General features: G+C 32.4%; 5 protein-coding genes across 6 annotated transcripts; 1 reads left to right on the top strand and 4 right to left on the bottom strand.

The window, feature by feature from the left end:
* Positions 1-8,213: 8,213 nt before the first annotated feature.
* Positions 8,214-14,870, bottom strand: LOC130801442 (nucleoid-associated protein At4g30620, chloroplastic-like). Of its 2 annotated transcripts, none has more exons than XM_057665303.1 (7): positions 14,729-14,870; positions 10,463-10,608; positions 9,302-9,402; positions 9,166-9,205; positions 8,686-8,757; positions 8,550-8,606; positions 8,214-8,470 (listed from the first exon to the last, which is right to left on the bottom strand). In XM_057665303.1, the coding sequence occupies exons 1-7, from the start codon at positions 14,802-14,804 to the stop codon at positions 8,396-8,398; spliced, it is 567 nt and encodes a 188-aa protein (XP_057521286.1). In that variant the 5' UTR covers positions 14,805-14,870; the 3' UTR covers positions 8,214-8,395. The 2 variants fall into 2 exon arrangements, with proteins under 2 accessions (XP_057521286.1, XP_057521285.1); XM_057665302.1 differs by having other exon boundaries at positions 14,702-14,863.
* A 4,317-nt stretch (positions 14,871-19,187) lies between these two features.
* On the bottom strand, positions 19,188-33,020 carry LOC130801443 (uncharacterized). Its single transcript, XM_057665304.1, has 6 exons — positions 32,450-33,020; positions 32,281-32,336; positions 29,805-29,859; positions 23,362-23,442; positions 23,020-23,277; positions 19,188-19,512 (listed from the first exon to the last, which is right to left on the bottom strand). The coding sequence occupies exons 1-5, from the start codon at positions 32,670-32,672 to the stop codon at positions 23,051-23,053; spliced, it is 642 nt and encodes a 213-aa protein (XP_057521287.1). The 5' UTR covers positions 32,673-33,020; the 3' UTR covers positions 19,188-19,512; positions 23,020-23,050.
* An 8,888-nt stretch (positions 33,021-41,908) lies between these two features.
* On the top strand, positions 41,909-43,499 carry LOC130801445 (zinc finger BED domain-containing protein RICESLEEPER 3-like). The gene is made up of 2 exons (XM_057665305.1): positions 41,909-43,161; positions 43,332-43,499. The coding sequence occupies exon 1, from the start codon at positions 42,357-42,359 to the stop codon at positions 43,104-43,106; it is 750 nt and encodes a 249-aa protein (XP_057521288.1). The 5' UTR covers positions 41,909-42,356; the 3' UTR covers positions 43,107-43,161; positions 43,332-43,499.
* Positions 43,500-51,358: 7,859 nt separating this feature from the next.
* Positions 51,359-51,779, bottom strand: LOC130801141 (uncharacterized). Its single transcript, XM_057664910.1, has 3 exons — positions 51,648-51,779; positions 51,407-51,601; positions 51,359-51,364 (listed from the first exon to the last, which is right to left on the bottom strand). The coding sequence occupies exons 1-3, from the start codon at positions 51,777-51,779 to the stop codon at positions 51,359-51,361; spliced, it is 333 nt and encodes a 110-aa protein (XP_057520893.1).
* Positions 51,780-53,744: 1,965 nt separating this feature from the next.
* Positions 53,745-54,852, bottom strand: LOC130801142 (uncharacterized). The gene is made up of 3 exons (XM_057664911.1): positions 54,597-54,852; positions 54,457-54,524; positions 53,745-54,218 (listed from the first exon to the last, which is right to left on the bottom strand). The coding sequence occupies exons 1-3, from the start codon at positions 54,850-54,852 to the stop codon at positions 53,745-53,747; spliced, it is 798 nt and encodes a 265-aa protein (XP_057520894.1).
* Positions 54,853-144,179: the final 89,327 nt, after the last annotated feature.

Genomic DNA, 144,179 nt, shown 5'->3' on the forward strand with positions numbered 1-144,179 from the left:
AGATTTCAGTCAATAAGCCTATACCGACTAATTTCCAACTATATTAAATAGTCCCTGAAAGTGCAGTCAAATATTCAACCAAATAGTTGAAAAAATCCTAACCCAAAACAAGTGTCTCAATAATGAATGTTCTCCCTACTTCCAATAATGTCTTTTTGTTGAGATGTAATGTGAAAGGTAATTAATGAATATAGTGTGAAAGGTAATTAATGAATTTACCCTAATGTAAATGCATTTAATGTAATTGTGGATGAACTTGTCTATAAATATGGAAGTTTACCAATGTAATAACTACACTAATAAGTAAAAACATCTCCATCTTCTCACTTTTACTCATTCTAATTCCTCCTTATCACCACCAGCACCAGCTCTACCCTTAATAATCAAGAAGGTAATATTTTTATAAACCTAATTAAGCATTTTTTCTTCATCGGTACCCACAAATGGACCAACAATCAAATGGTGTCAACATCATCATCCAAGGTGTTTCTAACACATTTTTATATTTTATAATTGAGCATAATTCCATACCCTTCACTACAAACCCAGCAAGGACTGATTTAAATCAGCTCTGACATAATCCCAATAATACTAACGGTCCACCAGTACTACCAACTCGTAATTCACATGTACGACTAACTAATAATCCACTAGTTCCACCGACTAATATTCCACCAATACGACCAACAAATAATTCATCAACACAACCAACTAATAATGCCCCAACAACATCAACTGAAAATAAACCCCCACCAAGTAATAAAAGAACCAAAGATGATGAGGAGAAACAAGTACTAAACGTTGCAAGATAAATTTAAATGACCCATAAAATAATTTATTGGACAATACGTCACCTTTACGGATGACAAGGACATTTTATTGCTTTTGTTATTATTTTATTTTATACCGCCTATATGGCTGGTTAATTTATTTTTTTTACCGCCTAAATGGACGGTTAGTATTATTTATTTCTTTTATTGTTCTTTAAACCGCCTATATGGCTGGCTAATTGATTTTCTCTTACCGCCTAAATGGACGGTTAGTATTATTTGTTTATTCTCGTATATTTATATGTGCATTTTTTTATTTGCAGTATTTGCATTTATATCCATGTGCATTTTTTACCTTTTACTTTAAGTATTTCTTTTAAGTATACATAAATATATAATATGGTATATTGTACAATTTGGGATAACCCTCTATAAAATAGGATTACCCCAATTTTTTTACCACATACCCCTTATCCTTTCAACTTTACTCTTCACGTTAAAAACCCTCCTTCTCCTTCTTCCTTCCACCAACAATGTACCACCATTACAAAAACAATCCATCTTCTTCCTCTTCCCATACTTTTAGATCTGAAGAAAATTTTGCCAAAATCAAATTATATATCTCCTTAATTATGGGTTTGGTGGTCCTTCTTGTAGCATTAGGAATTATAATGAAGTAATATATTTTGAAGAAGAAGAAACAAAATGCAAATGATTTTCTTTGTCATATTTTCTTTTATTTGTTAGTGCATTTTGTATGATAAATTATACTAATATATTTTGTAAATACTATTTTCTTACCCTCTTTAGCATTTTTATTGTCTTTAATTTTTTTCGTTCTTCTCCTTGTTATTTTTATTATTATTATTATTATTATTATTATTATTATTATTATTATTATTATTATTATTATTATTATTATTATTATTTTTCTTGTTCTTGAGTTATTCCTAAATTTATTATCTACAACAAATTCATAATAATAAACCAAGGGAGAGAAGATTTTGAAATTAAAGCATCATAATTTTTCTAATGGTTTATTATTATGAAAATATAAGAATTATTGCATTGTTATATACTTACAAAACAATTATATATTATGTAGCAAGTATGATAGAAATTACCAAAAGACTATTCAACATATTAGACTTAACTGGACAAAAATTCTTAGAATGGAAAGAAGATGCCATCAAGAACTTAGAAGCTCAAGGACTTGAACATACTGTATTGGAAGTAAAAGAAAAGGATCCAATAGATGGAACTCAAGCTACCAAAATAAAAGGTAGCTACAAATCAAGAAAAGGCCAAAGCCTTAGTCCTCTTGAGGCATCATATTCATGATAGCCTTAAATCTGAATATTTATTTTTAAAAGATCCCAAAACATTGTGGAACTCTCTTGTTGAAAGATTTTATCACCACAAAAAGGTGCTTCTTCCACAACCTAGCCATGAGTGGAAGAATTTAAGAATTTTTGATTTTAAGACTCTCAGTGAGTACAATTCAACATTATACCGAATTGCATCAATGTTGAAATATTGTGAGCATCCGGTGACTGATGCAAAAATGATTGAACTCACATTATCTACTTTTCATCCATCAAACATTATTTTGCAACAACAATATAGAGAAATTAATTTCAAAAGATATTCAGATCTGAGTGTAGTACTCTCACTGGCTGAACAGCATAATGATCTTGTTTGGAAAAATCATAATATGAGACCTATTGGATCTCAAGCTATCCGTGAGACACACTCTACTAAAACACATGTGCCTGAAGCACATGCTGTTGAAAATAAAGGCTATGGAAATTATAATAACCGTGGTAGAAGACGCGGAAATTTTCGAGGAAGAGGATGAGGACAAGGTCGTCGAAATTTTAATGGACATGGTAGAAAGTTTCAAGGATTCGGCAGAGGTCACTTTCCCCAAAATTATCAAAATGGTCATTACAATAATAATTCTCGAAGGGGAAAACAAGTTGGTTATCACAATAAAAATAGCCATCAAGAAGGAAAAGAAAGTATTTGTTACAAATGTGGCATGACGGGGCATTGGGCACGTACATGTCATATTGCCAAACATTTGGTGGACCTGTATCTAGCTTCCCAAAAGAAAAAGGGGAAAGGTGTGGAAGCAAACTTTAATGAAGCAAGCACCTCAATGCCTAATGTCGATCCTTATAACAATGCAAGCACGTCAATGCCTAATCTTGACCTTTCAGACTTCTATTTAGATGGCGATGAAATGATAAAGAATATGACGAAAATATTTGAATTTTTCTTAACAATGTTGTGGTGCTTATTTAGTTGTATTTCTTTTTATATGAAATCTCCTTTTTATGTATTGATATCACCTTTTGTTAATGAAATTTTATTTTAACTATCTATTTATTTAATATGAAGATATGGATCAGTTTGAAAATGGAGTCAAATATCAATGCCTCCTAGATAGTGGAACAACTCACACTATCCTAAAGCGCAAAGAATACTTTTCTGAATTAAAGATGGTGAAAGCAGATGTCACCACAATCTCTTGAACCACTACATTAATAGAGGGATATGGAAAAGCTCAAATAATACTTCCTAATGGGACAAAGCTAGTTTTTAATGATGCTTTATATTCGAGTAAATCTCGACGAAATCTCATAATTTTCAAAGATGTACGCCAAAATGGTTATCATTTAGAAACAATGACTGAAAATCATACTGAATATTTATGCATCACATTTGAAAAATGTGGCAAGAAAAGAATTCATGAAAAATTACCAGCATAATCATCGGGATTATATCGCATTAATATAAAACCGATTGAGATAAACATGGTGTCTAACAAGAAGTTAGATAATAAAGAAATGATAAATTTATGGCATGACCGATTGGGTCATCCTGGTGTGGGAATGATGCGAAAAATTATTGAAAATTCAATTGGGCATCCAATGAAGAAAATGAGAATTCCCCAACCAAATGAATTATCTTGTTCTGCATGCTCACAAGGCAAATTGATAATCAGACCATCTTTAAATAAAATTGCTACTGAAACTCCTAAATTTCTAGAAAGAATTCATGGAGATATATGTGGGCCAATTAATACTGCTTCTGGGCCATTTAGATATTTTATGGTATTGATTGATGCCTCAACACGATGGTCACATATAAGTCTCCTACAAACTAGAAATGTGGCATTTGCGAAATTACTTGCTCAAATCATTCTATTGAGAAATCAATTTCCAGATTATACAATTAAGCGAATAAGGCTTGACAATGCCGGAGAATTTACATCTCAAACTTTTAATGATTATTGCACGTCAATTGGAATTGACGTAGAACATCCAGTAGCTCATGTTCATACTCAAAATGGCCTGGCTGAATTATTGATTAAAAGACTCCAATTAATAGCAAGACCATTATTAATGAGGTCGAAATTGCCATTATCTGCGTGGGGACATGCAATAATACATGCATCGTCATTGATAAAATTGAGACCAAGTGCTTATCATAAATATTCACCACAGCAATTAGTGCATGGTCGAGAACCAAATATACCACACTTGAAAATATTTGGATGTGCAGTATATGTCCCTATTGCGCCACCCCAACGTACAAAAATGGGTCCACAAAGAAGGATGGGAATTTATGTTGGATTTGAATGCCCATCAATCATCAAATATTTAGAACCAATGACTGGTGATTTATTTAATGCTAGATTTGCAGATTGCCATTTTAATGAGACAATATTCCCATCCTTAGGGGGAGAGAAAGTGGACCCAAATAAGAAGGAAATAGATCTCACATGGAATGCAATGCATTTGAAAATATATGATCCAAAAACGAATGTTTCTGAACAAGAAGTTAGAAAAATTGTCCATAATCAATATATTGCAAACAGATTACCTGATGCATTTGTAAAAACAAAGCAAGTGACAAATTCATATATTCCTGCCGCAAATGTTCCGGCACGAATTGAAATTCCCACTAATAACAAAGCCACTGAAAATGAATCTATTACACGCCGGAAGCGTGGAAGACCACTTGGTTCAAAGGATTTGAAACAAAGAAAATCCAAAAGGTTGAATGAAATGGCAAATGTTATCAATATTACTTCTTCAATGAATTGTAAAGAAACAAATTTTGGAGATGAGGATGAAAATCTCAGAGAAGTAGAAAATAATAATATCAAAGATAACAATGAAATTTTGATTAATTACATTTCAACTAAAAGGCAAATAAATCGAAAGAATGTTATTGTTAATGATGCACTTGCTCATTCAATCGCCACCGAAATAACACTTGATGAAAATGATATAGAACCAAGAACGATACAAGAATATCGGGGTAGAAATGATTGGTCAAAATGGATAGATGCTATTCAAGTGAAATTAAAGTCACTTGAAAAACGAGAAATTTTTTGGACAAATTACCCAAACACCAAATGGTATAAAACCGGTCGACTATAAATGGGTGTTTGTAAGAAAAAGAAATGAAAAAGATGAAGTGGTCAGATATAAGGCACGAATTGTAGAACAAGGTTTTCCCCAAAGACCAGGGATTGATTATGAAGAAACGTATTCTTCAGTAGTAGATGCGACTGCACTAATATTCTTGATAAGTCTAACTGTCTCAAATAGTTTGCAAATGCGACTTATGGATGTTGTGACCGCGTATTTATATGGTTCACTTGATACAGACATTTATATGAAAGTCCCTGAAGGACTTAAGTTGCCAGAAAACCACCAGTCACGAGAAATATTTTCCATAAAGCTGAAAAGGTCACTTTATGGACTAAAACAATCTGGAAGAATGTGGTATAACCGTCTTAGTGAATATCTCCTGAAAGAAGGATTCAAAAATGACCAAATCAGTCCTTGTGTATTTATTAAACGGACCCAATCAGGATTTTCTATAATTGCAGTTTATGTTGATGATTTAAATATCATTGGAACTCCCAAAGAGCATGAACAAACTGCAAAATATTTGATGAAAGAATTTGAAATGAAAGATCTTGGGAAAACAAAGTTTTGCCTTGGATTACAAATGGAGCACTTAAGGGGTGGAATCTTTGTACACCAATCCAACTATACAGAAAAAGTCCTAAAAAGATTTCATATGGACAAAGCTCATCCGCTGAGCTCTCCAATGATAGTGCGATCGTTAAAACCAAAAGATGATCCATTTCGACCTTGTGAAGAAGACGAGGAGATTCTTGGCCCTGAAGTGCCATATTTAAGCGCAATTGGAGCTCTGATGTATCTAGCTAATAATACAAGACCTGATATTGCTTTCGCTGTTAATTTATTAGCTAGATATAGCAATTCACCAACAAAGAGACATTGGAGTGGGATAAAACATTTGTTGCGCTACCTTCGAGGAACTAAAGATCTAGGACTATTTTATCGATCAAAGCAAGATGTCATTCTTGTTAGATATGCAGATGCTGGATACTTATCAGATCCCCATAAGGCTAATTCACAAAATGAATATGTATTCACATATGGAGGTACCGCAATATCTTGGAGATCCACGAAACAAACACTGACAGCTACATCATCAAACTATGCAGAATTGATCGCCCTTTATGAAACAAGTAGAGAATGCGTTTGTTTAAGGTCAGTAATTGGTCACATTCAAGAAGAATGTGGGATAAACTCGATAATAAATTCTCCAACTGTAATCTTTGAAGACCGGGTGTATTGAAAAAGTTAGTGAAGGCTTCATAAAAGGGGATAGAACCAAACACATAGCACCAAAACTTTTCTTTGCACATTACCTCCAGAAGTATAAAATAGTAAAAGTCAAAAAAATTCAATCAAGTGAAAATCTTGCCGATCTATTCACAAAGTCCCTTCCATCAAAGAGATTCGAGCAACTTGTATATAAAATTGGAATGTGTCATCTACGAGATATCTGTTGAACTCAGGGGGAGAATCATACTCACTGTACTCTTTTTCCCTTCGTTCAGGTTTTTATCCCATTGGATTTTTCCTGACAAGGTTTTTAACGAGGCAGTATTAAATAGAAATATTGTAATAATATTTTACTCTTTTTTTACATAATTAGAATGCATTCAAGGGGGAGTGTTGAGATATAGTGTGAAAGGTAATTAATGAATATAGTGTGAAGGGTAATTAATGAATTTACCCTAATGTGAATGTATTCAATGTAATTGTGGATGAACTTGTCTATAAATATGGAAGTTCACCAATGTAAAAACTACACTAATGAGTAAAAATATCTCCATCTACTAACTTTTACTCATTCTATTCCCTCCTTATCTCTTTAAGTTTTAACACTTTTAACATTCTCCTTAGTTTAATTTTAGAAATTCTAATTTTATAATCTTTCCATTTTAGTTTTTGTATTCTTAGAATCAGTGGATCTTATCTGATCTGATTAGGTAATAAAAGAAACAAATTTATATAATATTTACCATAGCAAAACCCCTATTCCAACATATGTTAAAGTAACAAGTGACAAGTTTAAACTAATCACTACCAAACTATATCTTAAGCCTAAGATTAACAGATTGTAACTAAAATAAAACAAATAATATCAATTAACATGTGAACTCTAATTACTAACTACAAGCCTTTGTTATTCTAAAATTCGGCACAGTATTTTTATTAACTTTTAACAACAAAACATCATTTACAACCCTAACCAATTAAAGAGTAATGGAAAAGCTTAGTATTAAAACCTAATTAAAATTAAAATGGAAATTGATAATTAAAAAAAGTTAAAAATAGAGGAGGCTCACGGCATGGGCAACGTGATGGTGGGTAACAGAGAGAGCAAAAGTTAAAAGTGATGGTCAACCACAAGTATAAGATGTTACATGGAGTTCTATAATTACCATAAAAGAAAACATAAAACATATCTTGTTAAGCTAATTCAAAACATACCATACTTCTTTGTTGATTTAATCTTCCATTAGTTGCAATCCCTAAATACGGATTTAGAAGTGCAGCTTTGAGGAGGCCCCTAAAAGCCTATGGTGAGAATGAAGTGAAGAGGATGGATGAAAGAAATGAGAATGGGAATGATGAAAAAAAGAAGATAAGGACAAATAAGATATTTCACAACTTAACGTCTTATCAGACGTCTTTGGTTCATTAATGTTACTGTAGCTTTAATTACTACAATACAATGTTATTCAATGAAAATTTTTTAAGATTTGCTTCAACTGTAGTTTATAAAAATATGTTGCTACCATATAAAATATCCCAAAAATAAATGATAATGAATTTATTCAAACCAAATTTGCAAACTTGACATTTGAGTGATAGAGTAAATGTCAAATTCAAGTAAAACGAGGAGTTAGAATAGGTTTTTAATATAAAAGTGAAATTAATAAATATATGTATATTAAGCAGAATTACATGTGGGTATTTTTATACACCATGACATGTATGTTAACCGTAGCTTGTAATGGTATGTAGCAAGTGAAAATTGGCCAATTCAAACATATAATTCTATTACTCTATATAATAATAAAGGTCAAATTAAGGACATCAAAAAGAATTGGAAGAAGTCATCGTTTGCTTAGTAGTCTACAAAGCGCTTTCACAACTCATAAAATTAAAATTAACTTAAAAGAGTATGTTAATTGGCCTGGGTATCCCTTCAGAAGCTTACTTCAAACCATCGCCAAGACCGGGTGGCATCCCTAAGCTTTGGGCAAGATTGCTCATTCTCTCCTTCATTGCCTGTTACAACGACACAATCATATCACAAATCTGGAGTTAAATCTTCTTTTCTACTTGGATCATTGAAAGAATAACAAACCAGGACGCTTTTCTGGTGTGCGTCTTTGTATGCCTCGGTAACTAAAAGTGATACTTTCTGCAAGAACGACAGAATTTAGTTGTTCAGAAAAGAAAACATGAATAGTACGAGAATAGATAAATTCTTTAACACCCACCTCAGCACCAAGCTCCATTGCAGCTTCAGTAATTTCAGTCCGAACAGGTTGTTGATTACCAGAGAGGGTAACCTGGATAAAAGATGTTCAAATAATGAAGAAATGAGTATTAGATTATGAGGAAACCGCCTTGTTCGGATAGCTACAACTTAGAAGGGAAAAAATGATTTTTTACGTTTAATTGTAATTAATAGCTGTGCACAGGAATGGCCTTAATTAGTACTCCAACTAGCCTAAAAAACTCTCCGTCTCTTTTTTTTCTTCTCTCTTCCCAACAATCCCTCTTATTTATTTACTCTCTTTCTCAACTTTCAATGTTGACATCTCAAGCATACAAGAAATATCATACCCAGATGAGCTCACATTACCAATAAGTGTATTATGACAATATCAAAGGAGCATACAGTTTTCAAGTTTTAGGTTGCATATAGTTAATAAAAAGCATATAGGGACACAATGAGCATTTTAGATACATCATACCTTGATGAGCTCACCTTCACAATAACCATCAAACTCTGCTCTGCAAGACCACGAAAAAAGAAAAGTAAAAGCTTCATGCTTAAATTACATGAAATTCAAAAGTTCAACTCAAAAACTGTCGAAGAATAGCACATACGCAGCAAGCTCTTTTTGCACTTTTACTGCTTCAACTTGAACTACCATTTGCGCCTTCTTCACTGTCTCGTATAGATTTTGCATGTTGCCAAGTATTCCAGCCTATATTGGTTCAACAATTCATCATTGGTATCTTGAAAAATCAAAAACAATGAATACTTAGTACTATGCAAGTCCCCAAGAACATGCAGCATTTTTTGTGGGGAGTACATTAACGGCCCATTTGGTAATCGGTACTAAATGGTGAGAATGGTCATGTAAAATTAGGGTAATTTTGGTAGGAATATCTCTTGAAAAACTTAATGGACATGCTAATTCTCCTTCAACAAACTTATTTTCTTCACGAAATTCATTCCAATGCATTAACATTTAAACATATGGTATTAGGTGGTAATGAAAAACTTGTGAACAATAAAACTTTTTAATGATCAAACTTTCATTACCGTGGGAAGGATATGATACATATCATGAAAATATATTCTACAAATCATTCCTATGAGGCCATAAATATTTTTTTGTACAAAAAAATTTTTCATCAGCATTCTAATGTCTGCTTGTCCAGCAACAACAACATCAAAGCTAAAATCTTAATTCCAAAAGATTAATGTCTAATGCTATTTTGGACTAATTTCCGGAGAGAAGATCAAACTTTCGGCATGTTGACCCTTCTCTCCTCTAAACCTCCTTTGATCCTAATATATTCCCTCCCTTTTCTTCTTTGCCCTGTTCAATTAACTTTCTCCAACCTTCTCTTTCTCACATTCTAAGTTGGTTATGATCAAATATAATAGAATAAAAGTGTTGAAAGGTTCTTTCTTCTCCCAAAATTGTAGAGCCATGTCAAACAGAATTCAACAAAAGCTTACTAATTTCCAAAAGATTGTATTATAACAAAAACTCTAAGTTTGATCACAATTGAGCACCATAAAATATAGAATTAGCAATGCACTTTCAGAGCATGATCCATGCAACTGCAAATTCATTTTTTGAATAAATAAGCACAATTTAATCATTCATGAATAGATTAAGCGTAATCTTAAACATAAATCAGAACCATAATCAAGTTTTTTTAATGTAAACATATATGAGATTACAAAGCACAAGGACGTGCAAATAACAGCATTATAGAAAAATATCTGAGGATAATACAAGGCTCACTCACTTTCGATGATGAGTCATCACCCTTATCGTCCTTTTTACCACCAAATAAACCATATACACGTACTGATCTTGAGCCCTTACGAGGCTTACTATTTCTCCACATCAAACATGGAAGACCAACAGGATTAGCATCAGCATTTAAATTGCCTGTAAAAATTTATGAAAAAGATTACATTACAAAGACTATAAGATAGTCCCCGTGTCCTTTTAATTTTGCCCCACTATTCGCAAAAAGCACTCACATCCACAAGTCAAGGGATGGAGAGAGTACTAGAGATTGCAACCATGAAAAAAAAATAGAGCATACTATGACAGGATAAAAACATGATGCCTTTCAAATAATTCCACAACATGAGATAAAATTAATAAACAAAGTTCGATTTTGAGTTCACAAATTCAGTTCTCCGGTACCATCAGACCACTGCAACTTCGAAACCAAAAGATGCAAATTAAAGATCCATGCTCAATTGTTACCAGGATTTGACTGCATACTACTGAAGAAAAACTTGTAGCAGACAATGATAGCATAGGAATAATTGGAATACTAATTCATCCACAGATATGATGATACTTCCCCAATTAAATAGGAAGATCTTTTCCAAGTCGCAACATACACGATGATTACAATTGGTTTATTTACACTATGTTCGGATAATAATTTTGGAGAGAAAAGAAAGGGAAGGAAGGGAAAGGGAAGGAAGGGAAGAGAAATGGAATGGAAATAGCTCATGTTTTATAGAAGAGAATAAAAGGGAAAGGAAGGGAGATTGGTGTTATCACTTCAAATCTTTCCAATTTTAGAGAAATTGGAACCTTAACAAAAAGTACCCATCAAATTCTTCCAATTCCCTTCCTTCCAAATCCCTTCCCTCCCATTTTGCTATCTAAACAAGGGATTCTTCCTCCCACCTAATCCTTCCCTTTCCGTTCTCTCCATTTCCTTCCATCCAAACACACCTTTAATGAAACAAAAGTCCTACTAACGTAACTAACTTTATTCATCCACAAATTGTCCTGAAAGGAAGAATCCAGAGCCTATTAAGCTTAAAAAACAGTATTATGGAGGTGTGCAGATGACAAACTTCAGCCTTCAGTGAAGTTTTCGGGACACTATGTTCAAAAAAGGAGTTAAAAGATGGTCCAGGGTCACACATCATCTATGGTTCTGGCCTATCATTGAACAGGAAATGCACTGATGATTTCCTATGTCAGGTTTGATTCAAGAATCAAGGGTGTCTGCAGCGCTAAATCTGCAATAAGCCCTCTTCATAATGACCAAGATTCAAAACAAGATTATAACCATCTAAATTTCAGGCAACATCATTGAACACTTCCTTGATAAGCACTTTAGGGGCAAGATGAATGATGGTGGAAATAATTACTCAAACTAATTCATACTTAAAGCATCAGCTGAGAAACAATAAACCCCGCAAAAACATAAAAAATAAGAAAGGCAATGTGCAACTCAATTCGCATCTAGCAGAGATCATTTACGGGTACCAAATTTCACATAAATACATTTTTTCTTCGCCTAATAAAATTTGTATAGTAAACAACATGTGGCCATGAACTTTGATTCCATCTTGTACCCTAAGGATGACATGCTTTATGTTTGAGCAAACGATGAGATAGAAGGGAAAGGAAGTTGGAACACATAATAGCATGTGGGAAGATAGTTCCTCCCTGATTCCAGTTTGTATGCTTGTTATAAGAATTTACTTCTCATATGAACAGGGCCTTCCATTCTAAAGCAAGCCTTGCAGAGCGGATCAAACATTGACAAACGTTTCCAGATCATATCTAGATATCAGGATTTTGCATTCCAGCAAGAATGACAATAATCAGACTAGACCGCAAACTTGTTTCATTCATATGGCAGAAACCTATTTTTAGTTTAGGAAATTTTTTAGCCAAAAGCCCTAATTGAAGCCGAAAGGAAAAAATCATGTTCGTATATGTAGTGAACATTTCTCCCAACTATTCATTGTGCCATCTTTATTTCCCATTAAGTAGAACCACTCTTTTAGTTGGAAAAAAGGAAAAAGTACTACTACAATAAGCTTCATATGTAACTAATGACATGAGTTATTGACTTAGGAGTCTGCAAAGGAAGTTTTCATGGCTTACAAACCTAACTGCAGAAATTAAGGGAAATATGTAAATGTAACATATTGTAGAGTGGATAAGGATTTTGTCTAATACTTAACCTATTCAAATGCGTCCATTTTCGATGAAGCCAAAATTTAATACTCCCTCCTATACTGATCCAATGTCCCATTTGTCTTTTGACACTATTCACCAATCAATTTTAGATTGTATATTATTTCAGTCTATATGTTAAAACATAGTCAAGTGCAATCTTATTTGATTCGTCTTAATGCATATTTTATTAATATCAACTTTTTATGATTTAACCAAGCACTGTCAGTGATATTCAAGATTGAAATAATGCATGGTAAGTGCGAAAAATCAAATGGGACATTTAATTATAATAGAAGGGAGTAGTTCTTTGATTTGAGGTTGTAATGAACTATAGCAAAATAGCTTGCTATAACATGTAAACTTGCTACTTATGTGAAGTTACAGCGAAGTTTGCTATCAAATTCAAGTCAATCAGAAGCAACCGTTTTTAATTACAAGGATTGGTTGTGTAATTAACCCCCCACACACTCTACGTGAAAGTCTAGGAGAGTTACTAAATGACATTGTGGCAATGGACATAAATTATCAAACAAAGTAGAGGACCAAAATGGACAGAATTTTTTGATGTTCTTTTCTTGAGCTTGTACAGAGACAAATTTTATAACAAAACTGCATGCCGTCTATCCCATCAAAATTATGTCATTCTAGACATTAATACACTATATGATTGAGTTACGAACTATCAAACCACATATGTAGTCTGTGGTAATAAGCCACACGCGTAAGAAAGTTAACTGTTTGGACCAACATTTATCCTTTGAAAAGTTGTTTAGCCAATAGCCGTATTCATCCATTAGATTTTGTTTCCTATCTTCATTAATTAGATGAACATATTTTATGGACAAAGAAGCGCAAGTGTTGATGGTGCAAGAAGAGAGGTGTACACCTATGTCAATAAGACAAATACTTGACACTTCCATTTGAACCAAAAATAAGGAAAAGTTTCATCAAATAGTTGAGTCTAACACTTCATACATATCCATGTAAGATATGATCAAACACTCTAATAGACATGTCTAAGCCATCGAAGATGATAATGGAGATGAGGTCTAAAACATAACAACACTCAAATGCCTAAAAATTTAACAAAGCAATGTTCCTTTAACATAACAACTCTAAGAGAATATTATAACTTAGACACTAATATTTATGTACAACATAAGGGTATTGATCACTTCCCAACCTTGAAAAGAGGGTTGCCAAGAGAAATCAATAAAAAAATTGACTTTCACATAGAATAAGCTAATAGCATCATCACAAATTGGATAATTGAATTAATTATAAGAATCCAGCTACTAAATTAAACATAGTACAGACAAAGAAAACACCTCAATTCTAAAGATAAAAGAAACCAGAAGAAACTAAAACTACACAACATAAAATCCCAAACAAAAAGACGGTCTTTAAAGTTGTGTTTGAAAATCATGATTTTATTTAGAATTTAAAATTTAATTAAGTTTACTGCCCGTTTGGTAACCGGTATCAAATGGTGGGAAGGAGAATGAGTTGTAGTGTAAATTTTCATTATACGTATCAGGCCATTCCCGTGGTAATGAAAGCTTGATCATAAAAAAGTTCTTTTGTTAACAATTTTTTATCACCACCCAATACAAAACATGTTCAAAATGTAATGCATTGGAATGAATATTATGAGGAAAATGAGATTATTGAAGAAAAACAATCATGACTATTAAACTTGTCAAGAAATATTTCCACCAAATTTGAGATTGAAATGCTTCATTTATGATTTTATATATAATTTGAAATAAATTACTTGTTCCAAACACAACATAAGGAAAAAGTTCATATTTCTAATTTATCAGTAAACAACCAATTGAAGCAAGCCAACAAAACCCTAATTAAAGTAAAACCCATTTAAAATCATGATGTAATTGCCATTTAAATTAGAAAGCAAGAAAATTCACATAAAATTTAGAAGCCCAGCAATACTTTGAAGGAGATTAGCCAATAAGAAAGCAAGTTAAAGACATCACAAAATATAAACAAGAAGAAAAGCAGAAAAATGAAGAGAGCTTACAAAAGGATAAGGAAGAAGAAGAAGTACAATTTTTGAAAGTATCATTGAATTTAGAACAAATGGGTGGTTTAGATGTGCTGAGAGTAGTACTTGTAGAAGCCATGATAGAGAGAAAGAGTAAATGGGTGTGTGAGAGTTGAGATGATGACCGAAGAGGATAAACTCTTCTATATAAACAGGTTTACAAAATGATTTTTTAATTTTACGTAAATAAAGAAATAAATGAAAAGTATTCAACTGGTTTTGGATGAAACGGCCTCCGACCGTTAATTTGAGCCGGTCCAATTTGCGTGTGTAACAACATCATATGCTTTCCCTCGTTTAATTCATTTTTTGGGCATTTTTCAATTTTAATTTTAAAGGTATTAATTTTCACTATAAAAGTATCAATTTCAACTTTAAGTAAACTTTAAACAGATCAATTAAAATAAAAAATTCAATTTTGACGTTAAACTGATTAATTTCTACCTAAATATGGTTCTGTTTCACAATTTGAGAACGAAGTTAACAAAATGGTATTATTATAGCATTCTATTGATGAATTTTAAGCAACAAATGAATGGTCAATAACACTATTAATAATAGTGTTAAAACATTGTACAATACAAGTACTTTTATTCAATGAAACATGATGGTTCTAATGGAATATAAGAGTACTTGTACTCTGTAATCATCGATCAATAATAGTAATATTACTCTTTCCTTAACTCGTTTATATATATTTGTAAATAATTCAAATTAAATATGTTAATAGTTAAATTACGACATATAAATTGATAATTAATGTTTTATGATCTAACTCAATTTTGAACGTATAAGCTTCAATTATCGTTTTCAAAATAAGTATTCAAAGTCTATGAAGATATTTCATAGTTTTTAGTTCAAATTGAATATGTTAATAGTTAAATTACGACATATAATTTGACAATATGTTTTATTATCTAACTCAATTTTGAACTTCTAACCTTCAATTATCATTTTAAAAATAAATATTCAAATTGTATATGTATATTGTATAGCATTTAGTTAATAACACTATTATTTATAATTTTATTGACCATTCATTTGTTGTTTGAAATTCATCCATAGAATGATAAAATAATACCATTTTATAAAACTTCGTTCTAAAATGTGAAATAGAACCATATTTAGGTAGAAATTGATTAGTTCAACGTCAAAATCGATCACTTATAGGTCCAAATTGAAATCATTTTATTTTAATTGATTTGTTTAAGTATTACTTTACGTTGAAATTTATATCTTTAAGGTCAAAATTGATAGATGCCCAGAAAACGAAAAAACGAGGAAAAATGTGTGATGTTGTTATATGTTCGAATTGGACCGGCCCAAAATGACAGTCTCAAAATGACGGTCTCATAATGAGATCATCTCGTCCAAATTTTTGTGAAAAGTATTTACTTTTGGTGAAAGAGTATGATACTTGGTTAGACACCTTGGCTCGTAAATTATCATGTTTGTTGAGAGTTATTGGATTGTCAATTTCATTCTTCAGAAATAGGTTCACACATGTGAAACAACTTTACCACTAAATGGGGCATTGCTAGAAAAGGTAGTCTTACTTATTCTTCTTCTTCTAAATTAAAACATAAATTCGTGTACAAACTCTAAAATACATAAACAATTTATAATTTAAATTAAACTATTATTGAACGTTTAAACTAGCCGATATTTTAGAAATTGACACATATAATACAAACATTTTGTTGTTATTGTTGTGATGTTGTTGATGATTATTGAGATCTAATTACTCTAATAGGGATTGATGATTCCTCTTCTTCTTCGATTTCAAGTGATTCTTTCACTTTATTTCATATTAATCTTATTTTTGATCATACCCTTTTTAGTAATTTGGCTCATAGTTACTAAGCAACGATATTTTTGATCCTGTCATAGTAAAAGTAACCTTTTTTAGCGCTTAATCTTCCTAATAATTTAGCCAGTATACTAACTTTCTTAATAGCCTTTTTCAAGAAGGAAGACGTATTGGTGTTTGAAAATTAATGAAATACAATAATAATTAGAGAAATTAAGAGACTCCTTGAGTAATAAGAGAGTAATTAAGTAATAAAATTTAAGTAGAGAGAGTAGTAGGAGATGAGATGCAGTGGATAGGAAGAACAAAATCACCCCATATATAGGGAAGCATTCAATGACTTTTTTTGGCGGTTGCATGCAACTTTGCACTTCCGACAGTTTGATTCCATAGAAGTGTGCGATATAGTTCACTCGGTTTCGGGCTGGTTCACCTGATATGGTGGTTTGCGGTTCGATAGTTATGTTAAGCAAAGTTTTGAAATCAGCACATGGCTACAATTGCTAACCGGTTCTAGGCGGTTCTAAGCAGTAATTCTTTAGATTATTTATGGTTAATCAAAACTTAAAATTATTGAAAAATCAATAAAATATTAAATTTTTTCTTTTTAAAAATCAATAATATTTATATTTTGTAAATAAATTACAAATATACTAAAAGTTAATTTTTTGTGTATCTGTGTTAGGTTGTGGTACACAAACTCCCAAAAAACATTTGTCAAAAGAAAAACCCAAAATAACAAAGGAGATTCATGCATAAAAGTACTAGCAGAATTAAAAGTGTACGCCAACAAACAAAATTAGGTGGGTGGATGATGCAATGAAATGATTAAAGAATTTGTCAAATATGTCAAATATGTAATCAATGATGAGATGTCGTTTTAACCCATATTAAAACTAAGCTTATGACTTATGAGTATTTCAATAAAAAAAAATTAAAAAAAAAGAAAAAAACACTTTACGACCTCAGTTTAGAGCAGTGCCTAAGAACACTCTTAAACGACAAACAATAAAATTTTATAAAGTAAACTATATGAATTGTAGAAATGTGAAATTTTGAAATAATAAGTAAAATTATCAAAAAAAAGCATACATTAAGTTATATTTCAACTTATTTCCAAATGTAAGTGCCTCCGGCCCTGAGCTCGGGTTCAGTTCTATTCGCAGTTAGTAATTGCGAACAGAGGCAAACTGGTCAAAAAAAATCAACCAAGCTGTTCACAGTTAGTAACTGCGAACAAGATATTTGGTCAAAAAAAAGCCAAGAACTCTATTCGCAGTTAATAAGTGCGAACAGCTACTTTGCTTATTTTTTTGAATCAAATCTTTTGTTCGCAGTTAGTAAGTGTGAACAGAACCCATACCTTAGGTTTGAAAATTATGCTCTTATATTTAAAAATAAGTTGAAGCATAGCTTAATGTATGCTTTTTTTGATAATTTTACTTATCTATTTCAAATTTTCTAGAAATGTTGAAGTCTTTTAATGGTATATGTGCGTGAAAACACATTAGACCATGATTAATTTATTAAAAAAAAATTATTGATTTTGAGTTAATGTATAAAAGTACACATGAAAATTATTGATTTTGAGTTGATGTATAAAAGTACACATTAATCTATAACATAAAATCAAGATTAATAGAAATATGTAAATAATAAAAATTTCTAAACAAGATTTGAGTTTGATCCTAGGTGGTCAATTATTACACATATTGTTTTGCTCATATAATCAATATATCTTGCCAAGAAGGTATTAAAAAATTATACAGCTTATTAGATCTCATTAGAACTATAATAAATTAAGTGGATTAGACTTGAACAGTTAAAAAAGAGGGTGAGTAGTAAGTTTATGTGAAGTTGCAATTTTCAGAAAGTAAGAAAGTCGTGCTCAATGTAGAGAAGATTTGTAGGAGTGTTTGATATCAAGATGAATAATAGAGACAAGTGCTCTAAAATGTCAAGTTTTAGTGATTATGTCATTCAAGAAGTTAGGTGATAAAAAGTAATTTAAGTTTTTTGGAGAGATGTGCACTATTGATGAATAGTGAGAATGTGCATCAACAAAAAATGTGGTTGATGAGAAGCGCATTTGAATGATGGTGATGAGTTGTGCCTTGCGTTATGAAGAGAAGTGCTTCACTCATGGACATAGTCAAATAGGTGCTCCATGAATTTTTGGAGCAACTGGGTATGTTGAAGTATGCTCTAAAATTAGTTTTATTTTTATTATTCCTAATTTTTAGCTAGTAGTGGTAATGCATATCAAATTCTACAGTAAGTACATCAAGTTCAAGTCAAGAATCGTTTCTATGAAATTTTTAATCCACGGAGAGTGTCGAGATTTAATTTAAAATAAAAATAGCTACTTTATTTAGGAGTTAGTTATTTTAAAAGTTAGAAATATTTATTTAGTAGAGTCATTATGTTAGTGGATAGTTAATTTCGAGATCATAGAGTAATAGTCAATAGTTTACGGAGTAGTGATTTCTTTATTTTAGGTAATATGTTAATTAAGTAGTTGTACTATTTTTTATATAAGGTTAATAAAATTTTAAGTTTTGTTATTTTGTATCTCTATTTAAATTTCTTTGTAGCTTTTTCATTAAAACAAGAAAGAAAAACAATTTGTAATTTTTTTTTATTTTTCCTAACAAGTTGGAAGTTGGAACAATAAGAGCATTATAAAGATTGGTTGTTGGAATAAGAAAAATGTATAAATACCAACAGACAACAGTTGTGGTTCTACACTTTGATAACAGATGAAGGTGCATCAAAATTCAAGATCTAGGTCTAGGACTTCAATACACTTCTACTACCATTAACAACAAGCAACACTTCTAATTGGCTATTTGCTTTTAAATACTAATGAAAATGACACCATTATTGCGCATCTGGTGCTGCTGCTGCTGCTGCTGCCGGTGCTGGTGCTGGTGCTGCCCACTTCAACAAAAATATTGCTGGAGTCAAAAACTGAGACCTGCCAGGAGCACAATATCCAACAATTTCATTTAAATGTGAAAAAATAAAACAAAAACTAGACTATCAAGGTTAAAGTTGTACGATTCATCATATTTGAAGACTGAAGAAAATATATCCCAATGGAGAGAAGATGATCACAAAGCCGGCAAACACATTACATCTAAAACCAGGTCTTCACATTTTAGAGTAAGAAATAATGACTAATGATTGCACAACATCAAGGAAAATGTGAAGCAGACATTTCAGATTGGGTTGGATAAGCGGAGAATAATGGAATGAATTCACTTGATTACGTTTGATCTGATAATGAAATAGTAGTAATTAACCTAACTAAGCTACTTATGAACTGTATTCTACATCTTAGTAGGGTCCCCATCGCACTACCACTCAGTCGATATTGCAAAGTGAGTAAAAAAATATCCTAGGATGGAACTTAACACATCTGAAATTTACAAATTATGTATCAGCAGTGCATTGAGATGACGAAACATATTACAATACAGAATAAGAAGAATTCATACTTATAAATTTTCATCTCACATTATATCCATTATTTCGATAGAGCTAAAGATTTATCGTTCTTTGGTTTCGGATTTTAATGGATTAAAGTAAAACGGCTCGTTTTGCTAAGAAGGGTCAATTGAAAACAACCTTTGTTAGTTTTATCCTTAATAAGGGTAAGGTTGCGTAAATCCGACCATCCCAAACCCGACCCTTGGTAGAAGCCACTTAATGGCATTGGGTTAATAGAGAGTTGTGTTGTTGTAAACCATAGTCTAAAATGCTAACATGATTTTCGAAACGAGTTAAGATGCCATTAAATATTTTAAGTTCCTTTGGGAGTTATGATGATTCACTGTAATGTGAAGATAAAGAGTATGATTATTTGAGTAGTTAAAAAGCTACTGGAGTGGCTAATACTTGAAGAGTAAAAAAAAACTAGTCAGATAAACTCTATCAAGGAGGGAATCAAAGTAATAATACACGCCTTTCTATGAGAGACTGTTTGATTGTCAATACCAAAAGAAAAGGAATCAGGAAATGGAACTCATTATAAGGACTGAGAATCTAAAATAATCAAGAAAACTAACCATTATATTTTTGAGTATATTTTCATAACTGATTTAATGCCATCATCTTTAAAACCAGTCAATAATCTTCAATAACTTTTGATCCAGATTTTGCCCAACTGCTCATAGCGACACAAAAGCTGTCAACCACTACTGCAGCTTCAGATCTGAGTTCCTTCAGCTGAAAGATAAATGCTTCAGGTGAAATGGTGTTTTTCGTCTTACTGCTTTTTGCCTGATTTAGGTTGGGGATGTGACTAATGCACAACCTCTCTTCCTCCCTATGATCTATTTTTCTATTGCTTTGAATTCTACTTTGAATTGTGGTGACTTACTGCTCATAGTAACGACTGGATAGCTGTGGTAACAGCATAGAGTTGCAACAGAACAGGGTGTGCGTTGGAGGGGCATAGAGTTGCAACAGAACAGGGTGTGCGTTGGTGGGGCATGGGAGTATATAAAATAGTGGGCGTAAAAATCTCAGGAGAGGAGGGAATTTGAACATTCAGGGTTTTTCTGTTAACCAAAAGTTGGGAAAATAGAATAAGAAGAGTGAATCACACTCCAATAAAGGAAATCTAGCAGTACCATTCTTTTTCACTATATTGAATACCCCAAACTAAATTTATGCCTCCCCGATTAATAGCCATCCATACGAAAGAGGATTTACCGCATGTAAAGTTTATAGTATGACTGTTCGAGTAATTCAACAAGCTTCTGGGTTTAGTGATACTTGAAAAGAAATGACAACAGAAAATAGACAGATAAACTGCATATATTTAGGGAATGAAAGTAGTAATACCTATTCCATGTATACTCCTTTCTATGATTATAATTCAGAGTCTTAAATGTTTATTTCCCCCATGCATATTTTTTCTAATTTTTAGTTATGCCCCGTTAAACATATTAAGACTTCAATATATGTCTTGACAGACATGCCCAAATGAAATGGGATAAAGTCATTGAAACGGAGGGAGTATATAACATCTTCTAATCATTTCAATCTATCGCCATATGCTCCTATGAATCTCAATTCTACATGTCATGTTTCACGCATGCTATCCAAATCATCCTCTGTCTACCTCTTCCTTTTATAAGCTCTTCAAAATTCCACCTTCAACTTTTCTAATATGAAATGTTGAACAATGTGTATATTTATCCAATTTTCAATGGGGCGAAAGCTTTATGATCCTTTCGTTTATTAAATTATAATGTACTATAGTAAAATGACTCATAAAATCATGCTAAATGATGTTTGCTAACAACGGTCATTTGAAAACAACTTCATATTTATCACAAGGTAAGGTTACGGGTATCCAACCTCCAGCCCACCACGTAGGTGGGAGCCACTTAATGGATGAGCATGCATCGGAAAGAGACCGATCAAACAGTGCAACAAGACTTAGGTGAATTGCAAATACAATCTTCTCTAATACTTCTAAATTGTTACGTAGGAAATCATTAATTTTTTACTACTTATTAGATGATTCATAACTATTACATTAGCTAGATTCACACGCAATTATGATTTAGATCAGTGTCCACAATTTTATGCAGTGGATCCAATTAATTATTACTCCAACATGGAATATTAGGTGTCTGAGACTCTGGGGTCATTAACCTCCTGTAACGCATCATGAGTTTAAAAATTGGCATAGGGCAATTTAGTCAATGAAGCAGCATAAGATGCTATAACAGAATATAAGAATTATTAAATAAGTTATTATGAACAATCGTAGAGTTAGGATCTTAGACAACAACACAACAGTTCATTGTCCCTAATGCCATTAAGTGGCTGCCACTTGGGGTGGAATCTGGCAGGGTTAGATGTATGCAACTTCACCATTGTTAATACACTTTTTAGTGATAATAAAGAGGTTGTTTCCTAATGATCGTTGGTAGTAAACATCATTAGCAACTTTGCATAAATAAAAAGTCCATATGATTCAAGAAGCCATTTTACTATAGTCCATTATAATCCAAAACCAAAATGATATAAACTTTTGGTCCTAACAAATAAAGGACATAGTTAGAATCTTAGAGTTTGTTATAGTATAAGAATAAAGGACAAAATGGAAAGGGCATCTGGGAATTACTGTAATTGAGTGTAAGACATAGGAGAGTACAAGCCTCTCAAATATCTTGTTTTATGTTTTAATACATTGTCAATATTAGACTTAGGAGAGTAGTACAGGAAGCTTGTAAGTTGTAACATTAAAATCAGAACTCATTCCACAAACCAAAAGGAACAGTGCACAGAACCTTGCAAGCTTACGTGTTAACCAACACTCATCAACTAAGCTAAGCAGAATCCTTTCCAACCAGTTAAGTCGCTATGAAACACACTAGGCAGTTATGTCATCCACGCATTATGAGGAAATGAATCGGCAAAGAATAGGATAAGAACCAAGAAGCAAAGATGTTAATGCGCGTACCTCATAGTCAGCAGACCACATTATTAGTGGTTCATTCATCATCTATATTTACGGCTTGTACAGGGGCCAAAGGACCCTTCATGCCTCCAATATTTTCACCAAGAAGCTCACGAGCAGCTTTTTCCAGAAACACTTCTGCGGCCTCTCGAACAGATTTCATATCACTTATTGGAGTTTTCCTCTTTTTCTGGTTAGCCCTCTCCGAGTACTTCATTTTTCCCTCAACTTTACTAATCGCCCTCATTCGTTTTCTCTGCTCTGCAAAATTGAAAAAGACAATATCATCATTTTCAAAAGAACATTTGTGAAAAACTCGATTTCAGTGGAAGTATTAAGCCTTACCAGGGGTAAGATCAGGTAAAGAGTGTTCAAGAAAGCGTGCTGCTCCTTGTGTGTTCAGAGTAGTACTAGGCCGCAAAGGTGCTGCAGATAAAGTGAAACAAAATGACATCATAGATATATTATTTACCAAAATGCCATGGATTTTCAGCGTATACTTCCAGTAAAAACTGCTATGATCTGATATGCATGGATTAGATGGACAGAAAATAGAAGAGAGGAAGGATTGTATTTCAGAGAGGAGAGAGAAAAGAATTACAATTCCACCTGATTCGAGTACAGGGGAGGACTCCAAATACCCAAGGTACTTCTTACAAATTTAGGCTTACTTTACTAGCACGCATAATGACTATTTATACTATAGCAGCTATAATGCCACCTCATAAAGATCTAGCACATTCTCTAAAAGATTCCTTTTTCTGTTATAGCTTCCAAAATAAACCAGTAAGTTGTAGGCCAAAAAGCCAAGTCACATAGTTTTTTCTTTGATGAAAGGCATAGAAATACACCTCGGTTTGGAGCTTCACCTTTTCCTCAAGGTAAAAATCAGTAAATACATGGTCAAGCACCGACGCCAAATCCCATGTTGCCTCCGCAGGAGATAAGTCTTCCCACATAATCAGAACCTCTAAAACTCCACTATTGTCATAACGAACAGTTAACACCTCCTCTGGAATGGCTGACATCTCCAAGTCATCAGAATTGTGTGCTGGTAGCTCATTGGACTCCCACTTTTCTCGAGCCTTCTTGAATTGTGATATATGAAAGACTGGATGGATTCAACTATTAGGAGGTAATTCAAGCTCATAAGCCGTGGAACCAATTTTCCTTACTGTAAGGCCCATAGTAGCGAGGAGAGAGCTTTTCATTCTATTTGTGAGCAAGAGACTTTTGTCGATACAGTTGTAATTTAAGGAACACATTGTCCTCTTCAATAAAGCTTACGTCTCTCCTCTACTTATCTTCATTGGCTTTCATTATTTGTTGAGCACGTAATAAATGAAATTTTAAGTCATCCAACATGGCATCTCGCTCCCGGAGCATCTCTACCAAACTACTGAGCACGTAACAAATGAAATTTCAAGTCATCCAACATGGCATCTCGCTCCTGGAGCATCTCTACCAAACTACCAACTGTTGTTGCCCAAGGACTTACACGACAAAAATGAGGCATAAGTCTTCTGTATAAGGCTTGGAATGGAGATGGTTTGGTGGAGGAGTGTGGTGAAGTGTTCTAACTATACTCGGCCCAATGAAGCCAAGAAAGACACCTCCTAGGTTGTCCATTGATAAAACAACGTATATACGTCTCAAGTTTCTTGTTGACCATTTCGGTTTGCCCATCCATCTGAGGATGGTAAGCTGTGCTTCAACGAAGGCTTGTCATGTGTAAGCGAAAAAGCCCACGCCAAAATAAACTCATGAATACTTTATCCCTGCTAGAGATAATAGTAGCGGGAAAGCCACGTAACCGAAAAATCTCAGGAACAAATTCTGCTGCTATTGAAGTAGCGGTAATAGGAGTTTCAAAGCAATAAAATGAGCATATTTGGTGAGCCGATCTATAAGTCGTATCTTTGCCTTTTGACTTTGAAAGCCCTTCAATCCATAGAGATATGTTCCCAAACTAAGGAATGTGCAAGGGTTGGAGAAGTTGTACCGAGGACAAGGATAAGGATTTTTTCCTTTAACACACTTCACAATCTTTGACATATTTTGCAATCCTCTTCTTCATGCCTTCCCAATATAAATCATAACCAATTCGAACATAGGTTTTCACCGGCAAGTCCACCCATAGGTGAATCATGGTACTGTTGCAATACCACCATGGACTTAGGCAGAACGTATCTACCTTTGTAATAGAGTTGCCCTCTTAGCAAGGAAAAACCCTTGAGGACCTCCACACCTGTTACTACTCTTTGTTTTATGTTTTATGGAATTTAGTTGGGGTCTTGTTCCACAGCTTCACAAGACCTTGCCAATCAACCTCACTTGAGTTACATAATATCACCAAGTTCTTATATAATTACACCCTCCTAGACAAGGAATCTACGACTTTTCTGGAAGCCTCGGGATCATACACGATGTCAAAATCAAAACAGTAATTCTTGTGACCCATTTTTGGTACTCAACCCCCGCTTATCATTGCTCAAGTAAAAATTTCAAGCTACTTTGATGATTCTCACCACAAATTTTCTCCCTAAAAGATAATGACGCCATTTGAGAATCGCAAAAATGATGGCAATCAATTCTTTTTCGTAAATAGATTTCAAACTCGCTCTCTTCCCTAGAGTCTTACTAAAAAAGGCCACGGGACTTCTCTTGTAACACGATAGCACCCAACCCAAAACTTGACACGTCAGTCTCAATGATGAAGGATTTTGCGAAATAACTGCCATAGCAAGGGCTATTGTCATTGTTTTTAGAGTTTTAAAGGCAGCTTGAGCCTCGGAATTCCATCCAAACACGTCCTTATGAAGTTGTTCAGTCAAGGGTTCAGCTATCCAAGCATAGTTCCTCGAGAATTTCATGTAATATCCGGTGAGACTGAGGAATCCCCTAAATACTTTCAAGTTGTTTGGTACTGGCCACGCCGTCATAGATACTTCTTTGTAACTGTCCATAGCAACCCCTTTCCTCGTAATAATGTGACCTAGATAAGCTATCTCATTCACCCCAAACTCACAGTTTTTCTTGTTGTGGGGCAAAGTATACGGTACCATAGAAACATGAGTGGCATGAACCTCAATGGACTTACTATAAATCAAAATGTTGTCAAAAAAGACAAGCACAAATTGAAGAAGACAAGGGCGCAATACCTCGTTCATTAGAGCTTGAAATGTGCAACAGAGCGTTGGTGAGCCAGAAGGGCAAAACTAGGTATTCAAAATGCCCTTCGTGTGTTCTAAACGACATTTTGGCCACAGCTTCTTTCTTCATCCAGATTTGGTGGTAACCTGATTTTAAATCAAGTTTTGAGAAGACTTGGACACCATAGAGATCATCCAGAAGTTCATCTATGATCGGGATTGGGTATTTTTCTGCTGACTTTGTTGAAATGCTCGGTAGTCCATACAGAATCTCCATGACCCATCCTTTTTCTTGACAAAGATCACTGGACTTGAAAAAGGGTTGGTGGAGGGTTGAATAATCCAGGCTTTAAGCATGGCACGAACCATTTTTTTGATCTCATTTTTCTGAACTTTTGGATAGTGATAAGGCCTAACACTCACTAGATACGTACCCTCCTTTAATACAATGGCATGATCTTGCCCACGGTAAGGAGGGAGCTCTCGGGATTCAGCAAACATTCCCTAGGGCTCTACAAGTATGCTGGTGGCTCATTCATTTCCGCCTTTCTATCCTCCTGTAATTGACTCAATTCAACCAATACCCCATTATTTTTTTCTTTTTTTAACACACGCTCCATTGCTTTTAAAGAAATTTGGGTCACTCCCAATGAAGGATCTCCTCTCAATTCAATCATCCTTCTCTCCCAACTAAAACGCATCAGTTGTTGTTTCCAGTTGGTGACGATTTTACCCAATTATAGGTCCAATGGAGTTCCAAAATTAAGTCAAATTTCCTAGCCCTAAAATCAAAAAATCATCGCAAATGCATATACCCTAAACTTCAATTTGTAAGTGTTTGCATTCACCTTCCTCTTGTATCTTCTCACTATTGCCCAAAGTTACCCCAAATCTGATGCAATTAGAGTATTGAATATTCTTTTTTCTTTCATTGTATCTACTGAAAAGAAATTATTTGTCGCCTAGGGGTCAACCATAACGACTACCTCTACTTCCCTAATATCTCCCCTAATCTTCATGGCTTTGGGGTTAGTTAGCCCGACAACTGAACTTAACGATATATCAGCCGTAGAAGTAGTTGTATACTCCAAAAACAAAAGTCCTGGTTCTTCCAGTTCCTCTTCTTCGAATCCTCGTTCATCTAATACTACTAACAATTTCAGTTCTTTTTGTTTGCAATTATGATTTTGGAGACTATTTTTCGTTGCATGTAAAGCAAAGACCCTTAGCCCTCTTCTAAAGGAGTTTCCAATTGGTTAAAGTCAATTGTGATCGGTTTATGGTTGGGTTCGAATGAGTTGGTTAATTTGGATTAAAGGGAGCTCGATAGGGGTTGTTTGAAATGGAAGGCTGAGGTAGGCAGTGTTTGGGGAAGATTTTTGTGGGCTATAAATTCTGGGTTGGGAAGGGTAAGGGTAAGATACATGTGATGGTTAATATTTCTTATGGGCACTTGGGTACGTTTGTCTATAAGTCTCAAGATGTAATTTTTGGTCCATCCTTATAGCCCAAGTCACAACCTCTTTTAAAGTTATGGACCCATGAACCCTTAATTCGTTTTCACATCATCTTTCAACCCCTTCATAAAGGACTCGAAGGACATTTACTCAGAAATCTTACCGAGAGGGTTTGCCCTTTCAATGAAATCACACTGATAGGCTATATTGTTCCGGTTAGCAGTAGAGTCGGCCATTACTCGTGGAGCGACCCTTCATCCACCGGTCTAAATTGTTCCAATAACAATGCCTTCAATTCTGCCCAACGATTAAATGCTCCCACTGAAACCAGCGCAACGCGTCACCCTCAAGGGTTACCACTGTCGCTTCTAATATCTCCTCCTCCATCAGTCTATGAAAATGGAAGTATCGTTCCGCCTGAAGGATCCATTTGTCTGGGTTTTCTCCATCAAAGGTGAGTATCACGCTAGGAATGGTTTGTAACATATTGTTATTTTGGTTTGGGATTAGGCTATTGAATTCAGGATAAGGGGTTCTGTTGTTATCGATTTTTTAGCAAAACATTTGTAAAGTTTGATTCATGATTGTTAATTGGGATGATAGGGCTTCATTTTTTTTTTTTTTGGTTTTTTTGGGTTATCTCAAACGAAGGTTGTCCAATTTAGAGTTGATTTGGATGGGTAGTTAGTTAATTTTAGATTCTAGGTTTTCAATACTTTGGGTTTGAGTAGGGTTCACCATTCTCGGATCTTATGCTTTAATACCAAGAACTGCTATGATCTGATTTGCAAGGATTGCATGGATAGAAAATAGAAAAAGAAGAGAGGAAGGATTGTATTTCGGAAAAGAAGAGAGAGAAAAGAACAACAATTCCAGCTTATCTGATTCGAGCACAGGGAAGACTCCAAACACCCAAGGTACTTCTTTCTTACAATATTAGGCTTACTTAACTAGTTCACATATTGACTATTTATACTATAGCAGATATAATAATAGTTACCCGGAACGTGGGACGGTGGACCGTTTTCCGATCGGGGATGACCGACCCAAAATGCGGAACGCTAATGTACCGGACCGCCATGGGACGAGTACCCAATCGTCAACTAATTTGACCCAAAAAAAGTTCAACTCCATGAAATTATGATATTTTGACCCCGCAAAAAGAGAAGAAAACTTGTGAAAGAAGAGAAATTAAGAAGGAAGCAAAGAAATATGGAGAAAATTAGAAGAACATGAAGAGAAGAGAGTAAAAAGGAAGAAATCTTGGTTATTACACAAAATTTGAGCGGCGCCCCATTGTTGTTTGTCTTCTGTGCTTTTTTCCTTTCTCTAACTTAGAAGATGTAATATTTAGGTTTTAATATGGGTAGATCAAAAGTCATGGGCTGGCCCATATCTTTTCAGCTTTATTGCATGATATTACTCCTACTCCCCTTCTTTTTATTTTGCCAGTTGGCACTTGGCAGTCATATCACATGTGGTACATTAACTTTTTTCTCTTATTCTTTTCTTATTTCCCTTTTCTCTATTTTATTTAATCTTCTTATATTTTTATTTTATTCATTATTTTTCTATCTCTCATAATTAATTATAAATTATAAAAAACGCTCCCATCATTCCGGAGTCGCGCTAGGTGACATCCCGCGTTCTTGTTCCCGTACCACATCCCAAACCGTATTGCATTTCAGGTAACTATGGATATAATGCCACCTCATAAAGATCTAGCATATTCTCTAAAAGATTCCTTTTATGTTATTATAACACCCCGGCCTCTCAGACCGCTCGTGACTACTCATGAAGACTGTAGACTGGCCCCAGAGACCAATACAATTCTTTCCAGCGCACTTTGGCCTGCGCACCTAAGAAAACTTCCTAGGAGGTCACCCATCCTAAGATTTCTCCCCACCAAGAACGCTTAATTGTGGAGTTCTTAGCAGATGGGCTCCCATGAAAAGAAGAAGCAACTTGTTGATATGATTACTCTATCAATCCTTTTTCAAGCTAAATCTGGGGTATCCCAGTTATAACTTCCAAAAAAACCCAATAAGGGCAAAAAGTCATGTCACTTAATTGTTGCAACCGCCTTCTTCTTTATTTGGTAGGTCACCGAGTTTTTTTCTTTGATAAAGGGCATAGCAAAAACTTACATCATGCGATACTTTAAACCAATAGATAATACCTTTACTTTGTTCCACAAAACGCTCAAGTTTTTCTTGATATCGGCTCAATCTCTCCTATATAAGAAACAACAAAAATGTAAGTTAAATAGCTTCATACCTTGATAAAGAAAACTACAGCAAAAAACCACAACATAGAAATCAATCATAATTTGTAAGAATAACTAGAGAAAAACAAAGCAACTGAAAACTCAATAAGTTGACCAACAAAAATTCATCAAATTTTTCTTGTGAAAATTGGATTCACAAGTTTGGAAGGAGCTCCTTCACATTTAAATTTACAACCAGGCAGACACGTACATCTTGTCCTAAAACAACATTTCATATAAATAATGTAAATTAGTTTAAACAATTTTGACTCTAACTCAACATTGACATTCATCAATAAGATGAATAGCTTCAATTGTTGTAATATGTAACATCAAGATGAATAGCTTCTAATCGTCTTGGCATAAAACTAAATTGATTTTTGTAAAAGTTTGAGCATCTTTAGAATCAGTGTTCTATCACCTCTTTATAAGCTTTATGGTGTGGATAATGAATTTAAATTGCAAGTATTAAAAACAATTTTGTGTAGCCCTTCATTTTCATAGATAGGTAATATAAATATCCTCTAATTTTTGAGCCTCTCATTTGTTCTCAATATGTTGTTAAAGAGATTAGTTAATCAATTCAATTCAATCTCATTTACCTTAAACATTTCTACGCTTCAATAAGAGTATTGTCAATGGTCAAAAGGCTTCTTCCACCTCTACTTTGTTTACGCATTTCACAAGTTCTTTTTTACCATCCTTCCTTCAAAACGTCTTTCATCGCTCCGCTTAGATTCGTTGAACAGCTTGTCAAAAAACTCCTCCCGTTTATCTTTGATCTCTTCATCTAGGATAACTGGATAAGAAAGTCATCTTGTGTTTATTCTTCACACTTCACCCAACTAGGATTATTTTTAACCACCTGTGTCCTTACCAAAATTCCATTGAAATGATTCTCCTATTCTATCGAGTCCAATTTATCGTATGCCTATTTGTTTTTACTTTGGATTCCTTGTATTATGCATTGCTCTCATCAATCCTATTATTCTATATTTTTTCTAAAGTTTATTAAAATGTCTTATTCTTTGTACAAACTTAACTTCCTCATATCTCCACATTGTATCTTTTACACTACCATAAAATATATATGATTATTCTAGATTTATCTTTGACTAAGTCAAATTTGTGTCTGTCACGCTTGTCCAATCTTTTTAACGACTCTATAAGCACCAAATTTTAACATTTTCTGCTTTCAAGTTCCACAATTTGAATTTTCGTTGTCCTTCAATTTTATATTGTGTGATGCATAAGAATATTAAGGACTAAGAGATTTGCGCTCGGTGAATAAACATTCTTTCTTATCATTTTTTCTAGTCAAGAAGTGATTGATTTGGCTTGCATTCGTTATGCTTTTATAACTCACTAAATGGCTTCTTTTGTTTTTTTTATACCTCATGTTAAGTAGTTACAAATTATATGTTTGTAAAATATCTAAATTCGTACCTCCTCATCTCCTATTTTATATCTAAAGCCCTCAAGAACACTCTCAAAGAGTGTCAGCCTAACATCAACGCCTTTACCATATACAACATTTTTGGACACATTGAATCACATTATATCGATCCTCCCAAAATTTTACGATGAATGCTTCCTTTGCTACTATTTGAGTTCAGATGCACTGATAGTATTCAATATTTCTCTCCACGAACAATCAGAAGCAACATCTTTGTTTATACGAGAAAAAGATTTCGTACATTTGACTCTCACACCTTAACTAGGTGGAAACCACATGATCGAATCGGGGCAATAAATTGTTCTAATCTACATAAGTCTTGGCTAACAGCTCATCAATCATAGTATTAACTTTATTTATTTTCCTATTTTTTGCTTGAGTACCATGATTTGCATTTTTTTCTGTTTTACGTATCTATTGGCCTCTCCAATAATTCACTTATCTTGTGCATGCAAAGAACAACGATTTATATCTTACGCTTTTTGTAGCATCTAACAACTCTTAGCTTCGACCTAAATTTTCCCGTTGTGTATTTTCTCTTAAACATGAGAATTGGCAATGGGACTCGTTTGGGCAGTAGACCTAGAACCCTTGCATCATGGATTTAGAAAGTTCAGGGAAGTCCGCATCAAATTTTATTCAGTCATATAATGAAATGTGATATTTTACACTCGAGTCGTCAACTAACCACAAGCGGCAAGCCTACTTCTTTATCCGGGATGGCACGAACAACAAAATATTTACCATTCGCAGGGGCATTTAATTGATAAAATCACACTCCAACCAATAAAAATTTACAAGTAACTCACCCAAAACAACCTTAGTATAAAAAAGAATCAAAATTTGCTCAGGATATAGAACAAAAAAAATTGCAAAGTTAGAAGTTAAATAAAAACAACAAACCAAAAAAGTCAAATCAAAAGGAACACATACAAGTTCTCCTTTAATAGGATGATGATCAAGGTAAACTCCGGTGCACCTCAGCCTCACTGCATGGAAAAAACAAAACAAACCCCCCAATTATATCAACCATTAGAATCATAAAATGCAATCAGAAAAGATAAATTAACAAAAATTTGAGCAGAGAAAAAAAGAAGATTACCAGCCAAAAGAACTGAAGTAAGTTTGGCAAGTAAAAGAAGGGATTGAGCTCTTTCTAAAGGGGGTAATTGAGAGATAATTTCAGAGTCAGACGCAAGAGAAATAAATTCATCAAAGTTTGACTTTAATTCATCAATATTTGCCAGTATTGTTCTTACTCCTTCCATTACTTTTTCAGGGACTATATTACTGCTACTGCTGCTTCTATTATCCTCCCCTTCCATTGTATTTCCTCAAAACAAATTAGGGTTTTGTAAAAGACGGAAAAGGGTTTTCAATTTCAATTTGAAATACAGAGATTCTTCTCTCTTACTCGGCCGTTCTTCACACAGAATCTCCGGCCCTATTTAGGGGCTTCAAGGGCAGAAAAAAAAAGGTAAAATAGAGGTATGAGAGTATCTTCAATTGTGCTGTGTTACCTTAGTAATATAACATGCTAACAGCTTACCTCAGTTTTTGTAACCTGAATATGCTAATTGCAGCTCAAAAAAAAAAAATATTCTTCACTTAAAACATTAACACTATTGAGAGACCGAGAAATGGTCTCTCAAGTCCAGGCTCATCACCTTTTATGAATTAATATATAGAAAAAATAAAAAAAAAATGGCAGCCTCAGCAGTCAATAATATTCCCTCCAAGTTAACTTTATACTCCCTCCTATTCAGCTGAACTGTCCCATTTGACTTTTCACGGATTTTAAGAAAAGTCAAAATGGGACCCTAAAGGAAGAGAGAGAGTAGTATTATGGGTTTTTAATTGTAAAGATTAAGGAATTAATGATTCCCACCAAATTCCCACCAACTTAAAAGCTGATTTTTTTTGGCACCAAAAGTTTAAAATTTTTTTGCGCCACAATTACATCGATAATTTAATTAAGTCCTAAATTACATAATTAAGTCCTACGTTTACAATAATTTTTGGAAATTACATAAATTTCTCAAGAGTACTAAAAATTAAATACATCAATTACGGTATCTCCGAGAGCCTTCTCAATTCTTCAACAGCTTCGGTGTAGTTGCAGTCGTTACTGATCATGTGAGTGCGAATTTTTTTGCGATCATTGACTTCAGATTTTCCAAATTACCCAAAAAATGAATTAATAATTTCTTAAATAGCCTCCAATTTATAAACAACCAATTTTTCAAAATGGAAAATATCATCACAGTACCCAAATTATTTTGAAACCCAAAATTAAAATGTCCAAAAAGAAGGAATTGATTACATAATCAGAAACTGTCGCCAACAATTCAAGAAAATTCCCAAAGCACACAGCAAAAATTTGAGAAAACAGAAAGTGTGGCGCCAAAAATGAAATGTGCAACAAGAAGAAAAAATCAATCATAACATTACAAAACAGAAAACATAAATAGACAATGACAATGCTCATTTATTACACAATCATCTAAAACAATGGCTCCTACAAAAAACTTAACTACACAACAAAGAGAAAGCATAATGCAGAAGCTACTGTCTGCATTAAATAAGAAGGGCAAACCAGCGCAAGGCACAATCAACGCACTTGCGATTGAGTTTGAGGTTTGTAGGAAAACAATTACACGATTGTGGAATGATGTCAAGAAGCAGATGACAACCAATTCCACAATCATTAACCTCAACAGCAAGAGATGGGGGAAAGAAGCAGCAAACAAAATAAAGTTTGATGAAGAAAAATTTAAGGCAATCAAATATGAACTCAAGGGTACACAGCATTCAGTAGCAAAGCAGATGGAAGTGTCACAATCAACGGTTTGTAGGTGGAAGAGGAACAAACTAATAAGAAGGCACACAAACGCAATCAAACCAGCTTTGAATGAAAACAACAAGTTACACAGGTTAAGCTTTGCATTATCTAAATGTGAATACAATGAACAAAATAATCAATTCAAGTTTAAGCCATTTACTAACGTTGTTCACATAGATGAAAAACATTTCTATCTAACCCGAGAGACACAGAGTTATTATCTAGCTCCGAGTGAAGTAGAACCACATAGAGAATGTCAATCAAAAAGGTTTATACCAAAAATCATGTTTATGTGTGCTGTAACAAAGCCTATATTTACAACTGATGGTGATGTTTTTTTTGATGGAAAGATAGGCATTTGGCCATTTATTACACAGGAGCCCGCAAAAAGAAGCTCAAAGAACAGGAAAAGGGGGGAGATGGAAACTAAGCCAATACAATCAATCACAAAAGAGCACATTAGAGAAATGCTTATCACTAATGTGCTGCCAACCATTAGGGCAAAATGGCCTGCTGAATTATCCAAGCATATTTACATTCAACAAGACAATGCCAAACCTCATATAGCACACAATGACAGAGGGTTTTTAGAAGAGGCAATGAAAGATGGATTTAATATACAATTAGTGCAACAACCTCCAAATTCCCCTGACATGAACGTGCTAGATTTAGGTTTTTTTAGATCAATTCAAGCTTTGCAATATCAAAAATCAGCTTACAATGTTAAAGAGTTGCTTAAGGCTGTGAATAATGCATTTCAAAATCTGAGTCCACAATGTTTAAGGTTTGTATTCATAACTTTACAAGCTTGTATGATAGAGGTCATGAAAAAACAGGGGGGGTTTGACTATCACATTCCTCACATGAACAAAACAAAGGCAGCAAGGGAAGGGACTTTACCAGATTACCTCACTATTGACAAACAATTGGTTGTGGATTCACTTCAATATTTATTCACAAAGCTAAGTACAGAAAAAATGAATCAGCTTGTGGAACTCATTGGGTATGCAGGGGGATATGAAGAAGGGGATTTGAATGTAGAAATGTCAGAAGTAACCAACAACCAAACTCAACAAATTTCAACAGTTGCAACAACAACCTTCGTTTAAGCAAAAGAACAGCAACCAACAACAATTTTTGGGACACAGAGGAAAGCAACAACAGCACAGAAGCAACATTAGCACAGAAGCAAACACAAGCATAACCAGCACAGCTTCATTAATCAAATGTAAATTCCTTTTCAATTTGGACATATTTTTGGGATCTTTAACATGGGATGTTTCAGAAGCAAACAACAAACATTTTATGTTGTTTTCAATGAAACATTTTTATTCAAATATACATTAATGAAAAAAATTGGTTGTTTTAGAACTCTCAGGTAAATTTCTTTTTTTTTTTTAAATCATTGAGTATAAAATCGAACATCTTTGTGCAGTAAACGTTGAAAAACAATCCAAACCCCCTTTGTTCGATTTTTTGGTGGCTAAAATTGCTCTCACTTTGAGATCACAGAGCAATGAAATTAAATGCATAAAAAAACGTTTAACTTAAAAATCATCATCAGTCAAAATGAACATGCACCAACACAAACAGAAACTCACTTGAGAAAGGACCAAGCTTATCAAGCCAATCTTCTTCTTCACAATCAGTATTCGAAAAAACCGCATCAATGGAAGAATATTCACGATCAGGATACATATCAGGCTCAGGTGTGTAAATGGGTTCACCTTCAGAGTCAAGTTCTCTTCCCCACTTAGGATCAGTCTCAACAGAAGTTGAGTCATCATTGTAATCATAAGACTCTTCCTCAAACGATTTCAGTTCAGATCTAGGGTTTCCATCATCGAACCCCTTAAAGTCTATCTTAGAAGGCGATTTGTAAGGAGATTTGGGGATTCTCAGAAGTAAAGAAGTACGCGAGTTAGGGTTTTTCATGGGTGAGTCGATTTTTGAGTTAGGATTCTTCAGGGGGGATTTTAATGGCGAACTGGAGTTTGCCATGATTTAGGGTTTTCAGAGAAGAACAAGAAACACGATAAGGAAGAAGGTGAAGCTTTCAATGGAAGATTAAGAGAAAACGGCAGAATAGGAATGGGGAATGGGTAGGGTTTTCAGAGAAGAACAAGAAACACGATAAGGAAGAAGGTGAAGCTTTCAATGGAAGATTAAGAGAAAACGGCAGAATATCAAATGGGGAATGGGGAATGGGTAGGGTTTTAGGTTTATAAAGGGAGGGAGTGTAAATGGGTGGGATTAATTAGGATTAATTAAGATTTAATTATGTTGATTAATTATAAGGGAGGGAAAATTAGTAAGGGTAATAAAGGGTATAATTGAAAATAGGATAAAGTACTAAGGGTATAATAGTCAAAAATCCATGCCAAAAATAGAAATGGGACATTTAAGCTGAGTTGACTATAAAAGGAAATGGGACAGTTCAGCTGAATAGGAGGGAGTATATTTCAAGACCATGATTGCAAAATTTATTGGAAACTGAGATAGTGTAATTATTAACAAAATTTTTCTAATTTCTCATACATTAAAGGTAAAAATATCAGATTCAAATGAGTATTCTCCCTTCATTTCGTTTTTCTTCATCTTCAACAACATGGATGAGTTCATGCAAGAATTCGAAGATTTCGTGACAGAGGCTCAACGGGATTCGTCTTTTAGAGACAATATAAGTATGTTTGATTCTCTCTTCCTTCACGAATTAAATAAATTAGAATTAAAAAGATGTTCTCAATCTGTTTCTGTAGTTCCATTAAATGATGAGCATATTCAGTTCGAGCATGGCGATGGAAGTGAAACTAGTGAACACGAAGGTTAGTTTGGCATTTGATAACATATTATTCAAGTTGGTTACTGTAAATTAGTTGTAAATATTATTTACGGTGATGTTTAATACTTAGAAGTTGGTATTAGATATTACTGATTATAGTTTGATAATATAAGTTGGGATTAAATTGACATTAGATGCTGATGTCATTATAGTATTCAAGTTGGCATTAGATGCTATTTAAATTGGCATTAGATAATTTTCAAATTTGCATTAGATAGTATTCAAATTCGCATTAGATAGTTTTTAAATTGACATTAGATAGTTTCCAAATTGGCATTAGATATTTTCAAAAATGGCCTTAGATAGTATCAAATTGGCACTAGATGGTATTCAATTTGGCACTAAGTATTATACAAATTGTCATTATGTGCTAATGTCATTTGCATTTGGTCATTATTATGATTATTCATATAAGTTGGTATTAAACATCAAATAAAACGGTAGTAGATTTTTATAAGTTGGCATTTGGTGCTTATATATATTTGTGACGGAATGTAACTTTGACAAGCAACTACAAGTCATCAACCATGACGGTGGTGAAGATATTACAACGAACATTGGTTATGCTAACCCACTTCAAGTAAGACGACAGATAAGTGACCTTGCAAATGTAGATATATATGGAACACTTGAAGGGGTCACTTTTGAAAAATTAAAAGATATTGAGCAATTGTACGTATCACATGCAAGAGTCACTGGGTTTAGTGTGAAAAAGTGGACACAGAGATCAAGTAATAATATAATTACGGAGAGGTATTTAGTGTGCTCGTGTGAGGGAAAAACACATCATGCACTTGTTGCTTGGAGGAAGGTAGTACCGCTTCTAAGAAAACCAAGTTAATTCCAATAACACGGAGTGACTATAAAGCCAGAGTTGGACTAAAATTAGACAAAGAGAGCGACTTATATTAGGTGAAGCAACATATTACTCAAAACACACATGAATTGACAAGGATAGAATGGCAACATCTCCATAAATCGGAGAGGCATCACTCCATTCTAGATAGGGGTGTTCAAAAATACCTGACCCGCTCGACCCGACTCATTGACCCGCAAGAGAAATGGCGGGTCATTTTTTAAAAAAATTGAAAATCCGGGTGGGGTCATGGGCCGATATTAAAATATACCAGGTACCCGATTGAACCGCTTAAGTTAGTGACGATTTATTTTTTTTTTTTTTTTTTACTTTTTAGCGTTTTCAAAGAATGATTAGTACAAAACTAACCACACAGTAACTCTCACTTAACCTTCTTATTGTATTTTTTGGCCTCAAATCTTTTAATTAACTTTGTATTTCATTATGTCTTGTGTGTAACAAGAGTATGTTGAATAAAGACAGGCAGTAGGAATAAACAAACTATCTTTAGGAGATGTTGATGAATGTATTTTATGGCTTTGTAGAAACTGCAGCAATCCTTGACAAAGACATAATCTTTACAGGAATAAACAAGCTAATTACATAATAAAAATGGGATGAAAATCACATACTATAGTTCAGTATAAAACTCAAAAATTCCACATAATTCACAATTAAATATGCCAAAAAAATCAAAAAATAAAACCGGGTACCCGATGTCTCGATTGGACTTATTCGGCTACCCAAACTTCGGGTACCCGTATTAACTAGGCTGGGACACGGGCCGTTAAAAGAAGTACCTGACTCATCGGGTCCCCGACTTTTCGGGTACTCGAAATGCCGGGTACCCGCTAATGAACACCCCTAATTCTAGACAAGATAGAAATGATCAAAGCGTTAGAGGATGCAAACATCAAACCTACCTCAACATATCGATATTTGTCAAAGAATGCTGGAGGTGACGAATTTGTGGGCCACACCCTACATAATCACATCAATTGTGTCAACAGGTATGTGTGATGGAATTAGATCCTATAGAATTTGGCATTAGTATAATATAAATCAGGACTCTGTATTATGTAAGTTGGTTTTATTTAAATGGTTGAATGATTAATAAAAATATGAACTATAGTCGTATTCGAATTGGGATTATATACTTTGTAAATTGACTTTTGATTAGATTCAAGTTGACATTATATTGATGCAAATTGGCATTATGATGTAAATTGGTACTAAAGATATGTAAATTGGATTTATGATCACATTAAGTGGGCATTACACTTAAATATTTGGCATTATTTTTAACGTGTGTTTTTTTCTCCATGATAACAAGATACGGATGAAAACGATAGAGGGTGGAGATGCTCAAGTGTAATTGATCAATTAATATGCGAGGGAGAGAAGGATCCTCAATTTTTTTACCGGGTAAGGTTAAATGAACAAGGGCAACTTTCGGCACTTTTTTGATGTGATGGAATGATGAGAGAGGATTATAAACTATATGGTGATGTCTTTATTTTTGACACAACGTATCGGACTAATCGATACAATTTGATATGTGGTCCTATTGTCGGGATAAATAATCATTGGAACATTGTCATGTTCGGTTGTGCTTTTATAGTAGATGAGAAGGTTGAATCATTCGAGTGGGTCTTGTCTAATTTCAAAAAAGTAATGAACGATAAATCACCAACATCAATATTCACATATCAGGATGCTGTAATGTCGAAGGCAATCGAAAATGTATGTTACCACATTCCTCGAATTGTTTTATAACACGATTCTTTTCTACATTCAAATACCAGTATATTGTATACTAAATACCAACTTACTATATTTTAATGCCTAATTAAAAAGAAAAAAATGACCGATGTCTATATCTTAATGTCAACTTACTATATTTTAATACTAGTATATTGTATAATAAATACCAACTTACTATATTTTTAATGTCAATTTATGATATTACCTATATAAACTAATATGAGTTGAATGAATGGGCTTTTCCAAGTTCAAAGCATAGACTGTGTTTATGGCACCTCCTTAAAAATGTTGTGGCACAATTCAGAACTTTAAAGTCAAATGCCGACTTCAAACATGCTTTCCACAAGTGCTTAATGGGTTGCAATAATGAGATTGAGTCCGAACATTGCTAGAAAAACATGGTCAGCACGTATAAATTGCAAGAGAATGAATACTTCTACAGATAGTTCGATCGATTGTACATCATAAGACACAAATGGTGTACTGGATTGAGTAGGGACTTTTTCTCTGCTGGAATCTTATCTTCCCAACGTAGTGAATCCACAAACCACACATTGGGAATTAATGCAACAAAACAACCAGTCTAATGCAGTTTTACAAGATATTTAAAGAAATGGTGGAGAGATGGAGGAAACAGAAGATCAAGGCTGAGTTTCAATATTCTCGCACAAGACCAACCTCTAACTTATGACTAACTCGTTTGTTAAAGCATACGTCCGAAATCTACACTGCAAGCTTGTTTAGAGATTTCGAAGAGGAGCTTAAAACAATAATATCATGTTCTATATGTGAAGTCAATTAAATTAACGAGATACAAAACTATAGGTAATGCTTGTCATTATAGCATATATATATATATATATATATATATATATATATATATATATATATATATAATATATATATATATATATATATATATATATATATATATATATATATACATATATATATATATATACATACATATATATATATATATACATACATATATATATATATATATATATATATATATATATATATATATATATGTAAGTATGTATCTATATATATATATATATATATATATATATATATATATATATATACATATATATATATATATATACATACATATATATATATATATATATATATATATATATATATATATATATATATATCTATATATATATATATATATATATATATATATATATATATATATATATATATATATATATATATGTATGTATGTATCTATATATATATATATATATATATATATATATATATATATATATATATATATATATATATATATATATATATATATATATGTATGTATGTATGTATCTATATATATATATATATATATATATATATATATATATATATATATATATATATATATATATATATATATATATATATATATATATGTATATATATACACATAGGCATGGCCACGGGGCGGGTTACCCGGAACCGAACCGGTGCCGAACCGCTTGGAACCGGATCCGGAACCGTTTGCGACAGGTTCCGAACCGCCCTGAACCGCGAAACCGTGAAACCACCGGAAAAAAAGTTGCCGGAACCGTGAAACCGCCGGAAAAAACCGTCGTGAACCGGGTAAAAAACCCGCGGTTTGGAACCGGAACCGGTCCGGGAGAACCGGTCCAACGGTTCCATGGAACCGGTTCTGGAATCGGAACCGGAACCGGTCTGGTTGAACCGGCCCACCGGTTCCATGGAACCGGTTCGCCAAAATGTGACCGTTACGTTACCGTTAGCTAGCCGTTGCCTTCTCCTCTATATATACTCATCACTTTCAATCATTTTCATTCACAACTCATCTCTTCTCCTACTCTCTCTACTTAATTCTTTAATTACGCAATTATTCTCTTAATTACATAATTAGTCTTTTAATTATTTCTTAATTTAGTTAGTTACATAATTAATTAATTATTTATTTCTTAATTCTATATTTCTATTATTACTTCAATATTATCAATTATGTCTTCATTTTTGAAAAAAGCCACAAAAAAAGTTACTAAAGTGGCAAAATCATTGGGAGGTTCCAGTTCCTCCAAAAGAAAGGCCACTTCTACTCCGTCGGTAGAGAATGGAACTTATTAGATAAAATATTTTGTTGTTCAACTGATAATGCAACCGCGAAAATTAAATGTGTAGAACTTTTGTTTAACGAACCTGCTTTTAGTTTAATCCTTGGGGGTAGCTTATTACACATACGTTGTGGTGCTCATATAATTAACTTATCTTGCCAAGCAGGCATAAAACAATTAAGTGATTTATTAGAACCAATTAGGGATATAGTGAAATGGCTTAGGATCGGAAAGATAAAAAGACGATATAAACAATTATGTGACCAATACCAACTTAAAAAAGTGTATTGGTCATTAGATACTCCTACACGTTGGGGCTCAACCAACGATTTATTAAGAAAGGCGATTGCTTATCGCCCAGTAATAACACAACTATATAGTGAGTGTACAGATAGTTTCATAGCTGATGACACTTGGGAATTAGCTATAGGTGTACATAACATATTAGAAGCGTATGACCACGCGACTAAGATTTTTTCTTATGTTTATGAACCGAACGTTCACTTAGTAATAAGTGAATGTATTACTATTTTTTATCATCTCCTTAAATATACACATGAAGATACTAACCCAAAATTGAGGCCGACTCTTGCAGATATGATGGAAAAATGGCAAGCATATTTTACCGATTTTCCTTATATTTATGGAATCGCAACCATTTTGGACCCACGTTTTAAAACTGAGGTCCTTACTAAAGTAATAGGATTTTATTACCAATCGTTAGATCGCCCGTCTACTGATGTACATAATTATGTAGGAACATGTAAAAAATATTTAGCAGAACTCTATGATTTTTACGCTAGTGTATATAACCCGAAACGCGATATGTCTAGGCGTGCTAGCGTTTCGGCACGTCCCTCTTACTATAATTCGGTAATAGCTAACATAATGACTCAAGATGATAGTTTTGTAGGATCATCTTCTTCTTCCTCGACCTCATATTTAGAACTAGATAGTTATCTTAAACACCACTTTGAAATAGACCAAAGTATCTATAATATTTTGGAGTGGTGGAAAGAAAAATCTGTTAAATTTCCCATTTTATCGAGAATTGCAAAGGATATCCTTGCAATTCCCGCGTCAACAATTGCGTCGGAGTCTGCTTTTAGTGCAGGTAGAAGAGTTTTGGACGAAAAGCGATCTCGTCTTGCTCCACATAGTATTCAAATATGTGTTTGCAAGAAAGATTGGGATCAAGCGGAGATTCGAACACAAGGACTAAGGAATGATGATGATCAAGACGACGATGATGATCCATGGATGATGATGGATACATCTGCATCATCGTCAGGAGCAGAGTCAGCGGAAGCATCTAATCAACCACATGATGATGACGAAGACGAATAGGATCAATCCGACAAGCGACAACGATAAATCAACATTCAACAACTATAAATAAAAGGTATGACAAAGAACTACGTGGGCTTTGATTCCTTCGGGATACGTAGGCAGCTTAGTATTCATTTGGGTACTAGGTTCAAGTCCATTTTCTCCCTCTTTTTTTATTAATCATCTTTATCGACATTATCATTGATTCGTTTCTTATTAATTTATTTTTTTCATTCTTTTTAGTAAATATTTCAATAACGATGACAACTTGACATGCAATGAATTTCGCTAATAATCAAGTAATCATCAAAGGTACGTCCGCGATATTATAGTATTTTTTTATTATATAAATATTTAAAGAAAAAATAAAAATGGAACCGATGGTCCGACCCGCCCGTCCCGTGAGTTGGAACCGCCTCATGAACCGCCAAGGAACCGTTTGGAACCGCCCGGAACCGGAACCGTTCGCGACAGGTTCCAAATGGAACCGGAACCGGGTGGAACCGGAACCGGATGGAACCGGAACGGAATCGGACCAACCCGGACCGTGGCCATGCCTATATATACATACATATATATATATATATATATATATATATATATATATATATATATATATATATATATATATATATATATATATATATATATATATATATATATATATATATATATATATATATATATATATATATATATATATATATATATACATATATATATATATATATATACATACATATATATATATATATATATATATATATATATATATATATATATATATACATATATATATATATATATATACATATATATATATATATATATATATATATATATATATATATATATATATATATATATATACATACATATATATATATATACATATATATATATATATATATATATATATATATATATATATATATTTTATATATATATATATATATATATATACACACACACACACACACACACACACACACACACACACACACACATATATATATATATATATATATATGTATATATATATATATATATATATATATATATATATATATATATATATATATATATATATATATATATATATATATATATATATATATATATATATATATATATATATATATATATATATATATATATATATATTGAGCCGACCCATTTCAAACATTCTCTCAAAGAGACTGTCTTCCATGAGAATTTGTGCTCTTAAAATGCTCCTTAAAACTCCGACGACAGTTTGACAATAGACAATGAAAATTATAAAACTTAGGGTGTTTGGATATTAGCTTTTTCATCATCGATTTTTTTGTTGAGTTTTTGCTTTTGACTTTTTTTTGACTTTTTAATTGGTGAAACAGTAAAAAAAAATGTTTCGTATGGCTTTTACAATATTTATTAAGTCAAGCAAGAAATAGCAAATAATTTTTACTAAACATATTCTTAGACATTAGACTTTGTTGAAACTTGATATGTCCATGTCTTTATTTGGTAAGAAACAAGAATGTACTAAAATGTATTAAGGTGTTTCTAGCTTTCGTCCCCTAAAGTCTTTAATATTTTAGGCTAAATTGAAGCATTAAAACTTGGTAGCTAACTTAGTTTTAAGCTTATACATAAATTGAATTGTTGTGAGTAGATTGTAGGTTTAAATCCATTTACCATATTTTTTTCTCTAACTAAAAATTTTATATCACATAAATTATGGTAACTCAAATATAATCTAACTAAAGCTTATTAAACCTAATAAAAAACTGTGGGTTCAAACCCTCTTACAAAATAAATTTTTTAATAAATAAAAATAACTCAAATATGCTTATCAAGCGAACTAAAAATTATTGTTATTTTTGTTGTTGTCGTTGTTCTTGTTGTTGGTGTTTTCGTTGTTATTCTCATTGTTGTTGTTGTCTTGTGATTGTAATTATTATTGTCATTGTTGTTGTCATTATCATTGTGGTTGTTATTATTGTTGTAGTTAATGTTGTCGTTGTTGTTGTCATTGTTATTGTTGTTGTTGTTGTTGTCATTGATGTTTTCCTTCTCGTTGTTGTCATTGTTGGTGTTGTTTTTATAGATGATGATTATATCATTGTTGTTATTGTTGTTGTTGTATTTGTTGTTTTTATCGTTGTTGTTCTTGTCGTTGTTGTAGTTGTTATTGTCGTTGTTATTGTCGTTGTTGTTTTCTATGTTGTTGTTTGTTGTTTTCATTGTCGTTGTTGTTATCTTTGTTGTGGTCATGTAGTTTTCAATCTCATTATTGTTGTCATTGTCATTGTTGTTTTCATTGTTGTCGTTGTTATTTATAAAGTTGTTATTTCCATTTTCTCTATTGTTGTTATGCTGATGAAGTTATTATTGTCGTTTTCATTGTCATTGCCATCGTTGTTGTTGTCGATATTTTTGTGGTGGTAATTGTCGTTGTCGTTGTTGTTCTTGTTGTTGCTATTATTGTTTGTTGTTTTCGTTTTTGATGTTGTCACTATTGTTGTTGTTGTCATTGATGTTGTCATTGTTGTTGTTGTTATCGTCATTATTATTGTTATCGTTATTGTTGTTCTCATTGTTTTTGTTATTTTTGCCGTTATTATTATCGTTGTTGTTATCGTTAATGTTGTCATCATTGTCACTGTTATTATCATTATCATTATCGTTGTCATTATCGTTGCGTTGTTGATGTTGTTATCTTTGTTGTTGTTAATGTTGTTATTGTTGTTGTCATTGTTATTGTCGTTGTCAATGTCGTTATTAATAACATTGTCGATGTCAATGTTGTTGTTATCATTGCTGTTGTTGTCATTGTCGTTAAAGTTCTTATAATTGGGATTCTACCTAGGATCGTTGAGGGGTAGGATCAAAATTGATAGAATAAGATCGTAGGATCGTGATCCTGCAAGTATGCATTAATGTACTTTGAATTATTAATTATCAATTATATATTTTTTTAAAGTTTTAAGATGTAAATAAAAACTTATATGACTTCATCTATTAAGGTTTGAAAAAGAATATTTTTAATAATCATTTTTCAAAAATTAATCAATAAAAACTTGAATATTATAGTGGCCATGGTATTGATATACTTATTTCAAACATATATATTTATACAAAAGTTATATAAATTATATGAAAATATTTTATAATTGAAATTACCCTTGTTCTAGCAGACGCAACATTCTTGATACATAACTAACATTTAATAATAATGTTTGATACAAAAATATTGCAGAAGTCTCAAAATGTCGAGCTGTTAAAAGCTTTAAACTATAAAAATTGAAACTGTTTATAGTATAAGTAAAATATTACATCTGATAAGAAATATTGTTTGCTCAAAATGCAAAAAAGATACATCATCATCAAGTCATCAATAAAGGTACAAAAAGCAGCGAAGTACTCAATAAATAGTAAATGTTGCGGCCTGGATCGGAACCTGAGACGAAATCCTGCAAAATGCTACCATCCATAATACGGATGACAACTGATTGAATCGGTCAGTGCTTAACATCGAGCATAACTCCCTATCCAGCTCAAAGTACAGAGATTATACACTATATTTACAAAATAATAATTAACGTACGAACTTATTATTAATTGACACCATTGTATACTTTTACTATATTCTTTCGTTGTTCTATACTTCTATGTAATTATGATGCCATTCTCAAGCTTGGCAGAAGTATGTTACTGCCACTTATACAATTTGGTAATCTTAATACTTAAGCATGTTCATTTGGTTAATACTCTCAAGTTTATCACTGATCAACAAGCACAACAATATGACACCTGATATATGTAAGGGTTTGGTTAGGTGAGACCGTTATCCTAAACTGTGGTGTGAGTCATTACCCCTCTAATACAATTATGCCCGAGCTCTATAGGATAGGTAGCTAACCCCTTGTGTTACACTACATTTTACGTGCCGGCTAACACAGGCATCGGGATTTTACATACTGATTCATGGTTCGACATTACCTTACTATTAAGGCCATTCAATCACTACTCATTTACACAAGTACATCACATTTTTATTACTACAAGTTGACATTACCAACTTGGGTGGTAACTTCCTTTATTTAATAAAATTCTTAATCATAACGTTAAATTTACCTTTATGTCGTTATACGTTCATTATTAAATTTTTACACATTAAATTTTATTTATAACTTTAGTTTTAATAGTTCACTAAATTCACACTAATAACTTAATATTCTATTAATAGTCTCCAAATTAGTATTTTCTACAAGTAGCTACTAAAATCTATTTCTCTTGAAATAAGTTCCCAAAATCAACATTGTTAACTTTAAAACAAATAAAATTTTATTCTCTTCACAAAATCAAATATTCTAATTATATTCAAATCAACACTGCATCCTTTGGATAAATTTCCAAAATTCAACAAGTTTACCAAAAATCAATATTTCATGTTTAGAAAAACAAGTAAATTTATTAGGTTTACAAAAATCAAAATTCTAGTTATAAAACAAATAAAACTTATAATTTCACAAAAATCAATACGTCTAGACGTTGTTATTTTCGTTGTCGTTGTAATTGTTATTATTGTCGGTGTTGTTATTGTAGACGTTATTTTCGTTGTCGTTGTTTTTATTGTTTTTGTACTCATTATTGTTGTCAATATTGTTCTCATTAATGTTGGCGCTTTCATAGTCATTGATACTGTCATTTTTGTTATTGTTATCGTTGTTGCTGTCGTCATGAATGTTGTTGTCGTTGTTGCTGATGTTCTCATTATCATTGTTATTCTCATTACTATTATCATTATTGTTGTCGTTGTTGTTGTCATTGTTATTATCATTGTCGTTGTCATTGTCATTGTTGTTGTCATTGTCGTTGTATTGTTGTTCTTGTTGTTCTTGTTGTTAGTTTTGTTATTGTTTTAGTCACTGTTATTATCGTTGTCATTTTCGGTGTGAATAACATTGTCGACGTCAGACGTCAAATCATTGTCGTTATCATTATTTTTGTTGTCGTTGTTATTATTGTTTTTTCATTGTTGTCGTTGTCGATGTTATTATTATCATTGTTATTATCGTTGTCGATGTGTCGTCGTTATCATTGGTGGTGTTGTTGTTGTTGACTTCTTGTTGTTGTTAACGTTGTAGTTGTCATTTTGTTTTTATTGTTGTCGTTGTTGTTGTCAATATTGTTGTTATTTTTGTTGTTGTTGTTGCTATTATTTTTATTGTCTTTATTGTTGTCTTTATCATTGTCGTTATTGTTGTTGTTGTATACGTCTTCATTGTTGTTGTTATCGTCGTTGTCATCATTATTTCGTTGTTGTTATTGTTGTTGTTGTTGTTGTTGTTGTTGTAATTAGTGTTGGTTTTGTTGTTGTCATTACCATTTTTGTTTTCGTTCTTGTTTTCATTATTGTTGTTATTGTCGTTCTGGTTGTTGTTGTCGTTGTTGGTTTTGTGGTTGTTGTTATCATTGTCATTGTTGTTGTTGTCCTTGTTGTTATAGTTGTTTTCATTATATTTGCTATTGTTGTTATTGTTATTGTTATTATTGTTATGGTTAATGTCATCTATTCTTGTGGTTATTGTTGTTGTGGTCGTTGTTGTTGTTGTTTTTATTGTCGTTATTGTCGTTGTGTTGTTGTTATTGTTGTTGTTGTTGTTGTTATCGTTGTTATTGTTTCACTATTGTTGTCGTTGTCCTTATTGTGGTCATTGTTGTTTTTGTCATTGTTGTTGTTGGCGCTTTTGTTGTCATAGATGTTGTCATTGTTGTTGTTATTGTTGTTGTTGTTGTCGTCATTAATGTTTATTGTTATCGTTGTTGTTGTCATTGCGATTTGTAATAACCCAACTTACCGTTGATAGAGTAAACAGGATCATCACGGGAATTACTTCCCAAGAAAACTCAAATCTCAATTCCAAAACTTGTGCAAATGAGTCTTTAATTCTAAAACATAGATATATTAGCTAATTTTCAATCCAAGAATCTATCTAAGTCATAAGGTAATCATAAAAGTCTCTATAAAAGTCCAACATAACCAATACAGTTTAGACAAATATACAATTACCAAAACTTAATACAAAACTACAAAATTCTAACGTGTTCAGCTCAATATAACATCCTTAGAACTCTAATCAACTCCGCTAATCCATCATTTTCGACCGGTTCCGATCTGTAAAACAAACTAAAAGTTGGAAACAACAGATGATCAGATTAAACTGAATGAGAAGTAACAATTCAAAACAATAAAACACAGTAATTCAAAATAAAGGTTAAAATCACAATCAGTTTCCTATATCAATGTACGCACAGGGAGTCTAGTTTGAGAGGTGCCCCATACCTCTGAGGCTATGTCGCTCTCAGGTGAAGCTAGTCAATATCTGAATCATGACTCGCCTCAAAAATAGGGAGTAGAAAACAATGTTCCTCAACTTCGTCAATGACTAGCTCTCAAGCCCCATCTATTGACCGTATCATAATATCAACATAAGCAGTCTACAACAACATTTGTCTCAACAATTTTCAATTTCAAAAGAGCTTTAGTAAAAAGGTTTATTTTCAAGAATGTAGTATGGCCAGACCCTTTAAAGACGGCTACTACTCACCAAAAACGCTTAAAAAAGCTAAGTCTTGTTCTCTACAATCACTAAAAGGGTTCCTCGATGATGTCGCCTCCTAAAGCATAACAAATATAACATCACAACAAAGCATACGATACTACAAACTAGGCTCATACAACTCATTGCATCTCCTCCAATGACAGCATCTTAGTTTAAGCTTATATTCTAATATATTTAATCATAAAAGAATTGTACATATTCGAACTCAAACCACAATAGGCCATCAAGGCGACATAGTCATAATATAAAATTCATTTAGATCTTCTAAAGATTATCCACCTTCATAATTCTCTTTATTTTCCAATTAAACACCAATATGTACCTTTAAAACCAACATCGAAAATCCTCAAATAACCTAATAATCCCTTCAAGAATATTAAATTATTCAATCAATAACAACTAATATTTCATCCCACTATCAATGATTTCCAAGAGAATTTCTTAATTCATTTAAGAGCTTCAAGTCATCCATAATCTTACAGTTAACAACATTTTCCACCTATTTCCCCACTTTAATGTTTATAACTTCATACTAGTTATCAAAATCCATCAAATTAATCCACATTCCACAATTTATTATTAATTATCAAATGTCCATTACTTTTAATTGAGCAACTTATACAATCAATCTCAAATGTTTAACTTCATGAGTTTTTTGATTGAAAAGATTAATTTGGTAAGAGCATGGCAATTGAATATAATCAAGAAATGGTAATCCAATTGCATATATCCGAAAGATGTGGGTTCAAAGAAATCAGATGAATTGAGAGGGAGAGAAGAGTTAGATCAGAATATCATGATCAGAAATCATAGAATTTAAATTCAGAGAAAGAGGAAATTATACCTGTTATTATTTTGCTCATTATTTCCGAAAATCAGGGAACCAGATGGAACCATCGCCATTGTTGAGGTTCGAAAGACTTTCGGCCCGCCATTGTTGAGGTTCGAAGGGAAGCTTCAAAGAAGGAGGCTATATTTGGGCTGAATTCTTTAAAAAAACAGATTAAAATACCAGGGCTGTACTCGAAAGTCAATGGATTGAATGAGGAAGGAGGTTGCTCAATTGTAGCGAATTCCAAGCTTTTGATTATTGGTTCATACGAATGGAAGGGAGAAGAAGGGTTTAGGACATTGAAGAAGATGATAAATGGAGGCACAAAACTTATTTCGGGTTTTTTTTTTTTTAAATTTTTTTTAAATTTTATTTCCTTTTCTTTTAGTTTTATTCTTACATGACTCATAGAAGGTTTCCTAATTGTTTTGAAGCCCAAACGCCTATTCTCGATTTCATTCGAATTTCACCCAAATATTATTTTATTTATTTAAATTATTTTAAATTGCCAAGTTAAATTCTCGAATGTTACATTCTACCCAACTTCAAATGAACTTCGTCCTCGAAGTTAGACTAAGTCTCAAGTACATACTCAAATCCAGCTAACATACACATCGTAAAGCTATGTTACCCAATTTCTCACATACATATCGTAAAGCTATGTTACCCAATTTCTCATACTTTGTGTATTGTAAGAATCTATATTACACAACTAACTATGTGAACTAACCAAACTTTAAGGCCTAGCATTGTTAAAACTTAGTATTGTTTTAAAATCCTACAATTCTACCCAACTAAGAATAAAGTTCGTCCTCGAACTTAACCCTTTAAGACTAAGGAGATACAATAGTTATAAACGGTAAACATAGAAATACCTGCGTAAACAACCAGGGATAATCGCGTTTCATGGCATCTTCTGCTTCCCACGTGGCTTCTTCGGTGACGTGATTAGACCATAACACCTTCACGAGCGCTACACTACCCCGACATGTATCAACCATTTTCCTATCCAAAATCTGAATGGGGGTCTCCTCATACTGCAAGGTGTCATCCAAGGTTAACTGTTTGGGCTGTAGAACGTGTGAGTCATCCCTGATATACTCTCAGCTGGGATACGTGAAACGCGCCATGCACTCGGTCAATAAATACAAGTAACGCAAGTCGATACGCTACCTCGCCTATGAACTCAAGGATCTCGTAAGGTCTAATAAATCTTGGACTAAGCTTACCCTTCTTCCCAAACCTCATTACACCCCTAGTTGGTGAAACTCAAAGGAAGACTTTATCTCCAACTTGAAACTCAAGAGGCCGACGTCGTTGGTCTGCGTAGCTCTTTTGCCTAACTTGGGTTGCTCTCATCCTCTTACATTTCAACTGGACTTGGTCGATCATCTCTTGAATCATAGGCGGTCCCACAGCTACCGTATCCAAACTATCATCACAACATACAGGGCTACGACAACTACGACCATACAGTGCCTGAATGGTGCCACCCCTATACTCGAATGATAACTATTGTTATACGAGAACTCAATCACATCCAACTTATCGTCCCATGAACCCCCAAAGTCTAAGACACATGCTCGTAACATATCCTCAAGTGTCTGTATAGTCCGCTCTGTCTGCCCATCTGTAGTAGGGTGAAACGATGTACTCATTCTCAACTCAGTACCCAACGAATTCTATAACTTTCGCCAGAAATTAGACAAAAATCTAGCATCTCTATCTGAAACTATGTCTCGTGGGACTCTGTGATGTCTCAACACTTGTTGTCGATAAGCTAAAGCCAACTAATGCTTGTTTCAGGTATCCTTCATCGGAATGAAATGTGCCGACTTTGTCAGTCGATCAACTATATGACCCAAATCATATTGTTGCCCTTCGTAGTCCTCGGTAGTCCACACACAAAATCCATAGATATCGATTCTCATTTCCACTCGGGTATCGGCAACGGGTGAAGCAAACCTTGAGGTCGCCGATGATATATCTTGACCTTCTGCCATGTCAAACATTTGGCAACAAAGTTAGCAACGTCCTTTTTCATACCATGCCACCAAAATGTTCTCCTGAGGTCTTGATACAATTTGTCAGTGCCCGGATGTATGGAGAAACATGAACTATGTGCCTCTTTAAGAATACGAGTACGTAAGTCTGGTTGTTAGGCACGCACCATCTGCGGTCGTCTCGCAAACTGCCATCCTCATGTATGCTAAATTGTGGGTTGGGTGTTTCAACCACTAGAGAAGCCTTCTCAATCAGGTGTGTATCTTCAGTCTGTTTCATCCTTATCTCCTCAAACAAATCAGATGTCACCTCCATCATCGACGCCACTGCCCCATGCTGTACTATCTCGATACCCATTTCCTCAATTTCCTCCATTAAACGTGCTCTAGCCAAGGCATTACACAAACTATACACAGTTTTCCGGCTCAAAGCGTCAGCAACGACATTAGCTTTCCCCTCATGATATCAAATCTCTAAGTCATAATTTGAAAATAGTTCTAGCCATCGTCGTTACCTCATATTCAACTCCCTTTGGGTGAATATGTATTTCAGGCTCTTGGGATCAAACAAGACCTTAAAATTAGTACCATACAGATAGTGTCTCCATATATTGAGAGAAAAGACTACCGCAGCTAATTCCATATCATGCGTCGGATAGTTGATCTCATGGGTCTTTAGTTGCCGTGAAGCATACGCAATGACGCGTCCATTCTACATCAACACACACCCCAAACCATTCTTCGACGCATCATTGTACAGCTCGAACTCTAACTCTCCATCTAGTAGTGCTAAGATAGGTGCAGTAGTGAGTCGTGTCTTCAAAATCCTAAAAGCTTCATCACACTGATCATCTCAAACAAATCGTATATCTTTCCTGGTCAACTGAGTTAGCGGTCGCGCAATCTTGGAAAAGTCGCGTACAAATCTCCAGTAGTACCCTGTGAAACCTAAGAAACTTCGAACTTCAGACGCATTCTTAGGTATGTCCCAAGTCGAGATTGCCTCCACCTCTGTCGGATCTACCGATATACCTTCACTAGAGACTATGTGCCCAAGAAAATAAACCATGCGCAGCCAAAATTCGCACTTTGTGAATTAGGCATACAACTTATGCTCTCTCAAAGTTTGTAATACGATTCTCAAATGTTCGGCATGTTGATCCCCATCTTTAGAATAAATTAAAATGTCATCGATGAAAACTACAATGAACTAGTCAAGATACAAGGTAAAGATGTTATTCATGAGGGCCATGAATGCCGCCGGTGCGTTGGTCAAACCAAAGGGCATGACTGTTAACTCATAATGCCCAAATCGTGTTCTGAAGGCCGTCTTAGGGATATCTTCTGGCGAAATGTTTAACTGATGATAGTCAGACCTCAAATCAATCTTAGAGAACACCGATGCACCTCTGAGCTGATCGAACACGTCATCAATCCTAGGAAGCGGATATTTGTTCTTCACAGTAGCACGGTTGAGCTCTCGATAATTTACACATAGCCTATAGGTCCCGTCTTTCTTCTTGACAAAAAGAACAGTTTCGCCCCAAGGAGACATGCTCGGGCGTATATAAACCTTCTCCAACAATTCTTGCAATTGCACCTTTAACTCCGCTGTCTCTCTAGGTGCCTGGTACAAGCTCAATCGTCCAATCAACTGTTGTCGGAGGTGGTAACCCAGGTATCTCTGAAGGGAAAGACATCCTCGAACTCACATACTACACGTATCTCTCCTATCTTGGATGTGCTCATCGTCGTGTCTACCACGCGACATTAATCATAGGGTAATTCTTCCTCAAATATGTTTTCAGCTTGATAACAAATATGATCTTAGTGTGATTCTTTGGCACAAAACCCTTAAAGGTCACTCTCTACCCTTTAAGCCGTCATACAGCTACTTTCTTCATCCAATAATCAATGCTTGCCTTGTAGTTCCTCAGCCAATCCATACCCAAGATAATATCAAAATTATCTAGAGGAAACTCTATCAAATCTACGCGTCAATCTATTCCCATAAAGTCTAAGGGTATATTCCTATACACAAGCTGACATAAGATTCTCTCACCTGATGGTTGTGCAAACTTACTATTTATCTCAAGCGAACTAGAAAAAAGCAACTTTGATACACACAAAGATGCAACGAAAGAATGAGATGCTCCAGAATCAAATAAAACATACATAGGTTTGTTGTTGACTAAGAACTTACCCGTAACAACTCCTGATGCAACCTCGGCTTTATCTCTCTTGAGAGCCATAAGCTTCCCTGTAGCGTTGGTGCCACTGATTGGTGCACCGATAGATGATCTAGAAGAGCCTTCCATAGAGGACCCCTGACTCTGCGAACTGTGCCCAAAAGATGCTTGCGGTCGACCCTGCCATCTAACCTAAGCCACACTAGCTTGACTACCGGTCGGTCTCTGTGCTGAACCCTGAGGAGTCCTTATCAACCCTTACTCTTGTAACCTTCTTGTGCCCTTTCTTCCCACAATGGAAACATTCTATGATTCTGCTACCCTAAGGTGTGCTTAATGACGATTTCCCGAAACTGGATCGGTGCTCCTGGTGTGACTGAGCAGGTGCTGAATATGTTCGACTCCCAACACTTTGTGATATCTTGTGGGTGTTCTCTCTACGTCGTTTCAGCCTTGAGTGGCCTTTCGTTCGTCCCCTAAGCGTTCAACCTCACATGCATCACGGTATACGTCTCTAACATGTTCGTGCCCCAAGTCCCTCATACGTTCCCGGATATCCAGACTCAACCCTGATAAAAACCTCTGAGCTCTAAATCTCTCCGTAATCTTCATGTCGTCCACGTACTTAGCTAACTCCATAAATCAAACGTAGTACTGGTGAACATTCTGGGTTCCCTGCGTAAGCTGAGAATATACATCGAACATCTTCCTCTAGAGGTGTAGAAGGATGCTCCAATGTAATAGCGGAAGAAGCTGGTAGAAGAGCGTCTCTATGGGTGACCCACCATGTATTGGCGTCACTAGTCAGATAGTGCATCGCTAGATATACCTTCATATCCTCGGGTGTCTTCAACATCGCGAAAATCTTCTCCATCTCCCGGATCCAATCATCTAGCCTAGTGGGAGAACCCTTATCGTCATATTTCTTAGGGGCTAACCTCTGAATACCCTCTGCCCGTGACGCCCCTAATTCGTGCTCAGAACTACCCTTTCAAGAACTGGCGTTAAGTGACTGAAGCACCTGCGATAGCAGAAGCAGGTTTTGTTGTTGCTGCTTGTATAACATCTTCAGCATTGTCTCAAACTGTTTGATTGTGATGGCAGCCGGAACGACAGGTGTAGAGGTCTCGATAGGGTCAGATCGCGCATGAGAAGCCCTATGTGATGTGACCGTACGCTCAAAGTCATGGGAGGTCTCAAACTTTACCCTATCCTCATGGCTTTCGGGACGAGGTAGAGGATTTTCATCCATCTCTATACGTGCACAAACAATTAAAGAACATACGTTTTAACAACAATAAATAACTTGATGAATATACATACAAACATAAGCGTATGAAACACCATAAAACGATAAATGAATTAAACGTCCGCTTTACGATACCCCATCAACTAGCTTCAACCCAATCTCTAACGTCACACCTAATGTCTTTTCTCTTCCTCACATTGGTCCTATATCTTTATTACCCATCCAACGATTCTCAATTCACATTTCGACTCTAATACCAACTGCAACAACCCAACTTACCGTTGACAGAGTAAACAGGATCATCACAGGAATTACTTCCCAAGAAAACTCAAATCTCAATTCCAAAACTTGTGCAAATAAGTCTTTAGTTCTAAAACATAGCTAAATTAGTTAATTCTCAATCCAAGCATTTATTTAAGTCATAAGATAATCATAAAAGTCTCTATAAAAGTCCAACATAACCAATATAGTCTAGACTAATATACAATTACCAAAACCTAATACAAAACTACAAAATTCTAACGTGTTCAACTCAATATAACATCCTTAGAACTCTAATCAACTCTGCTAATCCATCGTTCTCGACCAGTTCCGATTTGTAAAACAAACTAAAAGTTGGAAACAACAGAGGATCAGATTAAACTGAATGAGAAGTAACAATTCAAAACAATAAAACACAATTATTCATAACAAAGGTTTAAAAGCAACATTAGTTTCCTAGATCTATGTGCGCACAGGAATCTAGTTTGAAAGGTGCCCCATAGCTCTAAGGCTATGTCGCTTTTAGGCGAAACTAGTCAATATCTGAATGACAACTCGCCTCAAAAACAGGGAGTAGGGAACAATGTTCCTCAACTCTGTCAATGACTAGCTCGCAAGCTGGATCCATTGACCATATCATAATATCAACATAAGCAGTCAACAACAACATTTGTCTCAACAATTTTCAATTTCAAAAGAGCTTTAGTAAAAAGGTTTATTTTCAAGAATGTAGTCTGGCCAGACCCTTTAAAAGACTGCTACTACTCACCAAAAACGCTTCAAGAAGCTAAGTCTGGTTCTCCGCGATCACTAGAAAGATTACTCGATGATGTCGCCTCCTGAAGCATAACAAATATAACATCACAACAAAGCATACAATTCTACAAACTAGGCTCATATAACTCATTGCATCTTCTCCTATGACAACATCTATTCTAATATATCTAATCATAAAAGAATTGTGCATGTTCGAACTCAAACCACAATAGGCCATCAAGGCGACATAGTCATGCTCTAAAATTCATTTACATTTTCTAAAGATTATCCACCTTCATAATTCTTTTTATTTCCAATTAAACACCAATATGTACCTTTAAACCCAACATCGAAAATCCTCAAATAACCTAATAATCTCTTCAAGAATATTAAATTATTTAATCAATAACAACTAATATTTCATCCCACTATCAATGATTTCCAAGAGAATTTCTTAATTCATTCAAGAGCTTCAAATCATCCATAACCTTAAAGTTAACAATATTTTCCACCTATTTCCCCACTTTAATGTTTATAACTTCATACTAGTTATCAAAATCCATCAAATTAATCCACATTCCACAATTTACTACTAATTATCAATTGTCCATTACTTTTAATTGAGCAACTTATACAATCAATCTCAAATGTTTATCTTTATGAGTTTTTTGATTGAAAAGATTAATTTGGTAAGAGCATGGCAATTGAATATAATCAAGAAATGGTAATCCAATTGCATATATCCGAAAGATATAGGTTCAAAGAAATCAGATGAATTGAGAGCGAGAGAAGGGTTAGATAAGAATTTCATGATCAGAAATCATAGAATTCAAATTCAGAGAAAGAGGGAATTATACTTGTTAATCAGGGAACCAGATGGAACAAAGATGATTGTTTACTTCGATTATTGCTGGAATTCGAAGTTAGAAAAATCATGGAAAGAGGATTTGTTCATGAATTGAAGGATTTATCAAGAAAAGATAAAATTTCAATCCTAATTTCAGAGGATGTCGAAAAGAGGAGGGAAAGAGCAGTGACAACAACCGCCATTGTTGAGGTTTGAAGGACTTTCAGCCTGCCATTGTTGAGGTTCGAAAGGAAGCTTATAAGAAGGAGGCTATATTAGGGCTGAATTGTTTAAAAAAAACAGATTAAAATTACTAGGGCTGCACTCGAAAGTCAATGGATTGAATGAGGAAGGAGGTTGCTCAAATGTAGCGATTCCAAGCTTTTGATTCTTGGTTCATACGAATGGAAGGGAGAAGAAGGGTTTAGGACATTGAAGAAGATGATAAATGGAGGCACAAAACTTATTCCTGTTTTTTTCTTTTTTATTTTATTTATTTTATTTCCTTTTCTTTTAGTTTTATTCTTATATGACTCATAGAAGTTTTCCTATTGTTTTGAAGCCCAAACACCTATTCTCGATTTCATTCGAATTTAACCCACATATTATTTTATTTATTTATTTATTTTAAATTCCCGAATTAATTTCTCGAATGTTACACTATTCTTGTTGTTGTTGTTGTTGTTATTGTTAATGTTGTCGTTGTTGTTATTATCATTGTCATTGTTGATTTCATTGTCATTGTGTTGTTGTCGTTTTTGTCATTATTATTGTTAGTATTGTTATTGTAGTTGTCATTTCATCGTCATTGTTGTTGATACTATCAATTTCAATGTCACTATTGTAATCATTATTATTTTTATCATTGTCATTGTTACCGATGTTTCTGTCGATGATGTTTCCATTGTTACTGTCGTTGTTGTTACCAGTGTCGTTGTTGTTGGTGGTGTTGTTATTGTTTTCGTTAATTTTACCATGGTCCTCGACGTTGTCATTAAGGTTGTCAAGATCGGAATTCTACGTTGGATCGAAATCAACTAGTGGGATCGAAGGATCCTACAAATTTGCAGAAATAACAAGTTTTATTATGTCTATGTTTATTGTAACATCCCATTATTTATTATGCCATAATATGAATATTTAATCATTTTGAAAGAATTATGATAACGTTGTTGGAAGATTACCTAGATTTGCTTTAAAAAGTATGAGAACTTAAATTAATGGTTATATTAACAATCATATTTTTATTAATTAAAGTCACTATATATTCTAAATTTCTTTATCCAAACTATAAGAAATATTATAATTTTATAATGATAACATGTAATTGATACAATTTAATAAAATGACTGTAAAATGTCACATGACATTCTCTTAGTGATTTCTCCTATGGAATATGTCTTACCAAAGTTAACATTAACTTATTCCTTTAATATATGAGTAGTATTTCCAATTTAATATAAAGACTGTAAGATTTCCAATTAAAGTTTCTTAAAATATATATTTGTTTCTTTTATGTTGAAGTATTTGCTACATAATAAAGTTTTTTCATTAAAATTTTAATTTCTAAATTATTTCATTAAGAAACAAAAGATACACGATAATAAAAAAATTATTTTGAGAATAACAAAGAATTATAATGACAAGTTGTTGGAAGATTACCTAGATTTTAATTAAAAGTATGAGAACTTAATTAATTCTTATATTAACACCCGTATTTTTATTCATTAAAATCACTATATATTCTAAAATTCTTTATCTAAACTTCATAAAATATAATAAAAAGACTGTTAAATTTCACATAGGATTCTCTTAGTGATTTCTCTTAAAGAATATTTCTTACCAAAGTTAACATTAACTCATTCCAATAATATATGAGTAGGAAGTATATTACAACTAGATATGTTTTGTTAAATTTTCTTAAAAATATTATATTTTTGAATTTAAAAGCTACATAAGATTTTCAATTAGAGTTTCTTAGAATATGTATTTGCGTATTTTATGTTGAAGTATTTGCTACTTAATAGAGTTTTTTCATTAAAATTTCAATTTCTAAAATATTTCATCAAGAAACAAAAGATACATGATAATAAAAAATTATTTTAAGAAAAACAAAGAATTATTATGATAACGTTTTTGGAAGATTACTCAGATTTACCTTAAAAAGTATGAGAACTTTAAATAATTATCTATTTAAAATTTGCCTTAAAAAGAATTAACAACTATATTTTTATTATTCAAGTGAAATTCACACGTTAAACCTTAATAATATAAGCTTACGAGTATTAGCATTATATTGAACTTATTTTATTTAAAATAAGTCATCAAATATAATATAAGTTATTATAAGTTTATGTACTCAACTCATTTTTATAATTAAATCAAGTGAAGCCTTAAAGTTGTTCGTTTGATTAAAATCTTAACTAATTTAACTAAATATAATTATATTTTGCACATTAAAATGATATGATACTATTTAATAATTTTATTGTTAAATGATAAATGACAGTCTAACAACTATCTGTCAATTGCAGCAATCTTATTAGTTAAATGAATTTGATGTGCAAGGTTTCGTGCGAAGCAAATCAAGTTTGAACCATTTTATACGAGAATATGCCAAAAAATATAAAAAACATAAAAAACGCAACTTAGCATGTAATTTGAAGTACATGACTATTGTTTTCGCGTCTAACCATTTCAAAACAATAATATAAACTAAATAATGTTGGGTGCCATGTTTCGTGCAAAACAAAGCAAGTTTGAACAACTTTATGCAAGAAAGTGCTAAAAAAGCTAAAAAAAAACTTTTAAAAAGCAACTTAGCGCCTAATTTCAAGCATATGACAATTGTTTTCGATTCAAACCCTTTCAACACAATAATTCATACCAAATAGTGTTGTGCGGCTTGTTTGTTTCCAAAAAAACCAAATTTGAACCCCTTTATGCGAGAAAGTGCTAAAAAAGCTAAAAAAAACTTTAAGAAAGCAACTTAGCATGTAATTTAAAGTACATGACTATTGTTTTCGCGTCTAACCATTTCAACACAATAATATAAACTAAATAGTGTTGGGTGCCATGTTTCGTGCAAAACAAACCAAGTTTGAACACCTTTATGCAAGAAAGTGCTAAAAAAGCTAAAAAAACATGAAAAAAGCAAATAGCACGTAATTTCAAGCATATGACTATTGTTTGTGATTCTAACCATTTCAACACAATAATTAATACCAAATAGTGTTTGGTGCCAGGTTTCGTGGAAAACAAACCAAGTTTGAACAACTTTATGCAAGAAAGTGCAAAAAAAGATAAAAAAACTTAATAAAAGCAACATAGCACGTCATTTAAAGAATATGACTAAAATTTTCACTTCTATCTATTTAAACACAATAATTTATACCAAAGAGTGTTGTTTTCCTTGTTTGTTGCCCAACAAACCAAGTATGAACCACTTTATGCGAGAAAGAGCTATAAAAGCTAAAAAAAACTTTAAAAAACCAACTTAGCACGTAAGTTCAAGCATATGACTATTGTTTTCGATTCTAACCATTTCAACACAATAATATAAACCAAATAGTGTTGGGTGACATTTTTCGTGCAAAACAAACCAAGTTTGAATAACTTTATGCGAGAAAGTGCAAAAAAAGATTAAAAAAATTAAATAAAAGCAACTTAGCACGTAATTTTAAACATATGACTATAGTTCTCGATTCGAACCATTTCAAGATAATAATTTCTACCAAATAGTGTTGTGTGCCATGTTTCGTGCGAAACAAACGAAGTTTGAACCACTTTATGCGAAAAAATGCCAAAAAAATATAAAAAATATTACGAACGCAACTTAGCACGTAATTTCAAGTTCATGTCTATTGTTTTCGAGTTTAACCATTTCAAAACAATAATATAAACTAAATAGTGTTGGGTGCCATGTTTCGTGCAAAAAACATCAAGTTTAACAACTTTATGCGATAAAGTGCTGAAAAAGCTAAAACAAACTTGAAAAAAAGCAACTTAGCACGTATTTTCAAGCATATGACTATAGTTTTCTATTCTAACCATTTCAACACAATAATATATACCAAATAGTGTTGTGTGCCTTGTTTGTTGCGAAACAAACCAAGTTTGAGCTACTTTATGCGAGAAAGTGATAAAAAAGCTAAAGAAAACTTTAAAAAAGGAACTTAGCACGTCATTTAAAGCATATGACTATTGTTTTCGATTCTAACCATTTAAACACAATAATTTATACCAAATAGTGTTGCGTGATAGGTTTCGTGCGAAGCAAATCAAGTTTGAACCACTTTATGCGAGAAAGTGCCAAAAAATATAAAAAACATAAAAAACGCAACTTAGCATTTAATTTGAAGTACATGACTATTGTTTTCGCGTCTAACCATTTCAAAACAATAATATAAACTAAATAGTGTTGGGTGCCATGTTTCGTGCAAAACAAAGAAAGTTTGAACAACTTTATGCAAGAAAGTTCTAAAAAAGCTAAAACAAACTTAAAAAAAGCAACGTAGCACATAATTTCAAGCATATGACTATTGTTTTCGATTCAAACCATTACAACACAATAATTCATACTAAATAGTGTTGTGTGCCTTGTTAGTTGCCAAACAAACCAAATTTGAACCCCTTTATGCGAGAAAGTGCTAAAAAAGCTAAAAAAAAACTTTAAGAAAGCAACTTAGCATGTAATTTAAAGCATATGACTATTGTTTTCGATTCTAACCATTTCAACACAATAATTTATACCAAATAGTGTTGTGTGCTAGGCTTCGTGCGAAGCAAACCAAGTTTAAAGCACTTTATGCGAGAAAGTGCCAAAAAAATATAAAAAACAATAAAAATGTAACTTAGCATGTAATCTCAAGTACATGACTATTGTATACAAATCTAAAAATTTCAACACAATAATAGAAACTAAATAGTGTTGGGTGACATTTTTTGTGCAAAACAAACCAAGTATGAACAACTTTATGCGAGAATGTGCTAATAAAAACTTAAAAAAAGCAACTTAGCACGTAATTTTAAGCATATGACTATAGTTTTCGATTCAAAGCATTTCAACTCATTAACTTACACCAAATAGTGTTATGTGACAAGTTTCGCGCGAAACAAACCAAGTGTAAACCACTTTATGCGAGAAAGTGCCAAAAAAATATAAATAACATTAAAAACGCAACTTAGCATGTAATTTCAAGTACATGACTATTGTTTTGGAGTCTAACCATTTCAACACAATAATATAAACTAAATAGTCTTGGGTGCCATGTTTCGTGCAAAACAAAGCAAGTATGAACACCTTTATACAAGAAGGTGGTAAAAAAGCTAAGAAAACTTGTAAAAAGCAACTTAGCATGTAATTACGAGCATATGAATATTGTTTATGATTCTAACCATTTCAACACAATAATTAATACCAAATAGTGTTGTGCGCCACGTTTCGTGTGAAACAAACCAAGCTTGAACCACTTTATGCGAGAAAGTGCCAAAAAAAATATAAAAAACATTAAAAACGCAACTTAGCACAAAATTTCAAGTACATGACTATTGTTTTCGAGTCTAACCATTTCAACACAATGATATAAGCTAAATAGTGTTGGGAGCCATGTTTCGTGCAAAACAAACCAAGTTTGAACAACTTTATGTGAGAAAGTGCTAAAAAATATAAAAAACATTAACAACGCAACTTAGCGCGTAATTTCAAGTACATGACTAGTGTTTTCTAGTATAACCATTTCGACACAATAAAATAAACTAAATAGTCTTTGGTGCCATGTTTCGTGCAAAACAAACCACTTTGAAAAACTTTATGCAATAAGTGCTAAAAAAGCTAAAATAAACTTTAAAAAAGCAACTCAACACGTAATTTCAAGCATATGACTATAGTTCTCAATTCGAACCATTTCAACACAATACTTTATGACAAATAGTGTTGTGCGCCAAGTTTCGTGCGAAACAAACCATGTTTGAACCACATTATGTGCGAAAGTGCAAAAAAATATAAAAAACATTAACAACGCAACTTAGCGTATAATTTCAAGTACATGACTATTATTTTCGAGTCTAACCATTTCAACAAAATGATATAAACTAAATAGCCTTGGGTGCCATGTTTCGCGCAAAACAAACCAAGTTTGAAAAACTTTATGCAAGAAAGTGCTAAAAAAGCTAAAATAAACTTTAAAAAGGAAACTCAGTACGTAATTTAAAGCATAGGACTAGGGTTCTCGATTCGAACCATTTCAACACAATAAGTTATACAAAATAGTGTTTTGTGCCATGTTTCGTGCGAAACAAACCAAGTTTGAACCACTTTATGCGACAAAGTGCCAAAAAAATTTAAAAAACATTAAAAACGCAATTTAGCACGTAATTTCAAGTACATGACTATTGTTTTTGAGTCTAACCATTTCAACTCTATAATATATACTAAATAGTGTTGTGTGCATTATTTGTAGCCAAACAAACCAAGTTTGAACCACTCGATAAGAGAAAGTGCAAAAAAAAGATAAAAAAAAACATTAAAAAAGAAACTTAGCACGTAATTTCAAGAATATGACTATTGTTTTCGCTTCTGACCATTTCAACACAATAATTTATACCAAATAGTGTTGTGTGTTAGTTTTCGTGCGAAACAAACCTAGTTTTAACCACTTTATGCTAGAAATTGCCAAAAAAATATAAAAGAAATAAAAAACGCAACTTAGCACGTAATTTCAATTAGAGGACTATTGTTTTCGAGTCTAACCATGTCAATACAATGATATAAACTGAATAGTGTTGGGTGCCATGTTTCGTGAAAAACAAAGCAAGTTTGAACAACTTTATGCAAGAAAGTGCTAAAAAAGGTAAAAAAAAACTTTAAAAAAGCAACGTAGCACTTAATTTCAAGCATATGACTATATTTCTCGATTCGAACCATTTCAACACAATAATGTATACCAAATAGTGTTATGTGCCAAGTTTCGTGCAAAACAAACCAAGTTTGAACCATTTTATGCGAGAAAGTGCCAAAAAAAATATAGTTTTCGAGTTCATGACTATTGTTTTCGAGTCTAACCATGTAATTTCATGTTCATGACTATTGTTTTCGAGTCTAACCATTTCAACACAATAATATAAACTAAATCATTCTGGGTGCCATGTTTCGTGGAAAACAAACCGGTATGAACAACTTTATGCGAGAAAGTGCTAAAAAAGCTAAAAAGAAACTAGAAAAATGCAACTTAGCACGTAATTACAAGCATATGACTATTGTTTTCGATTCTAACCATTTCAACACAATAATATATACCAAATAGTGTCGTGTGCTTTGTTTGTTGCAAAACAAACCAAGTTTGAACCACTTTATGCGAGAAAAAGCTAAAAAAGCTAAAAAAAAATTTAAAAAAGCAACATAGCACGTAATTTCAAGCATCTGACTATAGTTGTCGATTCTAACCATTTCAACACAATAATGTATACCAAATAGTGTTCTGTAACATTTTTCGTGCGAAACGAACCAAGTTTGAACCACTTTATGCGAGAAAGTGCCAAAAAAATATAAATTAAATGGTGTTGGGTGCTATGTTTCGTGCAAAACAATGCAAGTTTGAAAAACTTAGTGAAACAAAGTGCAAAAAAAGCTAAAACAAAAATTTTAAAAAGCAACTTAGTACGTATTTTCAAGCATATGACAATAGTTTTCGATTACATATATACCAAATAGGGTTGTGTGCCTTTTTTTGTTGCCAAACAAACAAAGTTTGAACCACTTTATGCGAGAAAGTGCTAAAAAAGCTCAAAAAAAAACTTTAAAAAAGGAACTTAACACGTCATTTAAAGCATATGACTATTGTTTTTTATTCTAGCCATTTCAACACAATAATTTATACCAAATAGTGTTGTGTGCTAGGTTTCATGCAAAGAAAATTAGGTTTGAACAACTTTATGCGAGAAAGTGCCAAAAAAAATATAAAATACATAAAAAACGCAACATAGCATGTAATTTCAAGTACATGACTATTGTTTTCGAGTCTAACAATTTCAACACAATAATATAAACTAAATAGTGTTGCGTGCCATGTTTCGTGCAAAACAAACCAAGTTTGAATAACTTTATGCAAGAAAGTGCTAAAAAAGCTAAAACAACTTTAAAAAAGGAACTTAACACGTAATTTCAAGCATATGACTATAGTTCTCGATTCGAACCATTTCAACACAATAATTTATACCAAATAGTGTTGTGTGCCAAGTTTCGTGCGAAACAAACCGAGTTTGAACCACTTTATGCGAGAAATTGCCAACAAACTGTAAAAAACATTAAGAAAGCAACTTAGCAAGTAATTTAAAGCATATGACTATTGTTTTCGATTCTAACCATTTGAACGCAATAATTTATACCAAATAGTGTTGTGTGCCAAGTTTCGTGCGAAGTAAACCAAGTTTGAACAACTTTATGCGAGTAAGTGCCAAAAAAATATAAAAAACATCAAAAATGCAACTTAGCATGTAATTTTAAGTACGTGACTATTGTTTTCGAGTCTAAAAATTTCAACATAATAATATAAACTAAATAGTGTTGGGTGCCATATTTCATGCAAAAGAAACCAAGTTTGAATAACTTTATGCGCGAAAGTGCTAACGAAGCTAAAGAAAAGTATAAAAAGCCACTTAGCACGTAATTTCAAGCATATGACTATAGTTCTCGATTCGAACCATTTAAACACAATAATTTATACTAAATGGTGATGTGTGCCAAGTTTGATGCGAAACAAACTAATTTTGAAGCAGTGTATAAGAGAAAGTGCCAAAAATATATAAAAAAACATAAAAAAAGCAACTTTGCACGTATTTTTAAGAATATGACTATTGTTTTCGATTGTAACCATTTAGACACAATAATATATACCAAATAGTGTTTTTTTCCATGTTTGTTGCCAAACATACCAAATTTGAACCACTTTATGCGAGAAAGTGCTAAAAAAGCTAAAAAAACTTTAAAAAAGCAACTTAGCACGTAATTTCAAGCATATGACTATTATTTTCGATTCGAACCATTTCAACACAATAATTTATACCAAATAGTGTTGTGTGCTAGATTTCGTGCGAAATAAACAAAGTTTGAACCACTTTATGCGAGAAAGTGCCAAGAAAATATAAAAAACATTATAACGCAACTTAGCACGTAATTTGAGGTACATGACTATTGTTTTTGAGTCTAACCATGTCAACACCATAATATAAACAGAATAGTTTTGGGTGCAATGTTTCGTGCAAAACAAAGCAAGTTTAAACAACTTTTTTGCAAGAAAGTGCTAAAAAAGCTAAAATATACTTTAAAAAAGTAACTTAGCACGTAATTTCAAGCATATGACTATTTTTAGTGGTTCTAATTAACCATTTCAGCACAATATTTTATACAAAATAGTGTTGTGTGCCATGTTTCGTGCGAAACAAACCAAATTTGAACCACTTTATGCGAGAAAGTGCCAAAAAAGTTTTTAAAACATTAAAAACGCAACTTAGCTCGTAATTTCAAGCATATGACTATTTTTTCGATTCTCACCATTTCAACACAATAATTTATACCAAATAGTGATGTGTGCCTTGTTTCGTGTGAAACAAACCAACTTTGAACCACTTTAGTCGAGAAAGTGCCAAAAAAATTAAAAAAACATTAAAAACACAACTTAGCACGTAATTTCGAGTACATGACTATTGTTTTCGAATCTAACCATTTCAACACAATAATATAAACTAAATAGTGTTGGGTGCCATGTTTCGTGCAAAACAAACCTAATTTAAATAACTTTATGCGAGAAAATGCTAAAAAGACTAAAAATAACTTTAAAAAAGCAACTTTGCACTTAATTTAAAGCATATGACTATTGTTTTCAAGTCTAACCATTTCAACACAATAATATAAACTAAATAGTGTTGGGTGTCATGTTTCGTGCAAAATTTACCATGTTTGAACAACGTTACGCGAAAAAGTACAAAAAAAGCTAAAAAAAACTTTAAATAAGCAACTTAGCACGTAATTTTAAGCATAGACTATTGTTTGCAATTCTAAGCATTTCAACACAATAATATATACCAAATAGTGTTGTGTGCCTTGTTTGTTGCCAAAAAAACCAAGTTTGAACCACTTTATGCGAGAAAGTTCTAAAAAGCTAAAAAAAACTTTAAGAAAGCAACTTAGCTTGTAATTTAAAGGATATGACTATTGTTTTCGATTCTAACCATTTCAACACAATAATTTATACCAAATAGTGTTGTGCGCGATGTTTCGTGCGAAACAAACCAAGTTTGAACCACTATATGCGAGAAAGTGCCAAAAAAATTTAAAAAATATTAAAAACGCAACTTAGCACGCAATTTCAAGTACATGACTATTCTTTTCGAGCTTAACCATTTAAACACAATAATATAAACCAATTAGTGTTGGGTGCATTGTTTCATGCAACACACACCAAGTTTGAACAACTTTATTCGAGAAAGTGCAAAAAACGCTAAAAAAAACAATAAAAAAGCAACTTAGCACATAATTTCAAGCATATGACTATTGTTTTGAAGTCTAACCATTTCAAAACAATAATATAAACTAAATAGTGTTGGGTGTCATGTTTCGTGCTAAATTTTCCATGTTTGAACAACTTTACGCGAAAAACTATGAAAAAAGCTAAAAAAAACTTTAAATAAGCAATTTAGCACGTAATTTTAAGCATAGTCTATTGTTTTCGATTCTAACAATTTCAACACAATAATATATACCAAATAGTGTTGTGTGCTTTGTTTGTTGCCAAAAAAACCATGTTTGAACCACTTTATGCGAGAAAATGCTAAAAAAGCTGAAAAAAACTTTAAAAAAGCAACTTAGCACGTAATTTCATGCATATGACTATTGTTTTCGATTCTAACCATTTCCACACAATAATTTGTACCAAATAGTGTTGTGTGCTAGGTTTTGTGCGAAAAAAACCAAGTTTGAACCACTTTATGCGAGAATGTGCCAATAACATATAAAAAACATTAAAAACATAACGTAGCACGCAATTTTAAGTTCTTGACTATTGTTTTCGAGCCTAACCATTTTAACACAATAATATAAACTAAGTAGTGTTGGGTGCCATGTTTCGTGCAAAATAAAATAAGTTTGAACAACTTTATGCAAGAAAGAGCTAAAAAAGGTTAAAAAAACCTTTAAAATTGCAACTTAGCATGTAATTTGAAGCATATGACTATTGTTTTCGATTCAAACCATTTCAACACAATAATTTATACCAAATAGTGTTGTATGCCAAGGTTCATGTGAAACAAACCAAGTTTTAAACACTTGATGCGACAAAATGCCAAAAAAATATAAAAAACGACATTTAGTATGTAATTTCAATTTCATGACTATTGTTTTCGAGTCTAACCTTTTCAAGACAATAATATAAACTAAATAGTGTTGGGTACCATGTTTCGTGAAAAACAAACCAAGTTTGAACAACTTTTTGCGAGAAAGTGCTAAAAAAGCTAAAAAAAACTTTAAAAACGAAATTTAGCACGTAATTTCAAGTAGATGAGTATTGTTTTCAAGTATAACCATTTCAACACAATAAAATAAATTAAACAGTGTTGGGTGCAATGTTTCGTGCAAAACAAACCTAGTTTCAACAAGTTTATGCAAGAACGTGCTAGAAAAGAAAAAAACTTCAACAAAGCAACTTAGCACGTAATTTCAAGCATATGACTATTTTTTTCGATTCTGACCATTTCAACACGATCATTTATACCAAATAGTAATGTGTGCCATGTTTCATGCGAAAAAACCAAGATTGAACGACTTTATGCGATAAAGTGCCAAAAAAATTTTAAAAACATTAAAAGCGCAACTTAGCACGTAATTGCACCTTTAACCCTTCTCCAACAATTCTTGCAATTGCACCTTTAACTCCGCTGTCTCTCTAGGTGCCTGGTACAAGCTCAATCGTCAAATCAACTGTTGTCGGAGGTGGTAACCCAGGTATCTCTGAAGGGAAAGACATCCTCGAACTCACATACTACACGTATCTCTCCTATCTTGGATGTGCTCATCGTCGTGTCTACCACGCGACATTAATCATAGGGTAATTCTTCCTCAAATATGTTTTCAGCTTGATAACAAATATGATCTTAGTGTGATTCTTTGGCACAAAACCCTTAAAGGTCACTCTCTACCCTTTAAGCCCTCATACAGCTACTTTCTTCATCCAATAATCAATGCTTGCCTTGTAGTTCCTCAGCCAATCCATACCCAAGATAATATCAAAATTATCTAGAGGAAACTCTATCAAATCTACGCGTCAATCTATTCCCATGAAGTCTAAGGGTATATTCCTATACACAAGCTGACATAAGATTCTCTCACCTGATGGTTGTGCAAACTTACTATTTATCTCAAGCGAACTAGAAAAAAGCAACTTTGATACACACAAAGATGCAACGAAAGAATGAGATGCTCCAGAATCAAATAAAACATACATAGGTTTGTTGTTGACTAAGAACTTACCCGTAACAACTCCTGATGCAACCTCGGCTTTATCTCTCTTGAGAGCCATAAGCTTCCCTGTAGCCTTGGTGCCACTGATTGGTGCACCGATAGATGATCTAGAAGAGCCTTCCATAGAGGACCCCTGACTATGCGAACTGTGCCCAAAAGGTGCTTGCGGTCGACCCTGCCATCTAACCTAAGCCACACTAGCTTGACTACCGGTCGGTCTCTGTGCTGAACCCTGAGGAGTCCTCATCAACCCTTACTCTTGTAACCTTCTTGTGCCCTTTCTTCCCACAATGGAAACATTCTATGACTCTGCTACCCTAAGGTGTGCTTAATGACGATTTCCCGAAACTGGATCGGTGCTCCTGGTGTGACTGAGCAGGTGCTGAATATCTTCGACTCCCAACACTTTGTGATATCTTGTGGGTGTTCTCTCTACGTCGTTTCAGCCTTGAGTGGCCTTTCGTTCGTCCCCTAAGCGTTCAACCTCACATGCATCACGATATACGTCTCTAACATGTTCGTGCCCCAAGTTCCTCATACGTTCCCGGATATCCAGACTCAACCCTGATAAAAACCTCTGAGCTCTAAATCTCTCCGTAATCTTCATGTCGTCCACGTACTTAGCTAACTCCATAAATCAAACGTAGTACTGGTGAACGTTCTGGGTTCCCTGCGTAAGCTGAGAATATACATCGAACATCTTCCTCTAGAGGTGTAGAAGGATGCTCCAATGTAATAGCGGAAGAAGCTGGTAGAAGAGCGTCTCTATGGGTGACCCACCATGTATTGGCGTCACTAGTCAGATAGTGCATCGCTAGATCTACCTTCATATCCTCGGGTGTCTTCAACATCGCGAAAATCTTCTCCATCTCCCGGATCCAATCATCTAGCCTAGTGGGAGAACCCTTATCGTCATATTTCTTAGGGGCTAACCTCTGAATACCCTCTGCCCGTGACGCCCCTAATTCGTGCTCAGAACTACCCTTTCAAGAACTGGCGTTAAGTGACTGAAGCACCTGCGGTAGCAGAAGCAGGTTTTGTTGTTGCTGCTTGTATAACATCTTCAGTATTGTCTCAAACTGTTCGATTGTGATGGCAGCCGGAACGACAGGTGTAGAGGTCTCGATAGGGTCAGATCGCGCATGAGAAGCCCTATGTGATGTGACCGTACGCTCAAAGTCATGGGAGGTCTCAAACTTTACCCTATCCTCATGGCTTTCGGGACGAGGTAGAAGATTTTCATCCATCTCTATACGTGCACAAACAATTAAAGAACATACGTTTTAACAACAATAAATAACTTGATGAATATACATACAAACATAAGCGTATGAAACACCATAAAACGATAAATGAATTAAACGTCCGCTTTACGATACCCCATCAACTAGCTTCAACCCAATCTCTAACGTCACACCTAATGTCTTTTCTCTTCCTCACATTGGTCCTATATCTTTATTACCCATCCAACGATCCTCAATTCACATTTCGACTCTAATACCAACTGCAACAACCCAACTTACCGTTGACAGAGTAAACAGGATCATCACAGGAATTACTTCCCAAGAAAACTCAAATCTCAATTCCAAAACTTGTGCAAATAAGTCTTTAGTTCTAAAACATAGCTAAATTAGTTAATTCTCAATCCAAGCATTTATTTAAGTCATAAGATATCATAAAAGTCTCTATAAAAGTCCAACATAACCAATATAGTCTGGACTAATATACAATTACCAAAACCTAATACAAAACTACAAAATTCTAACGTGTTCAACTCAATATAACATCCTTAGAACTCTAATCAACTTTGCTAATCCATCGTTCTCGACCAGTTCCGATTTGTAAAACAAACTAAAAGTTGGAAACAACAGAGGATCAGATTAAACTGAATGAGAAGTAACAATTCAAAACAATAAAACACAATTATTCAAAACAAAGGTTTAAAAGCAACATCAGTTTCCTAGATCTATGTGCGCAGAGGAATCTAGTTTGAAAGGTGCCCCATAGCTCTAAGGCTATGTCGCTTTTAGGTGAAACTAGTCAATATCTGAATGACAACTCGCCTCAAAAACAGGGAGTAGGGAACAATGTTCCTCAACTCTGTCAATGACTAGCTCGAAAGCCGGATCCATTGACCATATCATAATATCAACATAAGCAGTCAACAACAACATTTGTCTCAACAATTTTCAATTTCAAAAGAGCTTTAGTAAAAAGGTTTATTTTCAAGAATGTAGTCTGGCCAGACCCTTTAAAAGACTGCTACTACTCACCAAAAACGCTTCAAGAAGCTAAGTCTGGTTCTCCGCGATCACTAGAAAGATTACTCGATGATGTCGCCTCCTGAAGCATAACAAATATAACATCACAACAAAGCATACAATTCTACAAACTAGGCTCATATAACTCATTGCATCTTCTCCTATTGACAGCATCTATTCTAATATATCTAATCATAAAAGAATTGTGCATGTTTGAACTCAAACCACAATACGCCATCAAGGCGACATAGTCATGCTCTAAAATTCATTTACATTTTCTAAAGATTATCCACCTTCATAATTCTCTTTATTTCCAATTAAACACCAATATGTACCTTTAAACCCAACATCGAAAATCCTCAAATAACCTAATAATCTCTTCAAGAATATTAAATTATTTAATCAATAACAACTAATATTTCATCCCACTATCAATGATTTCCAAGAGAATTTCTTAATTCATTCAAGAGCTTCAAATCACCCATAACCTTACAGTTAACAATATTTTCCACCTATTTCCCCACTTTAATGTTTATAACTTCATACTAGTTATCAAAATCCATCAAATTAATCCACATTCCACAATTTACTACTAATTATCAATTGTCCATTACTTTTAATTGAGCAACTTATACAATCAATCTCAAATGTTTATCTTTATGAGTTTTTTGATTGAAAAGATTAATTTGGTAAGAGCATGGCAATTGAATATAATCAAGAAATGGTAATCCAATTGCATATATCCGAAAGATATAGGTTCAAAGAAATCAGATGAATTGAGAGGGAGAGAAGGGTTAGATAAGAATTTCATGATCAGAAATCATAGAATTCAAATTCAGAGAAAGAGGGAATTATACTTGTTAATCAGGGAACCAGATGGAACAAAGATGATTGTTTACTTCGATTATTGCTGGAATTCGAAGTTAGAAAAATCAAGGAAAGAGGATTTGTTCATGAATTGAAGGATTTATCAAGAAAAGATAAAATTTCAATCCTAATTTCAGAGGATGTCGAAAAGAGGAGGGAAAGAGCAGTGACAACAACCGCCATTGTTGAGGTTTGAAGGACTTTCAGCCTGCCATTGTTGAGGTTCGAAAGGAAGCTTATAAGAAGGAGGCTATATTAGGGCTGAATTGTTTAAAAAAAACAGATTAAAATTACTAGGGCTGCACTCGAAAGTCAATGGATTGAATGAGGAAGGAGGTTGCTCAATTGTAGCGATTCCAAGCTTTTGATTCTTGGTTCATACGAATGGAAGGGAGAAGAAGGGTTTAGGACATTGAAGAAGATGATAAATGGAGGCACAAAACTTATTCCTGTTTTTTTTCTTTTTTATTTTATTTATTTTATTTCCTTTTCTTTTAGTTTTATTCTTATATGACTCATAGAAGTTTTCCTATTGTTTTGAAGCCCAAACACCTATTCTCGATTTCATTCGAATTTAACCCACATATTATTTTATTTATTTATTTATTTTAAATTCCCGAATTAATTTCTCGAATGTTACACTATGCTTCTTGTTGTTGTTCTTGTTATTGTTAATGTTGTCGTTGTTGTTATTATCATTGTCATTGTTGATTTCATTGTCAATGTGTTGTTGTCGTTTTTGTCATTATTATTGTTAGTATTGTTATTGTAGTTGTCATTTCATCATCATTGTTGTTGATACTATCAATTTCAATGTCACTATTGTAATCATTATTATTTTTATCATTGTCATTGTTACCGATGTTTCTGTCGATGATGTTTCCATTGTTACTGTCGTTGTTGTTACCAGTGTCATTGTTGTTGGTGGTGTTGTTATTGTTTTCGTTAATTTTACCATGGTCCTCGACGTTGTCATTAAGGTTGTCAAGATCGGAATTCTACGTTGGATCGAAATCAACTAGTGGGATCGAAGGATCCTACAAATTTGCAGAAATAACAAGTTTTATTATGTCTATGTTTATTGTAACATCCCATTATTTATTATGCCATAATATGAATATTTAATCATTTTGAAAGAATTATGATAACGTTGTTGGAAGATTACCTAGATTTGCTTTAAAAAGTATGAGAACTTAAATTAATGGTTATATTAACAATCATATTTTTATTAATTAAAGTCACTATATATTCTAAATTTCTTTATCCAAACTATAAGAAATATTATAATTTTATAATGATAACATGTAATTGATACAATTTAATAAAATGACTGTAAAATGTCACATGACATTCTCTTAGTGATTTCTCCTATGGAATATGTCTTACCAAAGTTAACATTAACTTATTCCTTTAATATATGAGTAGTATTTCCAATTTAATATAAAGACTGTAAGATTTCCAATTAAAGTTTCTTAAAATATATATTTGTTTCTTTTATGTTGAAGTATTTGCTACATAATAAAGTTTTTTCATTAAAATTTTAATTTCTAAATTATTTCATTAAGAAACAAAAGATACACGATAATAAAAAAATTATTTTGAGAATAACAAAGAATTATAATGACAAGTTGTTGGAAGATTACCTAGATTTTAATTAAAAGTATGAGAACTTAATTAATTCTTATATTAACACCCGTATTTTTATTCATTAAAATCACTATATATTCTAAAATTCTTTATCTAAACTTCATAAAATATAATAAAAAGACTGTTAAATTTCACATAGGATTCTCTTAGTGATTTCTCTTAAAGAATATTTCTTACCAAAGTTAACATTAACTCATTCCAATAATATATGAGTAGGAAGTATATTACAACTAGATATGTTTTGTTAAATTTTCTTAAAAATATTATATTTTTGAATTTAAAAGCTACATAAGATTTTCAATTAGAGTTTCTTAGAATATGTATTTGCGTATTTTATGTTGAAGTATTTGCTACTTAATAGAGTTTTTTCATTAAAATTTCAATTTCTAAAATATTTCATCAAGAAACAAAAGATACATGATAATAAAAAATTATTTTAAGAAAAACAAAGAATTATTATGATAACGTTTTTGGAAGATTACTCAGATTTACCTTAAAAAGTATGAGAACTTTAAATAATTATCTATTTAAAATTTGCCTTAAAAAGAATTAACAACTATATTTTTATTATTCAAGTGAAATTCACACGTTAAACCTTAATAATATAAGCTTACGAGTATTAGCATTATATTGAACTTATTTTATTTAAAATAAGTCATCAAATATAATATAAGTTATTATAAGTTTATGTACTCAACTCATTTTTATAATTAAATCAAGTGAAGCCTTAAAGTTGTTCGTTTGATTAAAATCTTAACTAATTTAACTAAATATAATTATATTTTGCACATTAAAATGATATGATACTATTTAATAATTTTATTGTTAAATGATAAATGACAGTCTAACAACTATCTGTCAATTGCAGCAATCTTATTAGTTAAATGAATTTGATGTGCAAGGTTTCGTGCGAAGCAAATCAAGTTTGAACCATTTTATACGAGAATATGCCAAAAAATATAAAAAACATAAAAAACGCAACTTAGCATGTAATTTGAAGTACATGACTATTGTTTTCGCGTCTAACCATTTCAAAACAATAATATAAACTAAATAATGTTGGGTGCCATGTTTCGTGCAAAACAAAGCAAGTTTGAACAACTTTATGCAAGAAAGTGCTAAAAAAGCTAAAAAAAAACTTTTAAAAAGCAACTTAGCGCCTAATTTCAAGCATATGACAATTGTTTTCGATTCAAACCCTTTCAACACAATAATTCATACCAAATAGTGTTGTGCGGCTTGTTTGTTTCCAAAAAAACCAAATTTGAACCCCTTTATGCGAGAAAGTGCTAAAAAAGCTAAAAAAAACTTTAAGAAAGCAACTTAGCATGTAATTTAAAGTACATGACTATTGTTTTCGCGTCTAACCATTTCAACACAATAATATAAACTAAATAGTGTTGGGTGCCATGTTTCGTGCAAAACAAACCAAGTTTGAACACCTTTATGCAAGAAAGTGGTAAAAAAGCTAAGAAAACATGAAAAAAGCAAATAGCACGTAATTTCAAGCATATGACTATTGTTTGTGATTCTAACCATTTCAACACAATAATTAATACCAAATAGTGTTTGGTGCCAGGTTTCGTGGAAAACAAACCAAGTTTGAACAACTTTATGCAAGAAAGTGCAAAAAAAGATAAAAAAACTTAATAAAAGCAACATAGCACGTCATTTAAAGAATATGACTAAAATTTTCACTTCTATCTATTTAAACACAATAATTTATACCAAAGAGTGTTGTTTTCCTTGTTTGTTGCCCAACAAACCAAGTATGAACCACTTTATGCGAGAAAGAGCTATAAAAGCTAAAAAAAACTTTAAAAAACCAACTTAGCACGTAAGTTCAAGCATATGACTATTGTTTTCGATTCTAACCATTTCAACACAATAATATAAACCAAATAGTGTTGGGTGACATTTTTCGTGCAAAACAAACCAAGTTTGAATAACTTTATGCGAGAAAGTGCAAAAAAAGATTAAAAAAATTAAATAAAAGCAACTTAGCACGTAATTTTAAACATATGACTATAGTTCTCGATTCGAACCATTTCAAGATAATAATTTCTACCAAATAGTGTTGTGTGCCATGTTTCGTGCGAAACAAACGAAGTTTGAACCACTTTATGCGAAAAAATGCCAAAAAAATATAAAAAATATTACGAACGCAACTTAGCACGTAATTTCAAGTTCATGTCTATTGTTTTCGAGTTTAACCATTTCAAAACAATAATATAAACTAAATAGTGTTGGGTGCCATGTTTCGTGCAAAAAACATCAAGTTTAACAACTTTATGCGATAAAGTGCTGAAAAAGCTAAAACAAACTTGAAAAAAAGCAACTTAGCACGTATTTTCAAGCATATGACTATAGTTTTCTATTCTAACCATTTCAACACAATAATATATACCAAATAGTGTTGTGTGCCTTGTTTGTTGCGAAACAAACCAAGTTTGAGCTACTTTATGCGAGAAAGTGATAAAAAAGCTAAAGAAAACTTTAAAAAAGGAACTTAGCACGTCATTTAAAGCATATGACTATTGTTTTCGATTCTAACCATTTAAACACAATAATTTATACCAAATAGTGTTGCGTGATAGGTTTCGTGCGAAGCAAATCAAGTTTGAACCACTTTATGCGAGAAAGTGCCAAAAAATATAAAAAACATAAAAAACGCAACTTAGCATTTAATTTGAAGTACATGACTATTGTTTTCGCGTCTAACCATTTCAAAACAATAATATAAACTAAATAGTGTTGGGTGCCATGTTTCGTGCAAAACAAAGAAAGTTTGAACAACTTTATGCAAGAAAGTTCTAAAAAAGCTAAAACAAACTTAAAAAAAGCAACGTAGCACATAATTTCAAGCATATGACTATTGTTTTCGATTCAAACCATTACAACACAATAATTCATACTAAATAGTGTTGTGTGCCTTGTTAGTTGCCAAACAAACCAAATTTGAACCCCTTTATGCGAGAAAGTGCTAAAAAAGCTAAAAAAAAACTTTAAGAAAGCAACTTAGCATGTAATTTAAAGCATATGACTATTGTTTTCGATTCTAACCATTTCAACACAATAATTTATACCAAATAGTGTTGTGTGCTAGGCTTCGTGCGAAGCAAACCAAGTTTAAAGCACTTTATGCGAGAAAGTGCCAAAAAAATATAAAAAACAATAAAAATGTAACTTAGCATGTAATCTCAAGTACATGACTATTGTATACAAATCTAAAAATTTCAACACAATAATAGAAACTAAATAGTGTTGGGTGACATTTTTTGTGCAAAACAAACCAAGTATGAACAACTTTATGCGAGAATGTGCTAATAAAAACTTAAAAAAAGCAACTTAGCACGTAATTTTAAGCATATGACTATAGTTTTCGATTCAAAGCATTTCAACTCATTAACTTACACCAAATAGTGTTATGTGACAAGTTTCGCGCGAAACAAACCAAGTGTAAACCACTTTATGCGAGAAAGTGCCAAAAAAATATAAATAACATTAAAAACGCAACTTAGCATGTAATTTCAAGTACATGACTATTGTTTTGGAGTCTAACCATTTCAACACAATAATATAAACTAAATAGTCTTGGGTGCCATGTTTCGTGCAAAACAAAGCAAGTATGAACACCTTTATACAAGAAGGTGGTAAAAAAGCTAAGAAAACTTGTAAAAAGCAACTTAGCATGTAATTACGAGCATATGAATATTGTTTATGATTCTAACCATTTCAACACAATAATTAATACCAAATAGTGTTGTGCGCCACGTTTCGTGTGAAACAAACCAAGCTTGAACCACTTTATGCGAGAAAGTGCCAAAAAAAATATAAAAAACATTAAAAACGCAACTTAGCACAAAATTTCAAGTACATGACTATTGTTTTCGAGTCTAACCATTTCAACACAATGATATAAACTAAATAGTGTTGGGAGCCATGTTTCGTGCAAAACAAACCAAGTTTGAACAACTTTATGTGAGAAAGTGCTAAAAAATATAAAAAACATTAACAACGCAACTTAGCGCGTAATTTCAAGTACATGAGTATTGTTTTCTAGGATAACCATTTCGACACAATAAAATAAACTAAATAGTCTTTGGTGACATGTTTCGTGCAAAACAAACCACTTTGAAAAACTTTATGCAATAAGTGCTAAAAAAGCTAAAATAAACTTTAAAAAAGCAACTCAACACGTAATTTCAAGCATATGACTATAGTTCTCAATTCGAACCATTTCAACACAATACTTTATGACAAATAGTGTTGTGCGCCAAGTTTCGTGCGAAACAAAACATGTTTGAACCACATTATGTGCGAAACTGCAAAAAAAATATAAAAAACATTAACAACGCAACTTAGCGCATAATTTCAAGTACATGACTATTATTTTCGAGTCTAACCATTTCAACAAAATGATATAAACTAAATAGCCTTGGGTGCCATGTTTCGCGCAAAACAAACCAAGTTTGAAAAACTTTATGCAAGAAAGTGCTAAAAAAGCTAAAATAAACTTTAAAAAGGAAACTCAGTACGTAATTTAAAGCATAGGACTAGGGTTCTCGATTCGAACCATTTCAACACAATAAGTTATACAAAATAGTGTTTTGTGCCATGTTTCGTGCGAAACAAACCAAGTTTGAACCACTTTATGCGACAAAGTGCCAAAAAAATTTAAAAAACATTAAAAACGCAATTTAGCACGTAATTTCAAGTACATGACTATTGTTTTTGAGTCTAACCATTTCAACTCTATAATATATACTAAATAGTGTTGTGTGCATTATTTGTAGCCAAACAAACCAAGTTTGAACCACTCGATGCGAGAAAGTGCAAAAAAAAGATAAAAAAAAACATTAAAAAAGAAACTTAGCACGTAATTTCAAGAATATGACTATTGTTTTCGCTTCTGACCATTTCAACACAATAATTTATACCAAATAGTGTTGTGTGCTAGGTTTCGTGCGAAACAAACCTAATTTTAACCACTTTATGCTAGAAATTGCCAAAAAAATATAAAAGAAATAAAAAACGCAACTTAGCACGTAATTTCAATTAGAGGACTATTGTTTTCGAGTCTAACCATGTCAACACAATGATATAAACTGAATAGTGTTGGGTGCCATGTTTCGTGAAAAACAAAGCAAGTTTGAACAACTTTATGCAAGAAAGTGCTAAAAAAGGTAAAAAAAAAACTTTAAAAAAGCAACGTAGCACTTAATTTCAAGCATATGACTATATTTCTCGATTCGAACCAATTCAACACAATAATGTATACCAAATAGTGTTATGTGCCAAGTTTCGTGCAAAACAAACCAAGTTTGAACCATTTTATGCGAGAAAGTGCCAAAAAAAATATAGTTTTCGAGTTCATGACTATTGTTTTCGAGTCTAACCATGTAATTTCATGTTCATGACTATTGTTTTCGAGTCTAACCATTTCAACACAATAATATAAACTAAATCGTTCTGGGTGCCTTGTTTCGTGGAAAACAAACCGAGTATGAACAACTTTATGCGAGAAAGTGCTAAAAAAGCTAAAAAGAAACTAGAAAAATGCAACTTAGTACGTAATTACAAGCATATGACTATTGTTTTCGATTCTAACCATTTCAACACAATAATATATACCAAATAGTGTCGTGTGCTTTGTTTGTTGCAAAACAAACCAAGTTTGAACCACTTTATGCGAGAAAAAGCTAAAAAAGCTAAAAAAAAATTTAAAAAAGCAACATAGCACGTAATTTCAAGCATCTGACTATAGTTGTCGATTCTAATCATTTCAACACAATAATGTATACCAAATAGTGTTCTGTAACATTTTTCGTGCGAAACGAACCAAGTTTGAACCACTTTATGCGAGAAAGTGCCAAAAAAATATAAACTAAATGGTGTTGGGTGCTATGTTTCGTGCAAAACAATGCAAGTTTGAAAAACTTAGTGAAACAAAGTGCAAAAAAAGCTAAAACAAAAATTTTAAAAAGCAACTTAGTACGTATTTTCAAGCATATGACAATAGTTTTCGATTACATATATACCAAATAGGGTTGTGTGCCTTTTTTTGTTGCCAAACAAACAAAGTTTGAACCACTTTATGCGAGAAAGTGCTAAAAAAGCTCAAAAAAAAACTTTAAAAAAGGAACTTAACACGTCATTTAAAGCATATGACTATTGTTTTTTATTCTAGCCATTTCAACACAATAATTTATACCAAATAGTGTTGTGTGCTAGGTTTCATGCGAAGAAAATCAGGTTTGAACAACTTTATGCGAGAAAGTGCCAAAAAAAATATAAAATACATAAAAAACGCAACATAGCATGTAATTTCAAGTACATGACTATTGTTTTCGAGTCTAACAATTTCAACACAATAATATAAACTAAATAGTGTTGCGTGCCATGTTTCGTGCAAAACAAACCAAGTTTGAATAACTTTATGCAAGAAAGTGCTAAAAAAGCTAAAACAACTTTAAAAAAGGAACTTAACACGTAATTTCAAGCATATGACTATAGTTCTCGATTCGAACCATTTCAACACAATAATTTATACCAAATAGTGTTGTGTGCCAAGTTTCGTGCGAAACAAACCGAGTTTGAACCACTTTATGCGAGAAATTGCCAACAAACTGTAAAAAACATTAAGAAAGCAACTTAGCAAGTAATTTAAAGCATATGACTATTGTTTTCGATTCTAACCATTTGAACGCAATAATTTATACCAAATAGTGTTGTGTGCCAAGTTTCGTGCGAAGTAAACCAAGTTTGAACAACTTTATGCGAGAAAGTGCCAAAAAAATATAAAAAACATCAAAAATGCAACTTAGCATGTAATTTTAAGTACGTGACTATTGTTTTCGAGTCTAAAAATTTCAACATAATAATATAAACTAAATAGTGTTGGGTGCCATATTTCATGCAAAAGAAACCAAGTTTGAATAACTTTATGCGCGAAAGTGCTAATGAAGCTAAAGAAAAGTATAAAAAGCCACTTAGCACGTAATTTCAAGCATATGACTATAGTTCTCGATTCGAACCATTTAAACACAATAATTTATACTAAATGGTGATGTGTGCCAAGTTTGATGCGAAACAAACTAATTTTGAAGCAGTGTATAAGAGAAAGTGCCAAAAATATAAAAAAACATAAAAAAAGCAACTTTGCACGTATTTTTAAGAATATGACTATTGTTTTCGATTGTAACCATTTAGACACAATAATATATACCAAATAGTGTTTTTTTCCATGTTTGTTGCCAAACATACCAAATTTGAACCACTTTATGCGAGAAAGTGCTAAAAAAGCTAAAAAAACTTTAAAAAAGCAACTTAGCACGTAATTTCAAGCATATGACTATTATTTTCGATTCGAACCATTTCAACACAATAATTTATACCAAATAGTGTTGTGTGCTAGATTTCGTGCGAAATAAACAAAGTTTGAACCACTTTATGCGAGAAAGTGCCAAGAAAATATAAAAAACATTATAACGCAACTTAGCACGTAATTTGAAGTACATGGCTATTGTTTTTGAGTCTAACCATGTCAACACCATAATATAAACAGAATAGTTTTGGGTGCAATGTTTCGTGCAAAACAAAGCAAGTTTAAACAACTTTTTTGCAAGAAAGTGCTAAAAAAGCTAAAATATACTTTAAAAAAGTAACTTAGCACGTAATTTCAAACATATGACTATAGTTCTCGATTTGAACCATTTCAACACAATATTTTATACCAAATAGTTTTGTGTGCCAATTTTCGTGCGAAACAAACCAAGTTTGAACCACTTTATGCGAGCAGTGCAAAAAAAATATAAAAAACATTGAAAACGCAATCTGTCATCTAATTTTAAGTTCAGGACTATTGTTTTCGAGTGTAACAATTTCAACACAATAAAATAAACTAAATAGTTTAGGGTGCCATGTTTCGTGAAAAAAAAACCAGCGTTGAAAAACTTTATGCAAGAAAGTGCTATAAAAGCTTAAAATACTTTAACAAAGCAACTTAGCACGTAATTTCAAGCATATGTCTATTTTTTCTGGTTCTAATTAACCATTTCAGCACAATAATTTATACAAAATTGTGTTGTGTGCCATGTTTCGTGCGAAACAAACCAAGTTTGAACAACTTTATGCGAGAAAGTTCCAAAAAAGTTTTAAAAACATTAAAAACGCAACTTAGCACGCAATTTCACGTACATGACTATTTTTTCGATTCTCACCATTTCAACACAATAATTTATAACAAATGGTGTTGTGTGCCAACTTTCATGCGAAATAAACCAAGATTGAAGCACTTTATACGAGAAAGTGCCAAAAAATATAAAAAACATAGAAAACGCAACTTAGCACTTTATTTCAAGTACATGACTATTGTTTTCGAGTCTAACCATTTCTACACAATAATATAAACTAAATAGTGTTGGGTGCCATGTTTCGTGCTAAAGAAAGTAAGTTTGAACAACTTTATGCAAGAAAGAGCTAAAAAAGGTTAAAAAAAACCTTTAAAATAGCAACTTACCACGTAATTTGAAGCATATGACTATTGTTTTCTATTCAAACCATTTCAACACAATAATTTATACCAAATAGTGTTGTATGCCAAGGTTCGTGCGAAACAAACCAAGTTTTAACCACTTGATGCGACAAAATGCCAAAAAAATATAAAAAACATATAAAAACGCAATGTAGCATGTAATTTCAAGTTCATGAGTATTGTTTTCTAGTTTAATCTTTTCAACACAATAATATAAACTAAATCGTGTTGGGTGCCATGTTTCGTAGAAAACAAACCAAGTTTGAACAACGTTTTGCGAGAAAGTGCTAAAAAAGCTAAAAAACATAGATAACGCAATTTAGCACGTAATTTCAAGTACATGAGTATTATTTTCGAGTGTAGCCATTTCAACACAATAAAAACCAGCTTTGAAAAACTATATGTAAGAAAGTGCTATAAAAGCTAAAAAAACCTTCAACAGAGCAACTTAGCACGTAATTTCAAGCATATGACTATTTTTAGTGGTTCTAATTAACCATTTCAGCACAATATTTTATACAAAATAGTGTTGTGTGCCATGTTTCGTGCGAAACAAACCAAATTTGAACCACTTTATGCGAGAAAGTGCCAAAAAAGTTTTTAAAACATTAAAAACGCAACTTAGCTCGTAATTTCAAGCATATGACTATTTTTTCGATTCTCACCATTTCAACACAATAATTTATACCAAATAGTGATGTGTGCCTTGTTTCGTGTGAAACAAACCAACTTTGAACCACTTTAGTCGAGAAAGTGCCAAAAAAATTAAAAAAACATTAAAAACACAACTTAGCACGTAATTTCAAGTACATGACTATTGTTTTCGAATCTAACCATTTCAACACAATAATATAAACTAAATAGTGTTGGGTGCCATGTTTCGTGCAAAACAAACCTAATTTAAATAACTTTATGCGAGAAAATGCTAAAAAGACTAAAAATAACTTTAAAAAAGCAACTTTGCACTTAATTTAAAGCATATGACTATTGTTTTCAAGTCTAACCATTTCAACACAATAATATAAACTAAATAGTGTTGGGTGTCATGTTTCGTGCAAAATTTACCATGTTTGAACAACGTTACGCGAAAAAGTACAAAAAAAGCTAAAAAAAACTTTAAATAAGCAACTTAGCACGTAATTTTAAGCATAGACTATTGTTTGCAATTCTAACCATTTCAACACAATAATATATACCAAATAGTGTTGTGTGCCTTGTTTGTTGCCAAAAAAACCAAGTTTGAACCACTTTATGCGAGAAAGTTCTAAAAAGCTAAAAAAAACTTTAAGAAAGCAACTTAGCTTGTAATTTAAAGGATATGACTATTGTTTTCGATTCTAACCATTTCAACACAATAATTTATACCAAATAGTGTTGTGCGCGATGTTTCGTGCGAAACAAACCAAGTTTGAACCACTATATGCGAGAAAGTGCCAAAAAAATTTAAAAAATATTAAAAACGCAACTTAGCACGCAATTTCAAGTACATGACTATTCTTTTCGAGCTTAACCATTTAAACACAATAATATAAACCAATTAGTGTTGGGTGCATTGTTTCATGCAACACACACCAAGTTTGAACAACTTTATTCGAGAAAGTGCAAAAAACGCTAAAAAAACAATAAAAAAGCAACTTAGCACATAATTTCAAGCATATGACTATTGTTTTGAAGTCTAACCATTTCAAAACAATAATATAAACTAAATAGTGTTGGGTGTCATGTTTCGTGCTAAATTTTCCATGTTTGAACAACTTTACGCGAAAAACTACGAAAAAAGCTAAAAAAAACTTTAAATAAGCAATTTAGCACGTAATTTTAAGCATAGTCTATTGTTTTCGATTCTAACAATTTCAACATAATAATATATACCAAATAGTGTTGTGTGCTTTGTTTGTTGCCAAAAAAACCATGTTTGAACCACTTTATGCGAGAAAATGCTAAAAAAGCTGAAAAAAACTTTAAAAAAGCAACTTAGCACGTAATTTCATGCATATGACTATTGTTTTCGATTCTAACCATTTCCACACAATAATTTGTACCAAATAGTGTTGTGTGCTAGGTTTTGTGCGAAAAAAACCAAGTTTGAACCACTTTATGCGAGAATATGCCAATAACATATAAAAAACATTAAAAACATAACGTAGCACGCAATTTTAAGTTCTTGACTATTGTTTTCGAGCCTAACCATTTTAACACAATAATATAAACTAAATAGTGTTGGGTGCCATGTTTCGTGCAAAATAAACTAAGTTTGAACAACTTTATGCAAGAAAGAGCTAAAAAAGGTTAAAAAAACCTTTAAAATTGCAACTTAGCACATAATTTGAAGCATATGACTATTGTTTTCGATTCAAACCATTTCAACACAATAATTTATACCAAATAGTGTTGTATGCCAAGGTTCATGTGAAACAAACCAAGTTTTAAACACTTGATGCGACAAAATGCCAAAAAAATATAAAAAACGACATTTAGTATGTAATTTCAATTTCATGACTATTGTTTTCGAGTCTAACCTTTTCAAGACAATAATATAAACTAAATAGTGTTGGGTACCATGTTTCGTGAAAAACAAACCAAGTTTGAACAACTTTTTGCGAGAAAGTGCTAAAAAAGCTAAAAAAAACTTTAAAAACGAAATTTAGCACGTAATTTCAAGTAGATGAGTATTGTTTTCAAGTATAACCATTTCAACACAATAAAATAAATTAAACATTGTTGGGTGCAATGTTTCGTGCAAAACAAACCTAGTTTCAACAAGTTTATGCAAGAACGTGCTAGAAAAGAAAAAAACTTCAACAAAGCAACTTAGCACGTAATTTCAAGCATATGACTATTTTTTTCGATTCTGACCATTTCAACACGATCATTTATACCAAATAGTAATGTGTGCCATGTTTCATGCGAAAAAACCAAGATTGAACGACTTTATGCGATAAAGTGCCAAAAAAATTTAAAAAACATTAAAAGCGCAACTTAGCACGTAATTTCAAGTACAAGACTATTGTTTTTGAGTCTAACCATTTCAAAACAATAACATAAACTAAATAGTTTAGGGTGCCATGTTTTGTGCATAACAAACCAACTTTGAACAACTTTATGCAAGAAAGTGCTAAAACAGCTAAAAAAAACTTGAAAAAAGAAACTTAGTACGTAATTTTAAGCATATGACCATAGTTTTCGATTCTAAGCATTACAACACAATCATTTATTCCGAATAGTGTTGTGTGCGAAGTTTCGTGCGATACAAACCAAGTTTGAACCACTTTATGCAAGAAAGTGCCAAAAAAATATAAAAAAACATTAAAAACGCAATTTAGCATGTAATTTCAAGTTCATGACTATTGTTTTCGTGTCTAACCATTTCAACAATATAATATAAACTAAATCGTGTTGGGTGCCATGTTTCGTGGAAAACAAACCAAGTTTGAACAACTTTATACGAGAAAGTGCTAAAAAAGTTATAAAAAACTTAAACAAAGCAACTTAGCATCTAATTACAAGCATATGACTATTTTTTTCGATTCTAACCTTTTGAACGCAACAATTTATACGAAATAGTGTTGTGTGCTAGGTTTCGTGCAAAAAAAACCATGTTTCAACCACTTTATGTGAGAAAGTGCCAAAAAAATATAAAAAACATTAAAAACACAACTTAGCACGTAATTTCAAGTACATGACTATTGTTTTCTAGTCTAACCATGTAAACACAATAATATAAACTGAATAGTTTTTGGTGCCATATTTCGTAAAACAAAGCAAGTTCGAACAACTTTATGCAAGAAAGTGCTAAAAAGTTCGAACTTAGCATGTAATTTTAAGCATATGACTGTTGTTTTCGATCCTAACCATTTCAACACAATAATATAAAAACCATGTTTGAACCACTTTACGCAAGAAAGTGCTACAAAAGCTAAAAAAACTTCAAAAAAGCTAAAAATAACTTGTAAAAAGTAACTTAGCACGTAAATTAAAGCATATGACTATTGTTTTCGATTCTAACCATTTCAACACAATAATTTGTACCAAATAGTGTTGTGCGCCAAGTTTCGTGTGAAAGAAACCAAGCTTGATCCACTTTATGCGAAAAAGTGCCAAAAAAATATAAAAAACATTAAAACCGCAAGTTAGCAAGTAATTTCAAGTACACGACTATTCTTTTTGAGTCTAACCATTTCAACACAAGCTTGATCCACAATGATTCGTGCAAAACAAACCAAGTTTGAACCACCTTATATGAGAAAGTGCCAAAAAAATATAAAAAACAATAATTTCACAAATAATAATTTATGCGAGAAAGTGTTAAAAAAGCTAAAAAAAACTAAAAAAAGCAACTTAGCACGTAATTTCAAGCATATGACTATAGTTCTCGATTCGAACCATTTCAACACAGTAATTTATACCAAATAGTGTTGTGTGGCAAGTTTCGTGCGAAACAAACCAAGTTTGAACCACCTTATACGAGAAAGTGCCAAAAAAATATAAAAAACAGTAAAAACGCAACTTAGCACGTAATATAAAGTACATGACTATTGTTTTCGAGTCTAACCATTTCAACACAATAAAATAAACTATATAGTGTTGCGTGCCATGTTTCGTGGAAAACAAACCAAGATTGAACAACTTTTTGCGAGAAAGTGCTAAAAAATCTAAAAAAAACTTAAAAAAAGCAACTTAACACATAATCTCAAGCATATGACTAGTGTTTTCGTTTCAAACCATTTCAACACAATAATATATACCAAAGGGTGTTGTTTTCCTTGTTTGTTGGCAAACAAACCAAGTTTGAACCAGTTTGTGCGAGAAAGTGCTAAAAAAGCTATAAAAAACTTTAAAAAAGCAACTTAGCACGTAATTTCGAGCATATGACTATAGTATTCGATTCTAACCATTTCAATTCAATAATTTGTACCAAATAGTGTTGTGTGCTAGGTTTCGTGCGAAACAAACCAAGTTTGAACCACTTAATGCGAGAATGTGCCAAAAAAAGATAAAAAACATTAAAAACGCAACTTAGCATGTAATTTCAAGTACATGACTATTGTTTTTGAGTCTAACGATCTCAACAAAATAATATAAGCATAATAGTGTTGGGTGGCTTGTTTCGTGCAAAACAAAGTAAGTTTGAACAACTTTATGAAAGAAAGTGCTACAAAAGCTAAAAAAAAACTTTAAAAAAGCAACTTAGCACGTAATTTCAAGCATATGACTACCGTTCTCGATTGGAACCATTTCAACACAATAGTTTATACCAAATAGTGTTGTGTGACAAGTTTTGTACGAAACAAACCAAGTTTGAACCACTTTATGCGAGAAAGTACCAAAAAAATATAAAAATCATTAACAACGCAACTTAAAACGTAATTTCAAGGATATGTCTATTGTTTTTCATTCTAACCATTTCAGCACAATAATTTATACGAAATAGTGTTGTGCGCCAAGTTTCGTACGAAACAAACGAAGCTTGAACAACTTTATGCGAGAAAGTGCCAAAAAAATATAAAAAACATGAAAAACGCAACTTAGCAAGTTATATCAAGTACATGACTGTTGTTCTTGAGTCTAACCATTTCAACACAAAAATAAAAACTAAATAGTGTTAGGTGCCATTTTTCGTGTGTTGGACCTCTTGAGTTTTGATGATGACTACACTTTAGCAAATATGTGTTTAGAGATTTTGTGCAGGTCGATATCCGATTAATTGTGATCGTTGATAGTTCCTATGCCTTAGCTTATGGAAACGTACATGTCAAAAGGTTTCAATTGATGTTAGGAGAAGTATATCGCTTGGGATGTAAAATGGAGACAGCAGATCTACTGTTCCCAAGTTGGATGTTCTAGCTAAACTGAAGTCTGGAGACAGCACACTGTTCCTGAGCTGAAGGTTGACTACGTTGACTAAAAATTCTGGTTATCATATTTTAATTATTTTTTTTAGTTAATGTATTTTAAATTAAATTGTTGCAGTAAAAATTTATTAAAGTTAATTGGCAAATCGTTTTTGTTAAAGAAAATGAAATCACGATTTATTTGTTAAGATCCTTTATTTTAGGATCTATTTTTAGTAAATCCTGGCTTTGTTAAAAATAGAATTAACTAACTTTGAATTGGTCTTAGCAAATCTTTCTAACCGGTTTTTATTCCTAAAAATTAGCAAGCAATCATTCCCACTAAGATTAACCGTTTTCTAAATATAGCATGAAGTTCCAGCCATTAATTTGGGGAACAGGAATTACTACTGAAGAAACTGCTACTTTAGGGAACAGCGGTTATTAAGGGAACAGCGATTATTGTTTATGTACACGTGTGATTTGACTTAATCAAATCTTATGGAAATAACCGTGTGTTTGCTTAATCCACATTACTCCCATGATCTCTTGATAGTGGGATGATGGATTGGATTATTCCATTTTCTTAGGAATATTATTTTCTATAAATTGCAAGTTAATTCCGGTTTTTAAAGAAAAAAAAGTAATCCAACGTTTTGTGCTTAAGTATTTTTCATACGTTTTTGTTGGATTTTACAAGAAATATTTTGTTCTCAAAATTGCCAATTAAATTATAATATTTTCTTGATGCAACTCTTTGATTTATTTTAGAGAATTTCTATCCTTTTTGTAAGGGTTTTTGAGAGTTTGTGTAATTAGACTCGGGTGAGTCTAAGGGGGAAGTTAGATAGCTTTTAGTGAAGCTAGAGAGGATTAGCTTATTGTGAAGCTAAGTTTGTTGCTTTGAGTAAAGCAATTAGAGAGTAAAGAGTTGGCCTAGTTGTTTCGCTTCGAGTGAAGTAAGGTGTTTATTGTAATTGTAACTAATTGCCTTAAACATAGTGAAGTTGTTAGAAATCCCAAGTGGTCGTGGTTTTTCCTTTTGTTTAGGCCCAAAAGGTTTCCACGTAAAATCGTGTGTCTCTCTTATTATTTTGCTCTTAGTTTAAGCTTTATTTATTTTGAATAATTCCGCAAAAACAGGGCACAATCGCTTAAACTTGCAACAACAACAATTCACCCCCCCTCTTGTTGCTGTTCCCGTTCCTAATTGAATCAACAATTGGTATCAGAGCCCTGTTCCCAGAAGATCAGGAAACCCTGAGGGCAGATTCTGGTGTTCCCTAAAAATGTCAATTATGAACGAGCGAATGGAAGAAGGGTATTCAACTCAAAGACCGCCAATGTTCGATGGAAAATTCTATACATACTGGAAGAATAGGATGGAGATCTTCATCAAAGCGGAAAATTATCAAGTTTGGAGAGTCATAGAAATCGGAGATTTTGAGGTAACCACTACTAACTCCAACAATGAAATTGTTCCCAAACCTATAACCGAATATGAAAAAGAAGATTTTCAGAAAATGGAATTAAATGCTCTTGCTATAAAATTACTCCATTGTGGTCTTGGACCAAACGAGCATAATAGAATTATGGGGTGCAAATCCGCTAAGCAAATTTGGGACCTGCTTGCTGTTACCCATGAGGGAACAAGTGAAGTAAAACGGTCCAAAATTGATTTATTAATGTCTAAATACGAGAGATTTGTTATGGAGCCAAGAGAAAGTATTCAAGAGATGTTCACTAGGTTCACCAACATAACAAATGAGCTTGTCTCTCTTGGAAGAATAATTCCCACTGATGAACAAGTAAGGAAGATCCTAAGGAGCCTTCCTCAAGATGAGCGCTGGAGGGCCAAGGTTACTGCTATACAAGAGTCCAAAGATTTTACTAAGTTCAATCTAGAGGAGCTGGCTGGTTCCCTAATGACGCATGAATTGCATTTGGGAACAGCAGACAGTTCCAGGAACAAGGGACTGGCTCTGGCAGCGGGGGAACAGGACGAATCAGAATGTGATGAGGAAGAGGCTGCTTTATTGGCACGAAAATTCAAGAAGTTCTTCAGGAACAGCAGGTATGCAAATCAAAGAAACAACAAAGAAAGAAGAACAAAAAATCTTGAATGCCACAAATGTGGAAGTACCGAACACTTCATCAAGGATTGCCCAACATGGAAGAATGAAAAGGGTAAGGGAAAGACAAGAGATTCAAGAAGACCGTTGAACAAAGAAAATTTTAACAAGACTGACTTTCGTAAGGCCATGATTGCTGCATGGGGAGAAACTGAAAGTGAGAATGAAACTATTGTTCCCGAAGAAGAGGAGACAGCTAACCTATGTCTCATGGCTACACATAAAGGCAAGGAGAAGCAGGTAAATATTTCTAATTCATTTTCTGACCATTCATTCAATCCAAGTAAAAATGAATTAAAAGAGTTGTTAAAAGAGGCACAAGTTAAACTTGAAAATTGCAATGATAAGTGTCTCAGGTTAGAAAAGGAACTTAAAGTAAGCAAAGACCATGTCTCATACATAAACACCTTTAGACATGATGTCCAAAACAGATTTTTCGGTTTGTTGGACCAAAATATAATCCTAAAGGAAAATATGGAGAGACTTAAGAAGGAAAATGTTATTCTTAACATTGAGCTATCGCACTACAAATTATTAGGCTTAAATAAGGAATTGATAGATGCATCTACTAAAGACTTATGCAATGATTTTCAATATTCAAAAATGAATTCGGAATCCAACCGTAACAACAATAATAATCTTGAATTAAATTCAAGAGAAAAAGGGAAAATCAAAATAACTCCCAAATGGATTCTAGATGCTAAAAGTAAGAAATCACAAGGCCTAAAATATTTTAAGAATAACAAAAGTAAGAAAGCTTACGTTAATCTTCCTAGAGACAGGTACTGTACCTTCTGTGGTAAAGCTGGCCATCTGAAGGAACAGTGCACCAAAAAGGAACAGTATACTGTCTCTAACAGAAACTATGTCTATAACATTCAAATTGATAAATATGATTCATGTAAGATCGACAAGGAACCCAAGAAAGTCTGGGTTCCTATAATTAACAATTAATTATCTTACAGGTCCAAGTGAGGGGGAACAGCTCATGGTATCTCGACAGTGGGTGTTCCAAGCATATGACGGGTGACAAATCTAAATTTCTCTCACTTGAAGCCTATGATGGGGGAACAGTAACCTTCGGTGACAATATGAAGGGTGAGATAATCGCCAAAGGAAAGGTTGGAAGGTCATGTTCCCACGCCATTGATAATGTATTTTTAGTCGAGAATTTGAAACACAACTTACTTAGTATTTCTCCATTTTGTGATAAGGGTAACTCTGTAAACTTTACTTCTGAAAAGTGCATTATTTCTAGGAATGACACTGGAGACATCATTCTTGAGGGAAACAGAAAAGGGAACACTTATGTAGTGGACCTGGACACTGTTCCCATAAACAGTCTAACGTGTCTAAGTGTTATAGAAGACGACCCACTTCTTTGGCATAAGCGTCTAGGTCATGCTAGTTATTCATTGATTAATTCATTAAGATCTAAAGACCTAGTTAGAGGACTACCATCTATAAAATTCCTTAAAGATGAAATATGTGATCCTTGTGCCAAAGGAAAACAAGTAAGGTCATCTTTTAAACCAAAGAATGTTGTGACCACCTCAAAAACGCTTGAATTATTACATATGGATTTGTGTGGACCTATGAGAATACAAAGCCGTAGTGGCAAGAGATATGTGTTTGTTATTGTTGATGATTATAGTAGATTTACATGGACTTTATTTTTAGTTAGTAAAGATGAAGCCTTTAATGAGTTTGTCTCTTTCGCTAACAAAATACAAAAATCTACCAATAATCAAATTGTTCACATAAGGTCAGATCATGGTAAAGAATTTGAAAATTCAAGCTTTATGAGTTATTGCAATGAACATGGAATAAGTCACAATTTTTCCGCCCCTAGAACACCACAACAAAATGGTGTAGTAGAAAGGAAAAATAGAACTTTAGAAGAAATGGCTAGGACTATGTTGATTGCTAGTGGTTTACCTAGAAATTTTTGGGCCGAGGCTGTTAATACTGCATGTTATATTTTAAATAGAGTATTGATAAGACCAATCACTTCTAAGACACCCTATGAACTGTTTAAAGGTGTTAAACCAAATATTGCCTATTTTCGTGTGTTTGGATGCAAATGTTTTGTACATGTTAATGGAAAACGGAATATAGGTAAATTTGATGAAAGAAGTGATGAAGCAGTATTTCTTGGCTACTCATCTCAAAGTAAGGCATATAGAGTCTATAACAAAAGAACAATGAGTGTGGAAGAATCCGTTCACATAATTTTCGATGAAACTAACTTTTTGTCAAGTGAACAGGATACAAACAATTTTAAGATAGGTCTTGCAAATCTAGAAGAAGATGATGAAGAATTGAAAGTGCATGATCAAGAAACAGCTTGTGAACAGCCGGTTCCAGCAGAAGCAGAAAGTACTGATCAAGTTCAGGAACTGCCAGAACATCAGGAACAGCAGACTGTTCCCAATCCAACTGTTCCCACAGATGAGCAGAACAATCCAGTAGCTGAACAGAATGTTAATCAAGCTGATGAACCAGAACATGCTACTGTTCCCACAAGAGATTTTATGCCAAAACCTTGGAGATATCAAAAATACCATCCTCTTGATTTGATTGTAAGTGACTTAAATAAAGGAACACAAACTAGATCTCAAATGAGAAACTTTTGTGCACATTTTGCGTTCCTATCATCACTTGAACCCAAAAATCACGAAGAAGCTCTAAGGGATTCGGAATGGGTCGTAGCCATGCAAGATGAATTGAACGAATTTGAAAGGAACAAAGTATGGCATTTAGAACCCAAACCGAAACACAAGAAGGTAATTGGTTTGAAATGGGTATTTCGGAACAAACTAGATGAGCATGGAATAATTGTAAGAAACAAAGCAAGGCTCGTGGTCAAAGGGTACAATCAACAAGAAGGTATTGATTATACTGAGACATTTGCTCCAGTAGCAAGGTTAGAAGCTATTAGAATTTTAATTTCTTTTGCTGCATTTATGAACTTTAAATTATATCAAATGGATGTGAAATGTGCTTTCTTGAATGGTTTTCTTGATGAAGAAGTTTTTGTTGAACAACCGCCTGGCTTTGAGAATACCTCGTGTCTTGATCATGTCTATAAGCTTGATAAAGCTCTTTATGGGTTGAAACAAGCTCCAAGGCAATGGTATGAAAGACTATCAAAGTTTTTGATTCAAAATGACTTTATTAGAGGTAAAATTGATAAAACCTTATTCTTTAAGAATAAAGGTTCCAATATATTAGTTGTTCAAATATATGTTGATGATATTATTTTTGGTGCCACAAATGAATTGCTATGTAAAGAATTTGCTAACCTTATGAGCACTGAATTTGAAATGAGCATGATGGGAGAATTAAATTTCTTTCTTGGTTTGCAAATTAAACAAACTGCTAATGGTATCTTTATTCATCAACAAAAATATATAAAAGAACTTCTTAAGAAATATGGCATGACTAACGCTAAAACCAACCATACACCCATGGCTACTAATGTAAGATTAGATGAAGATACAAATGGAACAAATATTGACCAAACTATGTATAGAGGCATGATTGGATCTTTATTATATCTAACTGCTAGTAGACCCGATATTTCATTTAGTGTTGGTTTATGTGCAAGATTTCAATCTAACCCTAAAGAATCACATCTAACTGCAGTGAAACGTATTTTGAGATATCTAAAGGGAACAGATGATTTATCATTATTTTATCCTAAAAGTGATGTTTTTGATTTGAAAGGCTTTAGTGATGCAGATTATGCAGGAGATCTTGTTAATAGAAAAAGCACGTCAGGTATGGTACAATTTCTTGGCTCATGTTTAGTTTCGTGGAGCTCCAAGAAACAAAACACTGTTGCATTATCAACCGCTGAAGCTGAGTACGTAGCAGCAGCAGCTTGCTGTTCCCAAATGATATGGATAAAGCAGCAGCTAAGAGACTTTGGTATTAAGTATGCATGTGTTCCTATTTATTGCGATAATACCAGTGCCATATGCATATCCAAAGATCCAGTGCATCACTCACGAGTAAAGCACATCCATATTAGGCATCATTTTCTTAAGGATAATGTTGAAAATAAAAATATTATTGTTAAGCATGTAAACACTAATGAGCAAATAGCAGATATCATGACCAAACCGCTTCCAAGGGAACAGCATGAGAAAATGAGATTGGAACTTGGCATGATCAAGCTGCATTAAAGGAAGTGTCATATATGATCCTTAGAGACAAAATAAAAATTGAAAATGATCAATCAACCACAATAAACTTGATTGAAAGATCAATTATTGATAGGATCAGGTACGCATTTTTTTTTAAGGAAATATACTTTGAATGTTCTTATGATTGCATGATTATTTTGATCAAACGGTAGTAGCATAATATTATCATTTTCTTATTATAAATATATAATAAAAATATAAAAAAAAAAATAAAAAATAAAAAATAAAAAATAAAAAATTATATATAAATTTTTTTCCAGCAATTTTTTTTGGGAAGTAGGAGTGGATCATCAAATTCATCTGTCTCCATTTCGTGTCTCTGTATCAAAATGCATAACTAAGGAAAATGGAACATTTAGTAACCGTCACCTCTCACAAATAAACCCACTCCCTCACGTTCCATCCTTCACTTCATAATCATTACCCTTTCCCTTTCACTCAACCCCAAACCGTCATTTTCTCCATTACACTTTCTCTTGCTCTTCTCTTCCAAAACTTCCATGAAAATCAAAAACCAGAACCCTAAAATGAAGCAACCTGTACCTCTTCAATTCATCTACCCACCTTCTCACACTCCTAAGCCCGAGTCTTCATCAAAAGAACCGGAGGGAACCCCCATCTCCCCGAAAATACATGCAAGCAGTAAGAGATCAAGAGGATCCAAGAAACCTCCAACACGTTCTGTAAAGAAAATGAAGGTAACCCACTACTTAAACGCTGAGGAACTTTCCAAAGAAATGTCAGTTGGCTTTGGCCTTGACAAAGAGTGGTATGAGACTGCAAACTTTCCTCAATTTCACAAAATTCTACAAACTCAACATTGGGAATCACTCATGTGCGATTACTGCTGCAATCCCATTTACCCAGAAATTATGCGTGAGTTCATCTCTAACTTCTCTATTAATGATGGAGTTTGTTTCAGTTCAATTAAAGAAATTAAAATTGAGTTTGATAGTATGATGTTAGGACAGTGGCTAGGAGTACCAGCCACTGGTTTTGATGTTTATTATGTTGGGTCAAAAATTGCGTTTTCTGGAATTGATGAGAAGGATGTCTGGAGATGTTTGGGCGTTAGGCAAAAGAGAGGTAAAGTGAGTCACAATGTTTTGTCCCCCTTACACAAGTTACTCTACAACATTGCTCGAAGGTTTATTTTACCACGAAATTCAAAACGTAGTGAGGTAAGTCTTCGAGATGCCACTTTGATTTACTGTATGGTGAACAATATAAAGATTAATTTTCCTCCCTTGATGATTTCGCATTTAAATGATTGTATAGCCAAAAGATGTATGGTAGGCTATGGTGGTTTATTGTCCTGGATTTTCTCAAAATTTGGTGTTCCACTTGGAGAATACAGTTTTCCTATGGGTCCCAGTAACATGATAGGTGCAAAATGTTTGAATAACTTGCGCCTTAAATTAAATGAGGAAGGGATCCTTGAAAATGCTGTGGAACAGATTGAAATTGATTCTGATGATGAGGAACAGGAGGAAGAGGGGAAGGAAAAGGAGGAACAGGAAGTAGAGGAAGAAGTGGAGAAGGAGGAACAGGAAAAAGAAGTTGAAAAGGAGGAACAGGAGAAAGAAGGAGCTGGAGTTAAGGAACAGGAGGTTGTTCCTTCTGATAAGGAGGAAGAAGACAAGGGGATGGGACCTGAAGTTACTCTTGATGATGACTCTAGGGCTGAACCCAGTCATTTTCCCTCACCAAAGCCAACCACTCCATCATCCCATCATTTCCCATCACCACCACCATCACCAACACCAAGATCACCACCACCATCATTTCACAGACAAAGCTTTGATCAGGCAACTGTTCCTACTGCCCCCTTATACTCCATTCTCCTCAAACTTGATGATTTGCAGGATCGCTTCTTCAAATTTCAAGATGAGATTCGTGTTTCCCTAGCCTCATTAGCTGACCAGATGACTCAAATGGAGGCTCGTCTTGGTGCTAAATTGGACACAGTGGAGGTGGAAACAGAATATATTGATGAAGATGCTCCTGCTTCCTAGTTCTCCTTTAAATATCTTTTATGTTTCTTTGTTACTATCCCTAACAATTTCTTTAACTTTTGGTACCAGCTGGGGTACACCTCTTAAACATTGTTAACTTTGTTAAACCTTTTTACATATGCTACTAACTGTTAGGTTTGATTAGTCATTGCTTATCATGCTTGCATTCATTGTTATTGCTTTTTAATTTGTGCATCCTTATTCTCTCTTTGACTATAACTATATGTTTAGTGCTGTGGTTTGATTGCTTATCTTCTTTTTGAATGATGTCAAAAGGGGGAATATTTGGCACAAACTTAAATAATGCTTGAGCATGTTTGAGATCTAGTTAAATCTATTATGTTGGACTTATGGATTAAGGTGCTGGTTTGTTTCTGATGTTTGGTTTCGGATGTTTGTGTTGATAGCTGTTAGTTGTTGCTCATTAACACTGAATACTGAATACTGATATTTCTGGTTAGTTGTTTGTTTATGCTAATTTCTTTTAGCTCTGATTATGAATGATTATGGTGGATTAATTTTTTTCTCATTGTTTGATTTTATGCTGAAATTATATAAAGTTGTTGTTTTGTTTATTTCTAGAGTAACTGGTTTCATGACATTTAGTTAAGAAGAGTTGTTTTGATCTCTAACATACTCTTCAACATTGGTTTACTCTATTTTGTTTTTAAGTTTGTTTGAAAAGTTTGTCATCATCAAAAAGGGGGAATTTGTTGGACCTCTTGAGTTTTGATGATGACTACACTTTAGCAAATATGTGTTTAGAGATTTTGTGCAGGTCGATATCCGATTAATTGTGATCGTTGATAGTTCCTATGCCTTAGCTTATGGAAACGTACATGTCAAAAGGTTTCAATTGATGTTAGGAGAAGTATATCGCTTGGGATGTAAAATGGAGACAGCAGATCTACTGTTCCCAAGTTGGATGTTCTAGCTAAACTGAAGTCTGGAGACAGCACACTGTTCCTGAGCTGAAGGTTGACTACGTTGACTAAAAATTCTGGTTATCATATTTTAATTATTTTTTTTAGTTAATGTATTTTAAATTAAATTGTTGCAGTAAAAATTTATTAAAGTTAATTGGCAAATCGTTTTTGTTAAAGAAAATGAAATCACGATTTATTTGTTAAGATCCTTTATTTTAGGATCTATTTTTAGTAAATCCTGGATTTGTTAAAAATAGAATTAACTAACTTTGAATTGGTCTTAGCAAATCTTTCTAACCGGTTTTTATTCCTAAAAATTAGCAAGCAATCATTCCCACTAAGATTAACCGTTTTCTAAATATAGCATGAAGTTCCAGCCATTAATTTGGGGAACAGGAATTACTACTGAAGAAACTGCTACTTTAGGGAACAGCGGTTATTAAGGGAACAACGGTTATTGTTTATGTACACGTGTGATTTGACTTAATCAAATCTTATGGAAATAACCGTGTGTTTGCTTAATCCACATTACTCCCATGATCTCTTGATAGTGGGATGATGGATTGGATTATTCCATTTTCTTAGGAATATTATTTTCTATAAATTGCAAGTTAATTCCGGTTTTTAAAGAAAAAAAAGTAATCCAACGTTTTGTGCTTAAGTATTTTTCATACGTTTTTGTTGGATTTTACAAGAAATATTTTGTTCTCAAAATTGCCAATTAAATTATAATATTTTCTTGATGCAACTCTTTGATTTATTTTAGAGAATTTCTATCCTTTTTGTAAGGGTTTTTGAGAGTTTGTGTAATTAGACTCGGGTGAGTCTAAGGGGGAAGTTAGATAGCTTTTAGTGAAGCTAGAGAGGATTAGCTTATTGTAAAGCTAAGTTTGTTGCTTTGAGTAAAGCAATTAGAGAGTAAAGAGTTGGCCTAGTTGTTTCGCTTCGAGTGAAGTAAGGTGTTTATTGTAATTGTAACTAATTGCCTTAAACATAGTGAAGTTGTTAGAAATCCCAAGTGGTCGTGGTTTTTCCTTTTGTTTAGGCCCAAAAGGTTTCCACGTAAAATCGTGTGTCTCTCTTATTATTTTGCTCTTAGTTTAAGCTTTATTTATTTTGAATAATTCCGCAAAAACAGGGCACAATCGCTTAAACTTGCAACAACAACAATTCACCCCCCCTCTTGTTGCTGATTCCCGTTCCTAATTGAATCAACATCGTGCAAAACAAATCAAGTTTGAATAACTTTATGCGAGAAAGTGCGAAAAAAGCTAAAAAAAACTAAAAAGAAGCAACTTAGCACGTAATTTAAAGCATATGATGATAGTTTTCGATTTGAACAAGTTCAACACAATAATTTACACCAAATAACGTTGTGTGGCAAGTTTGGTGCGAAACAAACCCAGTTTGAACCACCTTATGCGAGAAGGTGCCAAAAAAAATATAAAAAACAATAAAAACGCAACTTAGCACGTAATTTAAAGTACATGACTATTGTTTGAGTCTAACCATTTCAACACAATAAAATAAACTAAATAGTGTTGGGTGCCATGTTTCGTGGAAAACAAACCAAGTTTGAACAACTTTATGCGTGAAAGTGCTAAAAAAGCTAAAAAAAACTTTTAAAAAGTAACTTAACTCATAATCTGAAGCATATGACTAGTGTTTACGATTCTAACCATTTCAACATAATAATATATACCTTGTTTTCCTTGTTTGTTGCCAAACAAACCAAGTTTGAACCACTTTGTGCGAGAAAATGCTAAAAAACCTAAAAAAAACTTTAGAAAAGCAAAGTAGCACATAATTTTAAGCATATGACTAATGTTTTCGATTCTAATCATTTCAACACAATAATTTTTACCAAATAGTGTTGTGTGCTAGTTTCGTGCGAAACAAACTAAGTTTGGACTACTTTATGCGAGAATGTGCAAAAAAAATATAAAAAACATTAAAAACACAAATTAAAAAGTAATTTCAAGTACATGACTATTGTTTTCGAGTCTAACCATCTCAACACAATAATATAAACTAAATAGTGTAGGGTGCCATGTTTCTTGCTAAACAAACAAAGTTTGAAAACCTTTATGCGAGAAAGTGCTAAAATAGCTAAAAACAACTTGATAAAAGCAACTTAGCACGTAATTTCAAGCATATGACTATTGTTTTCGATTCTAACCATTTCAACACAATAATTTATACCAAATAGTGTTGTGCGCCATGTTTCGTGCGAAACAAATAAAGCTTGAACCACTTTATGTGAGAATACCAGAAAAATATAAAAAACATTAAAAACGCAACTTAGCACGTACTTTAAAGTACATGACTATTGTTTCCGAGTCTAACCATTTCAACACAATAAAATAAACTAAATAGTATTGGGTGCCATGTTTCGTGGAAAACAAACCAAGTTTGAACAACTTTATGCGAGAAAATGCTAAAAAAGTTATAAAAAACTTAAAAAAAGCAACTTAACACATAATTTTAAGCATATGACTAACATTTTCTATTATAACCATTTCAACACAATAATTTATACCAAATAGTGTTGTGAGCTAAGTTTCGTGCGAAACAAACCAAGCTTGAACCACTTTATGCGAGAAAGTGCCAACAAAATATAAAAAACATTAAAAACGCAACTTAGCAAGTAATTTCAAGTACATGACTATTGTTTTTGAGTCTAACCATTTCAACACATCAATGTAACCTAAATAGTGTTTGCTGCAATGTTTCGTGCAAAACAAACCAAGTTTGAATAACTTTATACGAGAAAGTGTTAAAAAACCTAAAAAGAACATGAAAAAAGCTACTTAGCATGTAACTTCAAGAATATGACTATTTTTTTCGATTCGAACTATTTCAACACAATGATTTATACAAAATAGTGTTGTGTGCCAAGTTTCGTGCGAAACAAACCAAGATTGAATCACTTTAAGCGAGAAAGTGCCAAAAAATATAAAAAACTTTAAAAACGCAACTTAGCACGTAATTTAAAGTACATGACTTTTGTTTTCGAGTCTAACCATTTCAACACAATAAAATAAACTAAATAGTGTTGGCTCCCATGTTTCGTGGAAAACAAACCAAGTTTGAACTACTTTTTGCGAGAAAGTGTTAAAAAAGCTAAGAAAAACATTAAAAACGCAACTTAGCACGTAATTTCAAGTACATGACTATTGTTTTCGAGTCTAACAATCTCAACACAATAATATAAACAGAATAGTGTTGGGTGCCATGTTTCGTGCAAAACAAAGCAAGTTTGAGCAACTTTGTGAAGAAAGTGCTATACAAAAGCTAGAAAAAACCTTAAAAAAGATACTTAGAACGTAATTTAAAGCATATGACTATAATTCTCGATTGGAACCATTTAACCACAATAGTTTATACCAAATAGTATTGTGTGCCATGTTTCGTGTGAAATAAACCAAGTTTGAACCACTTTATGCGAAAAAGTACCAAAAAAATATAAAAAACGTTAACAACGCAACTTAGCACGTAATTACATGACTATTGTTTTCGAGTCTAACCATTTCAACATAAAAAAAAAACTAAATAGAGTTCGGTGCCATGTTTCTTGCAAAACAAACCAAGTTTGAACAACTTAATGCAAGAAAGTGCTAAAAAAGCTAAAAACAACTTGAAAAAAGCTACTTAGCAAGTAATTTCATGTACATGACTATTGTTTTCGAGTCTAACCATCTCAACACAATAATATAAACTAAATAGTGTTGGGTGCCATGTTTCTTGCAAAACAAACCAAGTTTGAAAACCTTTATGCGAGAAAGTGCTAAAAAAGCTAAAAACAACTTGAAGAAAGCAACTTAACACGTAATTTCAAGCATATGTCTATTGTTTTCGATTCTAACCATTTCAACACAATAATTTATACCAAATAGTGTTGTGCGCCATGTTTCGTGCGAAAGAAACCAAGCTTGAACCATTTTATGCGAGAATATGCCAGAAAAATATAAAAAACATTAAAAACGCAACTTAGCACGTAATTTAAAGTACATGACTAATGTTTCCGAGTCTAACCATTTCAACACAATAAAATAAACTAAATAGTGTTGGGTGCCATGTTTCGTGGAAAACAAACTAAGTTTGAACAACTTTATGCGAGAAAGTGCTAAAAATGTTATAAAAAACTTAAAAAAAGCAACTTAACACATAATTTCAAGCATATGACTAGCATTTTCTATTCTAACCATTTTAACACAATAATTTATACCAAATAGTGTTGTGCGCCAAGTTTCGTGCGAAACAAACCAAGCTTGAACCACTTTATGCGAGAAAGTGCCAAAAAAATATAAAAAACATTAAAAACGCAACTTAGCAAGTAATTTCAAGTACATGACTATTGTTTTTGAGTCTAACCATTTCAACACAATAATGTAACCTAAATAGTGTTTGCTGCAATGTTTCGTGCAAAACAAACCAAGTTTGAATAACTTTATACGAGAAAGTGTTAAAAAAGCTAAAAAGAACATGAAAAAAGCATCTTAGCATGTAACTTCAAGCATATGACTATTTTTTTCGATTCGAACTATTTCAACACAATGATTTATACAAAATAGTGTTGTGTGCCAAGTTTCGTGCGAAACAAACTAAGATTAAATCACTTTAAGCGAGAAAGTACCAAAAAATATAAAAAACTTTAAAAACGCAACTTAGTACGTAATTTAAAGTACATGACTTTTGTTTTCGAGTTTAACCATTTCAACACAATAAAATAAACTAAATAGTGTTGGCTCCCATGTTTCGTGGAAAACAAACCAAGTTTGAACTACTTTATGCGAGAAAGTGTTAAAAAAGCTAAAAAAAACATTAAAAACGCAACTTAGCACGTAATTTCAAGTACATGACTATTGTTTTCGAGTCTAACAATCTCAACACAATAATATAAACAGAATAGTGTTGGGTGCCATGTTTCGTGCAAAACAAAGCAAGTTTGAGCAACTTTATGCAAGAAAGTGCTATACAAAAGCTAGAAAAAACCTTAAAAAAGATACTTAGAACGTAATTTAAAGCATATGACTATAATTCTCGATTGGAACCATTTAACCACAATAGTTTATACCAAATAGTATTGTGTGCCATGTTTCGTGTGAAACAAACCAAGTTTGAACCACTTTATGCGAAAAAGTACCAAAAAAATATAAAAAACGTTAACAACGCAACTTAGCACGTAATTTCAAGTACATGACTATTGTTTTCGAGTCTAACCATTTCAACATAAAAAAAAAAAAACTAAATAGAGTTCGGTGCCATGTTTCTTGCAAAACAAACCAAGTTTGAACAACTTAATGCAAGAAAGTGCTAAAAAAGCTAAAAACAACTTGAAAAAAGCTACTTAGCAAGTAAATTCATGTACATGACTATTGTTTTCGAGTCTAACCATCTCAACACAATAATATAAACTAAATAGTGTTGGGTGCCATGTTTCTTGCAAAACAAACCAAGTTTGAAAACCTTTATGCGAGAAAGTGCTAAAAAAGCTAAAAACAACTTGAAGAAAGCAACTTAACACGTAATTTCAAGCATATGTCTATTGTTTTCGATTCTAACCATTTCAACACAATAATTTATACCAAATAGTGTTGTGCGCCATGTTTCGTGCGAAAGAAACCAAGCTTGAACCATTTTATGCGAGAATATGCCAGAAAAATATAAAAAACATTAAAAACGCAACTTAGCACGTAATTTAAAGTACATGACTAATGTTTCCGAGTCTAACCATTTCAACACAATAAAATAAACTAAATAGTGTTGGGTGCCATGTTTCGTGGAAAACAAACTAAGTTTGAACAACTTTATGCGAGAAAGTGCTAAAAATGTTATAAAAAACTTAAAAAAAGCAACTTAACACATAATTTCAAGCATATGACTAGCATTTTCTATTCTAACCATTTTAACACAATAATTTATACCAAATAGTGTTCTGCGCCAAGTTTCGTGCGAAACAAACCAAGCTTGAACCACTTTATGCGAGAAAGTGCCAAAAAAATATAAAAAACATTAAAAACGCAACTTAGCAAGTAATTTCAAGTACATGACTATTGTTTTTGAGTCTAACCATTTCAACACAATAATGTAACCTAAATAGTGTTTGCTGCAATGTTTCGTGCAAAACAAACCAAGTTTGAATAACTTTATACGAGAAAGTGTTAAAAATGCTAAAAAGAACATGAAAAAAGCATCTTAGCATGTAACTTCAAGCATATGACTATTTTTTTCGATTCAAACTATTTCAACACAATGATTTATACAAAATAGTGTTGTGTGCCAAGTTTCGTGCGAAACAAACCAAGATTGAATCACTTTAAGCGAGAAAGTACCAAAAAATATAAAAAACTTTAAAAACGCAACTTAGTACGTAATTTAAAGTACATGACTTTTGTTTTCGAGTTTAACCATTTCAACACAATAAAATAAACTAAATAGTGTTGGCTCCCATGTTTCGTGGAAAACAAGCCAAGTTTGAACTACTTTATGCGAGAAAGTGTTAAAAAAGCTAAAAAAAACATTAAAAACGCAACTTAGCACGTAATTTCAAGTACATGACTATTGTTTTCGAGTCTAACAATCTCAACACAATAATATAAACAGAATAGTGTTGGGTGCCATGTTTCGTGCAAAACAAAGCAAGTTTCAGCAACTTTATGCAAGAAAGTGCTATACAAAAGCTAGAAAAAACCTTAAAAAAGATACTTAGAACGTAATTTAAAGCATATGACTATAATTCTCGATTGGAACCATTTAACCACAATAGTTTATACCAAATAGTATTGTGTGCCATGTTTCGTGTGAAACAAACCAAGTTTGAACCACTTTATGCGAAAAAGTACCAAAAAAATATAAAAAACGTTAACAACGAAACTTAGCACGTAATTTCAAGTACATGACTATTGTTTTCGAGTCTAACCATTTCAACATAAAAAAAAAAAACTAAATAGAGTTCGGTGCCATGTTTCTTGCAAAACAAACCAAGTTTGAAAAACTTAATGCAAGAAAGTGCTAAAAAAGCTAAAAACAACTTGAAAAAAGCTACTTAGCAAGTAAATTCATGTACATGACTATTGTTTTCGAGTCTAACCATCTCAACACAATAATATAAACTAAATAGTGTTGGGTGCCATGTTTCTTGCAAAACAAACCAAGTTTGAAAACATTTATGCGAGAAAGTGCTAAAAAAGCTAAAAACAACTTGAAGAAAGCAACTTAACACGTAATTTCAAGCATATGACTATTGTTTTCGATTCTAACCATTTCAACACAATAATTTATACCAAATAGTGTTGTGCGCCATGTTTCGTGCGAAACAAACCAAGCTTGAACCATTTTATGCGAGAATATGCCAGAAAAATATAAAAAACATTAAAAACGCAACATAGCACGTAATTTAAAGTACATGACTAATGTTTCCGAGTCTAACCATTTTAACACAATAAAATAAACTAAATAGTGTTGGGTGCCATGTTTCGTGGAAAACAAACTAAGTTTGAACAACTTTATGCGAGAAAGTCCTAAAAATGTTATAAAAAACTTAAAAAAAGCAACTTAACACATAATTTCAAGCATATGACTAGCATTTTCTATTCTAACCATTTTAACACAATAATTTATACCAAATAGTGTTGTGCGCCAAGTTTCGTGCGAAACAAACCAAGCTTGAACCACTTTATGCGAGAAAGTGCCAAAAAAATATAAAAAACATTAAAAACGCAACTTAGCAAGTAATTTCAAGTACATGACTATTGTTTTTGAGTCTAACCATTTCAACACAATAATGTAACCTAAATAGTGTTTGCTGCAATGTTTCGTGCAAAACAAACCAAGTTTGAATAACTTTATACGAGAAAGTGTTAAAAAAGCTAAAAAGAACATGAAAAAAGCATCTTAGCATGTAACTTCAAGCATATGACTATTTTTTTCGATTCGAACTATTTCAACACAATGATTTATACAAAATAGTGTTGTGTGCCAAGTTTCGTGCGAAACAAACCAAGATTGAATCACTTTAAGCGAGAAAGTACCAAAAAATATAAAAAACTTTAAAAACGCAACTTAGTACGTAATTTAAAGTACATGACTTTTGTTTTCGAGTTTAACCATTTCAACACAATAAAATAAACTAAATAGTGTTGGCTCCCATGTTTCGTGGAAAACAAACCAAGTTTGAACTACTTTATGCGAGAAAGTGTTAAAAAAGCTAAAAAAAACATTAAAAACGCAACTTAGCACGTAATTTCAAGTACATGACTATTGTTTTCGAGTCTAACAATCTCAACACAATAATATAAACAGAATAGTGTTGGGTGCCATGTTTCGTGCAAAACAAAGCAAGTTTGAGCAACTTTATGCAAGAAAGTGCTATACAAAAGCTAGAAAAAACCTTAAAAAAGATACTTAGAACGTAATTTAAAGCATATGACTATAATTCTCGATTGGAACCGTTTAACCACAATAGTTTATACCAAATAGTATTCTGTGCCATGTTTCGTGTGAAACAAACCAAGTTTGAACCACTTTATGCGAAAAAGTACCAAAAAAATATAAAAAACGTTAACAACGAAACTTAGCACGTAATTTCAAGTACATGACTATTGTGTTCGAGTCTAACCATTTCAACATAAAAAAAAAAAACTAAAAAGAGTTCGGTGCCATGTTTCTTGCAAAATAGTGTTGTGTGCCAAGTTTCGTGCGAAACAAACCAAGATTGAATCACTTTAAGCGAGAAAGTGCCAAAAAATATAAAAAACATTAAAAACGCAACTTAGCACGTAATTTAAAGTACATGACTATTGTTTTCGAGTCTATCCATTTCAACACAATAAAATAAACTAAATAGTGTTGGGTCCCATGTTTCGTGGAAAACAAACCAAGTTTGAACAACTTTATGCGAGAATGTGCTAAAAAGGCTAAAAAAAACTTTAAAAACGCAACTTAACACATAATTTCAAGCTAATGACTAGTGTTTTCTATTCTAACCATTTAAACAGAATAATATATACCAAATAGTGTTGTTCTCCTTGTTTGTTTCCAAACAAACCAAATTTGAACCACTTTATGCGAGAATGTGCCAAAAAAATATAAAAAACATTAAAAACGCAACTTAGCACGTAATTTCAAGTACATGACTATTGTTTTCGAGTCTAACAATCTCAACAAAATAATATAAACAGAATAGTGTGGGGTGCCATGTTTCGTGCAAAACAAAGCAAGTTTGAGCAACTTTATGCAAGAAAGTGCTATAAAAAAGCTAGAAAAAACTTTAAAAAAGCAACTTAGCAAGTAGTTTCAAGTACACGTAATTTCAAGCATATGACTATTGTTTTTGATTCTAACCATTTCAACACAATAATTTATGCCAAATAGTGTTGTGCGCCATGTTTCATGTGAAACAAACCAAGCTTGAACCATTTTATGCGAGAAAGTTCCAAAAAAATATAAAAAAAAATTAAAAACGCAACTTAGCAAATAATTTCAAGTACATGACTATTGTTTTTGAGTCTAACCATTTCAACACAATAATATAAACTAAATAGTGTTGGGTGCCATGATTCGTGCAAAACAAACAAAGTTTGAACAATTTTATGCCAGAAAGTGCTAAAAAAGCTAAAAAAACTATAAAAAAGCAACTTAGCACATAATTTCAAACATATGACTATTGTTTTCGATTCTAACCATTTCAACACAATAATATAAAACAAATAGTGTTGTGTGCCTTGTTTGTTGCCAAACAAACCAAGTTTAAACCAATTTGTGCGAGAAATTTCTAAAAAAGTTAAAAAAAACATTAAAAACGTAACTTAGCACGTAATTTCAAACATATGAATATTGTTTTCGATTCTAACCATTTGAACATAATAATTATCATATAGTGTTGTGTGCTAGCTTTCTGCGAAACATACCAAGTTTAAACCACATTATGCGAGAATGTGCCAAAAAAAAAATATTAAAAACGCAACTTTGCACTTAATTTCAAGTACATAACTATTGTTTCCGTGTCTAACAATCTCAACACAATAATATAAATAGAATAGCGTTGGGTGCCATGTTTCGTGCAAAACAAAGCAAGTTCGAAAAATTTTATGCAAGAAAGTGCTACAAAACCTAGAATTAACTTTAAAAAAGCAACTTAGCACGTAATTTGAAGCATATGACTATAGTTCTCGATTGGAACCATTTCAACAAAATATTTTATACCAAATAGTGTTGTGTGCCAAGTTTCGTGTGAAACAAACCAAGTTTGAACCACATTATGCAAGAAAGTATAAAAAGAATACAAAAAACATTAACAACGCAATTTAGCACGTAATTTCAAGTACATGACTATCGTCTTCGAGTCTAACCATTTCAACACAATAAAATAAACTAAAAAGTGTTGGGTGCCATGTTTGTTGCAAAACAACCAAGTTTGCATAACTTTATGCAAGAAAGTGCTAAAAAAGCTAAAAACAACTTGAAAAAAGTTACTTCGGACGTAATTTCAAGCATATGACTATTGTTTTCGATTCGAACTATTTCAACACAATGATTTATACAAAATAGTGTTGTGTGCCAAGTTTCGTGCGACACAAAGCAAGCTTGAACCACTTTATGCGAGAAAGTGCCAAAAAAATATAAAAAACATTAAAAATGCAACTTAGCTAGAAATATCAAGTTCATGACTGTTGTTTTTGAGTCTAACCATTTCAACACAATAATATAAGCTAAATAGTGTTAGGTGCCATGTTTCGTACAAAACAAACCAAGTTTGAATAAATTTATGCGAGAAAGTGCAAAAAAAGCTAAGAAAAACTAAAAAAAGCAACTTAGCATGTAATTTCAAGCATATGACAATAGTTTTCGATTCGAACAATTTCAACACAATAACATATACCAAATAGTGTTGTGTGGCAAGTTTGGTGCGAAACAAACCAACTTTGAACCACCTTATGCGAGAAAGTGCCAAAAAAATATAAAAAACAATAAAAACGAAACTTAGCACGTAATTTAAAGTATATGAGTATTGTTTTCGAGTCTAGCCATTTCAACACAATAAAATAAACTAAATAGTGTTGGGTGCCATGTTTCGTGGAAAACAAACCAAGTTTGAACAACTTTATGCAAGAAAGTGCTAAAAAAGTTAAAAAAAAACTTTAAAAAAGTAACTTAACTCATAAGCTCATGCATATGACTAGTGTTTTCGATTCTAACCATTTCAACATAATAATATGTACTAAAGAGTGTTGTTTTCCTTGTTTGTTGCCAAACAAACCAAGTTTGAACCACTTTGTGCGAGAAAATGCTAAAAAAGCTAAAAAAAATTTTAGAAAAGCAACTTAACACGTAATTTCAAGCATATGACTATTGTTTTTGATTCTAACCATTTCAATATAATAATTTGTAGCAAATGGTGTTGTGTGCTTGGTTTCGTGCGAAACAAACGAAGTTTGAACCAATTTATGCGAGAATGTGAAAAAAAAATATAAAAACCATTAAAAACGCAACTTAACAAGTAATTTCAAGTACATGACTATTGTTTTCGAGTCTAACCATCTAACCACAATAATATAAACTAAATAGTGTTGGGTACCATGTTTCTTGCAATTCAAACCAAGTTTGAAGACCTTTATGCGACAAAGTGCTAAAAAATCTAAAGCCAACTTGAAAAAAGCAACTTAGCACGTAATTTCAAGCATATGACTATTGTTTTCGATTCTAACCATTTCAACACAATAATTTATACCAAATAGTGTTGTGCGCCATGTTTCGTGCGAAACAAACCAAGCTTGAACAACTTTATGCGAGAAAATGACAAAAAATATAAAAACCATTAAAAACGCAACTTAGCAAGTAATTTCAAGTACATGACTATTGTTTTAGAGTCTAACCATCTCAACACAATAATATAATATAATAGTGCGGGGTGCCATGTTTCTTGCAAAACAAACCAAGTTTGCAAACCTTTATGCGAGAAAATGCTAAAAAAGCTAAAAACAACTTGAAGAAAGCAACTTAGCATGTAATTTCAAGCATATGACTATTGTTTTCGATTCTAACCATTTCAACACAATAATTTATACCAAATAGTGTTGTGCGCCATGTTTCGTGCGAAACAAACCAAGCTTGAACCACTTTATGCGCGAAAGTGCCAAAAAAAATATAAAAAACATTCAAAACGCAACTTTGCATTTAAAGTACATGACTACTGTTTTCGAATCTAACCATTTCAACACAATAAAATAAACTAAATAGTGTTGGGTGCCATGTTTCGTGGAAAACAAACCAAGTTTGAACAATTTTATGCGAGAAAGTGCTAAAAAAGCTAAAAAAAAACTTTAAAAACGCAACTTAACACATAATTTTAAGCAGATGACTAGTGTTTTCTATTCTAACCATTTAAACACAATAATATATACCAAATAGTGTTGTTTTGCTTGTTTGTTGCCAAACAAACAAAGATTGAACCACTTTATGCGAGAAAGTGTGAAAAAAGCTAAAAAAAACCATAAAATAGTAACTTAACACATAGTTTCAAGTACATGACTATTGTTTTCGAGTATAACCATTTCAACACAAAAAAATAAACTAAATAGTGTTGGGTGCCATGATTCGTGGAAAACAAACCAAGTTTGAACAACTTTATGCGAGAAAGTGCTAAAAAATCTAAAAAAAACCTTAAAAAAAGCAACTTAACACATAATTTAAAGCATACGACTAGTGTTTTCGATTCGAACTATTTCAGCACAATAATATATACCAAATAGTGTTATGTGCTAGGTTTAGTGCGAAACAAACCAAGTTTGAACCACTTTATACGAGAATTTCCAAAAAACTATAAAAAACATTAGAAACGCAACTTGGCATTTAATTTCAAGTACATGACTATTGTTTTCAAGTCTAACCATCTTAACACAATAATATAAACAGAATAGTGTTGGGTTCCATTTTTCGTGCAAAACAAACCAAGTTTGAATAACTTTATGCGAGAAAGTGCAATTAAAGCTAAAAAAACTTTAAAAAAGCAACTTAGCACGTAATTTCAAACATATGACTATAGTTTTCGATTCGAACAATTTCAACACAATAATTTATACCAAATAGTGTTGTGTGCCAAGTTTCGTGCGAAACAAACTAAGTTAGAACCGCTTTAGGCGAGAAAGTGTCAAAAAAATATAAAAAACATTAAAAACGCAACTTACCACGTAATTTAAAGTACATGACTATTGTTTTCGAATATAAACATTTCAACACAATAAAATAAACTAATAGTGTTGGGTGCCATGTTTCGTGTAAAACAAACCAAGTTAAAAACTTTATGCGAGAAAGTGTTAAAAAAGCTAAAAGAACTTTAAAATAGCAACTTAACACATAATTTCAGGCATATGACTATTGTTTTCTATTCTAACCATTTCAACACAATAATATATACCAAATAGTGTTGGTTTCCTTATTTTTTTCCAAACAAACCAAGTTTGAACCACTTTATGCGAGAAAGTGCTAAAAAACCTAAAAAAAAACTTTTATAAAGCAACTTAGTACGTAATTTAATACATATGATTATTGTTTTCGATTCTAACTATTTCAACACAATAATTTGTAACAAATAGTGTTGTGTGCTAGGTTTCGTGCGAAACAAACAAAATTTGAACCACTTTATGCGGGAATGTGGCAAAAAAAATATAAAAAACATTAAAAACGAAACTTAGCACGTAATTTCAAGTACATGACTATTGTTTTGGAGTCTAACCATCTCTACACAATAATACAAACAGACTAGTGTTGGATGCCATGTTTCGTGCAAAAGAAAGCAAGTTTAAACAACTTTATGTAAGAAAGTGCTACAAAAGCTAGAAAAACTTTAAAAAAGAAACTTAGCATGTAATTTCAAGCATATGACTATAGTTCTCGGTAGTAACCATTTCAACACAATAGTTTATACCAAATAGTGTTGTATGCAAGTTTTGTGCGAAACAAACCAAGTTTGGACCACTTTATGCGAGAAAATGCCAAAAAATATAAAAAACATTAAAAACGCAACTTAGCACGTAATTTAAAGTACATGACTATTGTTTTGAAGTCTAACTATTTCAACACAATAAAATAAACTAAATAGTATTGGGTGCTATGTTTCGTGGAAAACAAACCAAGTGTGAACAATCATTATGCGAGAAAGTGCTAAAAAAGCTAAAAAAAACGTTAAAAAAGCAACTTAGCACGTAATTTCAAACATATGATTATTGTTTTCGATTCTAACCATTTTAACACAATAATTTGTACCAAATAGTGTTGTCTGCTAGGGTTCGTGCAAAATAAAACCACGTTTTAACCACTTTAGGCGAGAATGTGCCAAAAAAATATAAAAAACATTAAATATGCAACTTAGCGCGTAATTTCAAGTACATGACTATTGGTTTGGAGTCTAACCATCTGCACACAATAATATAAACAGAATTGTGTTGGATTCCATGTTTCGTGCAAAACAAAGCAAGTTTGAACAACTTTATGTAAGAAAGTGCTACAAAAGCTAGAAAAACTTTAAAAAAGAAACTTAGCATGTAATTTCAAGCATATGACTATTGTTCTCGATAGGAACCATTTCAACACAATAGTTTGTACCAAATAGTGTTGTATGCCAAGTTTTGTGCGAAACAAACCAAGTTTAAACCACTTTATACGAGAAAGTACCATAAAAATATAAAAAAACATTAACAACGCAACTTACCACGTAATTGCAAGCACATGACTATTGTTTTCGAGTTTAACCATTTCAACACAATAAAATAAACTAAATAGTGTTGGGTGCCGTGTTTCTTGCAAAACAAACCATGTTTGAACAACTTTATGCAAGAAAGTGCTTAAAAAGCTAAAAACAATTTGAAAAAAGCAACTTAGCAGGTAATTTCAAGCATATGACTATTGTTTTCGATTCTAAACATTTCAACACAATAATTTATACCAAATAGTGTTGTGCGCCAAGTTTCGTGCGAAACAAACCAAGCTTGAACCACTTTATCCGAGAAAGTGCCAAAGAATTAAAACAGTAAAAACGCAACTTAGCAAGTAATTTCAAGTACATGACTATTGTTTTTGAGTCTAACCATTTCAACACAATAATATAAACTAAATAGTGTTGGGTGCCTTGTTTGTTGCCAAACAAACTAAGTTTGAACCACTTTATGCGAGAAAGTGCAATAAAACCTAAAAATAAACGTTAAAAAAAAACTTAGCACGTATTTTAAAGCATATGACTATTGTTTTCGATTCTAACCATTTCAACACAATAATTTGTACCAAATAGTGTTGTGTGCTAGGTTTCGTGTGAAACAAATCAAGTTTGCGCCATTTTATGCTAGAATGTGCCAAAAAAATATAAAAACAATTAAAATGCAACATAGCACGTAATTTTATGCTAGAATGTGCCAAAAAAATATAAAAACAAGTTTGAACCATTTTCAGCTCAGTCAATTCAGCTGGAGCAAAACGGTAACGAGTTTTAGACATAGGGGTGATATCAGAAATAAGGTCAATATGGAAGTCTACTTCTCTTCTTGGAGGTATACAGGGTAATTCTTCAGGTTACACATCAGAATATTCTTGCACGATCGGGGTTTCTTGCAAACTAGGTTTAGGTTTTACTTCTTCAGTAGTAACAAAACATAAGAACCCTTCATCTCCTTGTTTTATCATTTGTGTTGCTTGAATTATAGAAATTGTCTCTAGCTGAGATCTTAAGTTCTTTTGAATGCACTTTATTCCCTCGGGAGTTTTTATTCTAACAACCTTTTCCTTACACAAAATCTCCACTGAATATCTCTCCAACCAATCCATAACAAAAATGATATTAAATGCTCCCAAATCAAATTGAGTTAAGTCAGCTGGTAAAAGATTCCCACAAATCTCAAATGGAAAAATCATAAAAGATACGGTCACACGGGTAAGGTATACCATCAGGTAAATTGATACACAAGTGGGATTTTTGAAGTTTCAAAGAAATAGGAGATATGCGGAGAAAAGCACTAGAAATAAAAGACATATCCGCTCCACACTCAAACAAAACATTTGCGGTTAAATTGCCAACAGGAAATTTTCCAGAAATTACTTCACCTTCAACTTCAAATTCCTGGTGTAAACCATCATAATGATCTCCAAAGGTTCACCTCTTACGATATACCCTCTACTACCACCTTTTGGCATCTTTTAATAAGGTAGGGAAGTGTTGCATAAGCTATATTTTAAATCGCAAATCACATTGTTTTTTAAACACATAAAACACATCAAACAAATTTCATTTAAAATACATTTTTTTTTTCCAAAACGTAATTTATCATGGTGTTTCCTAGTATCGGATAAGAAGATCCGACCGTTCGAATATCGTTGGCTCTGATTACCAAGTGTAACGGACAGTCCTTTTCTAATGTAGGTTTATTATAATATATAGTAAGAAATGCTAAGCGGAAGTCTATCGAACCGTGATTATTGCGAAAAACAAATAAGAAAAAACAGAATTTTCAAAAAACAAAGAAAACTTAAATCATTAAAATATAATTTTACGTATTACATCTTTCTTTAATACATAATTATCGTCCATAATATAAAATACATACATATTATATCCTAATCTCACATAAACAATACAATAGCTTCTTAATAACTTCATGTAAAGTTACCTGCAGCATCTGCTCTCGAAATATGGGAACAACCGATGGAAATCGGTCAGCTTCAAAAAAAAACCGAGTATAAAAACTTACCGCGAATATACAAGTATTGATAGTATGTGCACGGCAATAAGTAATAAGCAAAAATAAGTGCATCACAATAAATAATATGCAAGGTATCTTATGTATTATAGGGAATCATTTTTATATTAGATTCATTTACATATATTAAACTTCTGGTCCTTCTGCTTGAGTCCCAGGGCGTGATTTACTAACACTTCTGCTTGAGTGTTAGGGCGTGGAATCCGATTACTTATTTAATGAATGCAACACATATGATCTTTGTTTGATATATGTAAGGGCCTGTTAGGGTGAGGTAAACCAAAACCCCTAACTTAGTGGGAGTCGTCACTCCTGCAGTACAATGTTGCTCGAGCCACAGGTCAGGTTAAACAACCTTACTGTGTTTGCCGTATTTTACGTGCCGGAAAACACGTCCCACTTTTTTTACATGCCGGAAGCATGGTTCGACATTTCCTTACTATCAAGCCTTTTTATTATCATGTTACTGTTTTCATATAAATGCAATATTACAATAACATATAATAGAAAATAAATTTATAACAACTTGCATATAAATATTAAACTAAATCAAAACTAAAAATGGGTCTTTAGTATTTATTTATAGATAAATTTCAATTATGCTTTATTATTTTCTTAACAACTTATTTTTAAATTTTGTACATGAATAATTAATTTTCTTAGGATCGAAATCGACACGAAATATTTTAAAATAAATAATTTATTAAATGAGTTGGCGTATATTCTTATTCACCAAAATAAATTAATTTTAATTATTATTTCAATTTTCTTTCTTTTTGCCTACAATAACAATTTAATTTATTAGTTTATTTCTTTAAAATTTAAATATCATAAAATTTCACAAAAATAATTTAAATGAAAAGAAAATACAGTAGCACTAAAATAAATTATTTTTTTCCAGAAATAATTAAATGTAACCCAAATTTATGAATTTCCTTATTTTATGCGTTTTTTAGCAAAAATTTATAATAATATTTATACTCCACTATAATTCACGAAATTAATACACAACTTATATTTCATATATATATATATATATATATATATATATATATATATATATATATATATATATATATATATATATATATATATATATATATATATATATATATATATATATATATATATATATATATATATATATATATATATATATATATATATATATATATATATATATATATATATATATATATATATATATATATATATATATATATACAGAAAAATTTTCGTTTAAAAATATTAATGTTTACTATTTTAATTAAAATTATTTCGGTTTATACGGTCTTGGGCAATTTAAATGAATAATTCATATAAAAGAATATAAAACGAATTAATTCACCAAAATTTCCAGAAATATTAATTTATACATAATAAACACATATAAAATTTATGAGCATAAGAACTAAATTAAAGTTTTGTCACATAGCCTAGTCTTGCCGCCTAGTTTTTAGATTTTTACCTTTTTTTCTTTTTTTTATTATTATTATTATTATATATTTTTTTATTTTTAATAAATTAATATAGGAAATAAAAAGATTAAGTTAGTGTAGGTAATTTACCTAGACTTAATATTTAGATAATTTATTATTAGAGAAATAAATTATATATAAAAGAAAATCGGGAACTTAAAAACGATTGGAATAAAATTTCGAAACGGCATCAAAAAGAAAATTATAAAATGAAACGATTATTGAATTTGTCAAAATATTTAAGATTAAGAAAAACGGTCTGTTACTGTATCCGAAATTGTTAAGTGGTTAGCTTTTGGTCCTCGTGATGATGTCAACAAATATGAGGGTTACGATGTCAATGGCTTCACATTTTGGACTGAGGGTCAAGACAAGAAGTCATCGTATCTACAGAATAGTGGAGTTCTATTTTGGCGTCATCTACATTTTACGCGAGTGCAAAGGATCAAGCGCCGGTTGATGCTAAATTGGTATACTACGGGTGGGTACATGAAATATGGGAGCTTGACTACTCTACTTTCAATATTGGTCTTTTCAAATGTAAGTGGGTAGATAATAATCGACGATGCATTAAAAATGACGACCCTTGTGGATTCACTCTTGTAGACTTAGCTCGTTTGCGTGATAGTAAGGAGGCATTCATACTAGCTACACAAGCCAAGCAAGTATTCTACATTGTCGACTCGTCTGGTAAAAAATGGTCTATTGTTGTACCGGGAAAAAGAAGTATCCTTGGTATAGGTGATGTTGAGGACGAGAAAGAATATGATGCTTTTGAAGACTCCCCTCCCTTTATCAATCAAAAATCAGTGGATCAAGATGATGTAGATGTTGGTTATGCGTGTAAATCACACGGAAGGAATACATTTGAATTAAGTGATTCACAAGGTATGAATTTAAAGCTTTTTAAAGTTTTTTTTGGCACTTGGTTTGTTTTGCATGAAACATTGCACATAACACTATTTGTTATATATTATTGTGTTGAACGTATTAGAATTGTTTTAGTCATATTCTTAATATTACTTAGCTTATGTTTTAATATATTTTTATTCATACTCTTTCAGGTACTGATATACAATGCATCTATTCAGAGACGAAATTGTCCCCAAGATTGAGACCTCGGATAATGAGCATCGTAGTTATGACAGCGAAGAAGACCTTGTGAGATACGAGCGTATGGCTAAAGACACTCCACCGATTGACAATGATTTTGAAACTGAAGACGCCCCATCAATGGATGCTCCCACTACCAGTAAGAAAAGAAAAGAGCGAGGTCCTACGAAAAATCTCAAAGTCACAGAACCCATGCATTTGGAATACAATGCATTGGGTCAACCCTCTATGTATCCGCAATACAATGATTTGGAATACAATGGCGTAGGCAATATGGAAAACAAGTGGGTCTACGTATCCGCAAGCTTTCCATATTGCACGCATGGAACGAGGTTCCAGAGGGTTTGAAGAACTCTCTATGGAATGATACTGTGGTAAGCAACTTTACCATTTTTACTCATTTATTTTCATTTTAAAATTAATTTTATTGACGGTAATAAATATAAATTTTTTTTGTAGAATCTTTTCCACATCGAGAGCGATCAGGACAAGAAGAATGTGTTTCTTTCAGCTATTGCTAAAAGATTCAGAGATTTCAAATCCAAGCTACTAACTGGCTGGATTACGAAGAGGCGTGCCCGTACGACCAAAAAGGTCAAAACGGGAAACGAAGGTGGAGAACAATCACCTTCGAAGATGCCCTACGAAATATGGGGGCACATATCGAAGAGGGATTGGGAGACCTTTGTTGATTAATTAGGAAAAGCGTGGTAAAGCTTCTGATTCTGCAAGCAAAAGGAAGTTTTACCATCGCTTAGGCCAGAAAACGTACGATGAGGTCCGAAAAGAGTGGGTGGATGTGGGTTTATACCCCAATCAAAGTTCATCCACGCCCTCATCTACGACTAACTCCGCGTCCGTGAATACTCCTGCTGGAGATCGGGTGCGTGATTGGTATTGCGGGCTTCATTCCCAAGATGCAAGTGGTAAATTTACAATTAATGATACGGGAACGAAGAAGGTTGCTGATGCTGTGGTGAGTTTTGAAATTATTAAGTATATTCTTGATTTGTTTTGTATTCTTTAGCTTTGATGTACTTATACTAATTGCTATATATGTCACTTTTTATTTGAAAAGATGGGCTGAAAGGAAAAAGAAGCTACGGGGGAGTTCACCCCAAGAGGCAATGTTGACGCATTGCATATGGTCTTATGGAAAGACCACAGTGGGCGGGTAGTCGGAAAAGGAGGCGTCCACGTGGGGTTACAGAAGGCATTCGGCAAAGAGTGTGTTGCTACTCAATCCCGAACGGCGCTGCGGGATGAAGTAGCAACCCTCCGAGCGGAGATTACGAAGGACGTTCTCGCCAAGCTGGCCGCCGTGTTGCAGAAGATGGGAGCACCCATTGTGGACTTGGAAACCTGATTTTCGAGCATCAGGAAAGTCAACATGGGGATCCTAACGCTTTGGTCGAGCCAACACCCGAGCCCATTACCCCCGCATTACCCCAGCTCATTACTAATACCCCTGAAGGGGAAAACCTCACACCGGAGAACATAAACTTCGTTGCTCAAAATCCGAAGCCAACTCCAGAGCCAGTGCTACAGGTACATTGTTTTTAAATATATAAGCACTTATTAATTTAAATTGCAACGCGTTTTAATATTTTATTATGATGCTTATTATACTAAACGACACAATTTTCAAGAGGCGACTCCATGTTCTCTTTTGCTGCCTCAGTTAGGTGTTGCTAGTGATGGCGACTTAACTGAGGTTGCATATGGTGTGGCCCAGCCAAATAAAGAGGGCCAAACAGTGCATTCAATGCCTGTTACAAGTGGCCACATCAGTGTGGCCGTGGAAACTATTGTAAAGGGGTTTGAAGATTTCTCACTCTCAATTCCAATACCAGCATGGAGCCTTGAGAAACTATCAGACGCCCTAGGTAGTTTCGTCACATGGCCATATGCTTGGGTCCGATTCACTAACATGGTAAGAATCATTTGTACCTTATTTATTTTTATTTTTTTAATTGCATGCTCACACTAATTTAATTGTATAAATTGAAATAGAAAAAGAGTCCAAAGGGATCTTGGAGAGAGGTCGGTTCCTCAACAAAGGTGTCGATTGGGTCAAAGTCGATGCCAAGCACTCCAATTTTGATTGATGAGGAGCTAAAAGATCTCTCTCAAGATTGCAAATGGCTGCAATATTGTGCATCTCGCATAAGTGAGGAGGACCACTGATTCTGAATCTGCTGAAGGAGCAATACTGCTTTTTAGAGAGCCCGTTTGTAATTATTGGTCCTAGTGACATCGGGCAATTTTTGAGAGGAGAGATGCTGAATGTAGCTTTTTTCCATGTCTACATGAGGTGATGTTCAATTGTTGTTTAATTGTTTTAATAACCGAATTACCAACAAAATTTTCTTATTTTTGAGTTTAGTGCGGCTTACGAGGAGCTAAATTCTTGCGAACCTCCAATAAAAATTGGATGGTTTTGTCCAGAGTCGATTTCATGTAGTAAATGTGTAAATGATCCAGATGACGTCAGAGCAGACATTGAGACTGCTTTGACTAATTCCCTTGCATCTAAACACACATTCATTCTGGCTCCATATGTGGAAGAGTAAGTTTTATTTTTGAAATTGAACTTATATTTTGATTTTTAAAGTCACCTAATCTCTAATTTGTTGATTTTAAATTTGCGTTTGTAGTTTGCATTGGATACTTTTGGTCATATGTCCTTTAATGAACACTGTGCACGTCTTCTACTCATTACAAAAACCTCAAAGCCCACCTCGCAACACAAAATTCAAAGCGTTGTTGAATGCGTACGTAATATTAATTATTTTACCAATTTGATTTAATTAAGTGTTATATATATATAAATAGTATTACTTTTCCCATGCGTTTCAGCACAATGAAAAAAGTGCGTGGACAAAAGGGATCTACATCCAGAGCCACATTTCCAAAATGGAAAGCAATAAAGGTACACAAATTCGATTTTATGCGTTTTTAAGCCTTTTTGTCAATTTCGCGCGTAAAGTAGGTCAAACTTAGTTTGTTATGCACGAAACTTGGCACACAACACTATTTGGCATATATTATTGTGTTGAAATGGTTAGAATTGAAAGTAATAGTCATATGCTAGAAATTAGGTGTTAAGTTGCGATTTTAAGGGTTTTTAAGCGTTTTTGTCAATTTCGCGCTTAAAGTAGCTCAAACTTGGTTTTGATGCGATTCCGGGGCTGATTAAGGCCTTGGTTATGTAAGGATTAATGTTGTGCATAAGCTTTGATTAATGAAACAGACAAAAACTACAAATGATCATGAAAAGAACACGAAACAACCGCAAACACTTAAACAATTCTGATCTAGCAAACTGTCGAGCAGCCCTCCTTCAGCTCAGCTTCTAGGAGTCCACGGGGATTGTTCAAATGGTTTTAGGACCTTGATAGCTAGATCCAAGTACAAAGATTCCATTTCCACTTTAGCCTAGGTCCTGGATGCATAGGTTTGGTTTCCACGTGTCGTGCAAGGTGGTCTGGTCACTAGTTTGCTGCAGTGTCAATTTCGCGCGTAAAGTAGGTCAAACTTGGTTTGTTACGCACGAAACTTGCCAAACTACACTATTTGGTATATATTATTGTGTTGAATTGGATATAATTGAAAATCATAGTTATATGCTAGAAATTACGTGTTAAGTTGTGATTTTAAGGGTTTTAAGCGTTTTTGTCAATTTCGCTCGTAAAGTAGCTCAAATTTGGTTTGTAATGCACGAAACTTGGCACACAACACTATTTGGCATATATTATTGTGTTGAAATGGTAAGAATTGAAAATAATAGTCATATGCTAGAATTAGGTGTTAAATTGCGATTTTAAGGATTTTTAAGCGTTTTTGTCAATTTCGCGCGTAAAGTAGCTCAAACATGGTTTTGATGCGATACCGGGGCTGATTAAGGCCTTGGTTATGCAAGGATTAATGTTGTGCGTAAGCTTTGATTAATGACACAGAAAAAAACTACAAATGATCATGAAAAGAACACGAAACAACCGCAAACACTTAAACAATTCTGTTCTAGCAAACTGTCGAGCAGCCCTCCTTCAGCTCAGCTTTTAGGAGTCCACGGGGATTGTTATAATTGTTTTAGGACCTTGATAGCTAGATCCAAGTACCAAGATTCCATTTCCACTTTAGCCAAGGCCATGGGTGAATAGGTTGGGTCTCCACGTGTCGTGCAAGGTGGTCTGGTCACTAGTTTGCTGCAGTGTCAATTTCGCGCGTAAAGTAGGTCAAACTTGGTTTGTTACGCACGAAACTTGCCACACTACACTATTTGGTATATATTATTGTGTTGAATTGGATATATTTGAAAATCATAGTTATATGCTAGAAATTACGTGTTAAGTTGCGATTTTAAGGGTTTTTAAGCGTTTTTGTCAATTTCGCTCGTAAAGTAGCTCAAATTTGGTTTGTAATGTACGAAACTTGGCACACAACACTATTTGGCATATATTATTGTGTTGAAATGGTAAGAATCAAAAATAATAGTCATATGCTAGAAATTAGGTGTTAAGTTGCGATTTTAAGGGTTTGTTAGCGTTTTTGTCAATTTCGTGCGTAAAGTAGCTCAAACTTGGTTTCTTATGCACGAAACTTGGCACACAACACTATTTGGCATATATTATTGTGTAGAAATGGTTAGAATTGAAAATAATAGTCTTATGCTAGAAATTAGGTGTTAAGTTGCGATGTTAAGGGTGTTTAAGCGTTTTTGTCAATTTCGCGCGTAAAGTAGCTCAAACTTGGTTTGTTTTGCACGAAACTTGGCACAAAACACTATTTGGTATATATTAATGTGTTGAAGTGGTTAGAATTGAAAATCGTAGTCATATGCTAGAAATTACGTGTTAAGTTGCCATTTTATGCGTTTTAAACCGTTTTTGACACTAACATCTATTTTACCTTAGTGCTTTCTACAACCTTCTTCTTCCGTTGATTGCGGCTACTACACGCTGAAGTATATGGACGATATTATAAAATCCGTGAAGGAGTTTGGAGTCGAAAATATAGATGCCGTAAGTATTTGTTACGTTCTTAATTAAATATATTATTGCTAAAATCTAATGTTTCTATATTAATCTTTTATTTTTATATTATATTATAGGTTGTAAACGACATTCCGAGAGAAACACGCCCTTTGAGAAGTGGAGAGATGCGCGAATTAAAAGACAAGATTGCCGCGTATCTTGGTAATATTTGTCCTTGATAAATTGTAATTAGTATAGATTATTTTTTATACTTTAATGTATATTATATATATATATATATATATATATATATATATATATATATATATATATATATATATATATATATATATATATATATATATATATATGTACGTACATAATATTATATTATATATACGAGCGAGAGTTTATTATTACAAAGAGATTGTTGTTGATTATTTGTGATTATCATTGGATTAATCACTGTTATTACATTGTATTATTATTGGATTATTATAAAGATAAAATGGAAAAAAAAAATAGAAGTATTTGCTGCGGTCAGGGGCAAAACCGCAGCAAATAATGCCCCACTTATTTGCTGCGGTTTCGCCTCTGATCGCAGCAAATACCCCTCCTTATTCTTTGCGGTTCTCTACCGCATCATTTAAAGTAGGACATTTGCTGCTATCTATATTGCTGGGGGCCAAAACCGCAGCAAAAAATGGCAAAAAAACGCAGCAAACGAGGTTTTTTCCATTAGTGAAGACAGTGCTAAAAAAGATTAAAAAAACTTTTAAAAAGCAACTTAGCACAAAATTTCAAGCATATGACTATTGTTTTCGATTCTAACCATTTCAACACAATAATATATACCAAATAGTGTTATGCGCCATGTTTCGTGCGTAACAAACCAAGTTTGAACCACTTTATGGGAAAAAATTCCAAAAAAATATAAAAAACGTGTAAAACGTAACTTAGCACGTAATTTCTAGTATATGACTATTGCTTTAAATTCGAACCAGTTCAACATATTAATTTATTCCAAATAGTTTTGTGTGCTAGTTTTCGTCCGAAAAAAACAAGTTTGAATGACTTTATGTGAGAAAGTTCCCAAAAATATAAAAACATTAAAAACGCAATTTCGCATGTAATTTCAAGTACATGACTAATGTTTTCGAGTCTAACAATTTAAACACCATAATATAAACTAAATAGTGTTGGGTGCCATGTTTCGTGCAAAACAAACCAAGTTTGAACAACCTTATGCGAGAAAGTGCTAAAAAAGCTAAAAAAGCTAAAAAAAACTATAAACAAGTAACTTAGCGCTTAATTTCAAGCATATGACTGTTGTTTACGATTCTAACCATTTAAACACAATAATATATACCAAATAATGTTGTGTGCCTTGTTTGTTGCCAAACAAACCAAGTTTTAACCACTTTATGCGAGAAAGTGCTAAAAAAGCTAAAAAAAACTTTTAAAAAGCAACTTAGCATGTAATTTCAAGCATATGACTATTGCTTTCGATTCTAACCATTTCAACACAATAATTTATATCAAATAGTGTTGTGTGCTAGGTTTCGTGCGAAACAAACCAAGTTTGAACTACTTCATGCGAGAAAGTGCCAAGAAAATATAAAAAACATTAAAAACGTAACTTAGCACGTAATTTAATGTACATGACCATTGTTTTCTTGTCCAACCATTTCAACACAATAATATCAACTACATAGTGTTGGGGACCATTTTCGTGCAAAACAAACCAAGTTTGAACAACCTTATGCGAGAAAGTGCTATAAAAGCTAAAAAAAAATTTAAAAAAACCAACTTACCACGTAATTTCATGCGTAAGACTATTGTTTACGATGTAACGATTTCAACATAATAATTTATACCATATAATGTTGTGTGCCAAGTTTCAATTGAAACAAACCTAATATGAACCATTTTATGCGAGAAAGTCCAAAAAAAATATTAAAAACATTAGAAACGCAACTTAGCACGTAATTTAAAGTACATGACCACTGTTTTCGAGTCTAACCATTTAAACACAATAATAGAAACTAAATGGTGTTGGGTGACATTTTTCGTGCAAAAACAACCAAGCTTGAACAACTTTATGCGAGAAAGTGCTAAAAAAGCTGAAAAAACTTTAAAAAGCAACTTAGATCGTAATTTAAAACATATTACAATAGTTTTCGATTATAACCATTTCAACACAACATTTTATACCAAATAGTGTTGTATGCCAAGTTTCGTGCGCAACAAACCAACTTTGAACCACTTTATGCAAGAAAGTGCCAAAAAAATTTTAAAAATAATATACACAAAATAGTGTAGGGTGCCATGTTTTGTGCAAAACAAACCAAGTTTGAACAACTTTATGTATAACAGTGCTAAAAAAGCTGAAAAAAACTTTAAAAAAGCAACTTAGCAAGTAATTTCAACCATATGACTATTGTTTTCGAATCTAACAAGTTTAACACAATAATATATAGCAAATATTGTTATGTGCCTTGTTTGTTGCCAAACAAACCAAGTTTGAACCACTTTATGCGAGAAAGTACTAAAAAAGCTAAAAAAAAATTTTAAAACACATCTTAGCCCTTAATTTCAAGCTTATGACTGCTGTTTTCGATTATAACCATTTCAACACAGTAATATATACCAAATAGTGTTGTGTGCTAGGTTTCGTGCGAAAAAAACCAAGATTGAACCACTTTATGTGAGAAAGTGCCCAAAAAGTATAAAAACATTAAAAACGCAACTTCGTATGTAAATTCAGGTACATGAATATTGTTTACGAGTCTAACCATTTCAACACAATAATATAAACAAAATTTTGTTGGGTGCAATGTTTCGTGCAAATCAAACCAAGTTTGAACAACTTTATGCGACAAAGTGCCAAAAAAGCTAAAAAAAACTTGAAAAAAAACATAGCACGTAATTTCAAGCATATGACAATAGTTCTCGATTCGAACCCTTTCGACACAATAATTTATACCAAATAATGTTCTGTGCCAAGTTTCGTGCGAAACAAACCAAGTTTGAACCACTTTATACGAGACAGTGCCAAAAAAATATAAAAAACATTCGAAACGCAACTTAGCACGTAATTTAAAGTACATGAATATTGTTTTTGAGTCTAACCATTTCAACACAATAATATAAACTAAATAGTGTTGGGTGCCATGTTTCGTGCAAAATAAACTAAGTTTGAGCCACCTTATGCGAGAAAGTGCTAAAAAACCTTTAAAAAAACTATAAAAAAGCAACTTAGCGCTTAATTTCAAGCATATGACTGTTGTTTTCGAATCTAACCATTTCAACACAATAATATATACAAAATGGTGTTGTGTGCTAGGTTTCATGCGAAACGAACAAAGTTTGATCCACTTTATGCGAGAAAGTGCCAAAAAAATATAAGAAACATTAAAAACGCAACTTAGCACGTAATTTCAAGTACATGACCATTGTTTTTTAATCTAACCATTTCAATACAATAATATAAACTAAATAGTGTTGGGTACCATGTTTTGTGCAAAACAAACCATGTTTGAACAACCTTATGCGAGAAAGTGCTAAAAAAGCTGAAAAAAACTTTAAAAAAGAACCTTAGCACGTAATTTCAAGCATATGATAATAGTTTTCGGTTCTAACCATTTCAACACAATAATTTATACCAAATAGTGTTGTGTGCCAAGTTTCGTGCGAAACAAACCAACTTTGAACCACTTTATGCGAGATTGTGCAAAAAAAATTTAAAAAAAATTAACAACACAACTTAGCACGTAATTTCAAGTAAATGACTATTAATTTTGAGTCTAACCATTTCAACACAATAATATACACTAAATAGTGTTTGGTTCCATGTTTCGTGAAGTACAAACCAAATTTTAACAACTTTATGCAAGACAGTGCTAAAAAAGCTGAAAAAAAATTAATAAAGCAACTTAGCACGTAATTTCACGCATATGACTATTGTTTTCGATTGTAACCATTTCAACATAATCATTTATACGAAATAGTGTTGTGTGCCAAATTCATGCGAAACAAACCAAGTTTGAACCAATTTATGCGTGAAAGTTCTAAAAAGCTAAAAAAAATTTTAAAACATCAACTTAGCACGTAATTTCAAGCATATGAATATTGTTTTCGATTCTAACCATTTCAACACAATAGTTTATATCAAAAAGTGTTGTGTGCTAAGTTTCGTGCGAAAAAACCAAGTTTGAACCACTTTTTGTGAAAAAGTGCCCAAAAAATATAAAAACATTAAAAACGCAACTTCACATGTAATTTCAAGTACATGACTATTGTTTTCGATTCCAACCATTTCAACACAATAATATAAACTAAATTGTGTTGGGTGACATGTTTCGTGCAAAACAAACCAAGTTTGAACAACTTTATGCGAGAAAGTCCTAAAAAAGCTAAAAAACATTTGAAAAAAAATCTTAGCACGTAAGTTCAAGCATATGACAATAGTTCTCGCTTCGAACCCTTTAAACACAATAATTTATACCAAATAGTGTTGTGTGCCATGTTTCATGCGAAACAAAATAAGTTTGAACCTCTTTATGCGAGAGAGTGCCAAAAAAATATAGAAAACATTAGAAACGCAACTTAGCACGTAATTTAAAGTACATGACCACTGTTTTCGAGTCTAACCATTTAAACACAATAATAGAAACTAAATGGTGTTGGGTGACATTTTTCGTGCAAAAACAACCAAGCTTGAACAACTTTATGCGAGAAAGTGCTAAAAAAGCTGAAAAAACTTTTAAAAAGCAACTTAGATCGTAATTTAAAACATATTACAATAGTTTTCGATTATAACCATTTCAACACAACATTTTATACCAAATAGTGTTGTATGCCAAGTTTCGTGCGCAACAAACCAACTTTGAACCACTTTATGCAAGAAAGTGCCAAAAAAATTTTAAAAATAATATACACAAAATAGTGTAGGGTGCTATGTTTTGTGCAAAACAAACCAAGTTTGAACAACTTTATGCATAACAGTGCTAAAAAAGCTGAAAAAAACTTTAAAAAAGCAACTTAGCATGTAATTTCAACCATATGACTATTGTTTTCGAATCTAACAAGTTTAACACAATAATATATAGCAAATAGTGTTATGTGCCTTGTTTGTTGCCAAACAAACCAAGTTTGAACCACTTTATGCGAGAAAGTACTAAAAAAGCTAAAAAAAAATTTTAAAACACATCTTAGCCCTTAATTTCAAGCTTATGACTGCTGTTTTCGATTATAACCATTTCAACACAGTAATATATACCAAATAGTATTGTGTGCTAGGTTTCGTGCGAAAAAAACCAAGATTGAACCACTTTATGTGAGAAAGTGCCCAAAAAGTATAAAAACATTAAAAACGCAACTTCGTATGTAAATTCAGGTACATGAATATTGTTTACGAGTCTAACCATTTCAACACAATAATATAAACAAAATTTTGTTGGGTGCAATGTTTCGTGCAAATCAAACCAAGTTTGAACAACTTTATGCGACAAAGTGCCAAAAAAGCTAAAAAAAACTTGAAAAAAAACATAGCACGTAATTTCAAGCATATGACAATAGTTCTCGATTCGAACCCTTTCGACACAATAATTTATACCAAATAATGTTCTGTGCCAAGTTTCGTGCGAAACAAACCAAGTTTGAACCACTTTATACGAGACAGTGCCAAAAAAATATAAAAAACATTCGAAACGCAACTTAGCACGTAATTTAAAGTACATGAATATTGTTTTTGAGTCTAACCATTTCAACACAATAATATAAACTAAATAGTGTTGGGTGCCATGTTTCGTGCAAAATAAACTAAGTTTGAGCCACCTTATGCGAGAAAGTGCTAAAAAACCTTTAAAAAAACTATAAAAAAGCAACTTAGCGCTTAATTTCAAGCATATGACTGTTGTTTTCGAATCTAACCATTTCAACACAATAATATATACAAAATGGTGTTGTGTGCTAGGTTTCATGCGAAACGAACAAAGTTTGATCCACTTTATGCGAGAAAGTGCCAAAAAAATATAAGAAACATTAAAAACGCAACTTAGCACGTAATTTCAAGTACATGACCATTGTTTTTTAATCTAACCATTTCAATACAATAATATAAACTAAATAGTGTTGGGTACCATGTTTTGTGCAAAACAAACCATGTTTGAACAACCTTATGCGAGAAAGTGCTAAAAAAGCTGAAAAAAACTTTAAAAAAGAACCTTAGCACGTAATTTCAAGCATATGATAATAGTTTTCGGTTCTAACCATTTCAACACAATAATTTATACCAAATAGTGTTGTGTGCCAAGTTTCGTGCGAAACAAACCAACTTTGAACCACTTTATGCGAGATTGTGCAAAAAAAATTAAAAAAAAATTAACAACACAACTTAGCACGTAATTTCAAGTAAATGACTATTAATTTTGAGTCTAACCATTTCAACACAATAATATACACTAAATAGTGTTTGGTTCCATGTTTCGTGAAGTACAAACCAAATTTTAACAACTTTATGCAAGACAGTGCTAAAAAAGCTGAAAAAAAATTAATAAAGCAACTTAGCACGTAATTTCACGCATATGACTATTGTTTTCGATTGTAACCATTTCAACATAATCATTTATACGAAATAGTGTTGTGTGCCAAATTCATGCGAAACAAACCAAGTTTGAACCAATTTATGCGTGAAAGTTCTAAAAAGCTAAAAAAAATTTTAAAACATCAACTTAGCACGTAATTTCAAGCATATGAATATTGTTTTCGATTCTAACCATTTCAACACAATAGTTTATATCAAAAAGTGTTGTGTGCTAAGTTTCGTGCGAAAAAACCAAGTTTGAACCACTTTTTGTGAAAAAGTGCCCAAAAAATATAAAAACATTAAAAACGCAACTTCACATGTAATTTCAAGTACATGACTATTGTTTTCGATTCCAACCATTTCAACACAATAATATAAACTAAATTGTGTTGGGTGACATGTTTCGTGCAAAACAAACCAAGTTTGAACAACTTTATGCGAGAAAGTCCTAAAAAAGCTAAAAAACATTTGAAAAAAAATCTTAGCACGTAAGTTCAAGCATATGACAATAGTTCTCGCTTCGAACCCTTTAAACACAATAATTTATACCAAATAGTGTTGTGTGCCATGTTTCATGCGAAACAAAATAAGTTTGAACCTCTTTATGCGAGAGAGTGCCAAAAAAATATAGAAAACATTAGAAACGCAACTTAGCACGTAATTTAAAGTACATGACCATTGTTTTCGAGTCTAACCATTTCAACACAATAATATAAAGTAAATAGTGTTGGGTCCCATGTTTCGTGCAAAACAAACCAAGTTTGAACAACCTTATGCGAGAAAGTGCTAAAAAAGCTATACAAATCTATAAAAAAGCAACTTAGCACTTAATTTCAAGCATATGACTGTTGTTTTTGATTCTAACCATTTCAACATAATAATATATACCAAATAGTGCTGTGTGCTAGGTTTCATGCGAAACAAACCAAGTTTGAACCACTTTATGCGAGAAAGTGCCAAAAAAATATTAAAAAATTTAAAAACGCAACTTAACATGTAATTTCAAAAACATGACTATTGTTTTCGAGTCTAACTATTTCAACATAATAATAGAAACTAAATAGTGTTGGGTGACATTTTGTGTGCAATACAAACCAAGTTTGAACAACTTTATGCGAGAAAGTACTAAAAAGCTGAAAAAAACTTAAAAAAAGCAACTTAGCACTTAATTTCAAGCATATGACAATAGTTTTCGATTCCAACCATTTAAACACAATAATTTATACCAAATAGTGTTGTGTGCCAAGTTTCGTGCGAAACAAACCAACTTTGAACCACTTTATGCAAGCTAGTGCAAAAAAAGTTAAAAAAAGTTAAAAAAAATTAAAAACGCAACTTAGCATGTAATTTTAAGTACATGACTATTGTTTAAAGTGTAACCATTTCAACACATTAATATACACTAAATAGTGTTTGGTGCCATGTTTCGTGAAAAATAAACCAAGTTTTAACAACTTTATGCAAGGTAGTGCTAAAAAAGCTGAAAAAAACATTAAAAAAGCAACTTAGCACGTAATTTCAAGCATATAACTATTGTTTTTGATTCTAACAAGTTAAACACAATAATATATACCAAATAGTGTTGTGTGCCTCGTTTGTTACCAAACAACCCAAGTTTGAACAACTTTATGCGAGAAAGTGCTAAGAAAGCTAAAAAAAAACATATAAAAAGCTACTTATCCCGTGATTTCAAGCATATGACTATTGTTTTCGATTCTAACCATTTCAACGCAATAGTTTATACCAAATAGAGTTGTGTGCTAGGTTTCGTGCAAAAAAAAACCAAGTTTGAATCACTTTATGTTAGAAAGTGCCCAAAAAATATAAAAACATTAAAAACGCAACTTAGCACGTAATTTCAAGTACATGACTATTGTTATTGAGTCTAATCATTTCAACACAATAATATGACTATTGTTTTCAACTAAATAGTGTTGGTGCCCTGTTTACAACTTTATGCAAGATAGTGCTAAAAAAGCTGAAAAAACATTAGAAAAGCAACTTAGCAAGTAATTTCAAGCATATGAGTATTGTTTTCGATTCTAACCAGTTCAACACAATAATATATACCAAATAGTGTTGTGTGCCTTGTTTGTTGCCAACCAAACCAAGTTTGAACCACTTTATGCGAGAAAGTGCTAAAAAAGCTTAAAAAAACTTTAAAAAAGCTTAAAAAAAACTTTAAAAAAGCTTAAAAAAAACTTTAAAAAAGCAACTTAGAACGAAATTTCAAGCATATGACTATTGTTTTAGATTTTAACCATTTCAACAAAATAATTTATACCAAATAGTGTTATGAGAATAGTTTTGTGCGAAACAAACCAACTTTCAACCACGTCAACACAATATATAATTAACATTAAAAACGCAACTTAGCACATAATTTCAAGTACATGACTATTGTTTTCGAGTCTAACCATGTCAACACAATAATATAAACTGAATAGTGTTGGGTGCCATGTTTCGTGCAAAACAAAGCAAGTTTGAACAACTTTGTGCAAAAAAAGAGCTAGAAAAGCAAAAAAAAAAACTTGAAAAAAGCAACTTAGCACGTAATTTCAAATACATGACTATAGTTTTCGACTCTAACCATTTCAACACAATTATATAAACTAAATAGTGTTGGGAGCGATGTTTCGTGCAAAACTTACCAAATTTAAATAACTTTATGCGAAAAACTGCTAAAAAAGTTAAAAAAAACTTTTAAAAAGCAACTTAGCACGTAATTTCAAATACATGACTATTGTTTTCTTGTCTAACCATTTCAACACAATAATATAAACTAAATAGTGGTGTTGGGAGCCATGTTTCGTGCAAAACAAACCAAATTTAAATAACTTTATGCGAAAAAGTGCAAAAAAAGCTAAAAAAACATTAAAAAGAAAACTTTGCACGTAATTTCAAGTACATGACTATTGTTTTCGAGTCTAACAATGTCAACACAATAATATAAACTGAATAGTGTTGGGTGCCATGTTTCGTGCAAAACAAAGCAATTTTGAACAACTTTATGCAAAAAAAGAGCTAGAAAAGCAAAAAAAACATGAAAAAAGCAACTTAGCACGTAATTTCAAATACGTGACTATTGTTTTCGACTCTAACCATTTCAACACAATTATATAAACTAAATAGTGTTGGGAGCGATGTTTCGTGCAAAACTAACCAAATTTAAATAACTTTATGCGAAAAACTGCTAAAAAAATTTAAAAAAACTTTTAAAAAGCAACTTACAACGTAATTTCAAATACATGACTATTGTTTTCTTGTCTAACCATTTCAACACAATAATATAAACAAATAGTGTTGGGAGCCATGTTTCGTGTAAAACAAACCAAATTTAAATAACTTTATACGAATAAGTGCTAAAAAAGCTAAAAAAAACTAAAAAAGAAACTTAGCACGTAATTTCAAATACATGACTATTGTTTTCGTGTCTAACCATTTCAACACAATAATATAAACTAAATAGTATTGGGAGCCATGTTTCGTGCAAAACAAACCAAATTTAAATAACTTTATGCGAAAAAGTGCAAAAAAAGCTAAAATAAACTTTAAAAAGAAAACTTTGCACGTAATTTCAAGTACATGACTATTGTTTTCGAGTCTAACCATTTCAACACAATAATATAAAGTAAATAGTGTTGGGTACCATGTTTCGTGCAAAACAAACCAAGTTTGACCAACTTTATGCGAAAAAGCGCTAAAAAGCTCAAAATAACTTTAAAAATGCAACTTAGCACGTAATTTCAAACATATGACTATTGTTTTCGATTCTAACCATTTCAACACAATAGTTTATACCAAATAGAGTTGTGTGCTAGGTTTCGTGCAAAAAAAACCACGTCTGAATTTACTTTATGTGAGAAAGTGCCCAAAAAATATACAAACATTAAAAACGCAACTTCGCATGTAATTTCAAGTACATGACTTTTGTTTTTGAGTCTAACCATTTCAACAAAATAATATAAACAAAATTGTTTTGGGTGCCATGTTTCGTGCAAAACAAATCTACTTAGAACAACTTTATGCGAGAAAGTGCTAAAAAAGCTAAAAAAAACTAAAAACTAAAAAATTTGCACGTAATTTCAAGCATAACATAAATAACTTATACCAAATAGTGTTGTGTGCCATGTTTCGTGCGAAAAAAAACAAGTTTGAACCACTTTATGCGAGACAGTGCCAAAAAAATATAAATAACATTAGAAACCCAACTTAGCACGTAATTTAAAGTACATGACTATTTTTTTGAGTCTAACCATTTCAACACAATAATATAAACTAAATAGTGTTGGGTGCCACGTTTCGTGCAAAACGAACCATGTTTGAACAACCTTATGCGAGAAAGTGCTAAAAAAGCTAAAAAAAACTATAAAAAAAAACTTAGTGCTTAATTTCAAGCATATGAATGTTGTTTTCGAATCTAACCATTTCAACACAATAATATATACCAAATAGTGTTGTGTGCTAGGTTTCGTGCGAAACAAACCAAGTTTGAACCACTTTATGCGAGAAAGTGCCAAAAAAATATAAAAAACATTAAAAACGCAACTTACCACGTAATTTCAAGTACATGACCATTGTTTTTTAGTCTAACCATTTCAACACAATAACATAAACTACATAGTGATGGGTACCATGTTTCATGCAATACAAACCAAGTTTGAAAACCTTAAGCGAGAAAGTGCTAAAAAAGATAAAAAAAAACTTTAAAAAAGCAACTTAGCACGTGATTTCACACGTATGACTATTGTTTTCGATTGTAACCATTTCAACGTAATCATTTATACCAAATAGTGTTGTGTGCCAAGTTCATTCGAAACTAACCAAGTATGAACCATTTTATATGAGAAAGTGGCAAAAAAATATTAAAAACATTAAAAACGCAACTTAGCACGTAATTTAAAGTACATGACCACTGTTTTCGAGTCTAACCATTTCAACACAATAATAGAAAATAAAAAGTGTTGGGTGACTTTTTTCGTGCAATCCAAACCAAGTTTGAACAACTTTATGCGAGAAAGTGTTAAAAAAGCTGAAAAAAACTTTAAAAAGGCAACTTTGTGCCAATTTTCGTGCGAAAGAAACACACTTTTAACCACTTTATGCAAGATAGTGCAAAAAAAATTTAAAAAAATTTAAAAATGCAACTTAGCACGTAATTTCAAGTACGTGACTATTGTTATTGACTCTAACCATTTCAACATAATAATATGACTATTATTTTCAACTAAATAGTGTTGGTGCCCTGTTTCGTGCAAAATAAACCAAGTTTGAACAACTTTATGCAAGATAGTGCTAAAAAAGCTGAAAAAACATTAGAAAAGCAACTTAGCAAGTAATTTCAAGCATATGACTATTGTTTTCGATTCTAACCAGTTCAACACAATAATATATACGAAATAGTGTTGTCTGCCTTGTTTGTTGCCAATCAAACCAAGTTTGAACCACTTTATGCGAGAAAGTGCTAAAAAAGGTTTAAAAAAACTTTTAAAAAGCAACTTAGCACATAATTTCAAGTACATGACTATTGTTTTCGAGTCTAACCATGTCAACACAATAATATAAACTGAATAGTGTTGGGTGCCATGTTTCGTGCAAAACAAAGCAAGTCTGAACAACTTTATGCAAAAAAAAGAGCTAGAAAAGCTAAAAGAACTTGAAAAAAGCAACTGAGCACGTAATTTCAAATACATGACTATTGTTTTCGACTCTAACCATTTCAACACAATTATACAAACTAAATAGTGTTTGGAGCGACGTTTCGTGCAAAACTAACCAAATTTAAATAACTTTATGCGAAAAACTGCTAAAAAAGTTCAAAAAAAGTTTTAAAAAGTAACTTAGCGCGTAATTTCAAATACATGACTATTGTTTTTGTGTGTAACCAATTCAACAGAATAATTTAAACTAAATAGTGTTGGGAGCCATGTTTCGTGCAAAATAAACAAAATTTAATTAACTTTATGCCAATAAGTGCTAAAAAAGCTAAAAAAAACTTTAAAAATGAAACTTTGCACGTAATTTCAAGTACATGACTATTGTTTTTGAGTCTAACCATTTCAACACAAAAATATAAAGTAAATAGTGTTGGGTACCATGTTTCGTGCAAAACAAACCAAGTTTGACCAACTTTATGCAAAAAAGGGCTAAAACAGCTCAAAATAACTTTAAAAATGCAACTTAGCACGTAATTTCAAACATATGACTATTGTTTTCGATTCTAACCATTTCAACATAATAATTTATACCAAATAATGTTGTGTGCCAAGTTTCGTGCGAAACAAACCAAGTTTGAACCACTTTATGCGAGAAAGTGCCAAAAAAATATTAAAAACTTTAAAAACACAACTTAGCACGTAATTTCAAGCATATGACTTTTGTTTTCGATTCGAACCATTTCAACACAATAATTTATACCAAATAGTGTAGTGTGCTAGGTTTCGTGCCAAAAAAACCAAGTTTGAACCATTTTATGTGAGAAAGTGACCAAAAAATATAAAAAAATATTAAAAACGTAACTTCACATGTAATTTCAAGTAAATGACTATTGTTTTCGAGTCTAACCATTTCAACACAATAATATAAACCAACTTTAGGTGCCATGTTTCGTGCAAAAGAAACCAAGTTTGAACAATTTGATGCAAGAAAGTGCTAAAAAAGCTAAATAAAACTTCAAAAAAACAACTTAGCACGTAATTTCAAGCATATGACTATAGTTCTCGATTCGAACCATTTTGACACAATAATTTATACCAAATAGTGTTATGTGCTAAGTTTCGTGCGAAACAAACCAAGGTTGAACCACTTTATGCGAGAAAGTGCCAAAACAATATAAAAAAATTAAAAACGCAACTTAGCATGTAATTTCAAGTACATGACTATTGTTTTCGAGTCTAACCATTTCAACACAATAATATAAACAAAATAGTTTTGGGTGCCATGTTTAGTGAACACAAACCAAGTTTGAACAACTTTATACGAGAAAGAGCAAAAAAAGCTAAAAAAACATATAAAAATCAAACTAGCACTTAATTTGAAGTTAACGACTGTTGTTGTCGATTCTAACAATTTAAACACAATAATATATACGAAATAGTGTTGTGTGCCTTGTTTTTTACCAAACAAACCAAGTTTGAACCACTTTACGCGAGAAAGTGCTAAAAAAGCTAAAAAAAAATAAAAAAAGCAACTTAGCATGTAATTTCAATCATATGGTGATTGTTTTCGATTCTAACCATTTCAACACAATAATTTATACCAAATAGTTTTGTGCGCAAAAAACCAATTTTGAACCACTTTATTTGAGAAAGTGCCCAAAAAATATAAAAACATTAAAAACGCAACTTCGCATGTAATTTCAAATACATGACTATAGTTTTTAAGTCTAAGCATTTCAACACAAAAATATAAACTAATTGTGTTGGGTGCCATGTTTCGTGCAAAACAAACCAAGTTTGAACAACTTTATACGAGAATGAAAGTGCTAAAAAAGCAAAAAAAACTCGGAAAAAAAACACTTAGCACGTCATTTCAAAAATGTGACTATAGTTCTCGATTCGAACCCTTTCAACACAATAATTTATACCAAACAGTGTTGTGTGCCATGTTTCGTGCGAAACAAACGAAGTTTGAACCACTTTATGCGAGAAAGATTCAAAATAATATGAAAAACATGAAAAAGCAACTTAGCACGTCATTTCATATGCATGACTATTGTTTTAGAGTCTAACCATTTCAACACAATAATATAAACTAAATAGTGTGGGGTGGCACGTTTCGTGAAAAACAAACCAAGTTTGAATAACTTTATGCGAGAAAGTGCAAAAAAAGCTAAAAAAAAACTTAAAAAAAGAAACTTAGCACTTAATTTCAAGCATATGACAATAGTTCTCGATTCGAACCATTTCAACACAATAATTTATACACAATGGGGTTGGGTGCCAAGTTTCGTGCAAAACAAACCTAATTTGAACCACTTTATGTGAGATAGCGCCAAAAAAATATAAAAAACATCAAAAAAGCAACTTAGGATGTAATTTCAAGTACATGACTTTTCTTTTTAGGTCTAACCATTTGAACACAATATTATAAACTAAATAGTGTTGGGTGCCATGTTTCGTGCAAAACAAACCACGTTTGAAAAACTATCTGCGAGAAAGTGCTAAAAAAGCTAAAATAAACTATAAAAAAGTAACTTAGCACGTAATTTCAAGCATATGACTATTGTTTTTGATCTTAACCATTTCAACGTAATAATATATACAAAATAGTGGTCTCTGCCTTGTTTGTTACCAAACAAACCAAGTTTAAACCAGATTAAGCGAGGAAGTGCTAAAAATCCTAAAAAAACTTAAAAAAAGAAATTTAGCACGTAATTTCAAGCTTATGACTATTGTTTTCGATTCTAACCATTTCAACACAATAATTTATACCAAATAGTGTTGTGTGCTAGATTTTGTGCAAAAAACACCAAGTTTGAACCACTTTAAGTGAGGAAGTGCCCAAAAAACATTAAAAACATTAAAAACGCAACTTCGCATGTAATTTCAAAAACGTGACTACTGTTTTATAGTCTAACCATTTCAACAAATTAATATAAACTAAATTGTGTTGGGTTCCACGTTTCGTGCAAAACAAACGAGGTTTAAACAACTTTAGGCGAGAAAGTGCTAAAAAAGCTAAAAAAAACCTATATAAAATCAAACTAGCACTTAATTTCAAGCAAATGACTGTTGTTTTCGATTCTAACCATTTCAACACAATAATTTATACCAAATAGTGTTGTGTGCCATGTTTCGAGCGAAACAAACCAAGTTTGAGCCACTTTATGCGAGAAAGGTTCAAAAAACAAACCAATTTCAACACGTAATTTCAAATACATGACTATTGTTTTTGAGTCTAACAATTTCAACACAATAATATAAACTAAATAGTGTTGGGCGCAATGTTTCGTGCAAAACAAACCAAGTTCGAATAACTTTATGCGAGAAAGTGCTAAAAAAGTTACAAAGAACTATAAAAACGCAACTTAGCATGTTATTTCAAGCATATGACTGTAATTCTCGATTAAAACCATTTCAACACAATAATTTATACCAAATAGTGTTGTGTGCCAAGTTTCGTGCGAAACAAACTTAGTTTGAACAACTTAATGCGAGAAAGTGCCAAAAAAATATAAAAAACATAAAAAACGCAACTTAGCACGTAATTTAAAGTATATGACTATTGTTTTCGAGTCTAACCACTTCAACACAATAAAATATATTAAATAGTGTTGGGTGCCATGTTTTGTGGAAAACAAACCAAGTTTGAAGAACTTTATGAAAGAAAGTGCAAAAAAAGCTAAAAAAACTTATAAAAAATGAACTTTGCACGTAATTTCAAACATATGACTATAATTCTTGATTCAAACCTTTCAACACAATAATTTATACCAAATAGTGTTGTGTGCGAAGTTTCGTGCGAAACGAACCACATTATGCGAGAAATTTACGTTCCAGAAAAATATAAAAAACATTAAAAACACAACTGAGCACGTAATTTAAAGTACATGACTAGTGTTTTCGACTCTAACCATTTCAAAAAAATAAAATAACTTAAATAGTGTAGGGTGCCTTATTTTGTGGAAAACAAACCAACTTTGAACAATTTTATGCGAGAAAGTGCTAAAAAAGCTAAAAAAAACTTTAAAAAAGCAACTTAACACATAATTTCAAGCATATGACTAGTGTTTTCGATTCTAACCATTTCAACACAATAATATATACGAAATAGTGTTGGGTGCCATGTTTCGTGCAAAACAAACCAAGTTTGAACAACTTTATGCAAGAAAGTGCTAAAAAATCTAAAAAAAACTTGAAAAAGGCAACTTCGCACGTAATTTCAAGCATATGACAATAGTTCTCGATTCGAACCATTTCAACACAATAATTATACCAAATAGTATTATGTGCTAAGTATCGTGCGAAACAAACCATGTTTGAACTACTTTATGCGAGAAAGGGCCAAAAAAATATAAAAAGCATTAGAAATGCAACTTAACACGTAATTTAAAGTAGATGACTATTGTTTACGAGTCTAACCATTTCAACACAATAATATCAACTAAATAGTTTTGGGTGCCATGTTTCGTGCAAAACAAACCATGTTTGAAAAACTTTACGTGTAAAAGTGCTAAAAAAGCTATAAAAACTATAAAAAAAGCAACTTAGCACTTAATTTCAAGCATATGAATATTGTTTTCGAGTCTAAACATTTCAACACAATAATTTATACCAAATAGTGTAGTGTGCTAGGTTTCGTGCGAAAAAACCAAGTTTGAACCACTTTATGCGAGAAAGTGCCAAAACAACACAAAAAAATTAAAAACGCAACTTAGCACGTAAGTTCAAGTACATGACTATTGTTTTCGAGTCTAAACATTTCGAGAAATAGCTAAAAAAGCTAAAAAAAACCTATAAAAAATCAAACTAGCACTTAAATTCAAGCAAACGACTGTTGTTTTCGATTCTAACCATTTCAACACAATAATTTATACCAAATAGTGTTGTGTGCCTTGTTTTTTGCCAAACAAACCAAGTTTGAACCACTTTACGCGAGAAAGTACTAAAAAAGCTAAAAATAACTTTAAAAAAGCAACTTAGCATGTAATTTCAAGCATATAACTATTGTTTTCGATTCTAACCATTTCAACACAATAATTTATACCAAATACTTTTGTGTACTAGGTTTCGTGCGCAAAAAACCAATTTTGAACCACTTTATTTGAGAAAGTTCCCAAAAAATATAAAAACATTAAAAACGCAACTTCGCATGTAATTTTAAATAAATGACTATTTTTTTTTAGTCTAAGCGTTTCAACACAAAAATATAAACTAAATTGTTTTGGGATCCGTGTTTCGTGCAAAACAAACCAAGTTTGAACAACTTTATACGAGAAACTGCTAAAAAAGCAAAAAAAACTTGAAAAAAAAACTTAGCACGTCATTTGAAGCATATGACTATTGTTTTCGATTCATAACATTTCAACGCAATAATTCATACCAAATAGTGTAGTGTGCTAGGTTTCGTGCGAAAAAAACCAAATTTGAACTACTTTATGTGAGAAACTGCCCAAAAAATATAAAAAACATAACTTCATATGTAATTTCAACCACATAACTATTGTTTTCGAGTCTAACCATTTCAACACAATAACATAAACTAAATTTAGATGTCATGTTTCGTGAAAAAAAAACCAAGTTTGAACAACTTTATGCGAGAAAGTGCTAAAAAAGCTAAATAAAACTGTAAAAAAACAACTTAGCACGTAATTTCAAACATATGACTATAGTTCTCGATTCGAACCATTTGAACACAATAATTTAAACCAAATAATGCTGTGTGCCATGTTTGATGCAATATAAACCGAGTTTGAACCAATTTATGCCAGAAAGTGTCAAAAAATATAAAAAGCATTAAAAAGAAAATTAGAACGTAATTTCAAATACATGACTAATGTTTTCGAGTCTAACCATTTCTACACAATAATATAAGCTAAATAGTGTTGGGTATCATGTTTCGTGCAAAACAAACCAAGTTTAAATTACTTTATGCATGAAAGTGCTAAGAAAGATAAAAAAACTATTTAAAAAAGAAACATAGCACTTAATTTCAAACATATGACTATAGTTCTCGATTCGAACCATTTCGACACAAGAATTTATACCAAATAGTGTTGTGTGCCAAGTTTCGTGCGAAACAAATCAAGTTTGAACCACTTTATGCGAGAAAGTGCTAAAAATTATAAAAAACATTAAAATCCCAACTTAGCACGTAATTTAAAGCATATGACTATAGTTTTTGATTCTAACCATTTCAACACAATAATATACACCAAATAGTGTTGGGTGCCAAGTTTCGTGCGAAACAAACCATGTTTGAACCATTTTACGCGAGAAAGGGCCAAAAAAAATATAAAAAACATTAAAAACACAACTTAGCACGTAATTTAAAGTACATGACTATTGTTTTTGAGTCTAAGCATTTCAACACAATAATATAAACTAAATATTGTTGGGTGCCATGTTTCGTGCAAAACAAACCATGTTTGAACAACTTTATGTGAGAAAGTGCAAAAAAGCTATAAAAAATATAAAAAAGCAACTTAGCACTTAATTTCAAGCATATGACTATTGTTTTCGAGTCTAAACATTTCAACACAATAATTTATACTAAATAGTGTAGTGTACTATGTTTCGTGCGAAAAAAACCATGTTTGAACCACTTTATGCGAGAAAGTGCCAAAACAATATAAAAAAATTTAAAACGCAGCTTAGCGCGTAATTTCAAGTACATGACTATTTTTTTCGAGTCTAACCATTTCAACACAATAATATAAACTAAATAGTGTTGGGTGCCATGTTTCGTGCAAAACAAACCAAGTTGGAATAACTTTATGCAAGAAAGTTCTAAAACAGCTAAAAAAACCTTGAAAAAAGCAACTTACCACGTAATTTCAAGCATATGACTATTGTTTTTGAATCTAACAATTTGAACACAATAATTAATACCAAATAGCGTTGTGTGCTAGGTTTCGTGCGAAACAAATCAAGTTTTAACCACTTTATTCGGGAAAGTGCCAAAAAAAATATAAAAAAACATTAAAAACGCAACTTAGCACGTAATTTCAAATACATTACTATTCTTTTCGAGTCTAATCATTTCAACACAATAATATAAACTAAATAGTGTTGGGTGCCATGTTTCGTGCAAATCAAACCATGTTTGAACAACTTTATATGAGAAAGTGCAAAAAAGCTATAAAAACTATAAAAAAGCAACTTAGCACTTAATTTCAAGCATATGACTATTGTTTTCGAGTCTAAGCATTTCATCACAATAATTTATACCAAATAGTGTAGTGTGCTAGGTTTTGTGCGAAAAAAACCAAATTTGAACCACTTTATGCAAGAAATTAAGTGCCAAAACAATATAAAAAAATTAAAAACCTAGCTTAGCACGTAATTTCAAGTACATGACTATTGTTTTCGAGTTTAACCATTTCAACACAATAATATAAACTAAATAGTGTTGGGTGCCATGTTTCGTGCAAAACAAACCAAGTTGGAATAACTTTATGCAAGAAAGTGCTAAAACAACTAAAAAACCATGAAAAAAGCAACTTAGCACGTAATTTCAAGCATATGACTATTGTTTTTGAATCTAACAATTTGAACACAATAATTAATACCAAATAGCGTTATGTGCTAGGTTCCGTGCGAAACAAACCAAGTTTTAACCACTTTATTCGGGAAAGTCTCAAAAAAATATAAAAAAACATTAAAAACGCAACCTAGCATGTAATTTCAAATACATGACTATTGTTTTCGAATCTTATCATTTAAACAATAATATAAACTAATTAGTGTTGGGTGCCATATTTCGTGCAAAACAAACCAAGTTTGAACAACTTTATGCCAGAAAGTGCTAAAAAAGCTAAAAAAACTTTAAAAAAGCAACTTAGCACGTAATTTCAAACATATGACTATTGTTTTCGATTCTAACCATTTCTACACAATAATTTATACCAAGTAGTGTTGTCTGCTAGGTTTCGTGCGCAACAAAACAAGTTTCAACCACTTTATGCGAGAAAGTTCCAAAAAAATAGAAAAAACATTAAAAACGCAACTTAGTCCCTAATTTCAAGTACATGACTATTTTTTTCGAGTCTAACCATTTCAACACAATAATATAAACTAAATAGTCTTGGGTGCCATGTTTCGTGCAAAACAAACCAAGTTGGAACAACTTTTTGCCTAAAAGTACTAAAAAAGCTAAAAAAAACTTTAAAAAAGCATCTTAGCATGTAATTTAAAGCACATGACAATTGTTTCGATTCTAACCATTTCAACACAATAATATATACCAAATGGTGTTGTGTGCCTTTTTGTTGCCATACAAACCAAGTTTGAACCACTTTATGCGCGAAAGTGCTAAAAAAGCTAAAAAAAAAGACTTTAGAAAAGAAATTTATCACGTAATTTCAAGCATATGACTATTGTTTTCGATTACAACCATTTCAACACGATAATTTATAGCAAATAGTGTTGTGAGGTAGGTTTCGTGCGAAACAAACCAAGTTTGAACCTCCTTTATGCGAGAAAGTGCCAAAAAAATATAAAAAAAACATTAACAACGCAACTTAGCACGTATTTCAAGTACATGACTATTGTTTTCAAGTCTAACCATTTCAACACAATAATAAAAACTAAATAGTGTTGGGTGCCATGTTTCGTGCAAAACAAACCAAGTTTGAACAAATTTATGCAAGAAAACACTTAAAAAACTAAATAAAAATTTTAAAAAAGCAACTTAGCACGTAAATTCAAGCACATGATTATAGTTTTCGATTCTAACCATTTCAACATAATAATTTATACCAAATAGTGTTTTGTGCCAAGTTTCGTGCGAAATAAACCATGATTGAACGAGAAAGTGCCAAAAAAATATAAAAAACATTAAAAA

This window comes from Amaranthus tricolor, chromosome 15 (assembly GCF_026212465.1).
Source record: "Amaranthus tricolor cultivar Red isolate AtriRed21 chromosome 15, ASM2621246v1, whole genome shotgun sequence".
Taxonomy (NCBI): domain Eukaryota; kingdom Viridiplantae; phylum Streptophyta; class Magnoliopsida; order Caryophyllales; family Amaranthaceae; genus Amaranthus; species Amaranthus tricolor.

Coding starts and splice junctions, on each gene's coding strand:
- LOC130801442 (XM_057665302.1), bottom strand. CDS start 14,804: ATGGCTTCTACAAGTACTACTCTCAGCACATCTAAACCACCCATTTGT. Junction 8,758..9,165: donor GTGAAGGTGAGCTCATCAAG/GTATGATGTATC, acceptor TCTTTTATCCAG/GTTACCCTCTCTGGTAATCA. Junction 8,607..8,685: donor CAATGGAGCTTGGTGCTGAG/GTGGGTGTTAAA, acceptor TCGTTCTTGCAG/AAAGTATCACTTTTAGTTAC.
- LOC130801141 (XM_057664910.1), bottom strand. CDS start 51,779: ATGAGGTTTGGGAAGAAGGGTAAGCTTAGTCCAAGATTTATTAGACCT. Junction 51,602..51,647: donor GAGTGCATGGCGCGTTTCAC/GTATCCCAGCTG, acceptor CACGTTCTACAG/CCCAAACAGTTAACCTTGGA.
- LOC130801142 (XM_057664911.1), bottom strand. CDS start 54,852: ATGGAAGGCTCTTCTAGATCATCTATCGGTGCACCAATCAGTGGCACC. Junction 54,525..54,596: donor TAAGTTTGCACAACCATCAG/GTGAGAGAATCT, acceptor ATTGACGCGTAG/ATTTGATAGAGTTTCCTCTA. Junction 54,219..54,456: donor ATTGGCTGAGGAACTACAAG/GCAAGCATTGAT, acceptor CTTTCCCTTCAG/AGATACCTGGGTTACCACCT.
- LOC130801445 (XM_057665305.1), top strand. CDS start 42,357: ATGATGGAAAAATGGCAAGCATATTTTACCGATTTTCCTTATATTTAT.
- LOC130801443 (XM_057665304.1), bottom strand. CDS start 32,672: ATGGAAGGGGAGGATAATAGAAGCAGCAGTAGCAGTAATATAGTCCCT. Junction 32,337..32,449: donor TACTTCAGTTCTTTTGGCTG/GTAATCTTCTTT, acceptor TTTTCCATGCAG/TGAGGCTGAGGTGCACCGGA. Junction 23,443..29,804: donor TTTTGTGGAACAAAGTAAAG/GTATTATCTATT, acceptor CTTTATCTGCAG/CACCTTTGCGGCCTAGTACT.